Raw genomic sequence first — 141,557 nt, 5'->3', positions numbered from 1 at the left:
CAGGAGATGTTGGAGAGTCCCTGGATGGTAAACTAAAAGCTGTAAACTGAAATAAACCCTTCCCTCCCCACGTTGCTTTTGGTCATGGTGTTTTATCATAATAGAAACCCTAACTAAGGCAGAGAGTAAAGTGGTTTGAGTCCTTTTCTATCCCCGGTGAGTGACACAATGTAAGACATGCTTATATATAATATGAAAGCCCACAAGTCTAATGTGGACCACTCCTTGCTTTTCATATGGTGATGTGATGCACATTAGCATACCTGGTCCTCAGTTAGTGATACTATTCAGGAAGGGTCTGGAGGTGTAGCCTTGCTGGAGGAAGTGTGTCACTAGGGGTGGCTTTGAGGTTTAAAAGCCTTCAGACATTCCCAGCTTGCCCTCACTGTTTGCTGTTTGTGGTTTCGGCTCCCCCACTGTGATGGTGATAGGCTTTTGTACCAAACCACAAATCCAAATAACCTTACCTTCTGTCCTAGTTAGTGTTATCATTGCTGTGACAAAACACCATGGACTTCCACATTGCTGTACATCCCTGAAGGAAGTCAGGACAGGAACTCAAATCAGGGCACGATCCTGGAGGCAGGAGACCATGGAGGGATGCTGCCTACTGGCTTGCTCACCAGGCTTGCTCAGCCTGATTTCTTATAGAACCCAAGGCCACTAGCCCAGAGATGGTACCACCGCAATGCACTGGGCTCTCCCCATTGATCACTAATGAGAAAATGCCTTACAGTCAGATCTTATGGAGGCATTTCCTCAACTGAGGCTTCTTCCTCTCTAATAACTATAGCTTGTGTCAAGTTGAGACACAAAACTAGCCAGTACACCTTCTATAAGTTACCTTGACCATGGTGTTTTTTCATAGCAATAAAAAAGTAACTAATGCAGCCTGCAGGCTAAAAATGGCTCTTATGTTTATAAATGGTTAGAAGGAGAAGGTAAAACACACACACACACACACACACATCTACTTACCCCCAAAAAAGAACCCATGACAAACAAAAGTAGCAATAATGTCATTGGTGACAGTATTTTTTTAAGCTCTATTGTAACCTATAGAACCACTGTCATATACATGGTCTGTGTTGATAACAATATTGTTAAGCACCTAAGAGCTGTATATGTTCATGGTAGAAACAAATAATCTTGAAAGAGCCTGTGAATGGGACCTAACTGGAAAATGCAGTTAAGTTTAGGTGAGGTCCTTAGGGCAAACTCACACCCACAGTTGGATACAGGTATTGGCTAGTAAGGCTATCACCCAAGACACCACCATGTAACACCTCTTCTTTTAAGCCTTGTGGGACATATTTGTAATTCAGGTATTCTGGAAGCTATGGCAGGAGGATACTGAATTTAAAACCAGTCTGGGGGCTGGGGGGCTGGAGAGATGGCTCGGCGATTAAGAGCACTAACTGCTCTTCCAGAGGTCTTGAGTTCAATTCCCAGCAACCACATGGTGGCTCACAACCATCTGTAACAGGATCCCATGCATCCTTCTGGTGTGTCTGAAGGCAGCTGCAGTGTACTCATATAAATAAAATAAATAAATCTTGGGGAAAAAAAAACAGTCTGGGGAGAGAGACCCAACCGCCTGGTCAGGTGGGCACTCCTGAGGCTGCAGAGCAGAAGAGACCACCAACACTGCTCACCCCTGCCCACATCCCTGGCCCAATAGGAAACTGTATAAGGCCTCTGGGCTCCCGTGGGGGAGGGCCCAGGAGCGGCAGGACACCTGCCAGAGACACCGCCGGACCCTGAAGGAAACAGACCGGATAAACAGTTCTCTGCACCCAAATCCCGTGGGAGGGAGAGCTAAACCTTCAGAGAGGCAGACAAGCCTGGGAAACCAGAAGAGACTGCTCCCTGCACACACATCTCGGACGCCAGAGGAAAAAGCCAAAGACCATCTGGAACCCTGGTGCACTGAAGCTCCCGGAAGGGGCGGCACAGGTCTTCCTGGTTGCTGCCGCTGCAGAGAGCCCCTGGGCAGCACCCCACGAGCAAACCTGAGCCTCGGGACCACAGGTAAGACCAAATTTTCTGCTGCAAGAAAGCTGCCTGGTGAGCTTGGGACACACGGAAGCAGAATTTCTCTAGGACCGGGCACGTTCTGTGTTCACCGGAAGTCCCACACCCGAGGATCCCGGCCCGCAGGAGCTCTCTGCTCCCAGACCCGGTGAGAGAGAGACCCAACCGCCTGGTCAGGTGGGCACTCCTGAGGCTGCAGAGCAGAAGAGACCACCAACACTGCTCACCCCTGCCCACATCCCTGGCCCAAGAGGAAACTGTATAAGGCCTCTGGGCTCCCGTGGGGGAGGGCCCAGGAGCAGCAGGACCCCTGCCAGAGACACCTCCGGAACCTGAAAGAAACAGACCGGATAAACAGTTCTCTGCACCCAAATCCCGTGGGAGGGAGAGCTAAACCTTCAGAGAGGCAGACAAGCCTGGGAAACCAGAAGAGACTGCTCCCTGCACACACATCTCGGACGCCAGAGGAAAAAGCCAAAGACCATCTGGAACCCTGGTGCACTGAAGCTCCCGGAAGGGGCGGCACAGGTCTTCCTGGTTGCTGCCGCTGCAGAGAGCCCCTGGGCAGCACCCCACGAGCAAACCTGAGCCTCGGGACCACAGGTAAGACCAAATTTTCTGCTGCAAGAAAGCTGCCTGGTGAACTCAAGACACAGGCCCACAGGAACAGCTGAAGACCTGTAGAGAGGAAAAACTACACACCCGAAAGCAGAACACTCTGTCCCCATAACTGACTGAAAGAGAGGAAAACAGGTCTACAGCACTCCTGACACACAGGCTTATAGGACAGTCTAGCCACTGTCAGAAATAGCAGAACAAAGTAACACTAGAGATAATCTGATGGTGAGAGGCAAGCGCAGGAACCCAAGCAACAGAAACCAAGACTACATGCCATCATCGGAGCCCAATTCTCCCACCAAAACAAACATGGAATATCCAAACACACCAGAAAAGCAAGATCTAGTTTCAAAATCATATTTGATCATGATGCTGGAGGACTTCAAGAAAGACATGAACACACTTAGGGAAGCACAGGAAAACATTAATAAACAAGTAAAAGCTTACAGAGAGGAATCGCAAAAATCCCTGAAAGAATTCCAGGAAAACACAATCAAACAGTTGAAGGAATTAAAAATGGAAATAGAAGTAATCAAGAAAGAACACATGGAAACAACCCTGGATATAGAAAACCAAAAGAAGAGACAAGGAGCTGTAGATACCAGCTTCACCAACAGAGTACAAGAGATGGAAGAGAGAATCTCAGGAGCAGAAGATTCCATAGAAATCATTGACTCAACTGTCAAACATAATGTAAAGCGGAAAAAGCTACTGGTCCAAAACATACAGGAAATCCAGGACTCAATGAGAAGATCAAACCTAAGGATAATAGGTATAGAAGAGAGTGAAGACTCCCAGCTCAAAGGACCAGTAAATATCTTCAACAAAATCATAGAAGAAAACTTCCCTAACCTAAAAAAAGAGATACCCATAGGCATACAAGAAGCCTACAGAACTCCAAATAGATTGGACCAGAAAAGAAACACCTCCCGTCACATAATTGTCAAAACACCAAATGCACAAAATAAAGAAAGAATATTAAAAGCAGTAAGGGAAAAAGGTCAAGTAACATATAAAGGCAGACCTATCAGAATCACACCAGACTTGTCGCCAGAAACTATGAAGGCCAGAAGATCCTGGACTGATGTTATACAGACCCTAAGAGAACACAAATACCAGCCCAGGTTACTGTATCCAGCAAAACTCTCAATTAACATTGATGGAGAAACCAAGATATTCCATGACAAAACCAAATTTACACAATATCTTTCTACAAATCCAGCACTACAAAGGATAATAAATGGTAAAGCCCAACATAAGGAGGCAAGCTATACCCTAGAAGAAGCAAGAAACTAATCGTCTTGGCAACAAAACAAAGAGAATGAAAGCACACAAACATAACCTCACATCCAAATATGAATATAACGGGAAGCAATAATCACTATTCCTTAATATCTCTCAATATCAATGGCCTCAACTCCCCAATAAAAAGACATAGATTAACAAACTGGATACGCAACGAGGACCCTGCTTTCTGCTGCCTACAGGAAACACACCTCAGAGACAAAGACAGACACTACCTCAGAGTGAAAGGCTGGAAAACAACTTTCCAAGCAAATGGTCAGAAGAAGCAAGCTGGAGTAGCCATTCTAATATCAAATAAAATCAATCTCCAACTAAAAGTCATCAAAAAAGATAAGGAAGGACACTTCATATTCATCAAAGGAAAAATCAACCAAGATGAACTCTCAATCCTAAATATCTATGCCCCAAATACAAGGGCACCTACATACGTAAAAGAAACCTTACTAAAGCTCAAAACACACATTGCACCTCACACAATAATAGTGGGAGATTTCAACACCCCACTCTCATCAATGGACAGATCATGGAAACAGAAATTAAACAGTGATGTAGACAGACTAAGAGAAGTCATGAGCCAAATGGACTTAACGGATATTTATAGAACATTCTATCCTAAAGCAAAAGGATATACCTTCTTCTCAGCTCCTCATGGTACTTTCTCCAAAATTGACCATATAATTGGTCAAAAAACGGGCCTCAACAGGTACAGAAAGACAGAAATAATCCCATGCGTGCTATCGGACCACCACGGCCTAAAACTGGTCTTCAATAACAATAAGGGAAGAATGCCCACATATACGTGGAAATTGAACAATGCTCTACTCAATGATAACCTGGTCAAGGAAGAAATAAAGAAAGAAATTAAAAACTTTTTAGAATTTAATGAAAATGAAGATACAACATACTCAAACTTATGGGACACAATGAAAGCTGTCCCAAGAGGAAAACTCATAGCGCTGAGTGCCTGCAGAAAGAAACAGGAAAGAGCATATGTCAGCAGCTTGACAGCACACCTAAAAGCTCTAGAACAAAAAGAAGCAAATACACCCAGGAGGAGCAGAAGGCAGGAAATAATCAAACTCAGAGCTGAAATCAACCAAGTAGAAACAAAAAGGACCATAGAAAGAATCAACAGAACCAAAAGTTGGTTCTTTGAGAAAATCAACAAGATAGATAAACCCTTAGCCAGACTAACGAGAGGACACAGAGAGTGTGTCCAAATTAACAAAATCAGAAATGAAAAGGGAGACATAACTACAGATTCGGAGGAAATTCAAAAAATCATCAGATCTTACTATAAAAACCTATATTCAACAAAATTTGAAAATCTTCAGGAAATGGACAATTTCCTAGACAGATACCAGGTATCGAAGTTAAATCAGGAACAGATAAACCAGTTAAACAACCCCATAACTCCTAAGGAAATAGAAGCAGTCATTAAAGGTCTCCCAACCAAAAAGAGCCCAGGTCCAGACGGGTTTAGTGCAGAATTCTATCAAACCTTCATAGAAGACCTCATACCAATATTATCCAAACTATTCCACAAAATTGAAACAGATGGAGCCCTACCGAATTCCTTCTACGAAGCCACAATTACTCTTATACCTAAACCACACAAAGACACAACAAAGAAAGAGAACTTCAGACCAATTTCCCTTATGAATATCGACGCAAAAATACTCAATAAAATTCTGGCAAACCGAATTCAAGAGCACATCAAAACAATCATCCACCATGATCAAGTAGGCTTCATCCCAGGCATGCAGGGATGGTTTAATATACGGAAAACCATCAACGTGATCCATTATATAAACAAACTGAAAGAACAGAACCACATGATCATTTCATTAGATGCTGAGAAAGCATTTGACAAAATTCAACACCCCTTCATGATAAAAGTCCTGGAAAGAATAGGAATTCAAGGCCCATACCTAAACATAGTAAAAGCCATATACAGCAAACCAGTTGCTAACATTAAACTAAATGGAGAGAAACTTGAAGCAATCCCACTAAAATCAGGGACTAGACAAGGCTGCCCACTCTCTCCCTACTTATTCAATATAGTTCTTGAAGTTCTAGCCAGAGCAATCAGACAACAAAAGGAGATCAAAGGGATACAGATTGGAAAAGAAGAGGTCAAAATATCACTATTTGCAGATGACATGATAGTATATTTAAGTGATCCTAAAAGTTCCACCAGAGAACTACTAAAGCTGATAAACAACTTCAGCAAAGTGGCTGGGTATAAAATTAACTCAAATAAATCAGTTGCCTTCCTCTATACAAAAGAGAAACAAGCCGAGAAAGAAATTAGGGAAACGACACCCTTCATAATAGACCCAAATAATATAAAGTACCTCGGTGTGACTTTAACCAAGCAAGTAAAAGATCTGTACAATAAGAACTTCAAGACACTGAGGAAAGAAATTGAAGAAGACCTCAGAAGATGGAAAGATCTCCCATGCTCATGGATTGGCAGGATTAATATAGTAAAAATGGCCATTTTACCAAAAGCAATCTACAGATTCAATGCAATCCCCATCAAAATACCAATCCAATTCTTCAAAGAGTTAGACAGAACAATTTGCAAATTCATCTGGAATAACAAAAAACCCAGGATAGCTAAAGCTATTCTCAACAATAAAAGGACTTCAGGGGGAATCACTATCCCTGAACTCAAGCAGTATTACAGAGCAATAGTGATAAAAACTGCATGGTATTGGTACAGAGACAGACAGATAGACCAATGGAATAGAATTGAAGACCCAGAAATGAACCCACACACCTATGGTCACTTGATTTTTGACAAAGGAGCCAAAACCATCCAATGGAAAAAAGATAGCATTTTCAGCAAATGGTGCTGGTTCAACTGGAGGGCAACATGTAGAAGAATGCAGATCGATCCATGCTTATCACCCTGTACAAAGCTTAAGTCCAAGTGGATCAAGGACCTCCACATCAAACCAGACACACTCAAACTAATAGAAGAAAAACTAGGGAAGCATCTGGAACACATGGGCACTGGAAAAAATTTCCTGAACAAAACACCAATGGCTTATGCTCTAAGATCAAGAATCGACAAATGGGATCTCATAAAACTGCAAAGCTTCTGTAAGGCAAAGGACACTGTGGTTAGGACAAAACGGCAACCAACAGATTGGGAAAAGATCTTTACCAATCCTACAACAGATAGAGGCCTTATATCCAAAATATACAAAGAACTCAAGAAGTTAGACCGCAGGGAAACAAATAACCCTATTAAAAAATGGGGTTCAGAGCTAAACAAAGAATTCACAGCTGAGGAATGCCAAATGGCTGAGAAACACCTAAAGAAATGTTCAACATCTTTAGTCATAAGGGAAATGCAAATCAAAACAACCCTGAGATTTCACCTCACACCAGTGCGATTGGCTAAGATCAAAAACTCAGGTGACAGCAGATGCTGGCGAGGATGTGGAGAAAGAGGAACACTCCTCCATTGTTGGTGGGATTGCAGACTGGTAAAACCATTCTGGAAATCAGTCTGGAGGTTCCTCAGAAAATTGGACATTGAACTGCCTGAGGATCCAGCTATACCTCTCTTGGGCATATACCCAAAAGATGCCTCAACATATAAAAGAGACACGTGCTCCACTATGTTCATCGCAGCCTTATTTATAATAGCCAGAAAATGGAAAGAACCCAGATGCCCTTCAACAGAGGAATGGATACAGAAAAGGTGGTACATCTACACAATGGAATATTACTCAGCTATCAAAAACAACGAGTTTATGAAATTCGTAGGCAAATGGTTGGAACTGGAAAATATCATCCTGAGTGAGCTAACCCAATCACAGAAAGACATACATGGTATGCACTCATTGATAAGTGGCTATTAGCCCAAATGCTTGAATTACCCTAGATCCCTAGAACAAACGAAACTCAAGACGGATGATCAAAATGTGAATGCTTCACTCCTTCTTTAAATGAGGAAAAAGAATACCCTTGGCAGGGAAGGGAGAGGCAAAGATTAAATCGGAGACTGAAGGAACACCCATTCAGAGCCTGCCCCACATGTGGCCCATACATATGCAGCCACCCAATTAGACAAGATGGATGAAGCAAAGAAGTGCAGACCAACAGGAGCCGGATGTAGATCTCTGCTGAGAGACACAGCCAGATTACAGCAAATACAGAGGCGAATGCCAGCAGCAAACCACTGAACTGAGAATAGGTCCCCTATTGAAGGAATCAGAGAAAGAACTGGAAGAGCTTGAAGGGGCTCGAGACCCCAAAAGTACAACAATGCCAAGCAACCAGAGCTTCCAGGGACTAAGCCACTACCTAAAGACTATACATGGACTGACCCTGGACTCTGACCCCATAGGTAGCAATGAATATCCTAGTAAGAGCACCAGTGGAAGGGGAAGCCCTGGGTCCTGCTAAGACTGAACCCCCAGTGAACTAGTCTATGGGGGGAGGGCGGCAATGGGGGGAGGGTTGGGAAGGGAACACCCATAAGGAAGGGGAGGGGGGAGGAGGATGTTTGCCCGGAAACCGGGAAAGGGAATAACACTCGAAATGTATATAAGAAATACTCAAGTTAATAAAAAAAGAAAAAAAAAAACAGTCTGGGCTACACAGTAAGACCATTTCAAAAAGAGTCAGATAGGCTCAGCAGTTAAAAACACACACTGTTCTTCCAGAGGATCCAAGTTCAACTCCAGCATCCATTTAGTGCTGCTCATGACCACCTGTAACACCAGCTCCAGCAGAACTGACCTCTTCCGGCCTCCTGAGGCACCTGCATTTATATATGCTTATATATACAAACATGCTCAAAGACAAACACAGATATACATAATGAAAAATAAGTGTTCCTTTAAAGGAAAGATAAAGACAGACAGACAGACAGCCAGACAGCCAGACAGAATATGGTCACACCATAGTCGGCCAAAGAAAGGAATGCTGTCCCTGAGCCAGCTTTTTTCTTTGGTCACAATTTATCTCATGTGAGTCCCTATCCCCAGCCTGTCAGGGACCATGCCACTTAAATTAAGGATAGGTTTATTTTTCCCTCTCAGCTAGTCCTCTGAAAACATTAACAGATTGCCCAGAGATATGCCAGAAACTCCTAGTGTGGTGGTTTGAATATGCTTGGTCCAGGGAGTGGCACCGTTAGGAGGTGTGGCCTTTTGGAAGAAGTGCGTCAGTGTGGGGTTGGGCCTAGAGACCTTCCTACTACCTCGAAGATAGTAGTCTGCTCCTGGTTCCTATGGACGAAGATGTAGAACTCTCAGCTCCTTTAGCACCCTGCCTGCCTGGATGCTGCCATGCTCCCCCCTTGATGATAATGGACTGAACCTCTGAACCTATAAGCCAGCCCCAAAGAGTTGCCTTGACCATGGTGTCTTTTCACAGCAATGAAACCTTCACCCAGTCATATCAAAACCAGTCAGTAGACAACAAGGACCAAGCAGCTCAGCCTGTGTGTTCAGCATCTCCCAGGGACTTACACTGGGATGTATAAGGCATGTGTGATCTATAACAAATTACTTTTAATAACATGAGCCTTGACCGTGGATCGTTTCTTAGGTCATGAGCCACTAGAAGCAGATTCTAGCATTAGAGTGTGAGGATATATAGTTATATGGGACTACGTCCACACTTACCAGTAAAGCACTTACTAAAGTGGGAAAGGCAGCCAACAACGGGTGCATTATCGAGCACTGAATGCTGGGACATTCTGGAAGGCAGTATAGCATGTGCCACAGAATGACATACTCAGAGGAGGTGAGAGCTGACCTGTCTTATTTTGCTTTGAATTGTTTGCATGGAAAAAGATACACTGATGTCTGAACCCCCCAGGACCTCCAAGTGGGATGTTATTTGGGCAGAAGGTTATTGTGGATGCAATTGGTTAAGATGAGGTCATACTGGAGTCAGAGAGACCTTCAGTACATGATGACTGCTGTCCTTCACGTCAATAGTGCTATGTTGGGAGATGGAAAGTTGCAAGGAAAGGGTGACTTGTGGAGGAAGAGCAGCAGTTTGGTGTGATCCTGTCATTACCCACTGTTACCTATACCACAACCAAGAAATGTCAGAGGCCACCAGAGCTAAAAAGGCAAGAAGGAGCCTACTCTGCAGACACTCTGCAGAAGCCTGACCCTGCCAACACTGTGATTTAGGACTCATGACTTAGCAGGACAGCAGGGGAAAGAAAGGTGGCCTTCAGTACTCATGAGGAGTGTGCAGGTTCCATTAGCCCTTTCATGCAGCTAGTCCTGATCCCACATCCAGGAAGCAAGACCCCAGAAAAGAGACAGCAAGAGGCCCTCTAGAAACGTGAGCCTGTGTTTAGAACCATTTGCACAGCACCAGCTGACTTGGTCCCTATACAATAAAATTTCGGTTCGCTCAGTGTTAATTTGGAAAGAATCTGGATAAATTAGTACATCATTTCTCAACTTAGCAAAGCAGGAGATCCTCTGGCCTTCCTGTGTTAGTAAAGATCACCTATGACCCTCAGACATTTTTACCACCTTCCAGAAAACAGATTTTTACCTGAACAGAAAGCAGTAAAAATAACCCATTGGAAGCTGCTACTGGTCAGAAACGAGATGATTGGTAATTGAGGAAGAAAGGGTTTGTCTGATTGTCTTGGAACAAGAAGCTGGCAAGGTGGTAATAGCAGCAGGTGACATTACCTACATCATCGATTTCCAAGTGGCACAGTACTGTTTCACACAAACTTGTTAGAAATAACCTTGTGAGAAGGATACCTTTATTTTTATGGAACCCGAGAACTAGAACTCGCCACAAGCTGCACAGCTGCTCACACTCAGCAGAGGCAGATCTCTGTCTGCAGAGAAGGTAGAGGTCAAGTATGCGCCGAGGGAGGTACCAGGGATGCTGTCCCAGATGTTCATCTTCCCAATCCAGGGAACTCTTCATCATCAGGGATTTCCTTTCAGCCTGTCCCTTGACAGTCTACCCCCAGAGTTCTCCAGTGTGTAAGAATCTAATTAGTTCTATTTCTCTTGAGATGGCGTTGGCTGGCCTTGATCTCTGAGGCTATTCTCTGGCCTCAGCCTCACAAGTAGCTGCCCATAGACACAGGCTATTGCAGACAGCTCGTAAGGAGATTTGGCTGCATTTCTGTTATGTACTGTCCCCTTCAATGTCCTTTAGTCTTTTTTTGCCTAGATATGGAACCCAGAGCTTTGTATGTGCGAGACAAGCCCTCTATAGTGAGTCATTTCCTTTTTCCCCTTCTTTGCAGAATTTTAAAAGAAATGTTCTGGGCTGATGAAATAGCTCCATGGGTAAGACACTGGCTATGAAGCCAGTCGACCTGATTTTTTAACCTCAGAAAACCAACTCATGAAGGTTGTCCTCTGAACCCCTCAACACACAATGAATAAATTAAAAATGTAAGTGATGCATTTTCTTTTTTTTTTTTTTTTGGTTCTTTTTTTCGGAGCTGGGGACCGAACCCAGGGCCTTGCGCTTCCTAGGCAAGCGCTCTACCACTGAGCTAAATCCCCAACCCTGCATTTTCTTTTAAAATGGGTTCTTCAAGCCTATATGGTCTCTATTAGCCATATTTTATTCTCAATTGTAGGATGAAGTCACAGGTGAGGCAGGCACAAGATAGAAGGAGGCCTGTCACTGGATGAGAAGGAAGGATGGGCAGGAAAGAAGTTTGAAGGAAGAGGAGGAGACTAGGACAGAAAGGTAGAGACAGGAGGGAGAGAGGGAGAAGCCTGTGGCAGGACAATATGGCAGGTGACGTTAAGATTCTGCTCTGTGTATTTACAGGTTGTTATTAATGTTCCTAAGGGATGGATGGTACCAGGCTTTGTATGTTTAAGTGGGCAATTATATCTTATCAATTGGGTCTAAGAGTATTGTGTTGTGTGTTCTTTTATGTGATGGTTTGAGTGTAGGAAAGTGTGCAGTGGCAGGAAACAATGGGCCGCTGCAGAGTTGGGATGTGATTCTGCCAAGATATCTAGCAGATATCTTGGGGCACCGCGGTGCGGACCTAGCGGGGTAAAAGACAACAATACTTCTTTTATTTTTATATTTTTACAACAACACTCAATCTCTTTCTGTATATCCTGCAGTATTTTACTTCAGAAACCTTGCCTTTTTTCTATTAAAGACCAACACATTCTAAGTCTATCTTTGAGAATATACTTAGGAGAATGGATTTCAAAACTGTACTCTTCCTAACTAACTCAAAGAAAGCTAAGAACCAAGAAGGGCTTTGTTTCAGGTAAATCTTTTATTGTTTGTGTTTCAAAGACAGTAACACGGTCATTGTCACAGACATGTGGAACATCTATTTTGCAGGAAGAATATGCTACAAGTCACGCTAGTCGCATAGCATTAGCATTCTGGCAAAGATTAGTGATATTTCCAACTGCATCAAACATTTAATAAATAGTAAATTCTGCTTTCTGCCTTTGGGTGAATCAATGCTGTCTTTCAGCGAATGGCTCGTCTCTCCAACTGTCAGCCCCGCTGGCTGAACTTTTCCGCTATCTTCTGCAGTTCCAGATCCATGGCCGCCAAGTTCTCCAGTTCCTTTTTCTGGGAAACAGAAAAGTGGAGCACTGATGTCAAATCATACTACTCCATCTCAGGGAGCTCTAAGGAGAAAGGGGAAACTTAGGTACAGTAGAGGCTGCCCGAGTCAGCCAACATCAGGGGTCTTCAAAGTGGGCTCTCAGAACGAGTGGATTGGGTAACCCAAGCAATTGCCTAGGAATAAGAGTCCCTAGGTCCCATATAAAACTGGGACTGAGAAACTCTGGGGGTCAGAAATCCGTGGGACTCTGATGTACTCTCAAGCTTGAGTGGCATCACCTGACATGATCAAATTAGGTCAAGGCGCTGTTTGGGAGGTGAGCATGCGCACTGGAATCGCCTGGTAGCCGCAAGGTGCTCAAGCACTGAGGTATACTACACACCCAGGCAGCACCGGCCTTCATCTGACAGAAACTCTGGAGATAGATCCCAGATACAGTAGTTTTCCAAGTTCTCTAAATACTATAAAAGAAAAGAGGAGGGCAGCACCCTGGCTGGATGATGACTGGAAATCAACCCTGTTCTGTGACTGGGGCACTCACATTCTCACAGTGAAATTTCCCATCCATCTCTCCCCATTATCAGACATGTTGATGCTAATAACATCAACCTTGATCAACAGTGTAATTCTAAGCAAAAGCCTCAAACCATACCTCTTCCTCGGTCAGAACTCTCTGGTCAGCCCTGTCCTTTTCATCTTCTGCCTCCTGGTGAGGCCCCATCTGCTCCTCTGAATCGTAGAAGTCGGGAAATTCGGCTGCCTTCTTCCTGTAGTGAAGGAGCTGGTCCAGTTCAGCCACTCCATCGTCGTATTGCCTTTTCAAGTCCAAGTGAGGGGCCCTGGCAAAGCTTCTCTTCTCATATCCCCAATTCACATCCTCCGAGAAGGGCCTTTTCTCCCACCAGTCATAGTTGTACTCTGGGAAGAAATTCTTCTCAGTCATTGTCACCCCATTTCCGTCTTCGCCGTCATCATCAAGGAAACTGTCATCTGGGTTGCCTTTTTTCTCAAAGTCGCTATTCTTCCACTGGAGAGGGTCAAAGTACGGGTTGAACAGCGCCCCTAGCCTCTTCCTCTTTTCAGTGGTGGGGTAGGGCGCGTATTGTCTGTCTGGAAAGCTCACTTCCTCCCTGCTTTCTTCCGGTTCTAGCTGCTCTTCCTGCTGCCACCATCTTCCTTGGTCCCCTTCCTCGTCATAGTTGAGGTAGTTTTTCTCCTGTTCCTGCCATTTGCTTTGTGGATACCTTTTTGCCGTATCTACTGGGCTTTCATGAACAGGGTCATGCCCTTCATCCAGGAGCCTTTTTTCTTGTCTGCTGTCAAGAGCAGGATAAGCTCCTGGCTCCCGCCCCCTGCCTCTGTGTCCCTTTGCCCCCTCGTAGCTCCTCTCTTCCTCAGTTTCTTCACTGTGTCTGTTTGCTGTGCTTTCCAGTTCAGAGTCGGGGTGGTTTCTCTTGTACTCCTTTTCCTGGCTCTCCTCACTCCGAGGGCTTGGGGCTCTGACCTCTTCACTTCCTCTGCCCCGGTACTGCAGTCCCTGGGGAGCCTGGAAGCCCGGATAGCTTCTCAATTCTTCCCCATAGTCAGGTTCTTCCTCTGAAGCCCGGTAGTGAGCTAGGTGGTGGCCCCTTTTTTCCCCTAAATTGGCTGTGGCCACATTTGCATCCTTGGACTCCCCAGCAGCATGTTTCCTTTCCTCAGACAGAGGACGACGCCCTTCGTAAGAGGGCTTGTTGGACTGGCTTCTCCAGTGGTGGTGCCTGGGCCTGCGTTTGGTTACTTCTGAGGTTGCGCCTTCCTCGCCTTCCTCGCCTTCCTCGGATTCTTCCTCGCTCTGGTCCTGGTCGGGAAGCTCCTGTGGTTTCTCCTGCCTCCTCGTCTCCTCTCCACTCTCCTGGCTGCTCTGCTCCCTGCTGTGTGTCTTCTCCAGCTCCACGAAGTGTGCCTCTGCTCTGGCCACTGACTCCTCTTTTTTCTTAGCTGAAGCTTCGCTTCTTTTGTTGGAGAAGGCGTTGTGTTTCTCTCCAGATTCTTCAGTGTGTTTCTTCTCCTCACCAGCATCTCCCCTATGCTCTCCCTTTGGATAAATCTTGCCTTCTTCCTCCTCCTCCTCTTTTCCGCCCCTCTCCTCCGAATGGCGTATCTTTGCTTCTTTGGACACTTGTTGGTTGGAGGGATGGAGGCTCTCCTGGTCATCTACTGCCTCTCGACTGTGTCCTCCTCCTCCTGTCCACTCCTCATTGTCTACCTTCGCCTGACCTGGAGAGTCTTCTACTGGAGCCCCTGTTTCCTCCCTACTGGAGGCCCAGCGGCCTACTGAGGCATCAGATGGGTCTCTTAGCAACCGTACTTCAAACTTCGAGTTCTCATTTTCACCTTTCTCTTCACCTTTGACCTCTTTTCCACCTATAATGAAAATATGGGAGTAAGTACAACTGCAAAAATGCTTGAGGGTCAAGTAGCAGCCTCAGTGGTCGCCACAGATCCCGAGGACCCTGGGAAAGAGGTACGCAGTAGAGGATGTGTGGAGTTCTTTGAAAAGTTGATGCTATGGAAACTCTTGGGCTGTGTTTGAATCTAATGAGCTCTCTACATGTTTAAACGTTTTAATAATACCTACCCGGCATCTCTATTTGTAACTGTCAATGGTAAAACTGAAACCCATATGCAACTTTAGGAAAGACTGGAATTTAGAACCGGAAGAACTCTTACAATTCATCCGGTTCCGCCTACTTGTTTTGCAGGTATAAAAGACGTGGAGACTCAGAGTGATATAATTCAGGACTGTTCTTTCCACATTTGAGTAAGGTGGAAAGGTTAGCATTGCACAAATGAATAGTTCTAACTGTAATTTAACTTTAAAAAAATAAGTAGCCAAAATAGGGAATATTAAGATTTAAAGGAGGATTCAAAATTTATTATCTATCAGACATTGTTATCCAGTCAATTGTGTGGACCCTATCCATCAGAGAAATGACAGCTTAAAGTCATTACTGAGCTTAGCTCAGTCTTGGGCTGTGCATTTCACCCTACAGTGGACTGTGAACGTCACAGTGGTCCCACATCATTGTATCAGGTAGTAATGGCAGAGCCCCCCCCCTGTAAGTTTGTACAGTGAGATAGCCCACTGATGCCCTTCTCAGTATCTCTAAATAATGCATGGCTACACCTTCTGATAAGAATGGAAAAGGTCTCTCTCTCTCTTCGCCCAGGCTCACCCAATCTACATGCTCCTCGGTGCTGAGAGTAAGTTTAAGTATGCTGGGCTGCCTCTGTTTCCTGAGTCAGCAGATGATGAAATCAGTGGCACTTGCTGCTCTCTTCTGTCCTTTCCCAATGTCAATAAGTGCTACATCCTCCCCAAGACACCCTATGAAAAGGATGTGGAGATCACACTGTCTGTGTTGTTAGTTGGAAGGGCTTAGGTTTCAACCTCTCTCACCAAGTTCAGATAGAGACCAGAAGCCAAGGCCACAGAGCCCTACGGGCCAACATCAACACCACCCACTGTGGGAGCCACCAGTTCTTTGTGGCTATTGAGCATCTGAGATGTGGCTTGAGCAAACTGAGACCTGATAGACACACCAGCTACCAAAGACTTCATACAAAAAAAAGAGAGAGAATTATTAAAATAACATTTTTGATAGATTAGGTAATATTACATATATGGAGTGATAAAATACATTAGATAAAATGAGATATACTACTGATGTTAATTTCACTTGCATTTTTTTACTTTTTAAATATGTCCACTGGAAAATTTGAAATTATATTTGTAGTTCATACTATTTTCCTCTCAAACAGCACGGATGGCTCTATTTGTTTTTAGATGGAAGTTTATTATACGTTAATAGGTGGGAGCTTAAGAGAAAACAAGCACAGCAGGAACAGAGCTTATGAGTCAATTTGAACTGATATCTACAAAGGACAAGATTTATCTAGTTTATAAAATATTCAGGAAATCACAGCTGGTTTGTACCTCTCTATTAGAACACAGCTTGACTTGATAATAATGTTCCCATGTCTACAAGGCTGCCGGAATGTCTTTGGACTTCCATATATGGCCATTTGAGTACCCACTCATCTGTCACAGTCCCTGCAGCATGAAAGAGACCATGATGATACTAGGAGGATTCTGAGTTCTATGGCAGTTTGGGCTGCAAGGTGAATGTAAGACTGAGTGACAAACCAAGACCTCGCCCCCCCCCCCAAAAAAAACAAAACCAAAAAAACCCCATGGTATTACATGAGGTGCTGGGGCAGGGCTATTTAGTCGAGGACAAGTAAGCAAGAAGGCTTTGGATGGTACCCTTGACTCTCTGTGCCCCCTTTGCAAACTCCTGTGGGGAAATACTAATAGATGCTGTGATAGTTTGGGGAGGGAAGGCCTTGGAAGGTTCTGGGCCCTGAGTGGATCCCTCGTAATGAGAGCAAGGTCCTAATAAGAGGACACATGAGAGCCACAGCCTCCCTTCACACAGGAGGGCACAGCGAGAAGATGGCCAGACAGCCAAGACGCGGGACCTTACCTTACCTTGATTGTGTACAGTAGCCACCACAGCTCTGAGAGGTTAATGTATATTGTTTAAGCCTGTGCGACTATGGTATCATCTGTAGCGCTCGCAGCTGATTCAGCCAGGCAAATGCTGATGTCATCTTCAGAGTTTGCAGAAGGACAGCAGAGGCCACATGCTCCTCTGATTTAAGGTGTGAGGTGTCTTAAGTGTGAAGAACAGAAGTGTTTTTATATTTTCCGTGTTAAATGTGTCCTGCCTATAGCAGCTTGTGTCTGGAGCTGAGTGCTTCCTCCTAAATTTAGCTCTAAGCCCAGCAGGTGAGACTGGGGAGGGCTGACTGGCCTTTGAAGTCTTAGTCAATCTGTAACCCCAAAGTGTGACACTTATTCTTGCTGCTGGGTTAAATGGGGAGCATATCTCATCCATCCTGTCGGGCAGAGTTAACCAGATCAACCTTAGCCAACCCTGGCCAGGAAAATCTTGTACCTGGTAAGAAACTGGACTTCTCTAAGCACCTTTAAACACCTCCCCCAAAAAGAAACACTCAAACCAAAACCAAACCAAACAAACAAAAATCAAAACCTACAGCTCATCCCCTTCCCCCAAATCCCTATTTGCTTACTGAGTATAGGAGACTGGGAGATGAGGCTTGGGGTAGAACACAGGCCGGACAGAACATTCCCTCCATTCAGCCAGGCCTGCAAGTCTGCCTACCAGGTTAGGAGAAAGAAGACTAGGGCCAGGAAAGAGAAAACTACAACAGTACAGGGATGGTGTGGCCCAGAACTGACCTAATTATCAGATGTCACTTTGAACAATCAAAATTTTAAGCAGGATGTGGCAGTGCATACCTTTAATCCCAGTACTTGGGAGACACAGGCAGGTGGATCTCTGTGAGTTCAAAGCCAACCTCCTGAATTCTAGGCTGGCCAGAGCTAGAATGGTGAGATCATGTCTCAAAAATAAATATATAGGGGCTGGGGATTTAGCTCAGTGGTAGAGCGCTTACCTAGGAAGCGCAAGGCCCTGGGTTTGGTCCCCAGCTCCGAAAAAAGAACCAAATATATATATATATATATATATGTAAATAAATGGAAAGAAAAATGATAGATAGATAGATAGATAGATAGATAGATAGATAGATAATTGGCTTGATATTTAACTGGGTGATAAAATCTTTATATAGCTTTAGAGACATACTTAAAAGCTGGACTTGTTCCTTACCACCACCAAACAAAAACAAATAAAAATTCAAAGTTTTAACTTCCCTTGGAATTTTGCAAAGTCTGAATACCAAAATCTGGTGAGAAAGTGTGTAGTTCTTCCCCCAGAGGATGAGAGTCAAGGAGCACAAGCTCTTAAAAGTACCCCAAGGCTGCTATGCTGCTGCTGCTGCTGCTACCGCTGCTGCCACTGAGACTAGGTCCATATTACTGCACTGCTGACCTGAGAATGGGCCCACACTGTGCTGCTTCCCTTAGTCTTGCTTGCTCCTTCATAGTTTCAAGTCTAGCCCGAATGAGGCTTGAAACTGCAACCCTGAAGGAATACTTCTGTCTGTCTTCCAGGCCACTTCTGTCTCTATGTAGTGTCCTTGTTAGAGATCTGAGCCCATTACTTTGATCTCTGGAGCAGGATCAACAGCCAGATCCCAGGGAACAATTGGCAAGCTGGAATTACCTGAGGGCTAAGCACCTGATTTTGGAGAGGAGCAGAGTAAGGAGTTCGGTAACGTTCCTCTGAGGAATCATGGTTACCTTATATGACTAGTGACCTTATATGACAGTGTAGGATGATGTCATCACACAGGTACGGGCAGGTACAAGATAGAACGAGACCTGTCATTGGACAAGAAGGAAGGATGGGCAGGAGAAGAGTTTTAGAGAGAGGAGAAGACTGGAGGAGGCAGGAGGAAACCATGGAGAGAACATGGAGGTTGACTTTAAGATTCCTCTCTATACACTTTCAGGTTGTTATGAATATTCTTAAGGGATGGATGTGAACAGGGCTGTGTATATTTAGGTGGGCAATTATATCTTATCAATTGGATCAGAGGTTAATGTGTTGTGTGTTCTTTCATGTGGCGATTTAAGTTTAAAAGGGTATGTGGCAGCCGGAGACACTAGGCCGCCACAGAATTGGGATACATATTTCTGGCATGGTGGCAGCCTGCCTTGGGAACTAGATGGGTAGAGAGATTGCTGCCAGGCGCAGAGAGAAGCCTTTGGCAATGTGGTATGGGATAGAACAAAGCGGGTGAGAGGCTTTTCTGACTGAGATGAAGATATCTTGGGGCACTGTGGTGCCAGACCTAGTGAGGGTAACAGACAGTATTTTTTATAATTTTACTGCAGCATGACAGGCTCTTCCCTCTTGTCTCCATCTGGTAAATGAAGACAGGGAAAAGGTGACAGCAAAATGGTTTGGCCAAAGGTAGTAGCATTTGCTTCCTAGGATGAATTAGAAGCCCCTTAGATAAATTGAGAAAGACAGAAGCATCCTATCTGGAATAGTATAAGGAAGCATCCATTCACTGTTTAATTGGGCTCCTCATGTCCTAGACCATCCCCATACCTGCCACAATTCTGAGGTAGATTGAGTTAACCCAGGTCACTCTCCAACTGTCCATGGTTTATGCATGAACCCCATGTGTCACAACCACAAGAGAGTTTGCCTTGTAATGGGAGATCTGAAAGGTGAAAAGAAAGCACCCACTGTACCAAGCTTACCTAAGAACTGCAGTGGTAGTGCTCACAAGAGCAGGATTTGTTTGAATTGGCTTACTTTCCTAAATGACAAGGACCATATAATTTTTTAAAAACTGCTAACAGCAGATACTGCTTACGCCACTGTTTAAACTTTGCTTCCCACAGCTCTTCACGCAGAGAAAATACTCTGCTCACCTCAGAGCAGTATTTCAACCTTGCTCTCCTCTCGCCTCCCAACACTTCCTCAGTCTCCTCCTTATCTACCCTCAAGCAAGCACCCCCACACCTCTCCCCACCCAAATGAAGGCTGGTTTAGTTTTTAAAATATATATATGAAATCAAGGAATGGATGGCCCAAAGACCAACAGTCGATCTCAATTCCCTTTTCTGAGAAAATAAGCCTAGAAAAAAAAAAAAAGGATTTTTTCCCACCAACAGACAGCTATGAAGGGACCGGAAATCAGATCACTGTCTTCCTAGGTACCAGACCAGTCAATCAACACTGTCTGTCAAATTATATCACAAGGATGCATTTGCAGGTGAGGTGGAGGCTGAAGGAAAAGGATTCACTGTAGGCATGAAGATCTTTCTGAAGTATGGAGCACTTACTCTTCCTCAGGACTTGCCGGCACTCAGGGGTGATGGTTGGAGCACTGGACTTGGATAGGGCATTTGAGAGGACTTCAATAATGCAGCGAGTCACCTATGAGAAACGTAAAAACAGCTGGTGTCACTGAAACACAGCTGGACCAGGGCCTCCTGTCACTAGAGGCTCGAACATGTGGCTAGAACTGATGCAAGATGCTCAGGGCAGGGACACAGACTTACAAGACCATGAGGAAGCCTCCCAGGGTACTAAACGACAGAATGAAAGAAGGCATTGGGTGGTGATAACCGAAAGAAGGGAAATAAAGACCTAGTTCTAAGCAGGTTAGACAGAAATTGCCTCTGTCCTCAGGAAGACTAAATCTCCCTAGGATGGATGTGTATGTTTACTACAGGAGGGTAATCATTTGTCCCAGTTTCTAAGGGACATGAGGGAGGGAGCTGTCAAAGGGAGTGAGACAGTTTAGGGTGTACATGCAAGTCAAGACTCAAGACCAACATTTCAACTTACCATTTCTTCATTGTGATCCCTGTTATCCACTGGAGCTGAGATGACAGCTTTGAAGAAGAAGACAGAAAATGTCTTAAGTTGGGTTTTGTTGTTTTTGTTTTTGTTTTTGTTTTAGGAGGTTGAAAGAACCATGTTTATCAAATCACCCTGCTTTTCTTGAGGGGGATGCAGACTGAATACTTAGCAGAACCCGTGGTTAGGATGACCTCAGTGATCATAATTTACTAGTTGCTTTTACACATGTGTGCACATGCATATACATGTGTGTATACATAAAATACACTGCTATTTCCCCCAGAAGTGCCTTGAACATATTTGGAAACAAATGCTGTCTTATAGCCAATAGAAATCAAATCCAGACCACAAATGAGGAACCTTCTTAGGTTTTGGCAATTTACCAAGTATTGTGCTGGCTGCACAGTTGTCCTGTAGTTGTGAAAAGTGTGCTAAGCTGTGCACTCACTCTGCACAGTTTTCTACATTCTGTGCAATAGTAATTTTTTAAATTGAAGTAGATCAGGTGCCATCTGCAATCCTTTCCCTCTGTCTACACCGAGTGGCTACAGATCTGAGGCTCTCTCCCAAGAAGATCTCCTCCCTTACACAAAGACACAGGTATTAAGGGTCAGGCACGTTGGTGCACACCTTTAATCACAGCAGAGGCAGGAGTGTGAGTGAGTGAATCTGAGGCCAGCTTGGTTTCCCTGATTTCCAGGACTGCATAGAGAGACCCTATCTCAAAAACAAACAAAAAACCACCACCACCAACAAACAAACAAACAAATCCCCAAAACACAAAAATAACAACAGCAACAAAACCCTCAACAATTACAACCACCCAAACCATGGATATTAGATCATTACTCACACAAGACCTTTGCTTAAGTGATCTGCATTCAAGGTTATAGTTTTCTGCAGTGTATACAATTGTATAAACACCACTAGAAATGTCAACTTCTCCAGCACATTGTTAAGGTTAGGATATCCAAACTGGCCTTTAAAAACCGGTTTAGGACAGTATGTTTCAAAGGAAAAATTAATGCTCAAGATTTTATGAGATTCAGCCTCCCTTAAGTCAGCATTTGGCATGTCTTTGCTGTTCAGGAACCAGCCTGAGTGATGAGCATTGGCCTGTGCCAGGAACCAGCCTGGGTGATGAGCATTGGCCTGTGCCTTATCTTCCTTCTCCCAATGAGTGCTGCTTTTGCTATTTCACCTTTCACTTTCCCTTTGTTTAATCCTTTCTGCTAGAGAAGCTCAAAGCCTCTACAAACATTCCCATCTCCACAAACAATCATTAGGCTGGAAAACACTTAAGGAGGAGCGATTTCCTTGGTCCCCAGAACAGAAGACCTAGCTGGGGCAAAAGCAAAATTCTCAGGCATCAGCCACTAAAGCTACTTAAATGCAGTTTATTTATAACCAGCGCCCTGACCTTTCTTCCACACCAAGCCTGTTCAAACACCTACTCACCACACCTAATCCATTGCCTATCAACCCAGAGGAAAAATACATGAGACTTGGACTATGTCTTAAGGGTCAAGTACTTTCCTAGTATATGTAAGTCTTAATTTTTACTACTTGAACCAAATAAAGGGGGAGGCAGAGGGAATGTTTCTCATTTGCTTACTTTACTAAACATCTACCTCAGTTGTTTCCAGGGTCTCACTGTTATCCAGCTTTATTAAAAGGTCACTTACAAATGTTTGAAAAGTGTTTAATAAACTGTGAAGAGAGACTCCGGTTCTTCCTCAAATGCAGGTCAGACAAAACCCGACTGACCAACTTTTGCACTCAGGGTTCTTGTGCCTGGCTTTGGAGGTTCTGTTGTTTTTTTCCTTTTCTTTGGTGCTGCAGACTGAGCCTAGGCAAGCGATCCCTCCCTGAACTAAGTAAGCTGCAGCCTAGGGCCAGTCGTTCATGTTCCAATGACTGCTCTTTTGAGAACATGCTCATTTTGGTGCTTCTCTTTTCTCACCTCAAATCTGTGAAATTCTCTGGAAAGAAAAACTATGGAAGAATTACTCCCCTAATAACTGAGAAATCACCCTTTCCAGGTTCAACTTTCCAGACCTTCTGTAGCAATGCAGATCCACATATATAGTTCTGTCTGTTGTCCCCCCTCCCCAATATCAAGTGGATAGTTTACCTACATTGCCAAACTATTAACCCTTGTCAGAGTTGATAGGCAAGAGATGTCTCATTGTCCTAGACAATTAGCAATTTACAACTTACTAGTATAGAGCATCCCTGTTTTCCCAAGGGAGACTCCTCAGACTCTTCTTAATAGAAAGGAACTAGGGTTTGCTTGTGGGGGTGCATTGTGTACCTTGGTGAGACTGACAAGTGGCATGCATTTCTTCCAATAGAATCTGTGAGAGCAAAGAAATAACTAAAGATATATTGGGTACCCTAAACTGGTTTAACTTATTTCTGTAGCAAATAACAAATACATGTAATGTTTATGGAAAAGTAAAATAATGAAATGATAAAAAAAATCAAATAACAAATCTGAGAATGACTTCTGAAGCATCAACACCCATAAGCCTGTTTGACTCGTGTGGAAATTACAGCTGCAAGATAGGTTAAGCATGTTCTCCAGCTAATAAACCATGGGCACCCCCAGATTCCACCAAACTTGTAAGTCAAACAGGATCCGCATAGCAAAAAGAATACATCTTTCTTGTAATGTGATACAGATATTCTGCTCTTGGCTTATTCATATTAATTTTTAAGGTGCACAGTACTTACCACAGATGGTTGTGGATGTCCTTTCAAAAAGCTCTAAGTGGTAGAAAATGAAGTAGATGATTTCTTGGGGTCCTCAACCATGATTTTTCTAAATCACAAACTGCTGGAAGTCTCTCATTGCCAGATATGGGGAGGAGGAAATGGGGAGATGATTGCTAGAATACATGGCATGTTTCTGGGTGATGAGCACATCCTAAAATTTGGTAGTGGAGATAGTTGTAACCTGTGGATAGCTGATACGACTGGGAGTGACATTTTGAAGCAGTGGGCTGCATCATGTGTGAGTAATAGCCTAAAACATAAGAGTATCATATCTCCATTTTTGTTACTATTAAATATGATCTTTTATTAGAATATTCCTCCATAAGAGGTATGAAATGTTTAACCACCACCAAAATGTTTAATTAACCAGTTAAACAATAGACAAAAATGTTACTGTTTTGTAATCTAGAACACAGTGCATAGTATCATCATTGTGTCCTGTTCAGCAATACCTTTCTGAAATACTTGAAAAATTCTAAGTTGCTCAGTTTGTTTTCTTTTATCAAATTAAGAATATGTATTGGTTGTTCATAAATGATATTTTAAAATTGAGGACAATGCGAATGCAGTAAATTACCATTGCCTTTCGTTTTGTCAAATATTGGATGAGAGATTCTGGTCAATCAAAGGCATATATATATTATTCACAGAGAGAGAGAGAGAGAGAGAGAGAGAGAGAGAGAGAGAGAGAGATGGATATCTCAATTCTACTTAGAAACCTTAGTCTCAGAACAAAAGACTCTTCTGAGGCCATTCAAAGAGACAAAGAGCTGCTTGCTTAATTTACTGTTGTACTTACTTTTCAGTATCCCAACACAAACACACTTTAAGCCATCAGAGATCATTGAGTGAATTTAGAGTAGTTTAATACTCAGCACCACAGCCTTCCACACACAACCGTCAAATATTAACTCCTTCTGTTTTCATCCTTTGAAATTGACTGAAACATTTATTTTACTACTCCAGAGATACTTTCATGGGTATAACACAGTCTTGTTATTTTTATTTCTAGAGCTAGCACAGCTTCCATTCATAAATCAAAAAACCAAAACAAAACAAAAAACCGACTGGCTTAAACGTGAATTGCCTATCTTAAGAAACATAAATACAAAGTGTAACCCTGGAAACAGACACACGAAGACCTGCACACACATATATGACATGCTGAGGAAAATGCCTTTCCATGCACATGGATCTAGTTCTAACTCCGAGCCTTTATAATAATAAAAGAAACTCTGCAGGGGCTAACTGCATGCATTCCCACCCTGCTGTGGTCAAGGGGCTGTCAAAAGTCACAGGGAAAATCAAACTGCAAAGCCCCTCTCTAGCCCTGTAGAGAACCTGACACCTCTGCAGAGAACACAGAATGCGGTTTCGCTTCCGAGGGCCGCACAACCCCTGCGGGAAAGCAGGAAAAAGCTGGACAGCTCTTGCATCTCCAACTCAAAGCCAGGCGAGGCAAGGGAATCAGGGAAAAAGTGAGGCAAGACATAGGGTGAAACCCGGTACTTGCAGCGCCGGGAGCTGTCCGAGGTTCTGAAAGCCCACTCACCAGCCAGAGCTGCTGCGCCCAGGAGGCCGAGGAGCATGGCCCGCTGCATGGTGCCGCTCGCCAGCTGCATGTAGGAGGAGCTCGGCGGGTGCGGGCTCCGCAGAGCAGCTGTGGCGCGGTGGGCGCAGGCCTGGCTCTTATGAAGGGCAGGCGGGGTGCAGAGCCCGGGGGCGAGCGGCGGGCGGGGGCGCCCCTCGCTCAGCCCTGACGTCACGGAGCAGCCCCGAGGCGGCGCCAGCGGGCGGTACCTCAGCCAGTGCGCGTGGCCTTGCGCAGGGTCCCAGCAGGCACAGGCAGGGATGTGGGGACGCCAGGTGCTGTGGATCTCAGGCAAGGGGGGGCAAGGGTCCAGCTCATGCTGCCGCGCCTGCGCTCCAGCAACTCCGCCACAACTCCGAGCCTGCAGATGCCAGTTTGAGGCTGTGGGATACTTGTGCGTAAATGATAGGGTCAGCTTGATTTTTCTTCTGCCAAGCTGAGGAAGATCCTTGCTTGGAATAAATACACGGGCGGTTCTTAGACCTTTACAAGAGAGTAATGGCTCCAAACCTAAGTGTGCAGCCAGGAATGTGTAACCTGATCTTGGTTCAGATGTATGGCTCTGTCTTCTGTTTATGGAACCTCCTACTCTACATACTTATTCAGATGGGCTTAAAAAATCAGACAGGCCAAAAAGGATGCACTGCAAAATTATCTTTCTTTTAACCTCAATTTCCAAGTTCAGTTTTCTCCATAACCACTTTCTGTGGCTTAGGCCCAATTTAGTTTGGAGCATATACAACTGGTGCTATTCCTCTTCCTCTCCCCATCCCTCCTCCCTCCTTCTCCCTTCCATCTGCATCTCCCTCTATCCCCTCCCCCTCCCCTCCTCCCTCCCCTCCCTCTCCCCCTCTTTCTCTTTCTCTTGTTTACCAGTTCTTCTGATAGACATTTATTTAGGCCGTCACTCTCTGACCTTTAGTTCCTCCTTTACAGCAAGGGCATAGCGTTGGGCTTAAAAACCTGTTCATCTTTGTTTGCTTTTAAATAGAAATAGAAATACATTTTAAATTATGTGTGCAACGGAGATCATAACATCTTCCAGATTATTTTTGACATGGATCCTGTTAGCCTAATAAGGAATTGGGGAAAAGCATCAGGCCAGCGTTCTGCCCAGAAGAGACACAATCTGCTCTGATAACGGATTTTGAGGACCAGTGAAACGTGACGTGAGATCTTTTTGGTCAGGTGATGAAGTTTCCAGTTCTTTTTCCTGAAAAGAGTGAGGCTCAAATTCTCTCTGCACATGCTGGGTACATAGATGTATGTGTCTTCCTGGGACATTACTTACCCAAACTGCAGTCTCAGAATATACGTTTTTACATTTTTATTTGTTTTTCTGCATTGCTGGAGAGAACACAGAGCCACGGGCATGCCAGGAAAGCACTTTACTGCCCCCTAGATCATCAACCCCAGTCTCAAAAATGATGGTTCTGAGACAACTGATAAGATTTGAAAAGGCATATAGATTACACCCCTCTCCGGAAACAGCACACAGAGACATGCATGCAGGCAAAACACCCCATCCACATAAAAGTAAGTAAATCTTCTCAAATTTCTAAAAGAAGAAAGTAGAATATGAAAATGAAAAAAGTCCATTGGCAGAGAAGGACTGGAAACTCTTGCCCACCTGGGCTACATATAGCAAGCAGAGAATATGTGAGAAAAGACACGGTGTTACACTAGAGAGGTCGGTGCTTTGTAAACGACCTGCGAAGAGTCTTGTGGTCCAGTACTTTTTGGCCAGCTGCTTTCCTTAGTCCACTACCCTATTCCCGTTTTCAGGAGTAACTCTTTTACAAACCTATTTAATTATGTATTAATTGAGATAGGGTCTCACTGTGTAGACCAGGTTGGCCTGGAGAAATCCACCTGCCTCTGCCTCCCAAGTCCTAGTTCTGCTTTTAGCCGTGCGTCACCCTTCATTGGGTCACCCCACGTTTGTTCCCCCAACCCCCACTACTATAATCTGTGTCTATAACTGTGTTGGCAGGTCTTTGCTGATTTCGGGGAGAGTTCCTGGGATAGTCAAAACTGTCACTCTTTTTAGAAATGCATTTTGAGGTTTCTAGTCTCAAGATTTGTGGCAAAGTATAAGGAAAAGAGAAAAAGGGAATCACTTTCATATCTTAAAAATTTTTTAATTATATATCTATATCATCTATATCTATATTAACAGGATTTCACTGTGTAGCCCTATGTGTCCCAGAACACTCTCTCTCTCTCTCTCTCTCTCTCTCTCTCTCTCTCTCTCTCTCTCTCTCTCTCTCTCTCTCTCTCTCTCTCTCGACCAGGCTAACTTCAAATTCACAGAGATCCTTCTGCCTTTGCCTCCTGAGTGCTGGGATCAAATCAAAGGTGTGTGCCATCACTGCCACCTGGCTTGACTTTTTTTTTTTAATCTAAAGACAGGGTTTTGTGGTGTAGCCCTGACTAGCTTGAGACTATGTAAACCAGGGTAACCTAAAACCCACAGAGATCCTCCTGCCTCTACCTCCTAAGTACTGGTGTTAAAGATGTGCACCACTCTGCCTGGCTAAGTAAAGAAAAAAAATATATGTATAAACATTTGGGCAGTTATGATGAACTGTATACTAAAATAGCACACAATTTTTGCATTTTTCTGAAATCTGAAATTCTTTCAAAGCAAACAAAAATGAATGTTTGAGGTCTAAAAGAATACAGTGAACACTGGAAATAGGAGATTGCTTGGTGTGATGGCTCACCATAAGTTGAGGCCAGCCTGGACTGCATAGTGAATTCCAGGCTAACCTAGGCTAAAAAGAAAACAGCAAGGGAAGGGGAGGGTACAGTCTATGAGCGGTTCTCCCTCTATTGTTAACATTATACAGGGTTAATACTACTCTTTAAAAATTCCAAGTATTGGTAATTATTTAAAGCTACTCACTCCTTGAAGTATTTGCACACTGGTTTCCCAATATTTTCCTTCTCTCCTTTTCCCTAGAAAACCATGGGATTAAACAATGTTAAAATCATCTTTTGGCTTCTCAGCCTTGGGCTAAGTTGGTTGCTCATTAAGACAACCTTGGTGACCTTAGTGAAAGCTGTTTTCTTTCTTGCCAGTTAGTTGAGGGCAAAGATGCAGCCTTGGCCAAGAGCATTGTTCACATTCACTCTTAGAGTTCTCTGTGCTGGGGTGGAGGAGGCTGGGAGTGGACTGCCAAGATATACATTGTTGTTTCAGAAGGAAAAGGGATGAGCACTGTGAAGGTTTTTACATGGTCAACCCAGGGAGTGCTACTATTAGAAGGTGTGGCCTTTTTGGAGTAGGTGTGTCACTGTGGGTGTGGGCTTTAAGACCCTCATCCTAGCTGCCTGGAAGCCAGTATTCTGCTAGCAGCCTTCGGATGAAGATGTAGAGCTCTCAACTCCTCCTGCACTGTGTCTACCCATATGCTGCCATGTTTCTGCCTTGATGATAATGAACTGAACCTCTGAACCTGTAAGCCAGCCCCAATTAAATGTCCTTATAAGAGTTGCCTTGGTCATGGTGTCTATTCACAGCAGTAAAATCCTAAGACAAACACTAAAGGGAACCATGACTTAGACTTTGAGGGAGGGGTATAAACACAGCTTTTAATGACACCGTGGCCCAGCTATCCTGGGAATTCTGTTTTGAGATGGACCTTTTCTAACCCCTGCACTTTGACCTTGAAAAATAAATCAGGGTTTGTATGTGTGTGGAAGTGTCTCTAGACACTACCAGGCCCTGATGCTCCATGTCAGGTCTGTTTGCTCACTAACCCAGGACTCACCCTCTCTGTACTGCATGATTTTAATGAGTCTTGTTATTTGATGGCAAAGGCCATCTCACATTTCTCTTTACGCTGTCGGACATTCTCAGTCCTTTATACTCCCATACAATGTTTTCAATCCATTGTCAATTTTCACTTAAAAAACCCTTCTGGGAGTTTAACAGGAATGACATCATACCTATATATTGATATAGGAACAGCTGGCATCTTGACAATATGGGAAAGGCTTAGCAGATAATATTCTGGATATAATCTTATCTCAGATAGCACAACAGTATACCAGGGAAAGAAGTCATAGGAAACAGTATTTCCCAGGAATTCTCTCAAAGAACTAAGGAGGAACAGACACAGTTCCAGGGGCCAAGATTTAAGAAAAAGCATGATTTTACCCATGGCTTCTGAAAGGACTAGTCTTGGAAATGAAACCAACAAAGGGAATTTGATGCTGAAAATAATACATGGGGATTAGCAATACAGAGAGAAAACCCAGAGGTTGGCAACTGCAGGTAGTTGCTACCTCCCTGGGGATGGAAGGATATATCTACCTTCCAGCCCAGAAACAGAGACCACTAAAGAAGGCATGACATGGGCCCTGGGAAAGACTTCTGGGCAGCAGCTGACAACAAGAGAAGCTGTCACTGCCAGAGATGTAATGACTTCCTTTCAAGGAGGGGGGAAGGGAAGAAATACTTAGTCTTTTCTTCTTTTCAAGGCTAGTGCCTCTTAGCAACCGAAGCTACCTGGAAACCAGGGGAACCCAGTCTCCCCAGCAAGACAGATCAATCAGAGAGAAAACTGGACAGCAAACAGACAAATAGCAAATACATCAAACCACCTTGGAGTCTGGGCACTAAGTTTGGGGTTTTGTTTCCTGATTCACTAATTCAATTCATAATCCAGCCCATATGACCTACTGACTGTGTGTCAAACACTGTGGCTTTGGTAAACACTGCTCAACCCCAGTGTTAGTGGAACAAGGCTGAGGATTGAGAGTGGACAGCCTGGCCTGCTGGTGGATGGTGCATCCATGGAAACTGTTGCCTTGCAGGTGCAATTCCCTGTGTTGGTGGCCACCAGATGACCACTGTTTATCTCTTGTGACTTTGACATCACCATCACCATCACCACCCTCTACCCCTGCCTTAGAATCCCAACCATGTTGGCAAGTAACATTTTCTGGCTGAGTTTGATCCTAGAATACTTACTGTATCCCGTTTTTCTGTCAGGTCAGATTACTGATGCATTTTTCAAATAACTAAGAAATAGCAAGCCAATACCAGTCTCAAGAAGTAAGTGTTTTTACTTTTTTTAAAAATCCACCAAAGTGTGGATCATGCAACACCATATAACTTTCATGCTGATATATATTAATAAAATGAATATTTCCCCAGAAAAGCCAGGAAGTTAAAGCCATACATTGTACAGCACACAGTAGGGAGTGTTCCACAGCTGAACTTTGCACATGATGCGATATATCAGACAATTCACTTATTCTTTAATGCAGTTGAGAAAAAGCAAGACAGGAACAGCAGGCATGGGGACGGGGGGTGGGAGTGGGGGGAGCTGATGAGGTGACACAGTGGGTGAAGCCCTTTGCCACGAACCTGACAGCCTGCATCTAATCTCCAGGACCCACTTGGTGGAAAGAGATAACAGACTCCCACTAATACTCTCTGTGAGACTGTTTTCTGCCTTGCTGTGCACCTATCTGCTTTATATAACATGTGAGCATTTTTCAACCCTGTGTTGCACGCACGGCATGTTGCTAAACTTTTGGGGTACACTGAGGAAGCAGCACCCATTCTTATCTTATGTTCTGTCAACTGTCCCCTTTTTGTCATTAGGCAATGTTCTGGGCCTCTCATTAACCATGAACCACTCAACAGACGTATTTTAATCCAGATTTCCACATAGGTACAGATGTGTAATGTCTCTGAAGCTTGAAGTCAAAGAAAACTGAAGGGTCCCCTCACTTGGCCACACTTACCTGGTCTTTCTACTAGAATTTCTAGGGGGGAAAAGTACTAAAGTTAAGAAAAATGAGTATGCGGTCTTCCTGGCCACAAAGCAGAAGGGAGCCAGCAGTAACTGTAGTTCTGTTTATTCTGCAGAACAGGACAAGAAATGGCAAGATTGAAGGTTAGGCTACACAATGAGTTCAAGTGCAGCTTGGGTAATTTTAAATGAGACCTTGACTCAAACTGATAAGTAAACAAAGATCTGGGGTATAATTCAATGGTTGAGCACTTTCCTAGTATGTATCAGGCCCTAAATTCAATCCCCAATCAGATTAAAGAGAAATCTGACAGGGTTTCTAATAGGTAAACATGTTTGTGGCCCATACTCCTCTAACACTCTAATACTCTAATATTCGTCTACTGCTGAGCAGTGGAAGGCTAAGGTCTTTGTTCTGTTCTCTTGAGGGAATCTGTCCATCTCTGTATCACCTTCTCTGTGTCCCTAGTGCCTGGATACCACAACCTCTTTACTCCATTCCTATGAAGAAGCACTGGATATAGCAGTCTTCCTAAGGAGTTTTGATATTCCGCATTCTAAAACCGCCATTTAAATATGTGGCATTTCCAGTACTTAACAGAATGGATGGCCATAACTCTAAGTCATGTCACTTGTAGGCTAATTAGGGGTCATTAGGGACAATGCTCCAGCAGTCCTGCCCTGATGGTTTTGGAGTCTTCTTTTTCCTCTGCCCACTGAATTCTCCTGCCTAGTCTCTGCTCTCTTCCCAAAGAGCCATGAAATCTAAGTTGGCTCTGCCCTGTGAGCATGAGATTTGATGATTTTGCAATGTGAGATGGCTCCTTCCTTCTGGTGCTGAAATTGAAATTATTTTTGGAGACTGTAAAGCACAGCAAATCTAGGCAGCTCTCCCATAACAAAACTGCATTCTGTAGATTTAATGTCCAGGGAAAACTTCACATGGGAGAAATTTAGCTTTATACACCTATGAATATTTTATTTCCCAATAATTCATAATGGCCCTTAAGGAGTCATTATTGTTAAGTAAATGTGCCTAACCTAAGTTCTCTAATGGTATAATTGCCCATGTTTTTGTCCTGGGTAACAAATATGCTGATGTAATTTTTACTAAAGGATCACCACCCCATCTTCCTTTCCTTTCTTTAACCTTTCCACATAACACTTAAAAGCAATAACAATTTTATATTGCATTATAAACATGATGCCACCTAGAACAGCACATCACCAATGCACATGGTCATCTCAACACAATCTATTTGACCTTTAGAAGGCATACTATCTTATGAAACATGAAAAATATCAGAATATCTACCGAATTTGGCCTTTCCTGTCTTCACTCCATTCCAGAAGCACAGAGGAAGCAAAATTCACAGAATTCATAGGACAAAGGAATCTTTGTGGAATAGGAAGAGTTGAGTGGTGACCCAGCTCTAGATCTAAGTGGGAATATCAGGATTTTTCAGACTCAAGTCTGTTCTAACTCATGCCAACTTCAGCCCAGAGGCAGGAAAAAAACAAGTAAAGAATTTCAAAGCACCTGTCCTGGTCATCTGAGAGAAGGGAACTTTAAATGAGAAAACTGTCTCCATAGGACAGGCTGTAAACAAGCCTGAGGTAATTTTCTTAATTAGTGATTGATGAGAGAAGACCCAGCCCATTATTGTAAAGGTATCTTTTATTCCTCCAATGTAATTGTCCTCTTGGTCTGCTAACCTAGGCCTAGTCCCAGAAGCTTCTAGTCTCTGTTTAATCTTATCTAGACTTAGATTGTTTTCAGTCTCTGAGATTACTGTTGAATACACTGACCTCCTCTAGCTCTTTCTGAACTCTGCCTGGCTGGTCAACTCAGCTCTTCTGGCTGAAAACTTCTCTCCATGATGACTGTTTCAAACTGGCTTCTTTCGGCTTCTGATCGAATTGCTTTGTTTGGCCTCATTCTATGGCAATATCTTCTAGGCTTCTGGCTCCTCGTTTTCTGGATCATTCTGTCTTCACCTGTGTCTAGCCTGCTCTCTCTCTATAACTTGTCTCTGTACAACTGTCCCAGCAAAACTGACCCCTCTCCTTTTTTTCTCTCTTCGATGTTCTCTCTTACCTAGCCTCTTTTTTCTCTGTCTTCTCAGTGAGAGTTGGGCATATCCTTTTCTATCAAATCTTTTTCTGATTCATCACTTTCTCTGCCTCTCAATTAGACATCACTTTCAAACATGGGTGCTTCCTTATGCCAACTAACTTTACATTCATTGTTTGGAATTAGAGGTGTGTACTAAGGGCTGGTCTGTTTTCTAGCCAAAGGGATTAAAGGTATGTGCTAAGAGTATGTCCATGTTCCAGCTAGAGTATCCATGTTGCTGTATTAAAATCCCTCTACACATTGTAGGTAGTGCCACTTGTGGCCTGATGGCCCTTGGTTTTCTAAGAAAGCAGTCAGAGCAAGCCATGGGGAGCAAGCCAGTAAGCAGCCTCTATCTCTCCATGACCTTGGTATCAGCTCCTGCCTCCAGGTTCCTGTCCTGTTTGAGTTCCTGTCTGACTTCCTTCAATAATAAATAAAGATAAGAAGCATAAGCCAAATAAATCTTTTCCTCCTCAAGTTGCTTTTGCCATGGTGTTTCATGCTGTAGCAATGGTAATGTTAGACTTTCAGGAAGTTCTTTGATGTCCTGAAGCAGAGAGGCAATACTCTTCAAAAAATAGACCAAGAGTTTGCTAGAAATTCACTGACAATAATATGCTGCAAGTGTTCTGTCTGTGGGAATAAGTAAGAAGCAAGGATACACCTAATTGTATGCCTTCTGCATGAGGTGAACCACACCATGCCATTTTGGGATTTTTCATCTTCTTGCTTTGAGGAAAAAAAGAATGTCATACAAGGGTCAGAACAGTTGCCAAACTAAAGAGTCATTCGCTACCCTAAATTCCTCATTTTCATACCCCCTTCACATTTCTCTTGATTCTTTTCAGTTAAAGTAAGACACCAAGACAAGTTTGAGGGATGAGTAAGAGGTAACTCAAGAGACTATGTCCTGCTTCTTTATTATACTGTTCTAATAGATGCTTATGAATGAATTTACATCATCTATCAGTCTTCAAGAGTCTAACACCACACACGTACCAAATATAAAACAAAAAAGACACTTTGCACAAAGTGTGCTATTATAAAGTGCCAGTAAGCGCTGGTAGGCACCAAAGTTAAATCATTATGCCCAGATCTCGGGGTCCCCACAGACCACCAAAGACCACCAGGAGTCCATCTCATATGTAAAAGCAGAGTCTTTATTCAAGCTTAAGATCAGACTTCTACCTCTCCAACACAGTGGATGAGTGTGGAAAGTGCTGAACAGGTGCCAGTCTTATCTTTTATACAGTTTAAGCTGGGAAAGGGGCTTCCTAACTTGGCAGTTACATGATTGATTAGGTTTTTTAGAAAGCATAGATTACATGAAATTTTAGCTAACATCATAAACTTTGCTATAATTTGAATCATTTGCCCTGGACATGACATTGGGCATTTCCTTTTATCAAGGGTAGAGTGGCTGTTATTTGGGAAGTGTCTTGGTTCCTGGCACAAGCTATGATTTTTCCAGTTACCAAGTTCAAACTGAGGGTGGACTGGCCATAAGATGGAGTTTGAACACAAAATAGAATTAGTTGGGTCCCTCAACAATCCTGGAGCCATTCAAAACAACCTACTCCTGAAGAAGTGCAAAGCAGAGGATGTCCATGAGTAAAACAGTGCAGGAGCCAGTGAGGGATATGCTTTAATGAATCTTTATGAGATCCCTCACTTATAACCAGTGAGCCATGAACCACTCAGTGGGCTAACTTTTCTGTAGGTCCCCCTACAGACAGTAACTTTCATGATTATATGCTTAAGGTACAGGGAGCTGCTGAGAAGGACATCTCCGTGAGTCCTTTAGAATAGGTAGTGGTCTGGGAAGCCTTTTAGAACTCCTGAGAGAATGGTATTTTTATCTTTGTACCCTGACACCTTCTGGTTTGATCTCAAGGATCAGTCTCTGGACAGGTAGTTTACATCTCATCGGGGCTAAGGAGTTGTCATTTTGTTGTATCACTTGGCTGCCTTTGCAGTTCTTATCTATTCACCAGGCACTTAAAGGCTCAGTTGTGCCTGAGACTCAAGGCCTCCCGCAGCCTCCATTGGAAGAGATTCAGAGAATTCAGCATCAGACCACACTTGCCTAGCCTGGAATCTGAGTCCTGGTGACTCATCTCCCCAGTCACTTCCACTGTAATCTAAAATTGCATAGTATATAGTTAAGAGTTTGGGGAATCACAGATCCAATCCCATTAAAATCACTCATCTAATTTGTGTGATTTTGGACACATAGCTTTGCTCTGTGAAGCTTTAACTTCTTTATCTCTAAGAGGAGGATAAAGAGGAAAGCCTCAGAAGCCAGAATGAGGAAGCAAATGAACTAGCTTTTATAAACCCCTAGGACATTGACATGTGGGGGCACTCAAGATATGGTGGCTTCATTGCCATTGAAGTATCATATTTTGAGATATGGCTTCATATGATAAATATCAGTCTTTTAAAGTCCAAAATTCAATGTTTAAAAATCTTGCGGAGCTGTGACATACTACCACAAATCACCAGCATTCTACATAATAAATGGCTTCTGCTGAGGTTTAGCTCAGCATCCAGGTAACCAAGGAAGGCAGTAAGGTGGCATGTGGGGGGAGCTAATGACTTTTGGCAATTTAACCCCTGTTGATAACATCAGGGGAATTAAGAAAAAAATTGTTACTTGAGCTTTTTTTGTTTGTTTTAACTCATGGGCCTCTTGCTGTCTAGGCAAGAGGATCAGAGTTCCGTTACTCTTCCTGAACCAGAGAGAAAAGACAAACAGAAAGACAGAAAGAAAGAAAGAAAGAAAGAAAGAAAGAAAGAAAGAAAGAAAGAAAGAAAGAAAGAAAGAAAGGGAAGGAAGTTAGACACACCCACATTGAATGAAGCAGAAAAAGGTTACAATACCACTTTATTATTCTTAGTTTTTATACCTTCTCATTTTTACATTCCATAAGTTCATAGTAAGTTTAAGGCAATAGTTCATGTCATAGGTCGATAAGCCTTAAGATGTTACAGCAGAATTGTTTACATGTCTTTCTATTAAGACTAGTACTTGACTAAACATTCATTATCTATTTACTAGTTTCACAAGTTCATTATAAGCTTAAAGCAATAGTTTTTATGTCACAAGCTTTTATGTCACAAATCATCTGCCTCGTGTCTTATATTTTGAAGTCTTATATAGATATACTAGTCCATTATTTATTTTCTGACCCTGCACCTACAATAATTTTCCCATTCCCTGTTTATGATGTTTTAGTTACCAGATACTGGCCTCATTCCTAACCTAGAAGGAATGTTTTACTAGATTATAAATTTGTTCCAAGCCTGTTTCATTTTCCTAGTGCAATTAGCCCATGACACATAAAGGTTTACAGAGTTCTCTTTGTAGTTTTTATTCTATAGGGGGCTTGAAATTATTTGCTTCAATTTAGGAGTTCTATAAAATCATTATCAAGAATTATGAAACAATCACTTCATCTACACAGCATTACAACATGAAAGCATATCTTCATAATGATTCTGGAAATCTGCCTAGAAAAGTAGTTAATACCCAGAATATCATTAAGCTATGTAGTAGTGGCAGGAAAGACATATCAGCACTTAGAAGCAGCAATCCTGGGATGAAGTCTCTGCAGACTTTGCCTCCAAAGCGCACCCATAGCAGCCATGGAAGCAGTAGGCCATCTCCAGAAAACTCGATTCCTGTAGCCTTCCTAAATGGCTTCTGACAGGCTTTTCCACTTGTCTCTCTGCCTTGTCCTTGTCTCCTCACAGTCCATCCTCCACATGGCAGTCAGACAGAGTGGACTAAAATAACAATAACAACAGAAAATAACTCAAAATAGCTTTAGGAAGTTCCTAAAGCTGACAAAATGCACTAAGCCCCTTCCTCCCAAGTACATATAAACTCACAGATTGCTGAGAGATGCTTTCAAACAAGCTGATCAGACTAAAAGAGGCTTATACCAACTAAGCTACATAGAAAGGATAGTCCCCAACCTGTTTGGCTGCCTGCAGGTTGTACAGTGTGTTCTGGGTTTCCAGTTTTTGTGAACTAGCATTCATGCTGGTATGGGTTTTGGTGATACAGCTATCACCAAAACAGGTAAGTCATTCTGTTCCTGTAAGTAACGGCAATAAAACTCATCGGCTCACCAAATTTGGACTTTTGATATCCTTACTTTCATTCTGATATTAGTTAGCTGGGGTGAGTAAACATTTATTTGTTTATGTCTCCCCAGTAACAGTGTCACACAAGGTTCTGTCACTCACTCCTGTTCTCAAACTACTCCAAGCCAAAGGCTGACAGTAGTTACTAGCCCTTCAGGATTTGGTTTCTATCACCCCTCTCATTTCCCATCTCACTACCTGACTCTACACTGTCTTCTGCACCATTCCAGATACAGTCTTCTGCCACAGGTCTTTTGTACTTAGTGTATGCCCTCATACATAGCAAGAGGCATGTGGATAGCAACAAGCAAATTGAGAGCATTAACTGAGAAAGGATATACTTCCAATGGAGGAAGTGACCCTAAGGGATTTCAGCAGGGCAACTGGCCCTCTTCTACAGAATTGAGGCCTTTATGTTTCCTTAGTGGAGGCTTTGGACTCATCTGTATAGCATGGGCACAACTCACTTAGCAACTTAAATATCCACTCAGAGGGGTGAATTTTAGTATTGAATCAGGTCACCTTCAGACTGTGGAATGCCTCTGTGCCTGAGCCAGTGGTAGGTTTCCGTGGGTCTTGGGAAGGGTCCAACCTTCCTCTTTGACAGCTTTGAAATTGTTTAATTTAATCGATGATGGTGGTGGTGGTGGTGCTGGTGGTGGAGGAGTGTGTGTGTGTGTGTGTGTGTGTGTGTGTGTGTGCATGAGTGTGTTCACGTGACACACGCCTGTTGGGGCACTTGTGGAGGTCGGAGGATAACTTTCAGGAGTTGATTCTCCCTTTTCACTATGGGTTCCAGGGATCAAACTCAGGTTCTCATGCTGTGTGGGTGCCTTTCCTGCTGGGTCGCCTCACTGACCCCGCCCACGAGTTCTCATTACACACTAACTTTATGAGGCTTTACATAAAGCCTTCCAAGCTTCACTTTTTGCTCCACCTGTCTGCCTCATTACAATATTATATTAATTTTTCTTGGGCCTACTGCTAATTTGGAGTCATTCTTACAAATAAAGTAAATATTAATAACCTTATACTTTATACAATGTAATATACTAGATCCTAAGAGTTCCAGCTTTGGAAGCAAAAACAGTCTATAAATTGATCATTTTAAAAAGTGATTTCTTCTGGTGTGTGTGTGAAGACAGCAAGACAGTGTACTGATATAAAAAGTGATTTCTATGTAAGCTGTCAAATTCCTAGGTGTTTTAGTTAGGGTTTTGCTGCCGTAAACAGACATCATGACCAAGGCAACTCTTATAAAGGACAACATTTAATTGTGGATGGCCTAGAGGTTCAGAGATTCAGTCCAGTATTATCAAGGTGGGAGCATGGCAGTATCCAGGTAGACATGATGGTGCAGGAGGAGCTGAGAGTTTTACATCTCCTTCCAAAGGCAGACAGAAGAATGACTTCCAGGCAGCTTCCATAGTGACACACTTCCTCTATCAAGGCCATACCTACTCCAGCAAGGCCATGCCTCCTAATAGTGCCATTCCCTGGGCCAAGCATATTCAAACCACCACACTAGGTTAAAGCAAATGTTGGATTATTTAAAATTCCTCAGTAACTTTTGGTGGCATTTGCAATGTTTGGATGTTTGCTTTAGATTATAGTTCTTCACAAATACTGCCAAACAGAATATTTCTTTTTTTTTTAGAATTTTTTAAAAATAAAAAACCTATAGCAATAAAAAAGAATGTCTGACCTGGGCACTCCTTTAATACTAGCCCTTGGGAGGCAGAGACAGTCAGATCTCTGTGAGTTTGAGACCAGTGTGCTCTATGTAGTAAGTTCCAGGACACCCAGGGCTATGTAGAGAGACCCTATCAAGAAAGGAATAAATAAATAAATAAATAAATAAATAAATAAATAAATAAGAAAGGAAGGAAGGAAGGAAGGAAGAAGAAAAGAGAGAAGAGGAGAAAAGAGAAAAAACTGAAAATAAAGAATTTCTGGTTTCTTCCATCCCTAAGGATGAATACTGATTGAAATTTTTGAAAAAAAAAACCACAATGACATAAAAAGGTTAATCTACTTTGGAACTTTGCCTGGAGGCAGCCTTATTTTAGGAGAAAACAATGTTCTCCAAGAAGCCGCAGGTTTTGAGGGAAGCCGAGTTACAGCAGACGTCTCCACAGGTGCCCCTGGATCTGCTCTGGTCTCTCTTACTTCCCTTGTTCTCTGTTTCACTCAGGATTCATTATACTTCTGTCTTGGCTGACAAGTCAGCTCTACTAAGGAAAAACACTTAGGGGAATGTAGCAACCCTGGCTGCCATGCCACCCAGGGAATCCCAGCTTTGTAAATGTGTCTTGTTTTATTAACTTCTCTGAAGCCCAAGGAACCTTGGTGAAGCTGCAGCTCACCCGCTGCTTCACTCATACACCCACTGAACGTTCTCCAGTCAAAGTACTTTGGGTAGAACAAGGTGAGATAGTTTTGTCCTTGGTCCTGAGAGGCTGGAAAGCTCAGAGAATACGTAAGGTGAGTGCCTACACACTTCTGTTTCCCTTCAATCCTCAGATCTGCCCCTCTCCATTGCCCTGAGATTACAGATCTTTGCCACGGCACTTGCCTTCTATGTGGATGCTGGCAACGTGAACTCTACTCCTCCTACCTTTGCAGCAACCACTTTATCTACGGACCCAATTCGCCAGCCATCTAATATGGTTTCTATTAAAAGTCTAGATTATCTTCAGATGAATTGTGATGATTTAAAACTCCAAGTTATAAATAGATGTATGTGGGTTGTCCTGGCCAGTTTAATGTCAATGTGACACAAGCCAGAGTCATCTGAAAAGAGTAAATCTCAACTGAGAAAATGACTATAAGATCCAGATATAGGGCAGTTCTTAGCATTGATGGGTGAGGGTCCAGCCCATTGCGGGTGGGGCCATCCCTGGGCTGGTGGTCTTAGGTTTTATTAAAAAGCAGGCTGAGCAAGCCATGATAAGCAAGCCAGTAAGCAGCCTCCTCCATGGCCTCTGCATCAGCTCCTGCCTCCAGGTTCCTGCCCTGCTTGAGTTCTTTTCCTGATTTCCTTCACTGATGGACTACAATGCGATAGTGTAAGCCAAGTAAATCTTTTCTTCCACAACTTGCTTTGGGTCATGATGTTTCACTGAAGCAATAGAAATCCTAATTAAGACACCAGTAGGCACTTGATGCACCCTGATCAGATACTACATGTATGTTCTCAAAGTTTTATTATAAAAATCTCAAAATACAAAATATTTGAAAACAAATAATATCTGCATACATACATGTAGATTTTTACCATGAATAGTTTACTCTGTTTGATGGTCTCATGTCTGTCCATCTGGGATGGTTAGTGTTGTCGACCTGACAGAATTCAGAAGCTGGGGAAGTGGGACTCTGGACATACTTACAGGGGGTTATCTTGACTGCGTTAATTAAGGTGACAAGACCATTCACTGTGCATCATTCCTTGACTGACATTGTAGACTGTGTAAGTGGAGAAGGAGAATTAAGTAGCAGTATGCATTCATTGCTCTTTGCTCTTGACTAAAGATACAATATAACTAACTGCTTCAAACCCTGCTGTCTTGATTTACCTGGCCTGATGGATTGCATCACAAACTGTTGGAATAGTTACTCATAACAGGAAATGTAGCTAAGACACCACAAAATATCATTGGTTCTGCTTTCTCAGCCATATTTACTCGTTAGATATCACTATGTAGCCCAGGCTGGCATCAAAGTTGTGATCTCCTTGTTTCTGCCTCACAAGAATTGTAATTATAGCTGTGTACTGCCACATTCAGGTTCAAAGTATATTTATTCATGGCTTCATTTGCTCTCCTGGAAGACTAAGTTCTCAAAATCACCATATATGACTCTATATAGATATATATTACCAGCTTGCCTATGATGGCCACCCATGCAGTTCTTGAGGGCATTTTTTTTTTTAGGAGTGAGAAAATCACTATGATGTTCATTTAAAAAATGAACCTGGAATCTAAGTAATGGTAAGTCCAGAAGTTTTTGTTTTGTTTGGGTTTTGCTTTTTAAAACATACTTCAAAATGGTATTATTACACTTTAGTCACTGTGTGTGTGTGTGTGTGTGTGTGTGTGTGTGTGTGTGTGCCGAAGGAGTGCTTACCAGCTGACTCTTACTCCTTCCGCTCAGCAAAGCTGGCTACCAGGAGACAGTGCGGTCTGCAGTCAGTGTGCTTGCAGTTGGTTCCTGTCGGATCTTGGTTTGGGTGAGATTAATGGTTTGCTGAACATGGGTGTGTGTGTGTGTGTGTGTGTGTGTGTGTGTGTGTGTGTGTGTGTGTGTGTGTGTGTGTGCACGTGCACCAGCCACAGTATGTGAATGGTGATCAGAGGACAGCTTGCTGGAGTCATCAGTCTCTTACCATGCAGTTCCAGGGACCGAGAGGGCAGAATGTCAGATGTCAGACTGGGCAGAAACTGCCTTTTTCCACTTGCTCAAGTTCAGAATTTAAGAACAGACACTGGAGGGAAAGAGAGATAACTCAGGAAATGGCTAAATTGGTGAAGGCACTTGCCCAAAGCCAGACTTGAATATGATCCTCAGACACCGTGTAGTGGAAGCAGAGAACTGACTTCCAAATATTGTCCTCTAATCTCTCTCTCTCTCTCTCTCTCTCTCTCTCTCTCTCTCTCTTTCTCTCTCTCTCTCTCTCTCTCTCTCTCTCTCTCACACACACACACACACACACACATACAACACAGAGAGAGAGAATAAATGAAAATTAAAACAGACATTAAGAATATGCAAATAGAAATACTGTTCAATTTCTCCAACCTTTCTTTTGGAAAAGTGTTTAGACTACCAGTGTATAGTCTTGCCTGGGGACTGAGAAGTTGTTCACGATGACCTGTGAAGATCCCTTTCGGTAGACTCTGCTGACCCTGGAATATCTTAGTTTACACTAAAGGCTGATGTGTAGGATTGAAAAAAAATGATGAAACCAGAAAGACACCAGATTTCCAACCAAGCATGGAGATATACTGCTGTGATTATACCAATGAACAGGTGGATCAGGAACTCAAGGCTAGCCTGGGCTACAGAGCTAGAGCCTGTCTTAACAAAAACAAACAAGAAAGCAAACAAACCAGATTATTCATTAATATAAGATTACATGGAAGACCTCAGATGAGTCTTAAGAACCATTTAGGAAATGTCAGTCATGTCCATGTCCCAGACAAACTGAAGAAGTGTTTCTACACTAACCCACATCCTAACCTCTCTTGGACATTGCCAAGTTGCCCACTCATAGCCAAAGCTCAGTTTAGGCAAATACTGCCCACATTCTTGAAGGAAGCCCATCTCTTTCTCCCAGAGAAGAAATTCCATTCAGATTATGGTTCTGGGGATATAACTCAGTGATAGAGTAACTGATCAGATGTTCAAGGCTCTGGGTTGGAGCCTACCACCACAACAAACAAGTTCTCAAGTTTCTTCCCATACAAGAGTCTTCATGTTCAGCAAACCATTAATCTTACCCAAACCGTCAGATCCGACAGGAACCAACTGCAAGCACACTGACTGCAGACTGCACTGTCTCCTGGTAGCCAGCTTTGCTGAGTAAGGAGTAAGACTCAGCTAGTAAGCGCTCCTTCAGTGTGTGGCTAAGAAGCTATTGAGTACTTGAGCACTGTTGAAAGGCTAACCCTGTAACATGGTAAACATTGCTGAGCAATTTGTATGAGCGAGAACTTTGGTTTTGGAAGTGGCAGAGATGTGCTTCTGCCGATTGATTCTGGAGCTACCTGCTGGGATGTGAATGTGCAGAGGAAAGAGGGGATGGAGGATGAAGTGAAATCAGGGTACCCAATGCTGAGGGTGACTCTTCCAGCCCTTTGAGTCCTCAGAGCCTGTGAATGCCAAAGGGCATTGTCTAGCAGCTAAGGTCAGCTCTAGCCCCGAACACTACAGTGTAATGCTTGAAAATGAGTGTCTCCCAGTTGCTGCCTTAACCAGACTCATAGGAACTGGTGTTTACAAGTCCCCGTCTCTCACTGCGTGTGAAGAATTCTGGGGCTTACTTTCTACCCTGGCTGCTAGACTCTCCCAGTAGGATTCATCTCTACTTGGCCATTTGTTTGGTAACATCATCTTGGCTTCCAAACTCTGTCTCAGCCCCCAACCTCTCCATGAAGAAAAAGTACTTTCATTCAAATTTGTTCCCCGGGGTCTGTTTCTGAGAGGAACATAAATTAGACTCACAGGCAGAGAAGAGCGCCCTGAAGGTCTTCCCAGTGCGTTGTTTTACACCTTGCAATCCTCTGAGGCAATCAGAAAGCAGAGGAGATCTGCCAAACATTTACCCCAAGCCAGGAGGTTCAAGGGCACCTTTTCCCAGTAACAACTAAGCTCTAAGCCACTGGGAACTGCTGTCCCAGTGTCAGCTGGGGCCTCATATTACTAATCTACACAACACTATCTTCCATTATGGAATCTGAGAGCCATCAGCTCTGAAGTCCAGAGGCACAGATCTAAGTTTCAAGTCAGCTCTGACCCAGTCTGGTGGCTCTCAGCCTGGCTTTCACATGCAGCTCTAAGTGCTGACAGAGCCTCCAAGAAAAGATTTTAACACTCACTCTGAGGTCTGAGAAGAGCCAAGTAGACACTGTGCTTGGTTCTCCTTTACAATTGGACAGGTGACATCAATATGCAGAAAGAAACTGGTTCCTCTGTAATGAGGTTAAAGCCTTTGCAAAGTTGGCACTCAGAATAGTTACTGCTGCTTGTCTAGGGATGGCATGCATTAGGGGCTAGAATAAGGGATACTTTAACCGTAACAACTGTAGGCTATGCTAGCCAAATTCAAGGACATCTAATTTAGTTTACAATTGCACAGAGAACAGCCAGAGTTAGGGACATCCTATCTGGACTGTCTCCGAAATGTGACTTTGACTGTTCCTCGTGTTCATATTTCTTACCAGTTTTTAGAAACCTGGCATCTGTCCTTCTGCCCAATTCCCTTAGCAACCCGTTGTCCTTTGATTACAGTCAGGAAGAGTTCATTTCTCCCTGTGCAACCCAGAACCTTGACTGACAGAGAAATCAATACCCCATAATAGAGGCTCTTCTGGGCTCTTGTGCAGGGAGGATGTGGGTTGTGATGGGGTCCTCTGCTAAACTGCTTAGTTTATATTCCTGTGAATTCTACATACTGTGCTGGCCAGTTGAGACTCTCAGCTAACGGAGATTTGCCAGACTTAATGGTGATGGGAGAGGATGTGGGGAAAAAAACATCCTTATAAAACCAGAGATTTGGTCCAGATAGAACCTTGTAGTGTCCTAAGTTACTATGCGTGTGAAGGAAATGGATGTACTTGGAGAACGTTGCTTTAGTGTCAAGGCCATGGTTCATATTATGCTCACAGACAACTAGGTCATGCTGAAGATAACAGCAATCTAAATAGTTCTGTAATTTATTAACATAAATGTGCTGTGGGGCTTTGTGGACAGTGAGTCATCCTTCTCATAAGTGAGGGAAAGGTCACACTGGAGCAAAATGCAGGGGGAGAAAGGTTTAAAATTATGCCTCAGGAAATCTTTCTTGGTTGATGATAAATAAGCCAATGAATTTGGAACATGGTTTCAAAAGAGCTTTTTTAGATGTAAAACTTCAAAGGTTTATTTTGCTGTGTATGTGTGTGTGTGTGTGTGTGTGTGTGTTTGTCTGTGTGTATGCATGTGCATGTGTGTGTGTGTGTTTGTCTGTGTCTGTATGTATGCATGTGCATGTGTGTGTGTGTGTGTGTTTGTCTGTGTCTGTATGTATGCATGTGCATGTGTGTGTGTGTGTGTTTGTGTCTGTGTGTATGCATGTGCATGTGGGTATCTGTGTAGGCCAGAAAAGGTGGAGATTCCTGAGAGTTGGATTTACAGGTGGTTGTGAGTCACCAGAAAGGGTACTGGGAACTGAACCATGGTCCTCTGCCAATCCTCTTAACCACTGAGCCACCTTTCCAGTCCTCAGTACAATTTTGAGAAGGGAAGACTACTACAGTTTGAAAGATGCATCTTGAGTAATTCAACCACATGTACCCACAAATCTTAGTTTGGATCATTATTCCGATAGTGAGAAAACTGAGGAAAATTCAACATGGACCAATGATGTCAAGGAATTGACTATTTTCTTAGGAATATTAGTCACTGGTGCTGTGGTTGAACAAGGGAAAGAAACTGGGTGTGGTGGTACACCCATGGAATCAGAGCACTCCAGGTAGGGTGATCAGAAGCTCAAGGATGTCTTCAGCTACATACCAAGTCTGGGCTAGCCTGGGCTAGCATATCCCTATCCCCCATCCTCAAAAGCTTTATCCATAGGGTCCATCTGCTGAACTTGCTTATGCAATAGAGCAATGCTGAGATTTATCACAAGCACCCTAGTGCAGGGCTGCATTGTATCCTGGTTGCTGGAGTATCTGCTTCCAGCCCCACATGAACCAGGTACTAGGTAGGCCTGTGATCCCAGCATTTGCGAAGCAGAGGTAGGCGAATCACCTTGAAATTTTGGGGCCAGCCTGGGCTTCATAGTAAGTTCCAGATCAGCTGTGGCTACATAGGGAGAGTGTTTCAAAAAACAAAACAAACAAGCAAACCAGCTGGGGAGGTCCCCAACTTGTCAATTAAGATATCAAAACACAGGGTATACACACACACACACACACACACACACACACACACACACACACACACACACATGTATACACACATATGAATGTTTCAAGTAAAATAGCATACAGGTGCTACACAGAGCCCCCATCTCACATATTCAGTGTGTAATGATTCAAGCCAAGCCTTTTGGTTTCACAAAAGAAGTTTTAGGTAAACAAGCTGTAATTTGCTGGAGTCTGAGTTTGAGAAGTTTGTATTATGTAACAAGCTCTGGTTATATAATAAAACTTTAGGGCATGGATCCTGTGAGATGCCTGCCCCTTCTGTCTCCATAGCACTCAACCCAGGGCTGCAGAGTAAATGATGTTTAATAAACGTGGGCTGATGGACTAAACTCAGGAAATGAATTGTTATGAAGAGCAGTTTAATTCTCCAAGCACTCAATCAATTTGGAAACCAGGCTCCCGGAACCACCCTCTTTGGAGAATTGTCACAGCATTTGGGCTTGAGGGGGATTTGGAAATGTGCTAACGTCCTCACTTGGTGGAGGCAGAGATGGGGGCCCGAGGGATTCGGGACATCCTGCTTGCTATTGGTATGTTAGCTGACACCTGCAGTTGGACAGTTCTTAGTGACTTTCAAAGGACACAAACCTATCTCCTGCTTGCTCTTAGCTTTGAATGTCTGTGGTTTCAGCTAAGGATAGGAAGTTGTTGGCATGCTATGCCATGATGCTGAACAGGAGACATGAATATCAAACTCATGCCCTGACTAACTTTTGCTATGTCTGACAGGACTGGCCATCAGCAGCTTTCTTCTGGGGAAGCAATGTGCCTGGGCGAAGAGCAGAAAGCTGCCCTGCCTTGTAGGACCACTGTAGCTAAGTAGTTCAGTAGAGCCCTGATGATGGAGGAGGAACAGAACGGCTTTGGAGGTTCAGGTCCAGAAGACATAGAAAAGCAGAGAAAGAGGCTTGGATCCAGCATGGCCTTAGGGTCATGCTTTGTCTTGTTGACATTCAGGAACTTGGGAGGCCTCTGTGGGGCATGTTTTGGAAAGATCCTGTGTGTGCATTTGGTGGCATCAGGGAAGGAGGGAGGATGAGAGAGCTATGCCAGGGAGAACTGAAGGGGTCTTAAGCAGATAAAGATTCCAAACAGGTGGTGGCCATTGGAAGGAAAAGGCAAATGCAAGAGTTTGTGGGTTTTGTTTTGTTTTGTAAAGTCCTTCCTATCCTTTATAGAAGGTTCTTTCAAAAGTGACCTCCAATGAATCATGTCTCTGTATTCATTCTCTTACATAGTCCTTTGTCACAATGCCTCTGAACTTGACCCTGTACTCTACTTAGACCCATCAGGCATTGGTAAATATGATGTGAGTCATTAAAAAATGCTTTGTGTCATGGGAGTGGAGTATGCCCTTTCCACATGATTGTCAACAGCTGGCCCCAGTAGGTAGACTTGTGTGTAAGGTCATCTCCAAGTGTCCAGCACTAATGGATCTGCCAGATGAACAAAACTACAAGAGTATCCACCAAATAGCTGCTTAGTCAATCCTGACAGAATTTGGGGCCCTCCTCCACTCCCTTTGAGACAGGGTCTATGTAGCCCAGGTTGGTCTTGAACTCTCTACCTTCCTGCTTCAGACTCCTGAGCACTGCAATTGCTGGCAAGTAGTACCTAATGCCTGGCTCTTCACTTATTTAATGTTATTATTACTTTGTGTGTACTAATGTGGGTACACACCTGGTATGCCATGCGTAGGGATCCAATGATCACTTTGAGGAGTGGGTTCTCTCCTCTCACCTTTATGTGGACTCCAGGGCTCGAACTTAGATCGTCAACTTGCATGGCAAGTGCTTTACCTACTGAGCCACCTCCCTAGCCGTCTTCAGTTTTTTAACCTGGAATTTAAGTTTTGTTCTAAGTGCATATCATCTGCAACTGAGAGAAACAATAGATATCCTGCATAGTCTTTACACCATTTCCCTCCTCAGCTTCGTCATGCCAAGCTACAGTAGAATATCACAACTGGGATATTGCTATTCGTATATGATGTTGGTCAGAGTTTTCCAATTTATTTGTGCTTATTTGTGTACCTTCAGTCGTGTGCAATTTTCTCACATGTAGGTTCTACATCTTGGGTAGAAGAGACTATGGAAGTTTTCAGGGTAAAACAAAGGAGTCACCCATACTTTCATGGAACCCTATAGTTTTTTAAAGAGTTTGGGCACTATTTGCATGCATATACACTGAACATTCATTGATCTGTAGACATCTTGTGAAACCTGGGACATAGCATTGGCCCACTAATGTAAAGACTGGAAAACTTAGGCCCATGGATGCCTGTGCTCATGCCTGATCAATTCTCAAACCTGGGCTTTCTTGTCTTCACATTGCAATCCTTATTAGGTCATACCTACTTTCTGGGTTTAGACAATGGAAGTAGAAGGAAGAAGTGGTTAGAGAAAACTATGATTAAATGAAGGGTTTGGTGGAGGACATTTATCTTAGTGGGTTAGCTGTGTACACAGGTATTTACTTGTTTGCTTATTTGAAGATACAGACATGTAACTCCATGACAGAAAATGAAATATAGTATAGGGAAAGATAGTAGGTTGGAGATGTTAGATGGGAGGGAGGGGCAAGCACTTTAGCATCCTTGTAGTCAGGAATAACAGCACACTTTACACCAAAATGTTCCCACAGCTCCCTTTGAGCATTGCAGCAGGCATTGGAGGTCTCATGGGAAGGGGGGGGGACTAGCGGAGGCAACTGGAAGATTCTCACACTTTAATATGCAAGAATTACAGTGTCATGAGCTAACCCAGGGAGTTGCAGGCATCTGACAGTAGGCTCCAAGGCTGAAGAAAAGCAGGGAGTGGGCAGGGATGCTAAGTCTTGTGTCTTCTTCGAATGCACCACCCACGCCCCCGGAGACAGCAGGGAGAAAGATTTGCTTGGAATGCTTCTTGGTTTCTTGGTGAAGTCCTGTCTGTGATGCACAGCCCCCAGGAATTTAAGGATACAGAGAAAATGAGGCCAACAACACCCTTCATGCTAGCAGATGGGCCTGCCCTGGTCCTGGGAGAATGTCTTATGCCAATGTGACCTTACTCACAAGGTTGAGTTCTCCCAGGAATAGGGAAGGTAATTTCCCTCCAGGAGAAAGCAGAGTCTGAGAGAGCAGGATGCTGTAAGCGACTGAGGGAAATGGAAAGCAATAAATAAACAGGTTGAGCCCAGATGTGGCAGAAGAGACGGTTTGATGTTTGTTGAGGTTTACACAAACCTTCAACATGCTAATGAGGTTGGTCTGACCTGCTTCATTACACTTCTGCTGAAGTATTTTTTAAAGATGTATTTGTTTAATTTTGTAAGTGCACTGTTGCTCTCTTCAGTTGTTGTTTTGTGAACTGGACTGAATAGGTTAGGCATGGCGATCAAAACAGGCAGCTCCCAGTCTTTGTTCTTTTGGTGAAGTGTGGAAATGTTGAAAGCACACGTTGCCTTATGTGTCTCTGGTGCGATTAGGTTCATGATGCTGAGGTAGCATATAAAGTAAATGTCCCTAATGGTTCAGGGAGGGCAAGAGAGCTATAGAAGGGATGATCTGGAAAGGTCTCTCTGAGAGAAAGAGGGACCCTCCAAGGGGAAGTAGTTGCACATAAGAAGGCTATTAGGCACAAAGTGCAGCATCCCAGACCAAGGAGTTAAGTATGGGCCGTCTTACCCCTGTTAGCGCCATGCTTCACTTTCCCTGTCTTTGAAACAGATGTGTTGAGAACACAACCAGGCTATCTTAAACCATGCTGGCTAAGTGGGTGACATGTGACAGAGGCCACCACCAACTGCCTCTGTTTTTCACCCATTTGTTTAAGTACAAAGGGGATGTATACTTTCCTATTAGAGTTTCTTCCCCTCATTCTTTCCCTTTCACTGAAAATAGGTGTTTTTTTCTCACATAATATATATCTTGATTATGGTTTCCCCTCCCTTTACTTCTCCTAGCTCCTCCCCACATCCCCTCCCATCCAGACCAAATGGGTTTCTAATGGATAAAAATAAAATAAAACAAGATAAAACAAAAACTAACATATCAGAATTAGACAAACAATCAGAAGGAGAAGAGCCCAAGAGAAGGCTCGAGAAATAGAGACCACTCATTCACATGCTCAGGAATCCCATAAAAACACTAAACTCGGAGCCATCATAAACATGCAAAGGGCCTGGAGTGGGGAAAAGAGGAGAAAGTTAATATATAAATAAAATAACAATAAAACAATAAAATTTAAAAGCCCTGACACAACATTATGAAACAAGAAGCCTCCAAAGATACTGTTGAGTTTGTTTTCTGACGGCCGGCCATCTACTTGCCGGCCATCTACTTGCTGGCCATGTAGTTTGGCCTTAAGAGTAGTTTGCTTCCCCAATGAGGTTCCCTTGGAAGAAATTAAATTTTCAATGGTAAGTGGTTATCAGTTGGAGATTACTTCCGGGTTAGGAATGGAGCCACATGTCTCTTCAGCTCTAGGACCACTACTGGAGCAGATTCCTGTGGGCGCTCTGCCTGAGCCTCTGAATTCAAAGGTCCATCGATCATGTAGTTTTGAGGGCCTGGGTTTTTGGTGCCCCCCATGCCCTCTGGCCCTTACACTCTTTCTGCTTCCTCTTTCACTATGTCCCTCAATTTTTATGTGTGTGACTATGACCTCATTTTGGCTGTCTTCATAACAAAATCAGCTTAGAACTGGGTCACTTCCGGAAGTCCCACACCCGCGGATCCCGGCCCGCAGCAGCTCTCTGCTCCCAAACCCCGTGGGAGAGAGACCTCACCGCCTGATCAGGTGGGCACTCCTGAGGCTGCAGAGCGGAGGAGACCACCAACACTGCCCACCCCTGCCCACATCCCTGGCCCAAGAGGCAACTGTATAAGGCCTCTGGGTTCCCGTAGGGGAGGGCCCAGGAGCGGCAGGACCCCTGTGCCTGAGACACCACCGGAACCTGAAGGAAACAGACCGGATAAACAGTTCTCTGCACCCAAATCCCGTGGGAGGGAGAGCTGAACCTTCAGAGAGGCGGACACGCCTGGGAAACCAGAAGAGACTGCACTCTGTGCACATCCAGACGCCAGAGGAAAACACCAAACGCCATCTGGAACCCTGGTGCACGGAGGCTCCCGGAAAGAGCCGCACAGATCTTCCCGGTTGCTGCCGCCACGGAGAGGACTTAGGCAGTACCCCACGAGCAAACTTGAGCCTTGGAACCACAGGTAGAACCAACATTTCCCCTGCAAGAAACCTGCCTGGTGAACTCAAGACACAGGCCCACAGGAACAGCTGAAGACCTGTAGAGAGGAAAAACTACACGCCCGAAAGCAGAACACTCTGTCCCCATAACTGGCTGAAAGAAAACAGGAAAACAGGTCTACAGCACTCCTGACACACAGGCTTATAGGACAGTCTAGCCACTGTCAGAAATAGCAGAACAAAGTAACACTAGAGATAATCTGATGGCGAGAGGCAAGCGCAGGAACCCAAGCAACAGAAACCAAAACTACATGGCATCATCGGAGCCCAATTCTCCCACCAAAATAAACATGGAATATCCAAACACACCAGAAAAGCAAGATCTAGTTTCAAAATCGTATTTGATCATGATGCTGGAGGACTTCAAGAAAGACGTGGAGAACTCCCTTAGAGAACAAGTAGAAGCCTACAGAGAGGAATCGCAAAAAATGCCTGAAAGAATTCCAGGAAAACATAAATAAACAAGTAGAAACCCATAGAGAGGAGACACAAAAATCCCTGAAAGAATTCCAGGAAAACACAATCAAACAGTTGAAGGAATTAAAAATGGAAATAGAAGCAATCAAGAAAGAACACATGGAAACAACCCTGGACATAGAAAATCAAAAGAAAAGACAAGGAGCTGTAGATACAAGCTTCACCAACAGAATACAAGAGATGGAAGAGAGAATCTCAGGAGCAGAAGATTCCATAGAAATCATTGACTCAACTGTCAAAGATAATGTAAAGCAGAAAAAGCTACTGGTCCAAAACATACAGGAAATCCAGGACTCAATGAGAAGATCAAACCTAAGGATAATAGGTATAGAAGAGAGTGAAGACTCCCAGCTCAAAGGACCAGTAAATATCTTCAACAAAATCATAGAAGAAAACTTCCCTAACCTAAAAAAAGAGATACCCATAGGCATACAAAAAGCCTACAGAACTCCAAATAGATTGGACCCGAAAAGAAACACCTCCTGTCACATAATAGTCAAAACACCAAACGCACAAAATAAAGAAAGAATATTAAAAGCAGTAAGGGAAAAAGGTCAAATAACATATAAAGGCAGACCTATCAGAATCACACCAGACTTTTCGCCAGAAACTATGAAGGCCAGAAGATCCTGGACAGATGTCATACAGACCCTAAGAGAACACAAATGCCAGCCCAGGTTACTGTATCCTGCAAAACTCTCAATTAACATAGATGGAGAAACCAAGATATTCCATGACAAAAACAAATTTACACAATATCTTTCTACAAATCCAGCACTACAAAGGATAATAAAGGGTAAAACCCAACATAAGGAGGCAAGCTATACCCTAGAAGAAGCAAGAAACGAATCGTCTTGGCAACAAAACAAAGAGAAGAAAAGCACACAAACATAACCTCACATCCAAATATGAATATAACAGGAAGCAATAATCACTATTCCTTAAAATCTCTCAACATCAATGGCCTCAACTCCCCAATAAAAAGACATAGATTAACAAACTGGATACGCAATGAGGACCCTGCATTCTGCTGCCTACAGGAAACACACCTCAGAGACAAAGACAGACACTACCTCAGAGTGAAAGGCTGGAAAACAACTTTCCAAGCAAATGGTCAGAAGAAGCAAGCTGGAGTAGCCATTCTAATATCAAATAAAATCAATTTTCAATTAAAAGTCATCAAAAAAGATAAGGAAGGACACTTCATATTCATCAAAGGAAAAATCCACCAAGATGAACTCTCAATCCTCATCTTAGGTTGGTTTATATACAAGTGTGCAATTTCTAGGCTTGAAAGTAAAATGATGCTATCTGGTGCTGGATAGAGGAGCCTTATTTTTTATTATGGCAGCTTGCTATTTTTGTAACATGGTGATTTGGTTGAACACAATAAAGTACAGTAGTAACTGATCTCCCCTTCTTCCTGGATGAGTGAGGAGATGATTAAATGTTGATGTCAGCATCCTTGAGCATATTCAGATGAACTTCTGCTTCTGTTGAAAAGGATGCTGTGTTTGATTGTGGTCCGAAGCTTTGAAGCACTACTTGGCATCTCCTTCCTTGGAGGTCTCACTGTTTAAACATAACAGATTTGATAGCTTGTTGGTAAGGTGAGGTCCAGCTTGTCTCCACTAGGTCATCTTCATGTGAATCCGGTGGTTATACGGTTTTGTTTTAGGGATATTTCATTTTTTTAATAACGGTTTTAGCTGACATTCATGGAGAGAATGAATCCTTAGAACTGTGCCACTAGTGAAAGGAAATCCTGTCTAGAGTATGTTTCTTTACAAAGCTGTGTCACACCATCCTTTGGGCCCTCTGCTGGAAAAGTAGAATCAAGTCTCAAATAATGCCTTTTAAATTGTATCCTCTAGTATTATAGATGTAGGACAGTACTGTATCATACCTCTGTGGATGTAAAATAGCTTGTACCTGCTTTATGATACGTAGTAGTGACCGTGCTTTATCAGAGCTGTTTTTAATGATGTTGCTCAGAATGTTTTCTTTCCAGATGATGATTGAGAAGCTAATTTAAAAAAAAATGGTGCCAGGTACCACAAGAGTAACAGAACTGTGCTGTTTTCTCGGGTTTTGTTTTTTTACTTTTTTTTTTTTTTAATGGAGTGTGCTGGATGTCTCTACAGTTTTGTTCAGATGACTGCAGAACCTGGAAAAGCTGTTGCTGCTGTTGATGCATAACACACTGCTATTATTGGTCTTTTTATATAAATATAAATATATATAGATATAGATATATAATTTGAATTTTTGGAAACTTTAGCTGTGCTGTCAACTTTGGAAAAAAGTATCCCCATTTACTGTGTTGAGTTGGCACTGTACAGAAATTAACAGCCATATTGGTCTAGAAATGTTGAACTTAAGTTTTTTCCATTTGTACAGGGGTAAACGCACTGTATTAAATATGTAAGGTCTTAAAAAAAAAAAAAGAACTGGGTCACTTGACCTTTCGCCATCAGCCAATTCAGAATGCTCTCTTAGAGGGCAGCTGGAACCAACCCACTCCAGCCTCATGCTATCTACTTTGTGGCTTTAGCCTTTTTTGCAGAAACAGGGAGCCACTCTGCCTCCCGTCCTAGTGCCATTTTCCCTGGCAGACGGAAACCTTGTCTTTCTCGTACTGCGCATGTCTTGTGGTTCTGCTGCCTGCCATACTCCTTGAAGAAAGCCTTATGGGTTTTAGGAGTGTTCACTGCGTTTGTAGGAGTGCTACTGACACAGAAAGAGAAAAGAGAGGAGGCTGGAAGTGGAAGGCTGTGCCTCAGCTTTTATGATGTCAGGACTGTTGAGCTTTTCTTATCTGGACTGCCCTCTGTTTCAGGACGAGCTTCTCATGCCAGTTACAAAACCCTAACCTATAGCACCGTCCATAATTTTCACAGTGCTGTTTTCCCATTTAGGTTAATCCATAAGGAATTTATTTTTGCATGAAATTTGAGGTGCAGATCTTACCACTTATAAGATATTTAGAGAATTCATTTTAATTTTTTTTTAGATTTTTTATTGTATTTTACATGTACGAGTATTTGTCGGCATATATCGATATAGATATATAGATATGCACCACATGTATGCCTGGTGCATGTGGAGGTCAGAAGACAGTATGAGAGTCCCTGGCAGTATCTGCAGTCACTAGCAATTGTGATCCACAGTGTGGATGCTGGGAACCAAACCCAGGTCCTCTGCAACAGTAACAAGTGTTCATAATCAATGAGCCAGCTCTCCAGATCCTAGATAATTCATTCTCAACCAGTATCAGGAAATGTTATCTTTTGTTTGTTTGTTTGTTTGAGACAGGGTTTCTCTGCATAGCCTTGGCTGTCCTGGAACTCACTCAGTAGACCAGGCTGGCCTCAAACTCAAAGATCTGCCTGCCTCTGCTTCCCTAGTGTGTATGCCATCATTGCCTGAAGAAATGCTATCTTCAAAAAATTCTCAGTCCAAAAGTATTGCAACCTATCTCTTTCCTCACTTGTTAAATCCTCAAATCATTCCCCATTGTCCTGGACTACAAAGCTACAGCTTGCTTATGAAACTCATCTATAATCTGTCATTAGGGCCACCCAGGACTTCCTCTGTCTGGATGCTTCAAGTCCATTCCAGGGTGGTTTCACACTAATTCTGCATACACTGTTCCCTATGCTGGATGTTTGGTCTCTCTGCCATGCTTTTAAAATGTCATATTACCATCTATTAGTTACACATGACAATGGGTTTCATTATGACACTTCATACAGGTACATCCTGTATTTCGGTCATGTCCAACCTTTCCCGTTACTGCCTCTTGTGCCTGTCCATCTTCCACTGATCCTGTCCCCTTCTCTATTAGCTTGCCTACGCTCTCTCTTTGCAGTCCAGGGAAGGCCATTGGGGTTATTTACAGGGCTGTGGCTAGAAACACATCAAAGAAGACACATGCATCATTTTCCTAACTTCATATTTTTGCTATTTTTCCATCTTGGTTGTATTTCTAATGACTTGCCAGGACTCTAAAAACCCCTCTATTTACATATTGTATTTTTCTTTATTTTGATCTTGTTATAACTTTAAAACTTTTCCAATCTTGTTGGAATATAGTCAAAAGAATGACCCATGGTGAACAATACTTTAGGGAACTGTAAGTGAAGCTCCAAGAAAAAAGGCAGAGGGCCTTTTATCTCAGGTGCATTTTGCTCCCTGTTCTTAGACGTGATTTCATGCCTCCTGTGACAAACATTTACATTCAGTTTATAGGACATTTATTCTTGTTGGATGTCAGAACATAGCTACAGAACCCAACCTGGTGAAAGGGCATACCAAGTGCTGTCCTCAGTGTGCTCTGATTATGGCCTCTGTCTTGCTTTCATGTTTTCCCAGATATAATCTATAACATGTGCCAAGCAATTGTGTTTTAAACTGGTCTGTCTTGAGAAGGTTCTGGGAAACGGCTACTCTGTCAATATTTAGTAGGTGCCAAATAACATTTATTTACACGTGTTTCTGCACTCAAACAACCTTCCTTGGATCGCTGCTTTCTTTGTTACATTTGTGTATAAAAGTACACTGAAACTGAAGTAAGGTGGTCTGTAGTATTAGACGATGATAGTCTGCCCCATTCTTTCAGGTCCTCAGATCACAGGTCCAGCAGACAAGATCAGCATAGTTTGGCAAAAGTTGACACCACCTGCGGTTTTATGGTTTTTTTTTTTTAATTTTGTGTGTGTGTGAGAGAGAGAGGGAGAGAGAGAGAGAGAGAGAGAGAGAGAGAGAGAGAGAGAGAGAGAGAGACCATGTATATACACCAGTACAATTTCATAGGTCAGAGAACAACTTGCTGGAGTCAGTTCTCTCCTCCTGCTATGAAGCCATAGGCATCAAACCCAGGCAGATCATCACACTCGATAGCAAGAACCTGTCGAGTCATTCTTGCCAGACCAGAATAAAGATGTATGTTTTTAGACAAGTTCATGAAAACTTTTTTCAATGTTTAGGGTTTTACTTTTTTAGAGCAATTCTTAGAAAGATTTCTCCATTCTAAGACATCCTTCTCTCCCCATATGTGTGTGTATACTCTTTCTATATATACTATATACAGATTGCATATCTCTCTCACATTTTTATGATTTAAATTTTCACCGTAAAACCCATCTAGAATATATTTTGATATAAGAAGTGAGATGGGGAACTCAGCCTTCTACTTTGACTCTCCCTCTCCCAAAGCAGGGAGTCCATCATTCTGAAACCATTGCTGACAGTTCTGTCTTTGCCTTATGTCTTTTTTTTTTTTCTTCCTGTGTTGATCAAACCAGGACTGTGTGCATGCCCGGTAAGTGGCCTACACCAAGCTACATCCCCAGCCATGCCTAATTTGAAATGCTACCTTTATCACAGATTCATTTGCATAGCTGTTTATACATATTTATGAGCTCAACTTTTTCCTTTGATGCATCTATTTTTACATTGGAACTGCTTCAATTACTAGACAGAAAACGTTCTCCTATTTAATAAGGCTACTCTTATATATTGTCTGGCCATTCGTGTATGCTTTTCTTTTTAAAATAACTTTCACTGTAGCAAAGAGAGGCAAAGGTAGCTTGAAACATGGACTATTCTGTACTTTCTTGTCCACCCTATGATTGCCCACAACCACTCTCCTACTATAGTCTGCTATCGTCTATTCTATTGTATCTTGAACTTCAACAGTTGGGGGAGGGGAGGCCTCATCCCATATGTCTAACTTTTAATGCATATGGTGTCACCTACTCTATTATTAACTTCTACATTTAAGTACTTATATTAAGCTAACCCAACACAGCTATGTAAAAGCATGGATTAGGTGTAGCATTTGGTTTCCCTAGCATACTGAATCGAATAGATTAGCAGTGAAAGAAATACTGTCCATGTGTTTATCCAGTTTGTGTGCTATCAGCACTTTGAGAAAACTGGTCAGTGCCAACTACTATCCTCAGCTCGCTGGACGGAACCCTCTACTTAGAAGGAACCACCAGGCTGTTGGTGACTCTTACAGCTCAAGATTTCACATGTGGGCTCAGACTGTGAGAAGTATTAAGACATTCACATATAGGATATATGTAACTTTGCGTGCAACTATGATCCAATATAACATTCATGTAGCGTGTAATTATTAAAAAAAACACATTCATTGGGTTGGGGATTTAGCTCAGTGGCCCTGGGTTCGGTCCCCAGCTCCGGGAAAAAAAAAAACATTCAAAAAACTTTTACAAGCTTGAAAAGAATAAATGTTTCTGTACTGTTTTGAAACTGCTGGTCAGTCCCATGTACCCTAAAAGAAATCATACAAGCTTGGGTGTAACTGAGTGCAGGCTGAGCAAAGGCGAGGTCTGGATCCACTCCTGAGCTTGGGTCATCTGGAGAAACAGACCTGAGTGCAGGACAGGAACCTCGGATTCTGCTCAAAGTGCTCATCTTCAGGATTTGATGTTTCTGGAACAATGTGGCCCTCACAAAGGCTCTGCAGATCTGGAAAATGTCACTGAGGATATTGTAAGTCCCCTCCCAATGTTCATGAGATGATAAGATGTTGCCGTGACGATACCCTCCGTGCTGAAACAGGCGATCCTGCCAGAGGCCTGGGCTGCACTATCCTTATCGCTTAGTCTTTATTAAAGGTTCACAGAGATAAATGGAAAATGCCACCCTATCCCCACAGAGATCAAATTAAGAAGCAGAATCACAGAGAATCAAATATCTTGTACTGCCCTGTCACAAACACTTACTCCGATTTAAGTAAACACATGCCATGTTCTGTGCAGCCCCGAGGCAAGCCTGTGTTTTACTCTCCCACATCCGAAACCGTTGGCTTTCCTCTTGGTGAGCTCCTTCAGCATCGATACTGGGAAGCTTAGACGTTCTGTGATACGAAAATCTCTCTTCAAAATCAGACCCACAACTTCCCAACATGAAGACTTGAATAGTCTTCTTGTCTGTTTGTTTGAAAATAAGCAGAGACTCACTCTTTTGATAGCCATGGAAACGAACTGTACTTCTGTGGCGGAATAATTTCCAGGGACTCCTCAAGGGTTAAAATAATAAAACCTGGAGCCTCCGCATTTAACCTGCAGGTTTGGGTTTGCCTTGTGATTATTGCATGCATGGTTGAACAGGAGAGAGAGGAAAAACTGGAGTCCCATTGGTGAGCATCTCTCAAGGTCCTATTCACATTTGATTTCCTGCCACGTGGGACCCGTTCCACAGGTGCTTTGACCTTTCTATGAGGGATCTCTTACCTGTGACCTTCCCTGAGCTGGAAGCCTGCACACACCCCTGCTTCTTTCTCTTTAGGCTTCTTTCCATTCAAGAATGGTCCCCAGGAGACTCCCCAGTGCACCAGCTCTTAGTGTGCACTTGCTGGCTGCCCCATTTGCATAATCCACTTTCTGAAAAGCTTTGGAGCCTTATGCCAATTAAACTTCACCCTGAGTTTCTCAAAACTTAACTGCACAGCATTGCCAGCTTTTGCTATTCCTCCAAATGAGGGGAATAAGCCTTTCTCCTGATGTAATTTACTTGAAGAACTCTAGGAGCCTTCCAATTACTGTTTCGAGCTCCTGGTGCCAATTGACGTAATTCTCAAACTGAGGTACAGGCTATAACCCGCAGAGTGGAGCATCTGCCAGTGCAAGCCTGAACTAGCTATTTAAAGAGCTCCCTGTCAGGCTAAGCACCTGCCTGGAGGGCAGGCACAGGTGACAGCAAAGCCCTGCTCCAGGCAAGCATTGGCACTGGGGCTCAGGGTACTGGGGACAAGAGCAGGGGAGGGATGAGGGGTAACCCTTCAGAGCAGGGTGGGGAGGAGGGGCAACCCTTCAGAGGTGCTGCAGTGGACAGAGGGCAAAAGTAACAAGGACAAGGAAAAGACGCCTGAACAAGGGATTCCTTATTCCCACTAAGCACAAATAAGAAAGGTCACATGGCCACCCTTACATTAGGATTGTGCTCGTGCATCCTGGGGAGCTCAGCACCGTCTCCTTCCCTTCCATGCTGCAATCTAGTAGAGATGAAGAACCCTTTGTGTGTGAATTTTAGCTTTGTAGATGGAATTCTAGCTTTGAAGAGGAGCCAAAGGTATGATTAAGATGTGACACACTGTTGGAAGTGTATTTAAATCTTTACATTGCTTTAGGCCAATCAACTGGTACTCACCTACAACTGGGTAAAATTGTTACTCTTGATTCAGCACAGAAATGTCTATCCTCAAAACACTCATCCCCCAGAATCCTGTTCTCTGAGGTTTGTTCTCCCAGGAAGACAGTCAAGGATGCAGATACAAGAAGTTTATTTAAAAAAGGCCCTAGAACTAAACCAACAACCAACAAGTACACATGAACGGACCCATGACTCTAGCCACATATGTAGCAGAGGATGGCATTATCCAGCATCAATAGGAGGGAAAGCCGTTGGTCCTGTGAAGGCTATTTCCCCAATGTAGGGGAATGCCAGGGTGTTGAGGTTGGAGTGGGTGGATGGGAGCAGTCTCATAGAAGCAGGAGGAGGGGGATGAGGTATGGGAGAAGGGAAAAGAGATAACATTTGAAATGTGAATACATAAAATATTCAAGAAAAATAAATTTAAAAAAAAAAAACGAAGAAAAGAAAAGGCCCTAGAGATACCAGTAGGTGAGTGGGGGAAGGGATGAACTCAATCAGGGAAGTGATTTCCTGCCAAAGTCCCAGCTCTGGCCAGGTCACCAGGACAGCACTCAGGAGCACTGACTAAGGCAAGAAGCTCGGCTAGGACTTGACCCTAGTTGAATCAGTAGCAGCCTTGGCCAAGGTGAGTAGGAGGTAGCACACCAAGGTGCTTACTGGCTCCATCAAAGCTTCTCCCTGCAAAGCTTACGGCTAATGGTGGAAACAGAAAGATGTGCTACACACATCCATGGACTCTGGGGAGCAGGTGACAGCACTTTCACAACATCAGCACCAGCTATGAGTCTTTCATTATGGTCTGTTCCAAGAGAAAACGAACGACCTCTCTTGACAGTCCTGGGGTGGGCTCTTCATCATCCACAGAGCTGCCTTCTTGCTCTAGTGGGTAGAAGCGGGTTTCCCTGGAATGCCGCTGTAAGGTAGAGCAGCCATCCCGGCTGAAGATGACCCGGGCCATCTGGAAACTGCGGAGAGCATACTTTTGGCTCTCCTGGCCCTCGAGCTCAGAGATGGTCTGAGACAGGCACTGACACACAGGTGCAGAGAGCGGATCCCCAGAGCCTGGCAGTGGTTGGGCAAATGCTTCATAGAATCTATCCAGGGATTTCCGAAGTCCATCCTCCTCTTCGTTGGTCTCCACCTGGCCTTTTGAAGAAGGATCAAGCCAGAAGTTCTCAGAGTCCCAGGAGCCTTTTTGCTCAGTAGTTAGAGAATTGCTATCTGCAAGACAAAACACATTCCAATACTCAACATGGTCAGTCAAAAGTGTCAGAAAGTGGGCTGGTGAGGTGGCTCAGTGGGTAAAGGTGTTTGCTACACAAACCCAATGTCCTGAGGTGAATTCCATAACCAAAGACGAGGTGGAAGGAGAGAAATGACTCCTGCAAGCTGTCCTCTTACCTCCACATGCACATGTAGCATGTATTCCCTATGATACCATGCGCACATGCAGGTAAATTTCTAAGACCAGAAATCAAACCAACAGTACAAATGCCTCTCTTCATCTCAATACACTTACTACTCCCAAGATACTGACTGTAAGCAGAATCAACTGATTTCAGAAGCATTTCCCATTGGGTTATGCCACATGCTTGCTCTTATGGAGAAGACTGTCTTAGTTAGAGTTTCACTGCTGTGAAGAAACACCACGACCATGGGAACTTTTATAAAGGAAAACATTTAATTGGGGGTAGCTCACAGCTTCAGAGGTTTAGGCCATTATCATCATGGCAGAAAACAAGGCTGCATGTAGGCAGACATGGTGCTAGAGAAGGAGCTGAGCGTTCTATATCTTGATCCACAGGCAGCAGAAGGAGACTGTTAAGTCACACTGGGTATAGCTTGTGCATATCAAACCTAAAAGCCTGCCCCCATAATGACTCACTTCCTCCAACAAGGCCACACATACTAATAGTGCCATTCCCTATTGGCCAAGCTTCGAAGACGTGAGTCTATAGGGGCCACTCCTATTCAAACCACCACAAATATCTAGCTTGCATGGATCAAGAAATCTTTTTATTTTATTTATGTGTATGGATGTTTTGCCTGAATGTATGTCTGTGCACTATGTATGTAGTATGCAGTGCCTAATGCGACCAGAGAAGGGTGTCAGATCCCCGGGACTGGAGTGTGGTGGTGTGAATGAAAATGTCCCCATAGGCTCATAGGGAGTGTACTATTAGGAGGTGTGGTCTTGTTGGAAGAAATGTGTCACTAGGGGTGGGCTTTGGGGTTTCAAGTGCCCAAGCCAGGCCCAGCCTCTCTTTGCTGCTACCAGCCAATCCAGATATAGAACTCTCAGCTACCTCACTCCATGTCTGCCTGTGGCCTATGATGTTTCCCACCATGGTGATGATGGACTGAATCTCGGAACCTATGAGCCAGCCCCAGTTAAGTGTTTTCCTTCATAAGTCATGGAATCTCTTCAAAGCAATAAGAACCCTAACTAGGACATGGAGTTACAGATGGCCATAAGCTGCCACATGGGTACTGAAAACTGGACCCGAGTCCCTTGGAAAAGCAGCTCATGCTCTTAACATGGACAAAGATGGCTGAGCTATTGTTTCTTTTCAGCTTGGATCAGGAGTTCCTAGCCTGGGGTTCCTGTACATAAACTCATGGAGGCTGAAAACAAGATCCTATCATTTCTACCTTCCACTGGAAATTTAGCATTTCCTTCTATGATGAGTGTCATTCATGAAGAACAGCGTTGGCTGTAGTCTCTTTGGACAAGAGAGCTGCCGAAGATGGTGGACTCTCGGCCTCCAGTATGACTGGTTAATTCACCTACTTATGGCATTTTATATCAACCTGAACATAGCAAAGCACACTGCTTCGACACCACCAGTTACTAGCCTGATGCTAGATAATGTTCGTGCATTTATTTAAAAGCATATTTCATCACACCACTCATTTGTTCACTTAAGAGGCTTCTAGGTGGTTAGATATGGAGCATGGCAGATGCCAGTCTTTCTAGTCCAGATGTCAGAGAAACACATGGGGAGGATTTTCTAACTTGTATTTTCATAAGTAACAAGTCCATGCAGACCAAGAAAAGACTGACAACTGCAGGAGACAAGCCAACCCTGAGCAATGGGAGATTTAGAACTGGATCTCTGGGACATAAAGTACATTACTGGGACAATTGGAACACTATGAACAAGGGCCACGGGCTAGACAGTCGTAAGGCATGGCTGCCGACTTTCCAATGTGACAGGTTGATTGTAAGAGAATGTCTCAGTTTGTAGGATAATCAGGAGGGATGGGCATCAGGCTGCTAGAATTTACCCTCAAACAATTCAGAGGGCTAGGGATGTCCCATCGTTGGTAGAATGCTTGCCTAGCATGCAAAAGCCCTACATTCCGTCCTCCGCTACCCTAGTCAGGTGGTACACCCCTGTAATCCCAGCATTCAGAGGTAGAGGCAAGAATACCAGAAACTCAAGTCATCCTCAGCTTCATAGTGAGTTCAAAGTCAGCCTAGAATATGGGAAATGTTGTCTCAGAAAAATCAAAACAACAAAAAACTTAAACCAACAACCCCTCCCAACATGAATAATTCACAACAAAAAGTTCTTTGTATTGTATTTGCATGCATTGAGCTTGAGACTGTGACAAAAAAAAAAAAAACTTTTAAAGCAAAACTCTAGAGAGAACTGCAAATACTTCCTACTTTAAACAGCTAACCAAATAAAAGCCCAGATATTAGCAAGCAAATGCCTTGTAAGTGGTGTTGATATTAAAAACCAGACAAGGGGGGATGGGAGCCCACAGTGGCGGAATGAGGTGTCCCTTGTTGCTGTCCCCTAGACTGGGAAGGCAGGAAGATGCAGAGGCCGGTTGTTGGGAAGGAGCAAGGAGATTCCCAGAAGACACTTCCTGACACCTCCTGCCTGAGGTTTCTTTCCCATGGAATGTCCTGTCAATTACTGCCAATATGCCCAGACACACAGGGTCCCCGTTCCGTGTGCACTTCGTTTTATTATTAGTTACATGCATGGATTAGTTACATGGGTGTTTTGTCTGCATGTCCTGTCTGTGTATTCGGGTGTGCTTGGAGCCTGATGAGGGCAGAATGGGATCCCTGGGTCTGGAGTTACAGAGTCATGAACTAGTAGGTTCTATTACCAGACAACAGACAATTCACAATGTCCATCTCTCACCAGATTCTACTATCCACTGGGCCAGAGCCCTTATGAGCTAACTGTCTCTGGAAATGTTCTCATAGACACAGCCGGAGGCGTCTCTTATTACAGAGGTGTGCTTTATGACTGTGGTGGTTTGAATGAGAAATGTCTCCATAGGCTCATATGTTTAAACACTTGATCCCCGTGGTGGCACTGTTTGGGGGAGGTTATAGAACTTTTAGGGAAGTTGGTATGAGAAATATCATTGTTTAATCAAAGGTAGTTAGTCTGGCAAGGACTCAAGTTTACTGACCCCGAATCCCACCCCCTGACTTCCACCACCTGCCGTGTATCTACTAGCCAATCAAAACAGATTGTAAAGTCAAGCTCCTGCCAATGAGATGAGGGGCATTCTCCACCTATGTTGTGAGTGTCCCTGTGACCACCACACTCAGCACAGTAACTATCCGTGGAAGGCCAGAAGGCAGTTCTGTTAAACACTACTCCGTCTACTCAGTAGCCAGTGTTGGTCCAAATTTCAAGAGGCTGACCTCAATTAGGTTGTTTCAGGCATATTTAAGCACAGCATAATTTGGAAAAACATTTCCTGATGATAAGTAATGCAATCCCATGTGCACAACAAAGCTTAAGACATGGCTACATTGAAAGTCTTTGTAAAGTTCAAGTGACATTGTCCACAAAGATGGGTTCCGTAAAATGAGAAAAAAGGCTCAAGATAAGGTCTGGGGAAGATCCAGTGTAATCCAGTGCCACACACATGACACAATGGCCACCAGGCTGCTAACCAGACCCGCTCCAGACGCTGGCCCAGAAATCAGGTTGTATATCTTCCCTTTGAAGACGCAACCCCATGTTTTTAACATTCCTGGTTCCCTTTGTGCTTCTCTGTGAGCACAAGGACCTGCAGCTTCCTGCACTGTCGGGGATAAAGGGTGAGCCACGCTGCCCAGGGTGCTGCTCTGTTTGGATACCCGTTTTCAAGGTGAGTCACCTTGCTCAGACACTTTCCCTGGGAATGTTTCTCTGTGCGGTATGGAGATTGTTTATTCTTTGTTTCTAACAATGGGCTTTGAGTTTATAGTCTCTCCCTTCTTCCGACTCACTTTCTCAGCTTCCTGCTCAGCTACTCTTCCTGCGATCAAGTGTCCCACCATGATGGACTCCTTCCTCTGGAACCATAGACCAAAATAAGTGCTCTGGTCTCTAAGTTACTTTTGGTCATGGTGTTTGATCACAGCAACCAAAGAGTACCTGACGCAGGTGCTCTCTTCCCTAAGCTTCTTCTAGGTGTCAAGATTTACTATTCTAGAACACATGATTTCTTCACATGTATGCATGCTTGGTTCCTACAGCAGTTTTTCTGTGTCTCTTTTCAGATATGAATTTCTCACCTAGTTTTCAGTATCAGCCAGAATGGGTTATGTTTTGCAACATAACAAGTGTTACTAGACTTAGGGATCATAGCCTGCACTCTAACAAGCCATGTTTAGTCACTCATCCTCAATAAGCCAGTTAAAGGAGTCGAATTAATAGTGAAAAGCAGAAAGGAGATTCAGTCAATGTGGCTACCCCACTCTCAAGTCTAGCTCTATGGCCCTGACAAGGGGGTAGGGTTTAAATAAAAGCAAGAAGTATTCATAACTGAGAAGTCCTGTCACTGCCTATGTTCTGAGCTGTGTACAAGGTCAGTCTTGTTAATTTCTTCAGGAGACAAATTCCTCTTCTGGATGATCCCCCAGATGTCAGCCATTTCTCAGCAGGAGGTTCCTAGGTAAATTTCTGGGGTTCATTATTTCAACAGTCAGGCAAAGAAGGGGTTAAAGTGTCCTCTAAAATATATTCATTCCTGCTAGACAGGCTGTCACATAAGCAAGCACCAAAGTTCAGAGGTGTAAAACAGCAAAATCGTTAGCTCTCGGGTCTGTGGGATGTGTCACATGAAGAGTATACACACATATAAGCAGATCTGACCCTTACTCCAGAACCCAGTCTGACAGACCAGTTACCTTAATGTAACTGACTATGATGCCGGTAAGAACATGATGAAGCACTGTGCCCAGGAAGCCTGTTACTTCAGTTTGTATTTCATTGACCAAGCCTGATTTCAGATGGATGTGTGGGAAACTATTGTGTAGGGTCAGGCAGAGAATCCTAGTGAACGGCGACTCAGCAGACACCGTCCCACAGCATATTATTTAAAACCACATTTCCCAATTTATCAAGAGCCAAAATGAATGCAAAAGTGTCAACTGTTCCAGGAACATTGACCACTGAGGAACCAAGCAGGCACCTAGAGCATGACTTAGCTTGATTTGCAGAGGCTTGGATCCGAACTAATGCTTTGTAAAAGCCCAGTTCCAGCCAAGACCTGCTTACAGCTTTTATAGGTTGGATAAGTGTTGAAACTCTATGGGACTATCTGAAGATGGAAATTTCCATCACCATCTAGACATGACTGCAAGAACAAATATTGCAGGAAACAGTTCAAACATCCCTTCTTAGCAAACAGGATCTGTGGGTTGACCAGATAGAGGTAGTAATCATTTCTTACGGCCATTTCTTGCAAGCATTTTGCTTTAGTTACTATTAAATTATTGTGAAAAGACACCACCATGACCAAGGCAACTCTTAAAGCATTGAATTGGGAGCTTGCTAATAACATTATTAGAGTTATTCCATAATCATCAGGCAGGGAAGACAGATATGGTGCTGAAGCAATAGATGAGAGCTTTACATCCTCATCTGCAGGAAGCAGGCACAGAAAAAGATATTGGGCCTGACATGACATGGACTTTTGAAACCTCAAAGTCACTCCCCACCCCACCCCCAACCCCCGGCCATGATACACTTCCTTCCATAAGGCCATACCTTCTCCAACAAGGCCACACCTCTTAATCCTTCCCAAACAGTTCAGCCAACTGGGGACTGAGCATTTAAATATATGTGCCTGCGGGTGCCATTCTCATTTAATCCACCACACATTAACCTTCCCAAGATAAGAGGTAGGGGTTAGAGGAAGCTAGCAGAACTCAGCATATTTAACTCTTTCAGAAGTAAAACTTTAAATCCTTCTATTTCTATACAGTCCTGTAGTTTCTAGGCAAGGAATGTTAATAGGCTGTCATAATACAGTGTAGGAATGTGATTTTGTTGTACAAACATAAGGTTTACTAACATGTATGTATGTATGTATGTATGTATGTATGTATGTGTGCATGTATGGTGCCCACAGACAGCTTTCTGCAGAAATTTGTTAGGTTGGGGTCTCTCTCACTGAACTCCAGACAGGCATCCTTCTTTCCCCTTTTTACAGTGGGCAGCTCTTCTGCTCCCATGCTGTTCTTCTGGAAAATGCTGGAGGGGATGACCCCTTGTCATCCTGTGAGCATCGTGAGTCCTCTTTCTATTTGTTCCTTTCTTCCCCTGTATAACACCACCGCCTGCACTGGAATTCTAAAGCAACTTATATCCTATTAATGTTATTCGAATGAATCATAAAACGTGAATAAGTCTGAGCCTCCTTCATGCCTAGCAACCCTGCCACCCACAGTCTATGTTCCTTAAAAATCAAAATCACAAAGAGGGTGTGTGGATGCCAAGCTATGAATTCAAATGAACAAGGAGAATGGCTGCCTCTGGGTCAGGAGCTTTTGAAGCTAGGCAGTCTCTGTGGGACTTGTTTACATCGGAAAGCCAAAGCTGGATGAATCATGCAGAGGGAAGTGGCATCTGCTGCTGCCACCCTTCATCTTGATGAGCAGATACACCGCTCAAAGGACAGAGCCCGGTGACAGAGCCGCTGCTGAGGAGGAAAGTGGGAGCCAGAAAAGGCCAAAGACATGGAGACAAAGCCCCGCATGAGGGCCAAGGCAACCGAATCCCACCAGTGTTCTGAATCCTAAATTATCTTACAAAACCGTATGTTAATCTTAAGGAATTAAAATGTTCCAGGGCGGGGTTGGGGATTTAGCTCAGTGGTAGAGCCCTTGCCTAGCAAGCGCAAGGCCCTGCGTTCGGTCCTCAGCTCCAAAAAAAAAAAAAAAAAAGAAAGAGAGAAAGAAAGAAAATGTCTCAGTGTCTAGAAGTGTGTGCTGTATAAACCTGATGGCCTGATTTTGATCCCTGGATCCTATGGTGGAAGGAGATACACTGCTCCTGAAAAGTATCCATTCAACTCCACACACATGTACATATGTGTATCCATGTACACACACATGCATGTTTGTACCTGTGTAAAATGAGTTTTGTTTGTTTTTGCAAATATAGTTGGCTCAGCAAGGAGTCCCTGAAAAATGCAATCTTAGCCGAATGTGGTAGAGCACTGAAACCCCGTCTCAAAAAAAAAAAAAAAAAAAAAAAACTCTCGCAAATAGTTCATAAACGTTCACTTCAGGGCAGAAGGGATGGCTCAGCAGTTAACAACACTGGCTCTTCTACGGGGTTCTAGTTCAGCTTCCAGCACCCACAGGGTGACTCACAAGCGTCTGTAGCTCAGTTCTAGAAAATCTGAAGCCTTCTTCTGGTCTCTGTCAGTACTGCAAGGACATGCTATAGACATTACATACACGCACGCAGAACAACCAGACACTGCAAACACATGCTATAGACATTACATACACACAGGCAGAACAACCAGACACTGCAAGCACATGCTATAGACATTACATACATGCATGCAGAACAACCAGGCACATACAATAAAATCTTCAAACTTTCAATTCAGCATGTTGCTCAAATCCCACAGTAAGGAGCCCTTGTGAGAAGGAAAGAAAAGCAAGTTATTGGGATCCTAGGTTTCTTGTGTGAGACACATTCTCATGGTGCCTAGCATGTACCACTGTTCGTGGTTTATCCTGTGCTGGGGTTTAATCCAAGGCTTCTTGCATGCAAGGTAAGCTCTCTGCCAAATGAACTTCCTCCGACACTGCTACTCTGACTGTGAGTTTTCCTCAGCAGAGTGGGTTAAATGTGAGCTGCCAATTAAGTTGATGCCTGAGCTTTAACCTTAATTATAAAACGAATATAAGCAGCTCAAAAGGATTGTTTTACTTTTACTCATGTGTATATATGTGTGTCTGTGCAGGTATATGCGTATGAGCTGTGGAAGCCGGACAGACGGCTTTAGATTCCCTAGAACTGGAGTTATAGGCCGTTATGAACCACCTAGTATGGGTGCTGGGAATTGAATTTGGGTTCTCTGCAAAGGCACTATGGGCTCTTAGCTACTACTTGAGAGCCAGCAAGATTGCTCAGTGGGTGAAGGCACTGAGTTTGATCTCCAGGGTCCACATAGTGGAAAGAGAGAACAAATCCCCACGAGTCCTGACCTTCATAAATGCCATGGCATGCACGTGTGTACACAGCCACAATAAGTAGATTAAAACTTTACACCAGAAACAGCCTGCTCGTAGGCTCCTCTGAGATCTTCAGAAGAAGCATGTCCCACTTTGCTTCCCAGGTCTGACTTTTCTTAGAGCCTTCACCATGCCGATTGTAGTGCCGAGACCAAAATCCTCAGACTAAAATCCATGCTGTCTGCCCAGTCTGACTGCTCATGGCTTTAATAAGTCTTCTAATAAACTGCTTACCCCCAAAGACAATCTATCTCAGTGGAACCCCTGGAGCCTGCACCCAAGACCTTTCCCTCTCCACCTGAGATTGCTATTTTATACAGATGCAAGACAGACTAAAAGCACGGGTATGGCTTCTCAGAGAAGAGCTGTGACCGTAAGTCACATCCAAGTATGAGATGGGTTCTTCAAGGGAGAGCGTCAGATCGTCTTTGTCTAACAGTTATTTTTACAATCGTCATATATTGTGGGTTTTGTGGGGTTTAAAGCTACTATCTTTGAAGAATTGCTAAGAAACATAAATAGGCTCACAGAATGATTCCTTAGGGCCCTAGACCAGAGATCACAGTTGATGAACTGCCCAGTATTCAGGGAGGTAGGACTTCTCTAATATAAACAAAGTCAATAGTCTTGGCATTTCCAGGAAATGCCTGAGAAAGGAATAAGGCCGTGTGCATCATCATATACACTCAGGCCACCGGCCTGGGTCATCGATACTTGAACATCCAATACAAAAGGCATTATCATCTCTGTGTCAGCAGCCTTACAGCACATGGTAACTGTGCTGGAATTCTTGTTTCTCAGCTGTAAGAGGCTCACCAGACTCCCAGAGTGAGGGGCTCCTTGCCTTTCCCATGTCCCCATAATTTCTCTCTTTCCATATTGCTTCAGATCTGCAGGCACAGATTCAACTGTGAACAAATGGGCTCTAATGCATGTACAAAAGAGCCCAGGGCCCTCCTCAAAGTCAGTGCCCAGCCACCCATGCTCTTATTTCTAAGACTCTGACACTGCTCCGAATTGTCAAAAATTGTCTTCAGTCCTAGAATCTTTCGGGTGTCCTTACTAGTCACAAACCACAGACCCAGGGGATGGCACTGCCCTTTTAGAAGTGGTCATGAGGCATCAGTGTTGAGATCTGGTAAATACTATAGATGACCAGGAAGACAGCATGGCCCGTGGTGAGAAGCAAGGAGTTGACACAGAAAGGAAAGGGCAGTTTAATGCTTCAAAAGCTAATTTAAAAAGCAGTCCTCACAATATCGGTTGTGCGCAATGCCAGGCAGCAATGTGGACAGGCTTCTAAATGGTTACCTTGTAAGGTGGATTTCAGTTCTGGCCTTGTAAAAGTTAGTTCATGGTCAAAGATCTGAAACCGGAATGTCTTTGTCTTGACAGAAGAAATGCTGGTAAATCTAGGAGAGGAGCCATGTGACCTTGGGCAAATTACTCAACACCTATGAATCTCAAGTTTCCACCTATAATGGCAGCCTATAATCTAGACAGCAGGGCTGCTCTAAGCACTGAGTGAGCTATTAACACAAAGCCTAATACATATCAAGTGCTCAAGGAGTAAACAATACTTCATAATTATTGATACAGTAACAAGAGCAGAAGCCACAGTAGATTTGTTACATGTGAAAGTCAGGGAGTTTGTCACTTAACATCTAGGACTTGAAAAGATAACTTGCACATGCTCCTGAGTGTCTCCTAGGCTGACAGAGGCTATGGTAAGGAAACATTTCCTTGTAGCTGCTGGCCCATGCTGGGAAGGGATGAGTCACAGGGAACATTACCCAGCTCCAGGCAGAGGTCCCCAGAGCACCCACTGCAAAACAATCGTGATCCCAGTGTGGGTGGAAACAGCAGGTGCCTTAGTGTGTGGGAGAGTCACACACTGAAGCTTGAGATGGCAGAGCCCTCCCGTTGTCCCCAAGCCACTTCCCCCACAAGACCCCAGGAAGACAGCACCTGGGTAGGTGAGATTGAAATGGTTATGGGGAGGTTTCCTCTGTTTCAACCCCAGCAGTGAGCTCTGAACCCTGAATTTGTTCCCCCAAGAATTCGTATGGGGTATAGTCCAGGCAGAGAGGAGTTAATTAGAGCCGGTGAGGAAGCTCCTTAGAAAGGGAGTGGGCTCAGTGGATAAGAGTTCAGAGGAGCTGAGTTCTGTTCCCTGCAACTATTTGAGCAGATCACAGCAGCCTGTAACTTCAGTTCCAGAGGATCTGGTGCCCCCTCTGGCCTCAGAGGGCAGACAGGCAGACACACAGTCAGGACATACATACATACATACATACATACATACATACATACATACATACATACATACACACACTTACATACCATACATATATACATACATACCATACATAAATACATAAAAACATAAACAGGAGAAGAGTGGGTTGAGTCGAGAGACAACTGTCGTATTGGCAAGTGTAATAGTTAATACTGACCACTTGACAGGACCAAGAGGCAAACCTCGGGACATGCCGGGAGGTTAATTTTTAAGTGTATGAATGTTTGCCTGTATATATATATATGAACCATGGGTGTGCCTCCTGGTGCCTACAGAGGTCAGAAGGGAGCATCAAAATCCCTGAAACTGGATTAGAGATGGTTGTGAGCCAAGTGTGGGTGCTGGGAACTGAACCTGAGGTCTGTGGAGCCATCCTGCCAGCCCTGTGAAGGATTATGTTGATTGGGTAGCAGCATTTCCTGGGCCAGGGTCCGATACTTTGTTAAAAAGGAGGGAGCTGCCCTCTTCACACATGGGAGCAGCTGTTTAAAGCTCCTGCTTCCTTGACTCAGGTTGTGCCCCAGACACTTTCCTTCCTGCAGATGTTTTTGTAGGAGTATCTTGTCACAGCAACAGTTAAGTAACCAGGGCAGCAGGCACAGGGCTTGTTCCAGCTCCCTGTGGCCCCTTCCCCTCCCCCATGAAGGGGAAAAAAAAAACCCTCCAGCATTGACAGAAGGCCTGCTGATGAGTCAGAACAGTGGAGAGTTAAATTTAAAGTTGCTCTAAAGGCAGACTCTCCTCAGCCCCCTCCCCTCAGCCCCCCCCCCACTCACCTGCAAAACTGAGGAAGCTTTGAGCCCTCCTTTCTGCACCACAGAAGCTTTGGGAAAGCCCCAAACAGAATTAAAACTTACTTAATTCAACCTAGGAGGAAAGCATCGTGGGTAGCAAAAGTAGAGAAGTACTAAGCTGAGGCTGACTAAATGACAGGACACAGGCAAGCCACAAGGGGACCTATGTGGAACTGGGATGAACGTGTGTTAAAAATGTTTCTGACACTTTTTTTTAATGTTGTAGTTTGTTTTAAAGAGGTCTTCTGCATTGCAAAAGCTGGTCTCACACTCACTGGCTGGAGTTCTTGTCCTGCCTCAGCCTAAAACAACAGATAAGAGCCACTTTAACTTTACATTGATATGATGTGTGTACACACACACACACACACACACACACGGCTGATGTAAAGTGTCTTACTCTATCACTCTACACCTTATTTTTTGAGGCAAAGTAGCTCACTGACTATGGAATTCATTGATTTTGCTAGGCTTGTGGGACAATGATCTCAAAGGAGCCACTTGTCTATTCTCCCCACACTAAGTAGGGGGTGACAGCCATCATAGTACACAGCTTTTTACACGGCTGCTGTGGATCATGCATGCCTGGAAGGAGAGAATCAACTCATTTTTAACGTTGTCCTCTACATATGCATTGTGGCACATGTGTGTGTGTATGTGCTTGTACTCACAAAATAAACAAGAAACGTTAAAAATGAGTAGGTAAGTGAGAAAAGAGCAACGAATGTGTCTAATTATAGAAAAATTACAACAAATACTTCAGTAAATAGATAAAGCAGGCGACTAGTCGGAACTCGAAGGAGAATTTGAAAATAGAAATCCAGATTGAGGGGTTGGGGATTTAGCTCAGTGGTAGAGCGCTTGCCTAGGAAGCGCAAGGCCCTGGGTTCAGTCCCCAGCTCCGGGAAAAAAAAGAACCAAAAAAAAAAAAAAGAAAAGAAAAAAAAAAAAAGAAAAAGAAAAGAAAAGAAATCCAGGTTGAAGATGTTACCTACCTCCTCTTGGCTCCACGTCTAAAGGATGTCTGCTCCCGACCCACTCTATCTCTCCCTCTCTGGTCACTGAATCAGTGTAACAGAGAGTCAAACGTCTCTTGAGTGTGGATAATATTTGAATATTGTCACATGCTATTCTACTTTATTAAAACAGCCTGCCCTCTCTAGACCCAAGCATGCTTGTTTAAAAGTTCCCTCTAAGATCTCTGTCCTGGGACAATGGGCCACTCAGCTCTGAGACAGGAAGAGAAGACAACAGCCCAGGGAAGGAGCAAAGGATCCCTGGTGGAGTTGCTGCTGCTTGTCTGTTCCTCCTCCTCCTCCTCCTCTTCCTCCTCCTCCTCTTCCTCCTCCTCCTCCTCCTCCTCCTCTTCCTCCTCCTCCTCCTCCTCCTCCTCCTCCTCCTCTTCCTCTTCCTCCTCCTCCTCCCACTTCCTGATTTTATTCAACTCTCTAAAACTTTCCTTCCCTTGTATCTCTAGGACTTTGCTAGGGTATGAGCTTTGTCTCAAGATCTGTGAGACTATCACGTAAATTTTCTGTGCCTCAGGATTTGTAAGTTCATTGGGTAAAGTTAAAATTTTTATAAAATCTGTAAAAAGAAAGTTAACAAAACTTTAAATGAAGGGTCGATAGTTAAATATCTACAACATGCTTATAGGTAGCTTGGATTCAACCCTTGTTTGGGGAAACAAATTTTTTTTTAATTTTATTTTTCTTGGATTACATTTCAAACTGTATCCCCTTTCCCCCTCTCCCATACCCCCTTCCCTGTCCCCCTGCTTCTATGAAGATGCTCTCACTGCCACCCTCCCACTCCCACCTCAACGCCCTGGCATTCCCCTACACTGGGGAAACGAGCCTTCACAGGACCAAGGGCTTTTCCTCCTATTGACGCTGGACAATGCCACCCTCTGCTACATATGTGGCTGGAGTCATGGGTCCCTTCATGTGTACTCATTGGTTGGTGGTTTAGTCCCTGGGAGCTCTGGTTGGGGGGCTTGGCTGGTTGATACTGAAAACAGATTTTTTTAGAAGGGGGTGTACATACCCGATAGACTCACTTCGAAGTAAATGGCAATAAAGTGGCTTGACACTGTCTTGGCTGATGACCTCATCAGGATGGAGGCAACCATGTGGCTGCTGGCCATCTTTACTATGGTTATAAAGAGGACTTGACATGTGACTCACCATCATCATAATATGACCACGTGGCATAACCAAATAAAGCGACATCCATATAGAGCCTTAGTCCTTCCGAGCTCTCTTGATTCTATATCCTTTTTAGACTAAGGAGGCAACAGCAGACATGCGGGATATTTTGGATTAGGATGGATTTTTGTATGATGATTTTTGTCCTGAGAGTAAAAATAACAGATGAGGATAAAACCACAAACAAGGTTTTTGAGAAAGAGGACATTAAAACACTATATGTGGATGAATAAGTTATTAAAGCGGCATCCACATGCAAGGATTTAAAAAACAAAAATGCAAAGCTTTGAGGTGGGGGAATGTTGGCAACTCTCTCTTTTACCTTTGTAACGGTCTTGGATATAATGCCTGAGCAACCAGGAAAATTTGGGGGCCAACCCTGAAGAGACTGTGGCAATTAAAGATGTAAATAACAATGTTTAGTGACTTTTATTGTCAATCAAGGCAACATAAATGAAGCTTTGTTTATGGTGTTCACTAACTTTTTTGCTCTTTTTGAAAAAGGCTGAGTTACTGAAAGAAGCACAGAAATAAAAAGTATATATGTCTTTTAAGGCAGCCAAGGAAATAGTTATGCAAATATTTATGTAATTACAGAAATATTTAGTCAATCTATCTAGGTCAATGAATGGTTTCCCAGCAGGAAAAATCATTATTGTTCTTATGAGATGCCAGTGTGCATAACAGGTCTTCTGGAGGTCAGCTTTATCTCAGAATAGTGTCATGAACTGAACCAGAATATTGTCCTTGAATGCCCTCAAAATGCAGAGTCTGCAAATGTCACTGGTTTGATATATGCCAAGATTCTTCAAATAATTTTGCCAATTCTAGTTTTCAATATAAGTAGAGGACTGTGGCCAGATATATCTCTGAGCTAACAGAATGCACCAGCTCAAGACCCAGAGGACTAGGCCTGAGGAATCTATTTAAAAGATCGGGGGAGGTAATCCCAGTTCTTGGGAGTCAGAAGCAGGCAGATCTCTGAGTTCCAGGACAGCCAGGTCTACTGAGTGAGTTCCAAGAATAGCCAGGGCTACACAGAGGAGCCCTGTCTCAAAAAAACAAAAAACAAACAAACAAACAAACAAACAAAAAACCCCAACCAAACAACCAACAACAAAAACAAACGGTCAAGGCAGGAAGAGCTACCAAAGCAAAACCATGAGAGAAATTCTCACAGGTCACCTCCAGGAAAGCAGGGACAGACTGGCTAATCACATAATTAGAAAGTCAAAGGGGTCAGGCTGGGCTTCTCTGTATTTCCTGGGGCATGGAAGGAGCCCACAAAGAGCCTGGGGTTGATGGTTTGGAGTTGTGTCCGGGATTCTTGTGACGGAGGTGGCCACCTCCACACTGTGTTTAAAACAGAAACGCATTTAACCACATGGATTCCTGGCCATTCACAGGTGCCTCTGTGCTGGTTAGGAGAACAGAGAAGAGCAGGAAATAGAGATCCTTTAATTTAACAGCTTCACTTTTAAAAAAAGAATCCCTCCTCCTTCCTTCCCCCATGTGTGTTTCTTCTTTCTTCTTTTGTGCATCAGACAAGAAGGCCTTTCTGGTGGGGACAGGGCGGACCTCAGATGAGCCAATTCTGCCTCCTGGCTGCTTGCCTCAGCCAGGTTTTGATGCCAAGCTGTCAGTTACTAGCAGGGACTGGCACCCTTAGTTGGGTCTTCTGATTAAAAACAAGCCTTAGGGAAGACCAGCAGAGGTTTAATTCATGAACTGGGATCTGGTCAGGGTTTCAGACAGACTGAGATGGCAGAGAGTAGTAGAATTCTCCATGAAGGATAGCAGAGGCTCAAAGAGCCGGTGAATGGTCCAGGATGAGGAGGGATAAAGAATTGTTAGGAATACAGGGAGGGAGGAGAAAGGCTAGGGAGTTAGGGCCACAGCTGTGAACATCAGAAACTTACTGTTTCAGCCCAGGAGACACTGTGACTGGAAACACTGAAGTGTTCCTAGCTTGTAGTGCAGCGAGACAGTAGCTCAAGCAGTCTGGCAGGAGGCTACAGACCAGTGGTTCTCTTCCTTTCACATAGTTCCTCATGCTGTGGCCACTCTCAACCATAAAATTTTTCATTGTTACTTCAGAACTGTAAGTGTGCTACTGCAATGAATTGTAATGGGAATATCTGATACACCACACCTGGGAAACGGTCATTCAGCCCCCAAAAGGGTCAAAATCCAGAGGCCGAGAACCACTGCTGTGGATGGTCTCTCCTTATCTAAGGTCTACTCAAGTTAGAAATTGACTTGAAGATGCATGTCTAACCACTTATGTTAAGGTTTCAAAAGCTCAGAGTCTTAACATACTAATCAACGGAATCCTGATAATGTATCAATCTAGCCTTGGAAAAGCACTGGCTACAGTTATCATGGTCACAGGCTCCAAATTTTAAAATTCCTTTGGTCATTTTCTAAATGTAGATTTTAAAGGTGCTTCTCATTGTGCTGAAAACATTTGTATCATATATATGTATAAATATGGATATAGATAGAAATATAGATGTATTTCTAGGCTTCTGAACAGAGAAAGGTGTTCATACCTTTAACCCTTTAGGGTCTTCAAGCTTTTGTGATGGCTCAAAGATATGACTCTATTCCAGCTGTTTACAGACACTTGTTAACAGCTTTTTCTACACTGAGAATTTCAGCCCAGATTACATATCATACGCTACAGATCTAAAACTTTTATCTCCTTTAAACTCCTGTAGACTTTTAAAAAAAAATTATGTGAGCCTTAGGAGTCATGACTTAGATCTACTTGTCACAGGTCAAATGGACTCCACATAAGTACACCTGTCAGTCAACAGCTTAAGTTTTCCTCCCTACTGTCCCTAAGAGGGTGGACTCTTTCCTTCCCTTAAACTCCTTAGCTTTACCTTCTGTCCCTAGTCTATATCTGTCCCAGCAGATTTCTAATCAGCTGACAGACGCCACCCAGGAATCAACTACGGCATGCAAACTGCTCACACACTGTAACACAGCAGCCCCCAAGTGGCTTTGAGGAACCAGAGGGCCCTGGACTAAAAGCAGATAGAAACCAGTCCAGCCAATGTGACGGCGCTGTCTCTTCAGGCTGTCACTAGACCACACACACCCCACCCCTATTGCCTGAATCCCTTCCTTTCCACCTCTGACAGGCAGTCTAGCCTTCCTGGGCCAGACAATGACGTCCTAATTTCAGCTGAGAAGCAGTTACAGAAGAGACTATATCACCCCTTATCATCAACAAAAAGCTGAAATATTAGGTCCAAAGGAAACTGTTCCCCTTCACTGAAAGGAGTCACTTCCCTTATCTCTGGCAGAAGGGACAAATGGATACCTGTGGTGCCTATTAGCAAACCAAAGCTCATGCTGACTTCTAGGCTCTTTCAGAATCACAAGTGCTTGTTAAAAATCAGAGTTACAAAAACTTGCAGAAAGGGCTACTCAAGATGAAAGCTGGGATGTGATTGAATAGCTTACTTCATGGTGACTGGATTTTACCTGGGAAGATCGAAATCAGCGTTTACTTTTCTGTCTTGTTATTTGATGCATCCTAATGCTCATTTCTGGATGTCAATGTTCTATTCTTTTGTAGACACCAAGGGCCCTAAAATTAACTCCCTAGAATATGAGTCAATGGTTTGACCCATTCTCCTAGATCTCCTACTGAACTATAGATATGCTATCTTGTGAAAGTATTTGTAAGAATAGTTTAAATACTAAACCTATTGTGGGTAAACTGGTCTCTAGTCACTTAAACCAACCATAAATTTCCATAAATTCCTAGAGGAAACCAGTCTCTAGACCAGCCATAAACTCCTATGTAGTGTTCCTAACCTAACAGTTATGAGGACTGCTTGGCCACTTAACTGCTATCTTTCCACTTCTGTAAACAATGCTTGCTTGCTGCAGAAGCCCAGGGCTACCTTTCTATACACGTCACAATTGCATTTTTTTTTCTTTTAAAAATTCGAACAGATTGAAGGTTGAGGCTAATTCCTGCTACCCTCCCTGGAACAGCCCCATTGGAGATAGAGTCCTTATTCAGACATCTTAGGGATTTTTCTTTTCAGATACTCCATAACAGGTCAAGAGTTGAGCTCTCAACTGTTCCTGCATATCTTTGCTCTGTCATCATGGACTCTAAGCCTCTAAAACCATAAGCTCAATTAAATACTTTCTTTTATAAGTTGCTTTGGACACAACACTTTGTCATTGCAATAGAAAAGTAGCTAATAGAAGTTGATACCAGGGACTGGGCTATAGCTGTGAAAGACCCGACCATGTGGTTTTGTGAAGGACTGTGAAGGACTTTATGACTTTAAACTAGAAAAGCATCTAAATGCTATAAGCAGAGATTAAGGGGCCATCCTAGTCAGATCTTAGAAGAGAGTAGTGCTGAGAGCCATATGGACCATAGAGGCCTAGCTCAAGAGGTTTCAGAAAGGAACAACACTAACAACTGAGCTAGAGACCATTTGACAAAATATATGGCTGCCTTCTGCCATTTTCTTAAGAATTTTGCTGAGGCTAAATTGAAAAGTAATGGATTAATTTCTTTGGCAGAGGAGATTTCAAGACCAACTATCCCAGGAAGGCAGCAGAACTTGGCCGTGTAGTCCATGTGGGACAGGCTTTAGGATTATGAAGGATACACTAGTAAAGGGGTTGTAGAATCTTCCTCTAGTTAAGGAGAACCACTGAGAGTAGGTGTGTGGCAGGGGAGTCCCTGCACAGAAGCCCAAAGAGGTCATCAAATGAAGCTGTGAAACCTGAATTGCAGTGGGGTCCTGGAGATGCTGCAGATGCCAGAGCCATGGGATATCTGCCAAGAAGAGCTGCACACAGGATGTGGAACCACCCCAAAAGAGAGGAGTGTGTTGTAGGTAGAAAAGCTGGAAGGGGAGAGCCATCTGAACCCTCTGATGTCAGGCATGGAGCTACAGGATTTAGAGTTTGCCCTGACAAATTCCCATCTTGTTTTGATCCAATATTGCCTCACTACGCCCCTCATTCTTCCCTTCTGAAATAGTCATGTATATATCTGCAGCTTGCTTCTTTATTTTACTGGGGATTACAATTAAGAGATTGTCTTGAGTCTCAGAAGATACTTAGACTTTTAAGTCAGTGTTGAGCTGGAAAGACTATGGGAACTTCTGAAGTTGGACTAAATGCATTTTGCCACATGATATGGCCACAAGCCTATTGGGGCCAGGGAGTGGAATGTAGTGGTTTGAATGAGAGTGGTCCCTAAAGCCCCTTTTGCTAGAACTCTTTGGGAAGGATTAGGAGATGTGGCCTTGTTAGAGGAAGGTGTCACTGGTGGCAGGCTTGAGATTTCAAAAGACTAATGACATTCCCAGTATATTCTCAGTGTATTTCCTCTCTGCCTCCTTCTTGTGGACCAAGATGTAAGCTATCAGCTATTCCATGCCTTTGGCCTGTCATCATGAATACTATTCCTCTGAAATTGTAAGCCCAATTAAACACACTATTTTATAAGTTGTTGGGTCATGTTTTTTGCTACATCAACAGAGATATAACAAATGCATATGTAGACAGTACAAATTTGACTAGATGGGTTATGAAAAAAATGAAATTGGGAGGAAATTAGGGGAGGAGTATATCTATGAGGAGACATGGGAAAGAGGAAGTAAGACCCAAATGCATGATATGAAAGTCTCGACTAATAAAAATATTATATTGTTAAAAATAAATACATTTATTTAGTTGCTAGAGAGTACAGTTGGTTTGAATGAAAATGGTCTTCAAGTCTCATAGGGAGTGGCACTTTTGGGAGGTGTGACCTTGTTGAAGGAAGTGTGTCACTGGGTGTGGGCTTTGAGGTTTCAAATGCTCAAGCCAGGCCCAGTGTCTCTGTCTTCTTGCTGCCTGCTGATCAGGATGGAGAACTCTCAGGTGTCTCTCTAGCACCATGGCTGCCTCTGTGTTACCATGGTTCTCATAATGATAATGGACTAAACCTCTGAACTGTAAGCCAGCCCCAATTAAATGTTTTCCTTTATAAGAGCTGCTATGGTCATGCTGTCTTTTCACAGCAATAGAAACCCTACAATAGCTACTTAGTGGATCACTTGTTTGCAAGCATAATGTCTTGGGTTCAACGCCCAATACCACAAACAAACAAACAAACAAACAAACACTTGTTTGAAGACATGAGGGTTGTAAGCCTTACAGCTAGGGTTTAAACAGAAAAGACCAAAGAGAACAATATTAGAGAGCATAGGTAAGTTCACAGGTTCCAGCACAGCACACAAAGTTCTGCTCAAAGACATCAAGTATCTTCATGGTACTCAATACTGATATCACCGCTAGGAATTCAGACTTGCACTCTCTAAACTTCAAAGTTCAAAAGTAATTATTTACTTAATGATTTGTGGTTTTGGTCTAAAAGTGGTTTCAGATGTCTTGGAGGCAGCAGATAGGGGAGTGGGAGGAAGTGCTAAAACTCCATTATATCACACCAAGGCTGTGCTCAGTACAAATTATAATTACCACAGGTTCTTCTTTTCTTTCTTTCTTTTTTTGAAGGGGGGGGTGTTACAGGGCAGGAAAGTGGGGCTAGCGATTGAACTCTGGGCCTTCAAAATGCTAAGAGGGTACTTTACCAAGCTATATCCCATCCCGTTATTGTAGGTCATTCTAATGGAGCTCCTTACTGATCCTACATTTATCAGTTAGTTTGGTAAACTATGCTGGACTCAAGAGAAAGACCATTATTTAGAATCTGCTCGGAAAGATAACCACAATGTAGATCTCAGGGATGGAGAAACCTTGAGAGACTAATGCCTGCCATGTATTCTGTTATCTGAAACACAACCCTATTGTCATTTGCTCTCCAGCATTCTCTCTGTCTCTCTCCATCTCTCTATCTATCTGCCTACCTGTATTCATCCATCAATACCATCCATGTCTTTATGACAAAACTATCAGACTAAAACAAACGGGTTTAAATAAACTCGTTGACTATAGACTAAGGTTGTGTCCTGGTTTGAATGAGAAACATCTCTCATGGTCTTAAGCATTTGAACACTTAGGGGAGGTTTAGGCAGTGTGCAGTCTTGCTACAGGAAATGTCTCACTGGCTTTGAGATTGAAAGTCTTGGACTCTGCTTCCTGCTTGCTGCAGAAGGTTGAGACCCTCAGCTTACTATTCCCACTGCCATGTCTCGCTTGCCTGCCATGGCCGACATGGCCTCCCTGTGGAACCACAAGCCAAAGTGGACCCTTCTATAGGTTGCCTTTGGTCATGGTGTTTTTATCACAGCAACAGAAAAATAGCCAAGCAATGGCGAGGAATAGTAAGGCTGAGTTTGTATGTAGAGGATGCAAATGTTGGGCGCTCCACACACGGTGGAGCACAGCAACTATTTTAAAAGACAGTTTGGGACAGAGATCCTTACAGAGGCACAGAAAAAGAAAATGTTTGATTAGACATGAAAAGTTATAAATTATAAATCTGCCAGTTGGGGAAAGTAAATGTTTGCTGAAGATTAGATATGTGGAAAAGACACGTCATCAAATCTAAAGTAATTAAAAAAACCCAATTTAATATAATACAGCTTTACTCAATTTTAATAAACCTCTCCGCGGTGCAGAAGGAAATGAGTTTGTGTCTTTGGTATGACTCCAGTGAGGTGAAGCTGAGTTAATTATCCCCACGGTAAACATAGACTTGGCTCAGTCAATGAGCCTGCCTGGCCGACAAGTTCATTTCCACCTGCTGGAGAAACTGCCTAGTAACCAGACATGCATCACACTGTTACAGCGACATGTGTCCGTAAGGAGGGCGTCCAAAGGTGTACTTTAATTCATGACTGATGTTTACTTTTATTGACATAGTAATTGCTTATAACTTATAAGTTTGAAAGAAGAGACCGATGAGTCTTATTCTGAAACGCAATGGCTCCCCATCCCTTCTGCATCCCCACAGTCCACCACTTCAACTTACTGCTTTCATTTTTCAGATCTTTGGGTCTGTCTAACCCATGTTTTCAAGGCAGTGCACCAGTTTTCTACACCACATGCTCGTCCCCTACCCAGCAGGGGAGAATTTAAGCCTCTGGCAGAAGGGAGCCTTCCCTTCCCCGTCCCTCAGTATGGTTTATGGGTCACAGTGAAGCAGTATTCAGTGCTTACATTATTACAACTACACAAAACCTCATCACTTGTATATACTTGTTTCTTTTCTGTGTCTGTTTGCTGTGATTTTAGACAGGGTCTCACTCTGTAGTCCCAGCTAACCTGGAACTCACTGTGTAGACCAGGCTGGCCTAGAACACTCATAGATCTATGTCCCTCTGCCTCCAAGTGCTGGGATTAAGGGTATTTGTGCCAGGTTTATATGCTGTGTTTATAGCTAACTAAATTTTACCCCAATCCTGTAATAGTGTCTTAATACAATTTTCCTATGTTAGGCACCTGGGACAAATCCTCGCTTTCTCAGCCCTTACCACACTCCAGGATCTTCCACCCGTGGCTGGATTTTCTGCCCCATTCTGGTTTTGGTGTTTTGTTTTTCAGATTTTTCTGTCTTCTTAGTTGTCTCTGCTTCTCCCAAGTTCCTATTTCTCACTACTGTTGAAATTTCTAGAACCTATTTCTCTCTCTGTTCTCTAAGAATCCTTACAGAGGATTTCCTTGAATGGTCGAGTCAGTATTTTGGGGGAAGGGTTATCAAAATGCTAATTGGAAAGTCCCATATGAACAGAACTCACAGATAGACCCCCCCCCTCACCTGGGCAGCCAGATGGGAAGGTTCAGGGTCCTCTTTCTGGAGAGAGCACTTAGCCAGAGACACTACGGAGAGGCTGGGCAAAGGCGTTGTGTTCTCAAGAAGCATCAGAGGCCTCAGGTAGGAGAGATAAGGGAGGGAGCAATGCAAAGGACAGGGTACAGACAGGGGGACAGCAAAGGACAGGGTACAGACAGGGGGACAACAAAGGACAGGGTACAGACAGGGGGACAGCAAAGGACAGGGTACAGACAGACAGGGGGACAGCAAAGGACTGTTCCTGAGGTGGGAAGCAGTGGGCGAAGAGGGAAAGCAGGCTCTATAACCAGAGCCATGGGGACAAGGTGGGGACAAGGATGAGCAGGAGGGGGGGAGACACATCTAGATTATGCAAAGAAGTTTTTACAGACCTTGTCAGAGACATTTACAGAGTCAAACATTAAAATCTTTTGTAACATTTTATCCAATGGATCCAAATTATCTTTACAATATCTTCATCACACATAGAAAAATCACCTCTGATTTCCTTCTGGTGAATCACAGGGTAACATTTTCTACAGTGTTCATTTAACCTTATGAAGAGCCTGGGGGAAAATGGAGCTTTATAAACACACTGGAAACTCCCTGAATGAGCTGTAAGTCTCCACAAGCAGGCTTCAGCTACACACCAGGGAAGCAGTCCACACCGCTGAGAGAAACACAAACAAACAGACAGGAAGAGGCAGGCCCAGCAATACGAGTTTGAGGCCAGCCTGGTCTACACAACAAGCTCTAGACTAGCCAAGGCTACATAAGACTGTCTCAAAACCAAACCAAACCAAACCAAACCACAAACCCCCTAAACCAGCTCGTTGCTGGAATGAGGAGGGGGCTTGAGAATGAGTCAAGTTTTCAGCCCTATCAGGCCCCAAAGGTGGTCCATTTAACCCTCACCTTCACTTTAGCATATGGGATAAATGCAGAACCACACTATAGGGCTGGGCCTCTGCTTGTCCTAAAAGGCCACAGAAGAGAAGAAAAGTGAATCCTTTGGTTTACAAGCTATGGTGTGGGAACTACTTTATTCAGATAAGATTCACAGCTTTCCCTGCTCAACACTGAATGGTTATAAGGGACAAGAGGGGCTCCAGAGCCACCTCCCTGGATGTCTGTAATTTCAAGTGACTCGGAATTGGCTCTAAGAGACATCTGTGCCCCTCCTCCACTGGCCACCCTGATGAAAGTCCAGTACGTGTACACTGCCAGCCATGTTCCCTACTTAGCCTTTCCTTCTCGGTGCTACTTGGGAACACAGGCCTGTGCACAGCCTCTGGGCAGCCATCCTCAGTTCAGCAGGGCTAGCTTGTCTCCTCCAGCCCCCTGTAGTCAGTGCTTCAATTCAGATTCATCGAGGTTATTTTGTTTGTATTTCTCTGGTTGACATTTCCTGGAAGCAGAGACCCTGTCCTGCTTTTAGGGAGTATTTTAGGGAGTGAGGAAGAATGGATGAGGGCCCTGGTTTTCAATGCTAAAGGGTAACCCCAAATAACCATCACACAAGCTGGTAGTGGGGTGAGAAGCGAAGGTCTGGTTCCACCTCAGTCCCTAGTTAGTGCTCTGGCTTCGGATCCTGCCTCCCTTCACAAAGGAACACGCCTGCGTTCTCTTGCACACACAGGAAGGGGGATTTGGGTTTCTAAGTTTGACAATAAAAATCAGGATGCTTGGGTCTCAGATGTGTGTCTCCTCAAGCCCATATGTTGAAATCCTACCCCAAGGGGAGGATGCTACAAGTGGGGCCTTTGGGAAGGGATTAAGTCATAGGGGAGGAGTCTTTATGAGTGACATATTAGTGACTTTATAAAGGAGAGCTTAGACAGCCCTCTCCACTGCTTAAGGACACAGCTAGTAGGTACCATCTATGAGCCAGGTACCAAGTCCTCATCACACACCAAATCTGCTGGCCCCTGACCTTGGACTTGCCAGCCCACAGAACTGTAAGCAACAGACTTCTTTTATTTACAAGCTATTTAGTCTATAGTGTTTTGTTATAACCTTCCAAAAAGACTACAGCATGCTGGGGAGCACATTCAACTGATTTAGAGCAGATTTCTGCCCACAGGGTTAGAAGAGGATGGGCTGGAGTGAGGAAAAGAAAGCTACTGAGGACTGGCTAACTGTGAACTCTAGGGACTTTGTTTTTTGGTTGTGTTTCAACAGTTTCATGTAGTTCAGATTGGTCTTGAGCAGGCTATGTAGCCAAGACTAGCCTTGAAGTCTTGACCTTTCTTCTGGGATTACAGGCATGTGTCACTCTAGCTCTGATCTGTGGTTTTGCTTTGTTTTGTTTTCATCATCATCATCACCCTCATCCTCATCATCATCATCACCACCATCATCCTCCTCCCTACCATATTCCATAGATTTTTTTTTCATAAATTTTTTAAAGAGAGAAAGCTAGTTCATTCAAAAATACTAAGCAAATTAGAAGGCAATCCGTCCCGGTGAGCTTGGGATACCTTGTGCCTGTATCAGTAGACACTAGGTCTCTTTCCTAGTTCTCTGATCAAAGTTCCAAATTGTTAATTAAAAAAATACTAATGGCTGGGAGGGCGAAGGCTCTTCCTATGCAAGCATAAGGACCTGAGTTTGAGTCCCAGCATCATGTAAAAAACTATATAAAAAAAATCAGTTGGTGTGGCTTTCACGACTGTGACCTGAGTGTTGGTAGGCAGTTAGGGAGTCAGCGAGCCTCAGGTAGAGAGCCAGTCTCAAGATAATATGGTGGAGAGTGGTAGAAGCTCTGCATTTTCTGAGAAACTCCTTCTCCCTCATGCAGGTCAGGCACACACCATCATACCACCTGACGTTTAGAGGACTCTGTTCAGGACGCACAGTAGCATATACAGTTAAGCAGGGGCTCTGAAACAGTGACAATATCACACTGCCCTAAACCAGAACAGAACAGACAACACAATGCACCCATTAAGGTTCAAGAGGGACACTCCATCAATGCTGAGGGCTCCTTAGGGAGCCTAAAGAGTAAGGTAAATCTCAGAGGGGTCTGGTAAGAAAAACCTGAAGTAGTCAAGGAAAGAACCCTAAGAGCCTGAATTAGAACTGGTTTAGGAGCCCATTTTTAGGAGGCAAAACCAAGAGTTCAAATATAGTAGGTTGTGTGTGTCCGAGAACACACAGGTTGGAAACACCACGACAGCAGGGTGAGGCCACATTAGTCAAACTATGGCAGCAGCTACTGTGATTCCAAAAACATGACGGTCACCACAACTACCCAGAAATTCAGGCAGAATCTGAAAGGGCAAATCTTAAGATCCAAGGTCAAGAAAACAAGAAGCATGAGGTTTTAAAAGGTGAAAGTTGTTGAGATGTACACACAGACACAAAGACACACAAACACACAGACACACATACACAGACACAGACACACAGACACACACACACACACAGACACATAAGACACACAGACACAGAAACACACACTCACACAGACACACACACAATCACACACAGACAAACACACACAGAGAGACACACAGACACATAGACACAGAGATACACAGACACACACACATACACACACACTCACTCACACAGACACACACAAACACATACACACACACTCACACTCACTCACACAGACACACAGACAGACACACACACACACAGACACATAAGACACACAGACACACAAACACACACTCACACAGACACACACACAATCACACACAGACACACACAGAGAGACACACAGACACATAGACACAGAGATACACAGACACACATACACACACACTCACACAGACACACACAAACACACATACACACAGACACACAGACAGACAGACACACACACACACAGACACATAAGACACACAGACACACAAACACACACTCACACAGACACACACAAACACACACTCACACAGACACACACACAATCACACACAGACACACACAGAGAGACACACAGACACATAGACACAGAGATACACAGACACACATACACACACACTCACACAGACACACACAAACACACATACACACAGACAGACAGACAGACAGACACACACACAGAGAGACAGACAGACAGACAGACACACACACACACACACACACACACACACACACACGAGTATACAGTATATATGCTTCCACTAAGGTGAAGTAAAGGAAGCAGCTACTGAGGGTAGAAGAAAGGTCTAAATCATGATGGCAGAAGGAATATTTGGGGGAGGTAGTAGTCTAACAAGAAGAAGAAAGGAGGACAGATGGGGGAAGGGACATACAAGCAAGCTATGATGACATACATGTATGAAAATGTCACAATGAAACTCCTATTCTGTACACTAAAAATATTTAAAAAACAAGACACCAATATGGGACCAGGGATGGATGTAGAGCTCGGTGGTTTGCCTGGCACGCACAAGGTATGTGATGATATCTAGCACTGACTGAGGGAAAAGCTACTGGCTCCATGGCTGCTTCCGAGAAGACAAGAGATGAGATTTAGGATGGAAACAGTAGCAGGCAGTTCTGTTCAGAGGAATTAGTCCTTTTGTTTTCCACACTTATTTACTTATTTATTTAGACATGTGTGCATATTTCATGACCCTCATGTGGATGCATAGTACAGCTTGTGGGTGTCAGTTCTCTCCTTCTCCCACACGGGTTCCTGAGTCTGAACCCAGGTGCTCAGGATTGACAACAAGGACCACTGAGATATCCTGCCAGTCCCCTGTCTTTTTCTTTTTTTAATTTGGAGAATGTAGTAGACACTAGCCAAGATAATCTCAAGAATGTAAGCAGCCAGGCAGTGGTGGCTCACACCTTTAGTCCCAGCACTTGGAAGGCAGAGGCAGGCAGATCTCTGAGTTCGAGGCTAGACTGGCCTATGGAGTGAGTTCCAGGATAGCCAGGGCTATACAGAGAAACCCTCTCTCAACATCCCCCACCAAAGAAAACCTCAAACAAACAAGCAAATAAAAGAAGAGGAGGAAGAGGAAAAGAAAGAAGAAAAAAAGTCGGGCATATGTAGCATAGGCCTGTAATTCCAGAAGCCAGGAGGCAACAGTGAGAAGATTCTGAGTTTAAAGCTAGCCTGAGCTACTTTGGAAACACACACACACACACACACACACACACACACACACACACACACACACACACAAGTGGACAGAGGAACTATAGCAATGGTATAATAGGAGCTGAAAAAGAAGAAAACACAACACAACACAGCAAAAATTCCCCACTGTGTAGAAAGATTGTTTTTTTTTAAAAAAGATTCATTCATTATATATAAGTACACTGCAGCTGTCTTCAGACACACCAGAAGAGGGCATTGAAACCCATTACAGATGGTTGTGAGCCACCATGTGGTTGCTGGGAACTGAACTCAGGACCTCTGGAAGAGCAGTCAGAGCTCTTAACCGCTGAGCCATCTCTCCAGCCCAAGGGTGTTTTTTTTCCTCTTTGAGCTTTTGTATATTTCCTGATCTTTTACAATGAGCATGCAAACCAGAAAACTTGGAAGGAGAGCGTGTGATTGACTGACTCACACAGAGAAGTTTCGAGGGGATTATTCAAATGCAGACTGAGCAAGGGCAGCAACAGAACCTCAAAGTCCACAGTCAATCACTTGTCAGAAGCTCAGACACCCACAATACCCGACCTTAGGTGGAGAATGACACAGAGTTGGATGCATTCGCAGGGCTCTCAAAGAGTCACGTGGTCTCTTACTCTAAGCAAAAAGTTCCATTTGGAGACACTGTAAGCTTTAAATGGCCACTGAGACACTGCGACTGGCTTTACCTGGTGAAGCAGCACAAAGGACCTGGAGTCAAGCAACCACTCTCCTTTAAATGACCGCAATGTCACATTTTCACATTGATTTTTAAAATTTTCCATTAAATTACAAAATACAAATATACAAAGTCATCACACTCTTTATTGGTTCCCATGAACAGAACACATCTAGAACAATTAGCTTGGAGGCCAGGAACTCCAGAACCCCAGGCCTTCGTCCTGTACCCTCCATTTATGATGTGTTAGCAGTTACAGCCATTCTGATACCCATCACCTACATCGCTGTGTCTTTTTCAAAAGTATTTCTATTTTCCTTTACTTGTGTATTTGTATGCCTCATGGAATGGGCGGTTGGGAGGCAGGCATGGGGAGGTGCCCACAGAGACCAGAAGAGGTCATCACAGTCCCTGGAGCTGGAGTTACAGGTGGCTGTGAGCCTCTGGATGTGGGTGCTTGGGCGGGAACTTGGTCCTCTGTCAGAGTAGCAGGCTGCTGTCTTTGGGACTTATAAACAGAAAGTCGCACAGGATGTGCTCTTTGGGGTCTGGGTTCTTTCACCTGTCACTGGGTTGTGACAGTCATTCATGTGTACTGTGACAACCTGTATATTTTCAGGGATGAACCTACACTGTGAAGAACCACTATTGACCGTCCATTCCAGTAGTGGCAGCTTACGGGTGGTTTCTCGTTATCGTTAGCATTGGTGCTGCCGATAGTCAATGGATGTGGGCGTGTTCCTTCTGGGATGTACCTGGAAGTACACGTGCTATGCTCCAGGGCACACACACGCTCAGCTTTGAGACATTGCACACAGGAGGCAGCTTCTCTGTGAACCGAGGCCTGGCTGTTCTGCTTGCATCCTAGTGATGGCATCTTATGCCAGGGCTTGAGCAAAGCTGACCTTTTCATTGCAGAGGACTGAAAGCACCCAGAATATTTACCTTAAGAGTGTGACCTGGAGGGGCTGGGGATTTAGCTCAGTGGTAGAGCGCTTACCTAGGAAGCGCGAGGCCCTGGGTTCGGTCCCCAGCTCCGAAAAAAAGAACCAAAAAAAAAAAAAAAAAAAAAAAAAAAGAGTGTGACCTGGAAGGCCTGAGAGACCTGGCTTCATTCTTTGGAGCCCATGTGAAAGCAGGACTCTGACCTCCACAAGCATGTCACGTGTCACGTGTGTGTTCCCCCATGCTCCACGCCCCCACACACACCTCAGCCCTACACACTAAAGTTAAGCTGAGGTACAGAGACCACCAAGAGTCCAGGACCAGCTTGGGCTACTGAGTTGCAAGTCAACCTGGGCTACAGCAAGATGTTGCCTCAGAACAATCCACAAAAGTTACCTTCACAGATATTCCTTAAGCTTTTTTTTTTTTTTTAAACTCCTGAAAAAGAAGCTATTTATCAAGAAGGGCAGAAGAAAATGCTACAGTTAAAAGCAAATTATATCGCCGAGGATACGCTGCTGAGTAAAGCAGAGCACAATTAAACACGATTAAAACAAAACACAATTAAATCAAAATCAATCAAACAGTCCACATAAACCCAAGCACTAACTGGTGAGCTAATGAAGGAAATTGGACAGGATCGTGCTTTTAATAGCGTCTGCTCCAAACACCACAGCTCAGGCTTAGGTGACCAGGCAGACAAGAGGCAATTAGTTCTCACAGACGGGCAGAGTTACTCTTCCCGGTTCATTAGGACCATCTGCTCGCTTACTCTCCCAGACTTTCCCTTTACATAATCTCCCTTCCTCCCTTCAAGCTAACTGCCTGCCGCTTTTATATTTGATCAGTATCTTTTCCTAATATGCTTGGTTTATGAGCCTCATCGGGCTCTGTTATCTTAAAGTGCATGTTCAATTTCCTTCCCAGAAGCTTTTTTCAGAATATTAGGCCTGGGGAGGAAATGACAGATGAAAAGATTATTGGGCCATGCAGGTCTTACATAAATTGAGGTTTCAAGGCTATGTTGTAGCTTCCTGTTTCCAAAGGCGATTTTTTTTCAGGTTATTAAACATTATTTGTGACCTTTAAAAAGAATTGCCAGTCATTAGTAATAAAATCTGTCACAATGGTAAGTAACATAAAATGTCAATTCTCAATAAGACTTAAAGCCTATTTGCATATATTCAAAATTCTACATAGGCTCTCTCTCTCCATATATATATATGTGATTATAACGGAATATATTTTACTTAGCACCACATATTAAGAAACTATAAATAAAGCTAGGCATGGTGGCACAAAACTTTAATCCCAGCACTTGGGAGGCAGAGACAGTTGAATCTCTGAGTTCAAGGCCAGCCCCATCTACAGAGGTAGGCGGACAGCCAGAGCTACCCAGAGAAACTGTCTCAAAAAAGAAACTAATTACAATAGACAATGATCACTGTTGAGATGGCTCAGTGAGTACAGGTGCTTCTTGGGAAAGCCTAGTGACCTGAGTTCAAACCCTGGAACCCACAGAAAGGTAAAAACAGAAAGGTGAAAAGAGAGGACCAACTCCAAACGTTGTCCTTTGATCTTTACACGTGTCACAGAACACACACACACACACACACACACACACACACACACAGACACACACACACACACTAAAGAAAATACTTTTGTAAAAGAGAAGAAATATCAATGAAAATACCTATGAATGAATAACATGGTTATGTTCCATATGCTGTTCTAAGACCTGGAGATTCCATGACAAGAAATGAAAAAATGGCCTCTGCTCCATGCCGTCTGGAAAGATCTAGAGGGGACATTTAGAAATTAAGTGTGGGTGTTAGGGAGGGAAACAAAGAATAGCCTGTCTACACAGGACACATGATAAAAAGTGACAGAATGACCCGCGGATCCCGGCCCGCAGCAGCTCTCTGCTCCCAAACCCCGTGGGAGAGAGACCTCACCGCCTGATCAGGTGGGCACTCCTGAGGCTGCAGAGCGGAGGAGACCACCAACACTGCCCACCCCTGCCCACATCCCTGGCCCAAGAGGCAATTGTATAAGGCCTCTGGGTTCCCGTAGGGGAGGGCCCAGGAGCGGCAGGATCCCTGCGCCTGAGACACCGCTGGAACCTGAAGGAAACAGACCGGATAAACAGTTCTCTGCACCCAAATCCCGTGGGAGGGAGAGCTAAACCTTCAGAGAGGCAGACACGCCTGGGAAACCAGAAGAGACTGCACTCTGTGCACAACCAGACGCCAGAGGAAAACACCAAACGTCATCTGGAACCCTGGTGCACGGAGGCTCCCGGAAAGAGCGGCGCAGATCTTCCCAGTTGCTGCCGCCGCGGAGAGGACTTGGGCAGTACCCCACGAGCAAACTTGAGCCTTGGAACCACAGGTAGGACCAACTTTTCCCCTGCAAGAAACCTGCCTGGTGAACTCAAGACACAGGCCCACAGGAACAGCTGAAGACCTGTAGAGAGGAAAAACTACACGCCCGAAAGCAGAACACTCTGTCCCCATAACTGGCTGAAAGAAAACAGGAAAACAGGTCTACAGCACGCCTGACACACAGGCTTATAGGACAGTCTAGCCACGGTCAGAAATAGCAGAACAAAGTAACACTAGAGATAATCTGATGGCGAGAGGCAAGCGCAGGAACCCAAGCAACAGAAACCAAGACTACATGGCATCATCGGAGCCCAATTCTCCCACCAAAGCAAACACGGAATATCCAAACACACCAGAAAAGCAAGATCTAGTTTCAAAATCATATTTGATCATGATGCTGGAGGACTTCAAGAAAGACATAAAGAACTCCCTTAGAGAACAAGTAGAAGCCTACAGAGAGGAATCGCAAAAATCCCTGAAAGAATTCCAGGAAAACACAATCAAACAGTTGAAGGAATTAAAAATGGAAATAGAAGCAATCAAGAAAGAACACATGGAAACAACCCTGGACATAGAAAATCAAAAGAAAAGACAAGGAGCTGTAGATACAAGCTTCACCAACAGAATACAAGAGATGGAAGAGAGAATCTCGGGAACAGAAGATTCCATAGAAATCATTGACTCAACTGTCAAAGATAATGTAAAGCGGAAAAAGCTACTGGTCCAAAACATACAGGAAATCCAGGACTCAATGAGAAGATCAAACCTAAGGACAATAGGTATAGAAGAGAGTGAAGACTCCCAGCTCAAAGGACCAGTAAATATCTTCAACAAAATCATAGAAGAAAACTTCCCTAACCTAAAAAAAGAGATACCCATAGGCATACAAGAAGCCTACAGAACTCCAAATAGATTGGACCAGAAAAGAAACACCTCCCGTCACATAATTGTCAAAACACCAAACGCACAAAATAAAGAAAGAATATTAAAAGCAGTAAGGGAAAAAGGTCAAGTAACATATAAAGGCAGACCTATCAGAATCACACCAGACTTTTCGCCAGAAACTATGAAGGCCAGAAGATCCTGGACAGATGTCATACAGACCCTAAGAGAACACAAATGCCAGCCCAGGTTACTGTATCCTGCAAAACTCTCAATTAAGATAGATGGAGAAACCAAGATATTCCATGACAAAAACAAATTTACACAATATCTTTCTACAAATCCAACACTACAAAGGATAATAAAGGGTAAAGCCCAACATAAGGAGGCAAGCTATACCCTAGAAGAAGCAAGAAACTAATCGTCTTGGCAACAAAACAAAGAGAATGAAAGCACACAAACATAATCTCACATCCAAATATGAATATAACAGGAAGCAATAATCACTATTCCTTAATATCTCTCAACATCAATGGCCTCAACTCCCCAATAAAAAGACATAGATTAACAAACTGTATATGCAATGAGGACCCTGCATTCTGCTGCCTACAGGAAACACACCTCAGAGACAAAGACAGACACTACCTCAGAGTGAAAGGCTGGAAAACAACTTTCCAAGCAAATGGTCAGAAGAAGCAAGCTGGAGTAGCCATTCTAATATCAAATAAAATCAATTTTCAATTAAAAGTCATCAAAAAAGATAAGGAAGGACACTTCATATTCATCAAAGGAAAAATCCACCAAGATGAACTCTCAATCCTCATCTTCGATTGGTTTATATACAAGTGTGCAATTTCTAGGCTTGAAAGTAAAATGATGCTATCTGGTGCTGGATAGAGGAGCCTTATTTTTTATTATGGCAGCTTGCTATTTTTGTAACATGGTGATTTGGTTGAACACAATAAAGTACAGTAGTAACTGATCTCCCCCTCTTCCTGGATGAGTGAGGAGATGATTAAATGTTGATGTCAGCATCCATGAGCATATTCAGATGAGCTTCTGCTTCTGTTGAAAAGGATGCTGTGTTTGATTGTGGTCCGAAGCTTTGAAGCACTACTTGGCATCTCCTTCCTTGGAGGTCTCACTGTTTAAACATAACAGATTTGATAGCTTGTTGGTAAGGTGAGGTCCAGCTTGTCTCCACTAGGTCATCTTCATGTGAATCCGGTGGTTATACGGTTTTGTTTTAGGGATATTTCATTTTTTTAATAACGGTTTTAGCTGACATTCATGGAGAGAATGAATCCTTAGAAGTGCCACTAGTGAAAGGAAATCCTGTCTAGAGTATGTTTCTTTACAAAGCTGTGTCACACCATCCTTTGGGCCCTCTGCTGGAAAAGTAGAATCAAGTCTCAAATAATGCCTTTTAAATTGTATCCTCTAGTATTATAGATGTAGGACAGTACTGTATCATACCTCTGTGGATGTAAAATAGCTTGTACCTGCTTTATGATACGTAGTAGTGACCGTGCTTTATCAGAGCTGTTTTTAATGATGTTGCTCAGAATGTTTTCTTTCCAGATGATGATTGAGAAGCTAATTTAAAAAAAAAATGGTGCCAGGTACCACAAGAGTAACAGAACTGTGCTGTTTTCTCGGGTTTTGTTTTTTTTTACTTTTTTTTTTTTTAATGGAGTGTGCTGGATGTCTCTACAGTTTTGTTCAGATGACTGCAGAACCTGGAAAAGCTGTTGCTGCTGTTGATGCATAACACACTGCTATTATTGGTCTTTTTATATAAATATAAATATATATATACAGAAAAAAAAGTGACAGAATGATAAGAAGTGATAAGAAAAAGGCCGGGACTCTACTGTTCATAGTGAGCGTTCTTAGCAGTAAAGAGTGCCTGCTATGTGTGAACCTTCTTGAAGTTTGGAAAGACACAGGTAACTTTAGGGGATTGTCAGAGAATGTAGAGAAGCATGGTTGTCTGTCCATAAGTGGATGATCTAAGGTAGCAATTCCCAGAAGGAGCAGCAAGGTCGACACACGAACCACACCTAGTAAGGTAATAAAAAGCCATTCAGCTCTCTTGGTGCCTGACTAGAGGCAGGGGAGATCGCAGACTAGGTGGGTTCGTTATTTCCAGCATTTCTCCAGGTAAGGAATTCTGGGAAAGGAAACAGCAGGAAAGGTGAAGGGATACCAAGGTCATGGTGTGGTGGGTGAGCAGCCATAGAACAGCAGAGTTGTAGGAGAGGTGCAGGTTCCCTAAAACAATCTGGCTGCTTGCTACCTGTGTGGACTGTTAAAGTGAAGTCACCTGGGAGGATCTTGCTCTCCTATACAAACCCCACCTCAGAGACAAGAAATAACTGTACAGAGACAGCTGAATAGCAGTCATGCTCAACTAATGACCATATCCAAGTAAGCTGCTGGAGGCAGGAGGATGGAGGGTTCTAAGTCATCCTTGGCTACAAAGAGAGTTCAAGGCCAGCCTCAGCTTCGTGAAACCTCTGTCCAAACAGACGGATAAGCAAATGATGATTAGTTCTGGTGTAAACCCATGGTTATGTTCCTAAGGAACCCACGACACTAAGAAACATTAAAAAATAGCTAGTCAACATAGAAAAGGAGAGCTGAGGCTACAGATCATGCTGGGTGATTCTTCCTGTAGTAGTCCAACAATGAAGAGTTGAATTTTGTCACTAGCCACAAATGATAAAGGGCTGGACCACAGACCAACAAGAGACTCGGAAGAAATAACCTAGACAGCAGGAAAAAGTAACCTGTAGCCAGTTCACAGCCACAAACAGCACAGAAAATCCTCCTTGCTGCCAGGGGGGTCTCTGGCCTCCTCCTTCACCCTCCCAGGTGTGCCCAGGCCGTGAGTAGCCTTCTTTCTTCTAGTCCTGGGCTCGCTCCCCATGCCCCTTCAAGTCCTGAGGGTGCAGAAAGCCTCCGCTCAGTCGGTTCATAACAGCCAGTACTTTCCATGCAAATTTCTGAAAGGCTAATTAGCAATTTGTTTAAGGTCTCCTGCAGCAGATAAGATCATGAAAACAGCACTCTGTTAAATGAGGACTGCTTCTGATGTAATGGCCCCGTGGCACATCCTGCTACTTGTTTTAAATGGCACTGTGCCATCTTAATCCAGGCAGTCTTTGAGCCCAGCCAGTATGCCTATTAATATCAGAAATAACTTCCCCAGCAAGCACTTCCTCCCCTGAAGGAGAAAGACAGGAAGGGAAAATGCTCCCTGGTCATACCTATCTCTTTCCCATTTGCACCATGGGCTGCCAAATGTGCCAGCTCAGCCAAGACTGTAATGAGGAATCCAGTGATGAGCTTATAGAAGCATCGTCAGGGGCCTTTGCTTCCGAGAGGGTGTGAGAGCAGTGCTGGATGTACTGACAGGCTGACCTAATGGCACTCTCTCCTAGAATGCCCTGTGTCCCAGCACAGCAGACAGGAGTGGAGAGAATGGTCCACTTCTGCCTTGTTCACTCACTATGGAAGGCAGGTTACCATGACTACAGGACCGCTCGGCTTTTCTGGGTAAGAGGGCAGCTGGCAGGTTACACTCACTTGTCAGTCAGTGGTAACCCACACGTGCACTTTAACAGGAGCCAAGGAAAACGGGTGCACACTTTTCATTTGTTTCAAAGGAATATGCCTTCTTTAGGTGCAAGGCAAGGAGGGAACCAATGTGGTATTGTTGAAGGCAGTGATTTAGGCAACCATTTTGTGATCTGCAAGGCTAAGGTCTCTGGTGATTACAGAGTCATCTACACAATCTACAAGAAAAAAATCATTGCAGATATGAAAAAAAGAATATCAATGCAAGGGGCCAGAAAGGCCAGCAAAATTTTAGCATCCCAAAATAGGCCAGAGAAATCAAACGTTAATGGCTATGGTTGAAAGCTGGGCGTTTGCAGGTCGGAAAAGGGGCTCAGCAGTTAAGAGTCGTTCCTGCTCAACTCCGAAGGCTGGAGCTCAGGTCCAGCACCATGGGCAGCTCACAGAAAACTAGACGACCTGGGCTAGGGTGGTGGCTCATGCTTTAATCCTGGCATTCGGCATTCCAGCAGCAGAGACAGGCTGGTCTCCGTGGGTTCTGAGCCAGCCTGATCTACATAGTGAGTACAGGATAGCCAAGCTACATAGTGACCCTGCCTAAAAAAATAAATAAATAAATGAACAAACAAACAAATAAATAAAACAAACAAGAGCTTTGTCTTCTGATGGCAAGATGGACACACCCAGGAAGTCTGCTTGGCGGTCTGCTGCTCCTTACTGACTATACCAGGCAGCTCAGTCTGGTGGGCCTTCTGAAGTCTCCCATTATGGTTGGTGGAGAAGACAGGAGACATTTGTATCTTGCTCTATCTACCACAACAAGCGCTAGTTCTGAGATAGTTTCCCTAGACACATTCCACTATGTGTCCTTTTTTTTTTTTTTTAAGATTTATTTTATTTATATGAGTACACTGTAGCTGTCTTCAGACACACCAGAAGAGGGCATCAGATCCCATTACAGATGGTTGTGAGCCACCATGTGGTTGCTGGGAATTGAACTCAGGACCTGTGGAAGAGCAGTCAGCGCTCCTAACCACTGAGCCATCTCTCCAGCCCCACTATGTGTCCTTTAACAAACAGCTAGACAGTATTTCCAGTCAAGGGTGCCCCTCCCCACCATGTCTTCTCCTCTGACATGTGCTCCTGAAAGCCCTGGTCCATGGAAAATAGCTTGCCCACTTCTCCATGTTCTTTGTTGTTTTGATTTCTTGGATAATGACAAGGCCCAGGAGTTATGGAAGGAACCTGGGTCCCCCAAGGGGCTGCTTGGAGGAAAGCCCCACTTGTTGACCTGACCACCTGCCTAGAAAGGTTTACACAGACAAGGAAAATATTTCTATTCTCTGCTTTTAAAAACAAAGCAAAACAAACAAACAAACAAACAAAAAACTTGGATAGTGTGTGCTGGAGAGATGGTTCAGTGGTTAAGAACATTTGTTGCTCTTCAGAGGGCCAGAGACCAGAGATTCGTTCCAAGCACCCATATTGGGCAGCTCAAAATTGCTTGTAACTCTAGTTCCAGGGGAGCTGACACCCTCTTCTGGTCTCTGTGAATACTTCCATATACATCACATTGATTCAAGGGCAAGCGTGTGTGCGTGTGTACGCACTGAAGTATGATATTTAAATTCTATTCCTAGAAAATGTATTGTCTTAGTTACTGTTCTATTGCTGTGAAAAGGCACCATGACCAAGGTAGTGTATAGAGGAAAGTATTCCACTGGGAGCTTGGGCACACAGTTTCAGAGGGTTTGCCCATGATCAAAATGGCAGGAGCGTGGGCAATCATGACACTGAAGCAGTAGCCGAGAGCTCACATCTGACCCACAAGTTGCAGACAGTGTGAGACCAGACCTACTTGGCATGCCTCAAAATCCACCCCTCCTCTTCCAATAAAGACAAACCTCCCAATCCTTTCCAACAGTTGCACTAACTGGAGACCAAGCATTCAAACGGATGAGCCTATGGGGGCCGTTCTCATTCAAACCACAGATTTACCAAGGAGCAGTAAAACATGTCATCTAAAACAGCTGGCAAATGACAGCTCAGAATCTACTAACAGGGCTGGGGAGACAGTTCAGTCAGCACTGGTTGCCTTGCGGTCACGAGGACCTGATTAGAATCCCCTGAACTCATTCAAAGATGCTGGGCACAAGCACACACTTGTACTCCCGTGCTTTGGAAACGGAGACAGGAGTGCTGGGGCTCACTGGCCGGCCAATCTAAATAGTGACCTCCAGGCCCATGAGAGACCCTGCCTCAAAGGGCTTCGACAACATTTCTAAGAAGCTTATCCAAGGCTGTCTAGTGTGGCCACGTGCATGTGCACACTCATGTATATATACTCATCTACATACATGAATATACACATTCAAGTTTTTAATCTACTATTTCTCTGAACGTACATTCTAGAAAAAGACAAACTGTAGGAACAGTAAAAAAAAAAAAAAACCATGTTAAAAAAAGAAAACCTTCAGCTTGAGACTGAACTTGAGGGAAAGGACAGAAGGGTGAGTAGGCAAAGGAGAGGTTTTGAGGTGATAAAGCTATTCTGTGTGGCCTGGCTGTGCTCTGATGTGAGGTTCCTCCTACAGGCCCTCTTATCAAATGCCTGGTCCTCCACTGGTAGGTAGCAAGGGCTGTCCTAGATGCTTGTGGGTACTTAGGGTGTGACTCAGTTGGGAGAAACAGTTCCTGGGGGAGTCACTGGCCTTGGAAGGTTGTCCTTGGCCCCTGGCTCTCCTCTCTCTCTGCCCCACCCTATTCTCTGGAGGAACAGCCTTCCCCACAGTGTCCTGCTTTCTGAGAATCTAATCAAGCCCACGGGTCCAAGAAACCACGACAGAAACCTTGTAAATCATGAGCCACAATAAATTCTTTAAGTTTTTTTAAAAAATGAATATTTGGTCACGGTAATAAGAAAGCTAACCAACATAATAACACAGTGGTCAATAGAAACAACTTTACATGTGTCCAAGTCCAGAGGTTGTACCACACCTAGTGAACACACCTGTGACCTATGTACTTTGCTGACAGCAATAAGCATATCACTGTGGTGGGGAGAACTGTGCATATGTGAGAGAGGATGTATATGGGAAATCCCTGTGCTTCCAATTGTGTTATGAACTTAGAAATGCTCTGAAAAGGAACTGCTTTTATTTTTACATTTTATATTCATTAAATAGAAGGAGAAGAGCTGAATAAGTCTTATAAAAGCTGTTAGGCTGTTAGAAAAGTTCGTTTCTGATTCCTTTATTAAAACAGGCCTTTCCATGATGGGAATGTTCTTCACGAGTCACCTAACATGGAGGTCACTCTTAGAGCACTTGAAATAGGACCACCATGACTTAGGGCCATGGGTTTTAGAGGTACATGGCCTTATATAACTGCTGGTACCATATTGGAAAGACTGCTCCAGAACCTCATGGTTCTCCAGCTCAGAATGGAAACTGGTTGACCCAAATTCTATTTCTGAGAGCTGGCACACAGCATATCATCTGCATTTCCAATCTCTAAAATTCAGGAAAGAGGCACCATTTGGTACTTCAGCATCTTCTGTCCCAAATAACCCAGCCTCCGGTGAACCCCAGTGGAAGAGTTCCTACTTGCACATGACTAGAAATCTCCCGGTGTAGACTGATGTGGAGTAAAATAAAATAACTATGCATATGGCTATTTAGGTGTGCATGCATTTCAGAGAAAATTTCTTAAATGCCACCCAAATAGCTTTACCATTTAGTGGCACCACGGTGTGTGAGGATGCCAAAGTCACTTTAACTCCCAGTGGGTCGTGGCAGGCAGTGGCAATACTGTGCTTGACAAAGGTCCCCTGTGCTGACATCTGTACTGCACAATGCTTATATCTCACCAGATGAGATATTTTTGAAACAAAAACTGTCAAGGGGTAAAAAAAAAAAAATTAATGCAGCCGTAAAGCGAAGCACTAACTTTCATATTTAAAATGTGGACTGTTTCATTACTTTCCATGTCATTCATGACATTTGCGCATCATCCTGGTGCAGGGGCCATCCTAATCCTCTCAGGATCACTCCAATTTTAGTATATGTGCTGCCGACGCGAACACTAACTTAGCTAGTGAGCTGGCTAAGCAGGTTGAGGAACCTGCAGACACCCTGATGACCTGGGATCGATACCCGAAACCCACACGGTGGGAGGCAAGAAGTGACTTTCCTAAGCTGTCTTTGGAACACACACACACACACACACACACACACACACACACACACACATCATGATAATTTCTAAAATGATAATTTCAAAAAATTAGATTGCAGGGTTTTGGTAAGAAGTCAAACTATGGTAATGCATATAAATGAGAAAACTCGGTGCTGGAGGGATGGCTCAGCAGTCAGGAGCACAGGCTGCTCTTCCAGAGAACCTGTGTTCACAAAACCTGTACTGGGTGGCTTACAACCGTCTATAACTCCAGTCATGGGGGATCCAATGCCTCTTCTGGTCTCTGTGGGCACAGAGATACAAGCAGGAAAACATCCATATACATCTAAGTAAATATTAAAAGGAAGGAGAACTCAAGGCCAGCCAGGGATATTTGAGACTCAAAAACCTAACAACAACAACAACAAAACAAAAACAAAAACAAAACAAAACAAAAAAACAAAACAATCACAAGCCTTGAGTCAACCAGTAGGGGCTGAGGAGGGAACTGAGGTGCGATGTTGGTGACAAGGAGGCTGGGAAGAGGACTGTGTGACAGGAACAAAGACCCACTCACTGTGAGGGCTGGAGGCAGACAGGCCAGGTGGCAGGGGAGGAGAAAGCTGCTTCTTTTTTCTCAGTAGACTGAGGAGGAAGCAGAATCCTAGGAAGCAGATAACATCACTTCCTAAACTGACAACAGCCAGCCTCAGATTTGGACAGGAGGGGGCGCCAAAGCCCAGCGGGCAGCCCAGCCCACAGCCTGAGACCTGGTCAGGTCACAGCCTGAGGGAGACAGAGAGGCCTCATCTACAGAGACTGGTAGCAGTGGGTCAGTCACCTCCACTTGCATGCTTGCCAGGCTGCAGGACTCTGAGGATGGGAACTGCAGCTTCCCCATAACAACTAATGATCCCCATGTCTGCTGTTGCTGTGCGTGTCCTGGGAACTTCTCTTCCATGGTGCACTACCAGTGTTGGTCTCCAGCTCGCACAATATGGCAGAAGTGATGCCCAGGTCCTCACATTCATTCATATTCTCTCTCTCTCTCTCTCTCTCTCTCTCTCTCTCTCTCTCTCTCTCTCTCTGCCCCTCCTCCCCTCCCCTGTCATATTTTAAGGACATTCTGATGCCCAAAAAGGGGGTTTCTGGAGAAGAACAGAGATTTGAGCTTCTCAGAAGCAGGCTCTCCACCACTGCCTAGGCTTCAACTTCACCACCGAGGCAGGAGCACCTGGCTAAGCTAAGCCCTCCTGGGTTTCTGGCCTCCAAAACTGGGAAACTTTCATCCGTTCAGTTTGGGGTACTCCCCGCAGGTGGCCAAACCCCCTAGCCCTCCGTACACACTTTACTTCTTACACTGCAATAACCTTTACCAAACTGTACCTTACAGGCTGAATAACAATGTCAGTCATAGGTCTCCATACACTTTTTAAGCCCTTGTAATTAGTATACAATGGGCATTATACACCTGTGATCAATTTTCTCAGGGGATGTAACTCAGACGGTGAAAGATTTTTCAAAAGACCATAAAGAGCTATGACATCATCGTGTATCTCAGCAGTACTCCAGGCTGGCTTTTCCCTCGCTAGGCTCTTTGCCCAAGTTACCCCTGGAGATGAAAGGAAGGGGAGTAAAAGCTTCTGCTGTGAGAAGGTGGAGCCTGTAGGCTAAGCCATCAGAGTGAAGGTGACAGAAGTAAAAGCTTGTGCTAAGGCACAGCCAGCAGGTTATCATCATGTAAAGTTCTCCACGCTTTATAAACAGGCTCACATTTTTCATTTTGCTTTTAAAATTCTTTTCAAGTAAACACAGCTTCTATTATGAATATTTTATACTCTGTTTTCCTGGTTATTCATCTCCCAAATGGGGAAGGCTGCCTTTAACTCATACTTCATCCCCAGGAGACAGCATGGTGCCAGCATAAGTGCTCTCTGACATCTACTAAATGAGGAACAGAGCCTGTCCAGTGGGCCGGTCAAAGAACGCCTGTTGAGTGCCCATGCATAGCAAAAGCTGCCAAGTCTGTAAAACTTAACACGATCTACGCTTACATGGACTCACCCCAACACCTCTGGTTTGTGGCTTTCCTGTGTTTTATTAAATTTGAGTTTAAAAAAATATTTTAAGATAGGGTTTCTCTATGTAGACGGGGCTGGCCTTGAATTTATAGAGACCCACCTGCCTCTGCCTCTGCCTCCTGAGTACTGGGACTAAAGGCATATACCACCAAATCCAGCCTAGATTCTGAATTTTAAAAGTCACAGTACCTTTGCAAACACTTTACAAAGAGCGCAGCTACACAAACACTCACAAGCCCTCATCTCCTATTCTCTCCTTTGTCATTTTTCGGGCATAACCACAAAGGTTTAAACAGAGCTTGTAGTTTCTAATTCATCTGAAGTCAAGAAGGCTTCACTGGATGCTTACCATACTCCACAAGGTCAAAGCGATGACCAAGATGGACACTGTGGTTAAGCAAAAATGAGTTTGGAAAGAATTATCTTCAATATTGTCAAATTCTTCTATCATCAGAATAGGTTTGCTTTCAAATGGTGTGTACAGATTTTAAAATTGGAAGAAAATAATAGAGTTCCTATCGGGGAGGAGTGCCGCTCTTATAAGGAAGGAAAGCCTGGGCTGATCCAGTCGGGAACAATGAGTGCAGAGGCGCGCAGGCCACAGTGCGCAGGCGCACAGCTATGCTCTGCAGCCGGATTCAGAAGGATGCTCTGCTGCGCTCTGTCTGGGTCTCTGCACAAAAAGCTTTGCCTCTGAACCCTGTTTCCTGATCTGAAAAATATTGACACGGTCTGGAGGCGGGGGGGGGGGGGTGTCCTCTTTTGGAAGAGGAGGAAGATTATATGAGATACATTGTCCTTGGCTATAGAGCAAGTTCAAGGTCAAGCTTTGCTACATGAAAGCTTGTCTTAAAAAAGATTCCCAGAGCTGGAGGGTGGCTCCGTGGTTTTGAGCACTTGCTGCACCAGCTGCGGACCTGGGTTCAGTTTCCAGTGCCCACAGCACAACCTGGAACTGCTTAACTCCAGTTCCAAGAGATCAGTGTCCGCGTGCACTTTCTCCTTATGCACAGAAAACTGGCATTTTAGTCACAGAGCTCACTTGATAAGCAAAAGAAAATATACTAGTTTACTTTTTTTTTCTTTTTTTCGGAGCTGGGACCGAACCCAGGGCCTTGCGCTTGCTAGGCAAGCGCTCTACCACTGAGCTAAATCCCCAACCCCACTTTCTTGTTTTCTTAACATTTATTTATTTTGTGTGTGAGGTCAGAGGACAATGCTGTGCCAATTTTGGGCACTGAACTCCAATTGTCAGGCTTAGTGACAAGCACCTTTCCCTGCTTGGGCCATCTCCCTGATCCTGTAATACCAGACAGCCTGTCCAGATTGTACAAGCATATCACATTATCAGAGGCCTTTGCTGGTCATCTTATATGAATTGACTGCCCCCCCTTCTCAAATGCTGCTTATGAATTGGCCCCAGCCCATCTCTAATGCTGTTTATGAATTGGCCCCCTCCCCATCTCTAATACTGTTCATGGATTGGTCCCCCATCTTTAATACTGTTCATGGATTGGTCCCTCCCCATCTCTAATGCTGTTTATGAATTGGCCCCCTCCCCATCTCTAATGCTGTTCATGGATTGGTCCCCCATCTCTAATACTGTTCATGGATTGGTCCCTCCCCATCTCTAATGCTGTTTATGAATTGGCCCCCTCCCCATCTCTAATTCTGCTTTTCTTTTCCTCATAACACATCTGATATACATGTCTTTGTTTAATTGTCGACCTCCCTCTTCCATGTAGAATCTGAAAGCCTCCTGGAATGGTTTGAATTCCTATTTTATCCACTGTCTCCCCAGTGCCATGTACAGGGCCTGGAGTCTCACTGATGCCCTATAGCCATTTCTTAACAACCAGATGAACACCGTCTACTACACTGTAAGAAATCCAGTCAGCAGGGGTCAGGTAATGCCCCAATATAACATGAAAATAACTCTGTACGTTTGTAGTTGATGTCTATATGCAGGCGAGGGCAGGCACAAGATAAGGCAAGGCCTGTGATTGGGCAGTGAAAAGGGAAGATGGGCACAGAGTTTTAGAGAGAGGAGAAAGGGACAGAAGAACCAAGATGGAGGCAGGGAAGGATGACCCAGATCCGTGTGGCCTTAAAGGGCCACCGGTAGTAATGAATATTTCTTAAAGGGATGGATTGTCATAGGACAATTTGACTTATCTAGGTGGGCAGATTATATCATTATCAATTCGCTGTGAGCTTATTGTGCGGACGTTCTGTGGAATGAGAATTTAACATATAAATCTGGATGCTAAATTACAAGCTTATTGAGCTTTGATCTTAACAGGTTACTGAGATTGTGACTATAACCACAGGGGGCGGATGCTGAGAATGTGAACAGAGTCTGCAGTAAAAGAGCCACAAGATAGGCGGTTTCCGTATGGAACTGGCGTGGCAGTGGCCCACCTTGGGGACTAGATAGACGGTGAGATCACTGCAGGGCCCAGAGAGTAGCCGGCAGCAGCGTGAGATGGAGATTGGGAGCTCAGCGGTTGAGACACTTTGCTGATTAAGATGAAAATACCCCGGGGCTGGGGATTTAGCTCAGTGGTAGAGCGCTTACCTAGGAAGCGCAAGGCCCTGGGTTCGGTCCCCAGCTCCGAAAAAAAAAAAAAAAAAACCAAAAAAAAAAAAAAAAAAAAAGATGAAAATACCCCGTAGATGCCATGTGGCCCTATTGGTAGATTCCTTTTTTTATTATTTACTGCTGCATACACTAGCAATAAATAATATCCAGTGATAATAATTCACACAGCAAAACCAAAGCTCACTATCCCGCTGGCCAGTTTTATAAAAAGCAGGGAGACCATGTTACTGAGTATTTCAGATCCAACAAACATGACCCATAAAACTTTATAGAAACCCCCTCAGGGGTGGGAGGGAGGGACAGTCTTGGTTGTTCTCCAGAGTCCACTCAACACTGACAGTTCAAAGACTTCTAGACTCTAAGCAACAGTTATCCATTTTCCTTATATCCTCCATCTTTGTTGATAAGCGCCCAGCACAAGAAGCAGCTCACTATGCTAGCTTCCTCAGAATCCCTCCAGACGCTGGCCTGGAGACAGGTGCTCACCAGCTAGCACCAAGTGAGAAAAGCAGGGACTACAGAAGGCTGATTTTTATTTTGGGATTTTTCATTTTAGATATGCAAATATCAATTCTTCCAGAAATAGTGATAGGCTTGCAAAGAGAGTGATATTTTAAAGCTCTTTCCTTTAGAAAATAAAAATAGTACAGCAATCTATTCAGATCTTTAAATTAAAAAAAAAAAGGTTAGATGTGCATTGTCTCAACCCTCATAGCAACTAAGTATCAGTATCATTCTACTGATGAGAAAAGTATGGGTGTGAACTATCTACCATGGGTCACAGGCAAAGAGAGGCAAGAGAATTTAATGCAAGCTCCCAGACATAATCCATTTATCAGTTATTCTATTGCTAGTGAGGTCTCAGCTCAGCATCAATACAGTCATGTCAGAGATACCAGCTCAGCATCAGTACCCCCAAAATCAGAGGTAACAACTCAGCATCAGTACCCCCAATATCAGAGATAACAACTCAGCATCAGTACCCCAATATCAGAGATACCAGCTCAGCATCAGTACCCCAATATCAGAGATAACAACTCAGCATCAGTACCCTAATATCAGAGATACCAGCTCAGCATCAGTACCCCAATATCAGAGATACTAGCTCAGCATCAGTACCCTGTGTCAGAGATACCAGCTCAGCATCAGTACCCTGTGTGTCAGAGATAACAACTCAGCATCAGTAGTACCCTCAGCATCATTACCCCAAATTCAGAGATATCAGTACCCGGTGTGTCAGAGATACCAGCTCAGCATCAGTACCCTGTGTCAGAGATACCAGCTCAGCATCAGTACCCTGTGTCAGAGATATCAGCTCAGCATCAGTATCCTGTGTCAGAGATATCAGCTCAGCATCAGTACCCCAATATCAGAGATTACAACTCAGCATCATTACCCCAAATTCAGAGATATCAGTACCCGGTGTGTCAGAGATACCAGCTCAGCATCAGTACCCTGTGTCAGAGATACCAGCTCAGCATCAGTACCCTGTGTCAGAGATACCAGCTCAGCATCAGTACCCTCTGTGTCAGAGATACCAGCTCAGCATCAGTACCTGTGTCAGAGATACCAGCTCAGCATCAGTACCCTGTGTGTCAGAGATAACAACTCAGCATCAGTACCCTCAGTGTCAGAGATCCAGCTCAGCATCAGTATCCTGTGTCAGAGATATCAGCTCAGCATCAGTATCCTGTGTCAGAGATATCAGCTCAGCATCAGTACCCCAATATCAGAGATTACAACTCAGCATCATTACCCCAAATTCAGAGATATCAGTACCCGGTGTGTCAGAGATACCAGCTCAGCATCAGTACCCCGATGTCAGAGATACCAGCTCAGCATCAGTACCCTGTGTCAGAGATACCAGCTCAGCATCAGTACCCCGATGTCAGAGATACCAGCTCAGCATCAGTACCTGTGTCAGAGAAGATTGCTTGCAGGAGGAGTTTACAATGGCTGGGTTTTCGTCCAGTTTGAGGCAAGAAGCCTTTAAAGAAAAAGCATTCTAGTTAGTTCATGTCAGCTGGACACATGCCAAGGTCATCTGGGAAGAGATAAGTTCAGTGAGAAAATGCCTCCATCAGACTGGCCTATAGGCAAACCCGTGAGACATTTTCTTGACTTATGAGTATGTGGTATTTCTTGTTTAATGACTGATGTGGGATGGTCTCGAACACTGTGCAGTGACACACACCCCTTGGCAAGTAATCCTGGAGGATATAAGAAAGCAGGCTGAGTAAGCCATGAGGAGCAAGCCACTAAGCAGCACTCCTTCATGGCCTCTGCTTCTGTTGTTGCCTTTAGTTCCTGCCCTGACTCCCCTCAGAGGTGCAGTGTGACCTAGAAGTTGTAATAAACCCAGATGAAACAATCCCTTTCCCCTACAGGCTATTTTTAGCCATGGTGTTTATCACAGCAACATGATTTCTATGTGGTTAGCTCAGACCTCCACTCACTTATCCAGTGACCTGCTGATACCACAGGAGGAACGTACTCTGAGAGTAAGGGGAACTATGAAGACCTCTGTCCCTAAACTGTCATAGAGACCATGGTCTGGAGCATTTCTCTAAGCTGTGATCTCCATATCTTTAATTAGAGAAGAAGAGGCCCTGTATCTCTTCCTGCTGTGAGTGGACCAGAGCTCAGTAAGTGATTATCTGAGCTATATGTGCAAATGAAGGGATGCTGACTGGCTACTGCTGAAGTGACAGTGGTGGCTGGGCAATCTTATCATTAAGTTGGAGCTTGGAGCTGGATGTCCAGATTCAAAGTATAAGATGGTCCTAAATGCCAGGGCATCTGCAGAGCTGGCCAAGTATTTGACGATTGATAGATAGATGAAGGATATGTGTCTGGTGCTCCAAAAACACGAGTTGAACAGAACATCTGTATGTGCCTACTGCCAACCTCTCCTGACCCCCAGAGCACATCTGCAGTGGCAGTGATGCAATAGCTTAAGACTTACAGTCACCACAGAATGCGGGCAAATGCCCTCATTCACATGCTCACACAAAATAACGCAAAATTACACATGCATATGTATGTAACAATAACTAGTGAAAAAAGAGACCATGAATTTGAAAGGGAGCAAGGATGGGTATATGGGAGCATTTGGAGAGAGGAAAAGGAAGGAAGAAATGACATAATTATATTATCATCACAAGAAATAAAATACTTCAAAAACTGTAGTACAGATAAAGTTTATGGAGTTACCCTGCTGTAAAAATATACTAGTCTTCATAAACAGATAATTTTAAGGATTGAACCACAAGGCTAGAAGGCAGATTTTTGATGACAGAGGGCAGTGTTGCAAGCCTCAGAAAATTATGCCCGGTCTTTGGATATTTAATAAAATTTGACTTGCTGGATTTATATAAAAAAAAAAGCAAAATAATTATGTAACTCCCCAGAAGTCCTGCAGCTACTCAGAACAGCTATCTGCTAATTGCCATCCAGCTCAGTGTCAGCCTCCTCCACCATAGCATCTGTTCCCTTGGTTACTCTGCATCTAGGGCAGCCTCTTACTGAATAATACATCTTTGACAAAAGCACAATACAGACAAAAATAGGCAATAAACAAACAACAAAACAAAGAAACAAAACCAAAACCAGAGTGTCAGTGAGGCCTCAGTGTGAACAGCCAGTGGGAAAGCCACCCCGAACACTGAAGAACCTCCACCCACCAGATGCCAGTCGGACACTCAGGTTCTAACAGTCCTAAGAATTGAATCCTGCTGTGCCTTCTGGGAGGCGAGACTGCCCCTAGGTGAGTTACTTTCATAGCCCACAAGCTTGTTGTAAAATGTAGGGTCACAGGGAAACCCTCCCCCTGCAGCTGCTGAGGGTCGGGTGAACTGGACCATTCCCAGTGGTAGAAGAGAAGTGCAGTAAGGAGCAAGTTGGACTACCATGACCTTGTGACCTTGTGACCACCATACTTTACCTGATGCTGTTACTTGGCTATCTAACAGTAAAACGGTGATATAAAGGAATGTGGGGAACCTAGCTGTGAGCTCAGGGTAAGTCGATGCTAAAGATTTCCTTAATGACACCATGTAGACGGGATGCTCTCAGGAAGGACTCTAAATTGTGGTTCTCAGGTTTCCTAATGCCGTGACCTTTAATACAATTCCTCATGGTTTAGCAACCCTCAACTACAACACTATTTAGCCGCTAATTCCTAACTAATTTTGTTACTGTTATAAATTATAATGTAGATATGATAGGCAGGACATCTGATATGGGACCCCCCCCAGGGCTGAAGAACCACAGGTTGAGAGCCACTGCTCTAAACTGTGGTCCTATTCATCTCATGGAACTGCGTGCGTTTCCGGCTTGGTACAAAAACAATACATGTACAACCGACCTGTCTACTTAGCTGCATCGTTCAGTAACTTTTAAAAGCTGTCATCACTTATAAATACGATTTTGGAAAGAGACGACCGCCCAGCACTTCTCACCTCCTCCTAGGAGTGGCTCTTGCACCTCCACCTCTGCAAGTGTCACCGAGTGTGTCACAGCTCTGTCCCCATATCACAGCAACTCAAAAACAAAAAAACCAAAAAGCCACCCCTAAGTTCCTGGCTGGGGTGTTAATTGGATGTTTTAAAACAAAATTTCCACCAAGATGAGCTCCTAGCAAAACTGAATTCTAAATACACACACATGTGGGATATGCACGTGTTCATGCGGGTGTACACGAATGTGCATGTGGGTACATGTACACATGTGCATGCGTGTAAAAGCCAGAGGCCAGCACTGGATGTTTTCTTCCATTGTTCCCCAGCCTACTTCAACTTTATTATTTTCAGTTATGTGTATGTGTTTAGGTGTGTAGAGGCGCCCATGGCCAGAACGGGCATCCTGTTTGGAGCTGCAGGTCCAGGTTCTGACTGACCAACATGGGGGTCTTGGGAACTGACTCCAGTTCTCTGCAAGAGCAGCGAGTGTTACACTTAAATGCTAAGCCATCCCTCCTGCTGCATACCTCATGCTTTCCTACCACATTTCTAGCCAAATGTGGAGCTCAACAATTCTGCTACACTTGCTGGCTAATGAGCTCCTGGGATTCACCTGTGACCCCCACCTCAGCACTGGGAGCATGACCGTGTTCTACCGAAGCCGGCTTTTATCTGGGTATTAGGGATCAGAACTTGGGCTCTCCCATCTTTCTTAGCAAGAACTTTATAGAGTGAGCCATCTCCCTAGTGCTACCCCTTCCTTGTTTCAAGATAACTCATTCTAAAGTTCAGGCAGACCTAGAACTCATGGCAATCCTCCTGCTTCAGCCTTTCTTTTCTTTTTTTTTTTAAGAATTATTTGTTTGTTTCATGTATGTGAGTACACTGTAGCTGTCTTCAGACACACCAGAAGAGGGCATCAGATCCCATTACAGATGGTTGTGAGCCACCATGTGGTTGCTGGGAATTGAACTCAGGACCTCTGGAAGAGCCGTCGGTGCTCTTAACCGCTGAGCCATCTCTCCAGGCCCTGCTTCAGCCTTTCAAGTGCTTTTACCCCCCCCCTCAAAGTATGTTTATGGCACAGTTTTGAGAAGATCTTTTGTTAGTTATTGGACTTCATATTTTTGGATAAAATCTGCTAAACTGGTAATATTTGGCATATTTGACATAGAGCTTCCAGATTTGAGTCTATCAATGAAAACATTCATTCACCGAATGCACTGAGATACATGTATAAAGAGATCCGAGACTGTCAGTGACAGTGAAGAGCTGGGCAACTAAACATTCATCCTGTATCATTCACCACATCAGATAAATTGTGATCAAACATACACTGAAATGCTGTGCAGCCATGAAAACAGGAGCACTGTACACGCACTAGTGTGACGAGATGCCCTGTCTCGGTAAATGAGAAGGACGCGGTACAGTGGTATCATGGGAACCCGTTCTTCCTGGCAGTACTCAAACTCAGGACCTCCTACATGCTGGACAAGTGCTCTCCCACTGAGCCTCATCCCAGAGCTACGCCCTATGCTTTTAAAACCTGATGTGCTCTTCGTGCATCTGAGCCCTCAGGTACCTGCGTATCCGTTTGTATGAAGACACTTACAGATGCAGGGAAGCAGCTGAGAGGACTTACAAAGTTGTTTACGGAGACGCTTCGTAGGTGACTGTGTAAATCATAATTATTTCATACATTTCACACAGAACTTGCTCTGTATATATAGACCAGCTGGCTTTGAACTTATGCAATCCCTGTGGCTACTAGTGCTGCAATTATATCCTGCCTTATGTTTGATTTTATATTTTGATGTAGTATTTACTTTTTTATTTCTGTTTTTTTTATTTTTTTTGGTTCTTTTTTTTTTTGGAGCTGGGGATCGAACCCAGGGCCTTGCCCTTCCTAGGCAAGCGCTCTACCACTGAGCTAAATCCCCAGCCCTCTGTTTTTTTTAAAAGATTGAAGTAAAACTTTATTACTAGAAGCTGCTGTGGGACTAGAGCTGGCTCAGTGGCTAAGAGCGCTGGCTGCTCTTGCAGAAGCCTGGTTTGGTTTCCAAGACTCACAGAGTGGCTGATAATTATCTCTAACTCCAGTTATAGGGAATCCAATGCCCTCTCTGTCCTCTGAGGATACTAGGTGTACACACAGTGAATATGCAATACATGCAGAAAAACATTCATATATATGCAGATATACATATACATACATACTTACATTCAATATTTATATAACCAAACCTAAAACACATGCACACACAAAGCTGCCAGGCTGGGCAGGGCTGAGGCAGGGAGATTGCTGTGAATTTAAGGCCAGCTTGACTATCTAGTGAGATCCCATCTAAACACAAACAGGGCTGTTGAGATAGCCCGGTAGGTAAATAAAGCCTAATGACCTGTTTTTGATCACTGGGATCTACATGTTGGAAAGAGAGAAACGACTCCTATAACTTGCCTCTGATGCCCACCTCACCCCACACATTAAACAAACAATTAATCAAATGTACTTTAAAAGCAAACAAAATAAACTAACTTGGGCTGGCAATATAGTTCAGTGGCACAGTGCTTGCCTAGCGTACATAACACAGACAGACAGACAGACAGACAGACAGACAGACAGACACACACACACACACACACACACACCAAATGAAACCAGACTAACTTTATCCTAAGTAAAGGCCTCTCTCCCAAATCTAGCAGAAGTAGTTCTACAAGAAGACTTTGGATATGCTCTTACACAGCTTACTGTCTGAACTCATTTCTACCTTTTAAGAAGCACAAGTCTTTCTTCTCTCTCTCCTTCCAAGCACGAGTTGTTGTTGTTGTTCTTCTTCTTCCTCCTCTTCCTCTTCCTCTTCTTCCTCCTCCTCCTCCTCTTCTTCTTCCTGTCTGTTGTTTTTGTGGTGCTGGGGAAATCAAAGCCAGCGACCCAACACACATGATAGGCAAGCACTGTACTGCTGAGTTGCACCCTGCAGCTGTGGAAGCACGTGGTCTAAGGCTTGAGCTATATTCCCCTAGAGGAACTTGAAGGGGCGTCCTTCCAACACTGTTAAAATAATCCTCGGAACCACAACTTGGGACAATCAGGAGCATCCCACAGAAATAGCACAGAAGAACTGGAGTACAGAGTATTTTCAGAACTCAGGAATGTGTATTACACTTCCAAATTTAATTTCATTGTTTTTCCAGATAGTGTCTCACTATGTAGGTTTCGTTGTCCTGAACCAAATTTAATTAAAAAACAAAACAAAGCAACATCACTGTGCCCACTTTAAATCATAATTAGATATAACAATGTGGCCAAGAGTTGTCCGCAGCCTTTGCACAAGGCAAAGGCCAGGAAGAGGCTTGGCCCTGCAGAGCTGCAGCTGAACGTGGCGAGTGCTGTGCTGGCACAAGACCACCAGCCAATGCTGGCACAAGACCACCAGTCAACGCTGGCACAAGACCACCAGCCAATGCTGGCACAAGACCACCAACCAACTAACCCTCTGGATGATGTAATCGTGACTGAAACAATTCAGGGAAGAAAAAGGTAAAGGTCTGCAGATCAGTCATTTACTATTAAATACAAAACTCAAGTCTTTAACGACACCATGTTGTTTTACTGGAGACAGAAGGTTGGCAGCCACTGCGACCACCACCCTGTACTTTCCCTCGGCCTGGATTTCCCAGTTCATACCCACTGGACACACAGAAACAAAAACTCATACATAAGAAGGAAATATTGGTGTCGTAGCTGACAATAATCAGCTATAATCAGGCACGATGGCTGAAGTCCATTTCCCCGTCACTCTGCAATGACACAGTAATGCTGTGCCCATGACTAGAAGCAGGGGAGAGTACTGGGAGCCAGCATGGTGAATCGTGCCTATAATCCTAGTCCTCAGCAGGCATAGGCAGGAGGATTACAGCAAATTCAAGGCCAGCCTCCACTACAAAGTGAGTTACGGCTCAGCTGGTGCTACAGAAATGAGATCTTGGGGGTTGGGGATTTAGCTCAGTGGTAGAGCCCTGAGCAAGGCCCTGGGTTCGGTCCCCAGCTCCAAAAAAAAAAAGAAAGAAAAAAAGAAAGAAAAAAAAGAGATCTTGTCTCCAAAACCAGGAGAAAATGAAAGTCTCTGGGCCCACACTGTTATTCTATCACAATTCCACTGTTGCGGCTGGAGAGGGGGCTCATGGTTAAAAGCACTGGCTCCTCTCCAAGGACCCAATCAATCCCCAATAGCCAGACACTCACAAACAAGTCTCAGGGTATACAACACCCTCTTCTGGCCTTCCCAGACATTGCATTCATACATCACAATGACATTCGTTCTAGAAACACACACACATATCATTCACTCGCTCTCTTTCCATATATATACTTTATACAATTATATATAGAATAAAATATACCTTTATATATGGAATAATTTAGCTTCAAAGACAAAACAGTAGAAATATATATTCTTTCTCTACATAATTACATGTATGTAGAGAGAGAATGTACATCTATATGTATTGGTTTCTTTGAAGCTAAATTTAATTCCTTCATACACTGGAAGGTAGTTTGTCAAAACTGATAGCTGACTCAAGGTTGGAATGGACTCCGAGTCATCCTCTTCGATGCCTTCAGACATCTCTTCTCTCAGAAACCCCTCTCCATGCTGAGGGTGGTCCTTAGCACCCGTCCTAGACAGTACAGACCATCTTGGTGGGTAAGACTTGGTGAGGTAGGTCAGTCAGTGGTTGAGCCTGCAGAGGCAGCTCCTGACACTGCAATCAGGAAGCAGGGCGGGCTCCGGCTGAGGTGGGGTTAGGCTGTAAGTCTTTCAGTCTTCTAAGGTAGGCCTTATATCCCAAAGATTCCAAACCTCCCCAAAGTGGCCCCCGATAGGAAGGACCGAGTGTTAAAACATACGAACCTGTGGGTGACCTTTCACACGGAAACAGTAACAAGTGATTGTTACACGAGAGGCTAGCGGTGTGGGAGGTGAGTGTTCTCTTTCACCCACTGTGCCCAACTTTATCAGGTAGTGTTATTGGAGAATGCACACACAGAGAGGAGACGCACACACAGAGACGCACACACAGAGATGAGACACACACACAGAGATGAGACACGCACACAGAGACACACACACAGAGATGAGACGCACACAGAGATGAGACACACACACAGAGACGCACACACAGAGATGAGACACACACACAGAGATGAGACATGCACACAGAGACACACACACACAGAGGAGACGCACACACAGAGATGCACACACAGAGACGCACACACAGAGACGCACACAGAGATGAGACGCACACACAGAGATGAGACGCACACAGAGATGAGACGCACACAGAGATGAGACACACACACAGAGATGAGACGCACACAGAGATGAGACACACACACAGAGACGCACACACAGAGATGAGACACACACACAGAGATGAGACACGCACACAGAGACACACACACAGAGATGAGACGCACACACAGAGAGGAGACGCACACACAGAGACGCACACACAGAGACACACACACAGAGACGCACACACAGAGACGCACACACAGAGACACACACACAGAGATGAGACGCACACACAGAGACGCACACACAGAGACGCACACACAGAGACGCACACACAGAGACGCACAGAGATGAGACGCACACACAGAGATGAGACGCACACACAGAGATGAGACGCACACACAGAGATGAGACGCACACACAGAGATGAGACGCACACACAGAGACGCACACAGAGATGAGACGCACACACAGAGATGAGACGCACACAGAGATGAGACGCACACAGAGATGAGGCTTAAAGGTGTTAAGGACTTGCCTAAGAACACCAGGTTAAAAAGTAAGAAAGCCCTTAGAACAGTGGTTCTCAACTTTTCTAAGGCTGCGACCCTTTAAAACAGCTAATCATGTTGTGGTGACCCTCGACCATATTTATTTTTGTTGCTTCTTCATAACTAATTTTGCTACCATTATGAATCACAATGCAAATATCCGATGCAGTATATGATGAGACCCCTATGAAAGGTTGTTTGACCTTGCAAAGGGATCTTAATTCACAACTAAAGAACTACTCTTAAAACCTCCAAGGCCATACTTCCTTCCACTCAGAGAGAAATGAAGGTCACCAGGCCCAGATTACAAATTTTACAGAAAGTTCAAACGTTTACATTCCTATTTTGTCTGCCCCAGTTTTCTTTTACTCTTCCAAAACAATCAACAGCTATACATGGTGATGGATGCGATCTATACACAGGAGAAGGCTGAGGCAAGGGAATCGAGTCTGAAGTCAGCCACATAGAGTGAGTTCCAGGCCAGCCCGGGCGAGACCTACCTTAAGAAAAAGATCCCCACACTAGGAAGTGGTGGAACTGTTCAAGACCAGCTGGGCGTGTGGCAAAAGCAGATGGATCTCTATAAATTTGAGGCTACCTGATCACCCTAACAAATTTTAGGATAGCAGAGCTACAAAATGGAGAAATCCTGTCTAAAAGAAGGTGCAAGTTCAAAGCCATCCTTATCTACTTAGTGAATTCAAGGCTAGCCTGGGCTTCCTGAGATGTAGTGTAGGATGATAGAAACAAACATAAGAGTTCTAGAGACCTAATTTCTTTCTTTTCTTTCTTTGTGCGTGTGTGCGTGGTGTGTGCCTGTGTGTGTGCGGTGTGTGTGTGTGTGTGTGTGTGGTGTGTGGTGTGTGTGTGGTGTGTGGGGGGGGTGTGTGTATGTGTGTGTGTGTGTGGTGTGGTGTGTATGTGTGTATGTGTGTGTGTGGTGTGTGGTGTGTGTGGTGTGGTGTGTGTGTGTGTGGTGTGTGGTGTGTGTGTGGGGGTGTGTGTGTGTGTGCGGTGTGTGTGTGTGTGTGTGGTGTGTGTGTGGGGTGTGTGTGTATGTCTGTGTGTGTGTGTGGTGTGGTATGTATGTGTGTATGTGTGTGTGTGTGTGGGGTGTGTGCCTGTGTGTGGTGTGTGTGTGTGTGTGTGTGTGTGTGGTGTGTGTGTGGTATGTGTGTGTGTGTGTGCGGTGTGTGTGTGTGGTGTGTGGTGTGTGTGTGGGGTGTGTGTGGGGTGTGTGTGTATGTGTGTGTGTGGTGTGTGTGTGTGGTGTGTGTGGGGTGTGTGCATGTGTGTGTGTGTGGTGTGTGTGTGTGGTGTATGTGTGTGGTGTGTGTGTGTGATGTGTGTGTGTGGTGTGTGTGTGTGGTGTGTGTGTGTGGTGTGTGTGGGGTGTGTGTGTGTGTGGTGTGTGGTGTGTGTGTATGTGTGTGTGTGTGGTGTGTGTGGGGTGTGTGTGTGTGTGGTGTGGTGTATGTGTGTGGTGTGTGTGTGGGGGGGTGTGGGGTGTGTGTGGTGTGTGGTGTGTGGTGTGTGTGTGTGTGGTGTGTGTGTGGTGTGAGTGGGGTGTGTGTGTGTGGTGTGGTGTATGGTGTGTGTGTGTGTGGTGTGTGTGTGTGGTGTGTGTGTATGTGTGTGGTGTGTGTGTGTGTGGTGTGTGTGGGGTGTGTGGTGTGTGGTGTGTGGTGTGTGTGTGTGGTGTGTGTGGGGTGTGTGGTGTGTGGTGTGTGGTGTGTGTGTGTGGTGTGTGTGTGTGGTGTGTGTGTGTGTGGTGTGAGTGGTGTGTGTGTGTGTGGTGTGGTGTGTGTGGTGTGTGTGGTGTGTGTGTATGTGTGTGGTGTGTGTGTGGTGTGTGTGGGGTTGTGGTGTGTGGTGTGTGGTGTGTGTGTGTGGTGTGTGTGGGGTGTGTGGTGTGTGGTGTGTGGTGTGTGTGTGGTGTGGTGTGTGTGGTGTGTGTGTATGTGTGTGGTGTGTGTGTGGTGTGTGTGGGGTGTGTGGTGTGTGGTGTGTGGTGTGTGTGTGGGGTGTGTGGGGTGTGTGGTGTGTGGTGTGTGTGGTGTGTGTGTGTGTGGTGTGTGTGTGTGTGGTGTGAGTGGGGTGTGTGTGTGTGTGGTGTGGTGTGTGTGGTGTGAGTGGGGTGTGTGTGTGTGTGGTGTGGTGTGTGTGTGTGGTGTGGTGTGTGGTGTGTGTGTGGTGTGTGTGTGTGATATGTGTGTGTGTGTGAGTATGTGTGTGCGCGTGTGTGTGTCTGTGCGGTGCGGACATGCAACTGAAGAGGCTGGAGGATACTGGATGTCCTGTTCTGTCACTCTGACGAATGCCCTTGACACAGAACCAGGAGCTTGATGTTCTCTTCAGTGACAGGGCTAGCAAGCCCCAGCCTCCTCCCACAACTCAGGCCACGCCTAAATATGGCCGCTCTGCCTTTTGCGTGGTTCCTGGGGTCAAACTCTGCTCTCCACAGAGCTTTTCCTCAGCCCGTCCTTTGTTCTTTGCTTTAGTGTGATAGGATGGTCTTGCTGTGCAGCCCAGGCTGGCCTTGAATTAAAAAAGAAATGACGTCGTGGCTTTAAGACATGTTAGACTGGGGCTGGAGAGATGGCTGAGTGGTTAAGAATGTGTGCTACTCGTGCAGAGGACCTGAGTTTGTTTCCCAGCACCCACATCAGGCAGTTTACATCAGCCTGTAATTCCAGCTCCAGGGATCCGATGCCCTCTTTTTTTTTTTTTTTTAAGATTTATTTAATGTTTATGAGTACACTGTAGCAGTCCTCAGACACACCAGAAGAGGGCACCAGATCCCATTACAGATGGTTGTGAGCCACCATGTGGTCACTGGGAATTGAACTCAGGACTTCTGGAAGAGCAGTCAGTGCTCTTAACCATTGAGCCATCTCTCCAGCTCTGATGCCCCCTTCTGAACTGCATATGTATACATAATTTGAAAATAAAAATGTCTCCAAAAAAAAAAGAACCCTTAGATTTAGAAGGGCCTGGTGCATATACTTGTAATCTCAGTACTTCAAACATGGAGGCAGGAGGATCAGGACCATAAAGTTACACGCAGATGCTTAATGAGTTTGGAGTTAGCAAAGGCTACTTAGCGAGTCCCTCCCTGTCAGGAAGGAGAGGAAGAAATACAGGCTGGAAGTGCTTAATGAGAGAAACCTGCTATGTGTAAGACCTTACGTTCAACCACCAGCACTGAGGGAGGGCATCTGGATATCAGGCCTGTCATCCCAGGTATCTGAAAGAACGAATCAGGAAGAACCCCAGATCAAGGCCTGCCTGGGCGCTAGAACAGGTCCGTGCCAGTCTGGGCAAGCTAATGAGGCTTTGTCTTGAAATTAAACTGAAGGGTGAAGGTGGGCAGAGGATAATACCCTGAGAGGTGCTCACCCAACATGCACTAGGCCTTCGAGTCAACCCCATTATTGGAAAGGGAGAGGAGGGCAGGGAAGTTTTAATGCCATATTGCTCTTTAATATGACCATAATTTTATCAACAGAGGAAAGTGTACATCCTTTGGTCTTTCTCAAAGAAAAAGCCTAATCCTTACTGATAAATGCATGGACAACACCATTGCATATAAACAAACATACTCTTAGACCGCATCACACATGCGTAGTGAACACACCTGACATCGGGGACAGTGACAAATTAACTTCTCAGGTTTCAGTCTAAGACCCCCACTTCAAAAAAGGAGTCTCTAAAAATGTTTAATACTACCCCTAGTAGACAGCTTCTACAAAGAAAACATGAGAGGGGCTGGGTGTGGAGCTTAATAGAGCTGTTGCTTCCCATATACCCGAGTCTTGAGTTCAATCTCAACTGTGCTTGTGTGCGTGCATGCGTCTGTCTGTTTGTCTGTCTGTCTGTGTGATGGGGGGAGGGGGTCAGCTTAATCAGAGCAGAGAATGAACAACAAAAGGTTTAACCCACTTAAATTTCAGCACCCCATCCACCCTCAGAAATATGTGGACAGTAGCCACAAGAGGGCAGTAGAGGCAAATGTGGCACTTGATATCACTGCATAAAAACCGGGGAGCAATTGTAGCCAATTCCACCCCCACCCCCAAACTAGCTTTCTAAAACAGCAATGGCGTTGCTCATACACGACTTCATATTCTATATCATGCTTAACTTAAATTCTCCATCCTCACTTTCCGAATAATCTCCGTGAAAGCCAGACTTGGTGGCTCACATTTGTAATCCCCAGAGACAGGGGGGATCGTGAGTTTGAAGCTTGCTTGAGCTATGCAGAAAGATTATATCTCAAAAAAACATAAAATTTTAGAAAAAGATGAGAAAGTAAGTTCTTGGAAACACCAATTTATATAACGTGATGGAAAGAAAATTCCTGCCAGTCAATTTTATCATTTTATTAGTAGGAAAAGACCCAAAGTGCTGGTATGTGATAGAAATATTAGGGAAAATATCTGCAGGCAAATGAGATTGACCAGCAGGGCAAATGCTGGTCATGAAAAGCCGGCCAATTGCCACTGATCCTTGGATCTCACACAGAGGCGAGGACTTAGTTATTTATGAGGCAGAGCCTAGCGATTTATACCAGGCTGGCCTTGAAATCAGAGCTCTATCTGCCTTTGATTCCCAGGTGCTCACATATGGCTACCCCAAGGCTTTTCAGCAGACCAAAGGCTGGAGAGCACAGCTGTGGGGGCAGGAGTTGGGAAGGAAGGCAGGTAGGTGTCCACTCTGTAGTGGGACAGCAAGTGAATCAAGAGCTTGTCCATATTTGCACACCTGACTGACAAAATGGTAGGGTGATCAAACTCCCTAGGAAGAACGAGATGCCTGATGCTGAAAGAGACACTATATCCAGGCCTTGAAGGAGAAGGCATGTTTGCACATGTGTTTGTGTGCCTGTCTGGTGTGTGTGCACTTACGCATGCCAGGGGATAACCTTGGCTGTTGCTCTTGAGAACCATTTGTCTCAGAGTTTCTACTGCTGTGAGGAGGCACCACACCCACAGACACCCCACCCCACCTCTTTCTTTTTTTGTCTTTTTTCAAGACAGGGTTGCTCTGTTTAACAGCCCTGTCTGTCCTGGAACTTGCTTTTGTTGACCAGGCTGGCCTAAAACTTACAAGAGATCTATCTATCTGCCTCTACCTCCTGAGTGCTGAGACCAAAAGTGTGCACCACCACAACTGGCACGCACAGCAATTCTTTTTTTTTTTTTTTTTTTTTTTTTTTCCGGAGCTGAGGACCGAACCCAGGGCCTTGCACTTGCTAGGCATGCGCTCTACCACTGAGCTAAATCCCCAACCCCTCGCACAACAATTCTTAATTAGGAAAACACTTAATTAGGGCTGGCTTACAGTTTCAGAAGTTTAGGCAGACGTAGCACTTAGAGCCAGAGGCAGGCAGATCTTCCTGAGTTCAAGGTCAGCCTGGTCTATACTGTGAGTTTCAGGACAGCCAAAGCTACATAGTAAGATCTTGTCTTTAAAAAAAAAAAAAACAACTTTAAAGACAATCTTTAGGGATATCCTAAGTCTATAATTTTATGTACTCTTATTTTTTTTTTATGTACTCTTATTAAGAAATATTTGTTGAACTAAGAAATAATTCCTGGGGTGGAAAGATGGTTCAGTGGTTAGAGTTCCTTGCAGAGGCCCCACACCAGGGAGCTCACAATCACCTGTAACTTCAGATCCAAGGAGTCGGATACCCCTGGCCTCTGCGGGTACCCACACTCACATATACACACGCTTAGACATAATGACTGAAACAATTCCCCCAGGGCATGGTGGCACAAACCTATAATCACAGCACAGATTCTGAACTCAGGCCCAAGAGAAGAAACAAAGCGAGATGCTGCTATCTCAAAGAAGCAGCCCAGGAGGGTAAGAGTCTTTAACCAAAGCACTAAGAAGAGGACAGATCTCTGTATGTTCAAGGCCAGCCCTGTTTACATAGTGAGTTCCCAGCCAGCCAGGGATATACAATGAGACCGTAGCTCTCAAAGTAAATAAAATAAGTAAATTCTCTTTTAGGATCTGTATATTCTACTCGGTAACATGATACATCTTTAAAGCTGCACCATTTCCTGCCCTCTCTTCCTGTTTTGATATTTCCTTCTGTTTATATATTAACTACATTTATTTTTGAAGTTGGTTCTCTTTCCACTGTGTGGGCTCCTGGGATCGGACCAAACTGCAGGAACCTTGACCTTGAAGGCTTCTCACGATGTAGCCCACACTGGCCTTGAACTCACTATGCAGTTCAGGCTAGCCTCAGACCCTCCTCCTCCTCCTCCCCCTCCTCCTTCCCTTCCTCTTCTCCCTTCTCTTCCTCTTCTTCCCCCTCCTGCCTCAGCTTCCTGGGGTACACTCAGTAGTACACCGTCACCCCAACCTCAAGTGTTCCCTTTTCAAGGATGCATAGACAGAAGTGTGGACTAATCACTTTCTAAATAAGATTTAAATAAATCTGAAGGGCCTGTGTAAACGTGCACACTTTTACCTGTGGATTTTGTCATCCACCCTTACAGGTAAGATCAAATATACCTTGAATGTGCCAAAAAATTCACAAATTTATGAGCAAGACATTTATGACCAATACTTTGTATCCTGAAATCTTTTTAAATTTTTTTGAATTTATTTATTTTATTATATGAGTACAATGTAGCTGTGTTCAGACACACCAGAAGAGGACATCAAATCCCATTACAGATGGTTGTGAGACACCAGGGATTTACTGGAAATTAAACTTAGGACCTCTGGAAAAGCAGTAGGTGATCTTAACTGCTGAGCCATCTCTCCAGCTCCCTTAAATCTTAAAAAATACAAGAAAATAAACTCTCATTTTATATGTATGTGTGTTTTGCCCACACACATCGAAGAGCCAAGTACATGCAGAACCCACAGAGGACAGAAGAGGATATTGGATCCCCTGGGCCTGGAGTTATATACAGCTGCAAGCTGCCATGTGGATGCGGGGAATCAAACCTAACTCCTCAGAAAAGCAGCCAGTGTTCCTAACCACTGACCATCTCTCCAGCCCCTCTGCCTTTTAAATTTTAACACGTTTCATTTATTCAGTTTATCAGCCTTAACTGACCACCTACTATATACCAGGTGCTGCCCTGATCTGCTCACTGTTCAAGGCCTACGTTAGCAGACAGCAGCTGTGGGGCACTGGCCGGTCAAGCATAGGGAAGCCAGAAGTGAATACTGAAGCATTTACCCTTAAAGGTTACGCTCCAGGAAGCTGGACTGTGTACCATGTCAGCAGCAGCTTTCAAAGACTCCAGGGAGGGCATTGTCTGCACAGTTCAGTGGTGACATGTGTCTAAAACAAAAGGCCTGGGCTGGAACCCAAGCTCCACTTCAAAGGGCAAAGCCAACACACCATCCTAGAGGCAGGTGAGAAAATGTCTTCTGGGTAAAATAAGGGTTTCATTCTTTCCAGCAAACAGCTAGAATCCAAGTTTCTGTTTCTCTCCTGGTCTCTACCTAAGGTGGAGTCTCTGATATCTTCTCTGCAGCTGTTCTGCAGGTAGCTGACGGGTGCTTCTTCCACAGCGCAGGGTTAGGAAGGGTAGTGAAGAGAGAGCGAGAGCGCGAGAGCGCGTCATGTCTCAAGTGAGCCAAAGGCATGGTTGGCCCCTGGGAAGTATTGATACTGGAGGGCAGTTAGCAGGAAGGAGCTGGAAGGGGTAAGTGCGAGTGCTTAGGTTAGCACTTTATAGTCCTTACAGACCTCATGTTTATGTGTCTTTAAAGTCCTGCCTTTGAGGTCAACCTGACCCAGAGTTGAGTCTCAGCTTTCTAGCACTCTTTAGACCAAATCTGAACACTACATTTACTTCTTTGGGGGTGGCTCTAAGAATCAAAAGATACAACATGCTGGGCTGCACAGTCCTAGAGCACTTGCCTAGCACACTGGAAGCCCTGGGCTTGCTGTCTGGTAGCAACATCAACACAGAGACACACACACACACACACACACACACACACACTCACACATAAACACACACACACAGAGACACACACATACATAGACACACAAGACACACCTAGACACACACAGACACACACAGAGAGACACACACAGTCACACATATACATAGACACACAAGACACACACACAGAGACACACATAGTCACACACATACATAGACACACAAGACACACACAGACGCACACAGAGAGACACACACATACATAGACACACAAGACACACATAGACACACACAGACACACACAGACACACACAGACACACACAGACACACACAGTCACACACAGACACACACAGTCACACACATACATAGACACACAAGACACACACAGACGCACACACACATAGACAGACACACACACATAGACACAGACACACACACACACAGACACACACACACACACACACACACACACACACACGAACGAATGTGTTTAAATGCCTATGGCACAGCACCTACAGAGCAGGTGGATGACAACTCCTCCTCCCTTACTGCCTCTTGTGAGTTAGGGACGGGCGTCTGCTACACCACACCAGTCAAGGCTTTCCCATGCACTGTAGGGAGACACAGCTGAACGAGTCCCGAATGTCAGCTCACTCACAGGAAACTGTGAGGACAGCTGTTACAGACACTGGCCACCATGCCCAGTTTTCACATGGGTGCCATAGACCTGAGATCCCAGGTCTCCCCATGCTTGCTCTCAAGTACTTTACCCACTGAGCCACCTCTCCGGCCTCAAACCTGGATTTCCACAATTACTATGTAACTTCCAGTCTGAAGTACTGACTGTACGAGTTTATAATTGTTTCATTATGAGAACACAGTTTTATAGAATTACAAAGAAATGTCATGTGAATTATAAACAGGATAAAGCATATTTACCTATTCTTAAATATTACATTATCTGGTTACCTTTGAAGACTGGGATGTTGACAGACTCCAAAAAGAAAAAAAAAAAAAAAACCAAAACAAAAAAACCCACAAGGGACATTAAAGCACTGTTAAAGTTTACAGCCACCTGCCAGCAGGAGCCTTTAATCATCAAAGAGTTATTGTATACTTAATTCTCATGTCTGCTGTCTACATTCCAGTTCCCAGCACTGTTCTCAGACAAAAATTCTAGTCTGAGGAAAGCGCCAAGATTTTCTCCACCCATATTGCCATGTCTGAACAACTGCAGAGAAACCGTGTGTTCTGGGTTAGAATGCTCTGTGAGTGTGTGCAGGACAAAGGTTCTGTGAGCCCGGGACACTAGGCTACAGGGCCTACCTTATCAAACTACAACAGACCACAGAAGAACATGCCCTATGGAACCTGTGACCTGGCCTTTGCGATAGTGAATGGAGACCATTGCTATATATGGCTCTTTGCCTCTGCCTATCTGTGCTTCTCTGTGGTCCTGCATCTAGGCCAGTGAGTATCTAATGGGCAAGAAGTTCAAGTCCATTGCCAAGTCTGAAGCTGGCTGGGAAGGATGGATAGACAGCCCATGCAGTGAACTGGAGTTGATCAGGGAGGGAGAGCGTCCAAAGAGGGAATCAAGCGTCTCAAACACTAAGAGTTGGCTCAGCCTAAATCAGGAGTCCAGGTTTATATAATGGGTGGTCTCAGGGTCTGTGTCAGCGGCCATGCCCCTGTGGAGCCTTGCACTGCTGATACATTGGTTGTTTTGAACAAATAACATGGCTACCAGATTACGGAGTCCTGAAAGTGAGGAAGCACAGTCTCAGAGAGGCTCACACACTGGGATGGAAATGTTGCCCCAGGAAGACCTCTTGGCAGCAGTGAGTCTTCACCCTTATCTACCAGGACAGGCGCGGGGAGGAGGCTCATGAGTCTGCCTGTGAGGCAATGGTTGTTTGTTTCAACTTCCTGAGAAGGGCCTGTCTGGTAACCTCAGGGCACACACAGCTATCAAGGCAGGCGAGAGCCCAGCCTCTCCTGCCTTTGTCATACCAGACTGAAATGAAAGAAACTTTCAAGGTCTTCCTAACGTATTCCTGGGATCCTTATGACTCTTTGATTTCTTAGAAAGTAATCTAAAAACGCATCCCTCTTGCCTCCAATAGCCTCCTCCTGGGCATGGCGAGTGGTAATGGGTCAGACACATCCAGTGAGGGTAGGAAGTGTCCATCAGTTTGCTTCCTGAACATGAGCATAGGCGTCTGCGCCAGAGCAGGCTTCGTCCTGTGGGGAGGTGGGGTGGTGCTATGTGCCTGGGGAAAAACAATCAAGGGATGCAGAAGTAAAAGGGCCACCATCTTGGCTCTGTGGGTCCCTGTGTCAGGTGGGTTTGGAGAGGCCGCAGCTTGGGATCTCAGACTCAGTGTATACAAGAACTGTGGTCCAGGATCAAGGATGTGTACCTGGCCTTACTTTATTTATGGACCATGGCAACCCCCATCATCCACCATTTTTGCAAACTGTGGTGCAAACAGAGAAAGGGTGGAAGGAAACTGGGACTTCAACTGCAGCAGAAATGCTGTTTCCAGTCTCTGAAATCCACGACACTTCAGTCCTCCACTTGAGCTGATTGTACGTTTTCATGAAATTAATTCATGTTAGCGGAAGGTACAGACTTCCCGGGACTGCACACAAACCCACCCAAACAGTGGTTTTACACATAGATGGTTCTGGTGATAAGTCTCAGAGACCTTTATATAAGGAGGCTTTGCTTAAAGCTTAAAATGTTACTAGCTTTACTCTTCCAGTGGCTGTTCAAAGATGCAGTATCAACCATCTAGTTTTGAAAGCAGCAAACGTCACCATCAACCAAGGTCATGATGGCTCGTCCGGTTGTGAAATGTGAAGTTGAGGAGAGGTCCCCATTCTAAGTCGATCCTGTAGACTTCCAGGTTAGCTTGTGCTATGCCTGAGACCGCGTCTCAAGTGAACAAGCAAACAAAAGAGAACAGAACCCTGAAGCCAGCCTTCTCCCCCTGCCATTCTCTCAGGGGTCAGTACAGTGACCCTGCCTCAGAGAAGCCACCTGCGCGCTGCACATCCTGTCCGGGCGTTGGTGGCTGCCGCTGGCTTACCTGCTGCAGTCGTACACCACTGTCTGGAGGCTGCCCCACTCCGTTACTATACACTTCACTCTTTGCCACCTCATGCCTGGATTTCATGGACATTGTGACAAAGGGATAATTTGATTGAATTCTAATATATCTTTCTTATTTTTCTGGTGTTGGGATTGAACTCACGGCCTTGAGCATGCCAGGTAAGCTGTACAATTGAGCCCTCAGCCCATGACTGGATTCTCACAGTCAGTACCTGGCTTTTGTCTAACTTAATAGCTAGGGAGGCTATTATCAGGCCTCCATCCCAAGGCCCCCAGCATGCTCTGCTGGCTCACCATAGCTGACTATATTTGGAACCAAGCACAAGCCACATGAACACTGCCAAGGGCTCCTGAGTGCATACTGAAGTTACAGAACACTGCAGAGCTACCCCAAGTGACCTCCAGTTGGAAGACTCCTCAGAAGTTCCTTACAATACAGAACAGAAGCCACAAAAACTAACATCCAGTTGGCTTAGGAACTGGAGGTGCTAAGAGTCTGGGCCTGAACAGCAGTTGTGGGGACCCCTGGGGATCAAAGTAAAGGCAAGCCTGGGTCTGAACACACGGCTGGTCCAGAACTGTCAGAACAAGGGCACGCTGTTGACAGGAATCTGCAGACAGGCTACAGCTCCAACTACTTACAAACATGCAGTGATAGGGGGTAAATGGACTCAACATGGAAATAAAAAAACAAAAACAAAACAATGACAACAAACGGGCTCTTACACGGACACGACAGGTGGTTAGGTGTGGGAGCACGTGCCTGTATTGCCAGCACTGGGAAGGCAGAGTGAGGGGGACCAGGAGTTCAAGCCTAGCCTCATCCCCATAGCAAGACGCCAAGCGAGTCTCTGTGGAGCCAGGGGTGGTGGCTCAACACTTAATCCCAATACTCTGACGGATAAGGCCGGTAGATGTGTCAGTGTGAGTTCAAGGTTAGTCTAGGCCAGCCTGGGCTACACAGAGAGGTACAGGCCAGCAAGCGGCACCTTTAAATTTGAATCCAGGTTTGTGGATTATGGATTGAATAATTAATGGGAAAGAGACAGGCTTCCCAGCTTGCTAGTGATCATTAGCCTTAAATTAGCAACTTCTGCAATGCAGTTAGGACATTTTACAGAAAGGTTCTTATTTAAATCCAGAACGCAGGGACTAGGATGGTGGCTCAAACCTGATGAGCCCTGGGACCCACACAGTGGAGGACGAGAGCTACTGATTCCTGCAAGCTATTCTTACACACACACACACACACACACACACACACACACACACACACACACAAACACACACAACACAGCATGCACACACTCATACCCTGTATCTGCCCAGAGTATCCTTCCCAAGAGAAGCACTGACGCCTCTATCCTCCTCACTCCTCTGCACACAGTAGGACACACTGCTATTTTCTGCAGTCTTAAAAGAACAAAAAGTACAGTTCCACTTCCTTTATCAAACTGAGTGTCCTCCTAAACTGAGCGCATCTGGACAGACATCAGACCTGCCACCCTTCCTTCTCCCCTTTGTCTAGACACAGTGTTTGGATCACCCCAAGCTCTGAGCTCCATGAGGAAAGGACCTGGGCGTTCACCTCCACATCACCAGTTCCTGAGCACCATCCTGTTGCTCGGGGAGGCTTTGAAGTCCTTCCCCACAGCTTTGCTGGGTAAAGTGCTTTCCTATGTAAGGTAACTTACACAGTAAGAACGACCATGTGCCTGTGTCTCTGCTGTGTCACTGTTTTCTTAAAGCTGGTTGATGCAAACCGTGAATGTTACCTGAATCGGCAGTTGAAGAAGAAGGGAAAGGATGGGGTTCCAGAGAACTCAGAGAGGTGCTGTCGCTTCCCTGGCTGGCTCCCTGGGATGCTTCATAACCCATGGAGTCACACACCATAGGTAGATCCAAGGTACAGCTCTCTTCGGACAGGCTGCTGGGCGTGGCTGCCTGGGAGTCCATAGGCCTGTGAGGGAGGTAAAACAGCTCCATGTCGCAGGCTCCATGCAGTAGGAGTTTCACAAAGCACAGCCCAAGGAGGCCAGAAGAGCAGCTACTCTCTTCCCCTAAGTCATAGTTTTTCTTCCCCTCTCCTTTGATCCAGTGTTTGGGTACCAAGTTCCCTTAATGTGAGACTCCCACTTGAGAAAAAAAAATCAATCCTAATTTCAGCTGGGGGCCAGGCATAATGGCAAATATCTATAATCCCAACACTCAAGAGGCTGACCCAGGAGGCTCTAGGGACACAGAGGTGAACAGTCACCACACGTCCTTCAGAGTCTGGGGAGACCCAAACAGAAACCAGCTGTGTTGACTCTGAATTTAGACAAGGAAGACTAGAAATGGAGGTGGGCTCTAGGAAGACATTACCCCCACCCCAGGGCTGCTGGGAAGGCATGACCATGGCTAAAGGAAAGCCAGTTTAATGGGAGAGGAGGGAGCAACGAGAACACAGTGCATGTATGAAGAGGCAAGGATGAAACATGTTACTCCCTGTGCTAATGCAAAAAAATAAGGAAAGGAATAATAACCAGCTTAAGCCAGGCCTGGTGTTACAGGCACAGAATTGAAAGTACTTAGGAGACGGAAGCAGGAGAGCCAGCCTGGACCCTTAGAGGAGTCCCTGCTCAGAATTAAAAAATAAAATAAAACCAAAGGCTGAGGGGCAAGAGCCATGTGAGACCCACATCATCACGGGGCACTGGGAGTTTAAAATGAGCATCAAAGACCTCTTATGTTAGGTGTGGTTGCTCATGTCTGTAACCCCAGCACTCAGGCATCACCTATGCTAGGTGCAGATGGGGATCTACAGGACTGAGGGCACTACATGAACATGGTACGCAGACACACATGAAACACACATAAAGACAAATTCAAACACCCATGTACATAAAAAGAAATCAAATTGAAAAAACAAAGACAAATCAACCAACCAATAAACAAACCAACAATGAACCCCAAGAAAATCCCAGTGTTTCCCTTCCAGGGTCTTGAATCTGGATTCTACAGGAGAAGTCCCTTGCAGTACACCCGCTCCTGCCCACATCTCTCATGAGTTGCGGACAGCAATCAGCTTTTTTATGATAGTACCCAATGCTAGGGTTGCCGCCTTGCACCATCCAGACGTGTAGATGCACAGTTGTGCTTACACACTTCATAGCTGGAAAGCAGATGGGCTGACAGGACTGGAGCTGGCTCAATACTGGCAGCAGGCAATCCCATGAGCGACAGACACCCATACCCTACAGTAGTCTAGGTAACAGAGCTTCTATGAACTATGCCAAAGTCCTATGAGTTAAGACTAAAGGGAAGATTAAGAACACAGATAAGAACTAAAAGGAGGCCAGAACTTAACAATGGAATAAACAGGGAAATTGGTTAAGGAGGAAGCGAACTAGAAGAGACAGTTTGGATGCCACTGCTGTCAATGGACTTAGAGAAGATGAGGAATGGGTTTGGAATTTCTTCAAGTCAAGGAATACTATACAGCTGTTAAAATGGTAGAACACAACAGAGAATAAATTAAAAGAACTTGAAAGATCTCAAAGACATATGTTTAATGAAGGAGGCAATTTCAGAATAATACGAGCGGTGTAATAAGGCGAACTCACATTTGTCAACAGTATAGTAGATTCGACCCCTACACCAAGTGCTTCACCGGCAACAGCCCCATTCCTGCTGCAGATAATCCTATCTTTACACTTTAAAAAGCTGCTCCCAAATGAAAGAGCCCAGCTCGAAGGCCTTCAGTCGCTCATGTCTGAGCAGCCTCAGTGCTATAACCTTGATCAGGCAAAGCCAGCAAGTATAGAAAACAAATCAACACTGACGCCTGGCCAGGTCCTTGTTTGAGGACATCCAGTCACATGCTGCAGACACTTGCTCAGGCAGAGGATCAGCCAAGGTATCAGCTGAGCACTTCTAAAAGGAGTGGAAAGATAAGGTTTCCAAAAAACAGAACATCCCGTCTCTCTGCGGGCGCTCTAACAGCTAAGCAAGTTTGGAGCTTCAGCAGGACCTCTGCAAGGCACCTCTGGCTTCCGCTTCCGTTATGTAACCCTGCACTGGAGGCCTGTGGAAGGGAGCGAAGAGGTCATGGATGAGCCCGGTATATTCTGCTTGCCTTCAAAGGAGGCTTGAAAGAACATCAAACTGAAGGTCACTGATGAAAAGAATCCCTGAGGTGATAATCTTGCTTTGCATTTTGGATCACTTAAATGCCCAAAACCCCAGACTGGGCACTGGACCAAAAGGAAACAAAAAAAATTGTGCTGAAAAGCAGAATCCTTTGCACCATAAAATAAGCAGCTGCACATGTTCTTCTAAACATACTGTCTGAGAGTCGGCGAATGGGTCAGGAGAAAACGATGAGACAGGGGGAACTGGGGGATCGAACCCAGGTCCTCAAGCACACAAACCAAGGGCTTGCCTTACCACTAAACTATTCACATAGTTTCTATTCTGAAAGAAAAAGAAAGAAGGACAAGGGGAAAGGCAGCACAACAATATCCACTGTCACATCACAAGAAACACACAGTCCTGAGTCACAGACACAAACGGAACATCTAGCAGTGTACACGATGGAGCCAGCTCCAGAGACAGACTGGGGTAGGGGCAGGTGGTGGGCGGAGCGATGCTCGGGACTGTGTTCCTCAGAACAGTTAGTTTTCTTTGGGGTGGGGAGAACAGTCCAAGTTGCACAGCTCCGCTAATGTACAAAACAGACTGTAGTTTACACTTTAGATTTTAAGGAAACATCAAGGTTACTAAGACTGCTGTTTAAAATTATAATAGACCCCTGGTAGCCCACGCCTTTAATCCCAGCAGAGGCAGGAGAATCTATCTGTAAATTCGAGGCCAGCCTGATCTACGTAGTGAGTGAATTCCAGGAAAACCAGGGATATGTCGAGAGACCTTGTCTCAAACAAAACAAAAACTTAAAACACCGAAATAGATAATTAAATAGAAGTTATCCTGATCTCGACTACTAATTCCAGAGCCAGGTAGAAGAACGCAGTGGGCGGAGCTTGGAGCGGAGGGGCGGGGCGGGGCGCGTGCCGGGGAAACCCGTGGAATAAACTCTGCGCTCCTCCCTTCCCTCCTCGCTTCCTTGCTCCCTTCTCACGCCCTCCAGGACTGAACTAAAACCCGCAACCATTCCTCAGAACCCGGGTCACTCACCGGCCTGACCGCAAGAGCCCGGAACCGGAAGCGTCGGCTCCATCTTTGTTATGGAAAAAGCGAGGTTTCAAAGGAAGTCGTTGAACCGGTATTTGCTAGGGCCAGAAAAGAGCAAAGCAAGGCAGCTGCGGCCATATTAACTGAGGGCATTTGCCTGCCCCACCCTACCCCTCCCTACAACACACAAGTCATCTGGGATATCTAGTTGCTCTAAGTGCTGTTGTTAGACACCAAAGAAACTGGGAAACTGTTAACATGCAAAGTCTCTTAAAAAGGACTAAGACGAAAGGACTAAGAGTGTACTTGCTTTGGAAGTACACTCTAAACCCGAGGCCTGGTGGGCAGGACGATCAGGAGCTTCAGGCTAGCAAAATTCTCTCAAAGCATTAAAAAATATTTTAATCATTTCATGGGTTCTATTCGGGCTAAAATTTCAGGACCACACAAAAGGAGGACTGACTGTTGAGAGATAAAATTTGAAGGGCTGGGGATACAGCGTAGCATGGTGTCTGGATAGGTGAAGTCCAAAATTCCACTCCTCGCAAGAAAGGACACAATCAGAACAAACTCAGCCTAGAGCTAGAGGAGAGTTCTAGAGCAGCATGGGTCTGCTTATGGGGAGATGTGACTGAGAGAAATGGAAACAGAATGAAAAGCCCAAGTTCTAGAGTATTGTCTTTATAGGTTTAAAAGGAGGAGATTGTCTTAACCAGAACTATGGAAGAAGCAAACTTGTTTCTAAGTTCATTTAAGTGACAGTTAGCACAAATGATTCCACTCCAGTTTGATGCTGTCCACTGTGCCTACTACTGTAAAAAGCTAGTCTAAACCAATTCTGTTTAACTAGGCTGAGGACTGTTTTCTCCCCACCATATTCTTGAAGGGGTCCTATATATTCAGTCTCCTCTAGATACCTTTGGATGAGACCCCACACATCAGGAGTCCTGCAAGATAGAGGAATGTCTTTAAAAATAGTACTTGAGGGGCTAGAGAGATGGCTTAGCAGTGAAGAGCATGGGCTGCTCGTCCCAAGGACCTAGGTTTAGTTCCCAGCATTTACATGACATTTAACAACCTTTTCTAAACCCAGTTCCGGAGAAGGCAGTGAATGTCCTTTTGTAGCCTCCGAAGGCACCAGGCACACACATGGTGCAAAACACCCATAAAGCTTAAAAAGTAATTAAAAAAAATTTAAACATAGTGTTTGAGCCAGTGATAGTGATAAATGTCTTTATAATTTATTGCTCAAGTGGCTGAAACAGGCTGTTCTCTGTGAGTTCAAGACCATTTTAGTCTAATTATCTATTCCAGGTCAGCCAGAGATAGATAGATAGATAGATATTGAAAAAGGCAAATAGGGCTTGAGGTTTGGCCGTTTCAAATACTGTGGAAATGTGTGCACACGTGTCTTAGTTTGGGTTTCCACTGCTGTGAAGAGTGAAGAGACACCATGACCAAGGCAACTCTTATACGGGACAACATTTGGGGCTGGCTTACTCTGTCAGAGGTTCAGTCATGGTAGTGTGTAGGCAGTCATGGTGCTGGAGAAGGAGCTGAGAGTTCTACATCTTGATCTTGAGGCTGCCTGAAGAGACTAGTTTCCAGGCAGCAAAGAGGAGGGTCTAAAAGCCCACTCCAACAATGACACACATCCTCCAACAAGGCCACACCCACTCCAACAAGGCCACACCCACTCCAACAAGGCCACATCTAAGGCCACTCCCTGGGCTAAGCATATTCAAACCACCACATATAAATCTCTCATCATTCCGCAGGGCTCCACCTACACACTGATTATATGTTTCTTTTAAATTCCCCATGCTTGTTCCTTCTCACCCTGAGTTTTTCTTCATCACAGCTTCACTCCTTTGGAACATTCTTTTCTACTTTCTGGTTCTTGTAATATATTCAGATCTCAGCTTTGCAGAGTTCTCCCTTCAGGAACCTCCCCCGACTTGTCAAATAGGAGTTGCCTGTTCCTCCCAGGAGACCTCACTTTCTACTTATCTCTTTAAATCCTTTTGCTCTTCCTTCTCTTCCCACAAAAAAAAAAAAAAAAAAATGGTAGCTGTCTCAAGGGCAAGGACCAGGTCTGTGTTTTGCATATTTCCATCCGGATCCCAGTTCAATGACCCAGGTTAAAGTGCTGCTCTGGTCACATTCCCCACCCACACCTAACTCAACAATCACACCCAAACATGGCTTTACTCCCTGTAATCAGTGAAGCAAAACTCAGAGTCCTTGCCTTTTGCCGTTATCTCATTCGTTTGGTAAACAGTTCATGAGTCTACTTACGAGTTTTGGTGTCGTTTTTTTCCATGATGAAGGTTGTTTTTCCAATGGAGCTTCCTGGAGCAAAGTTCTGAGATCTCAATAACTTTGTTTAGCCTGTAGCCTGCTCCTGACCATCCTCTTTTATCACTTTCTGGGCACAAGAAGTTAAAAACTGACTGAAGCAGCCACCAAAGCAGCATCTTAAGTTGGATACAGTTCATGTCCCAGCACTCAAAAGGCTAAAGTGGGAGAAGGACTTGAGTCTGCCCTAGAGCATCCCATCTCCAAACAGAAAAGGGAAAACAACAAATCTTTTTTTTTTCTCTTTTTTCTTTTTTTCGGAGCTGGGGACTGAACCCAGGGCCTTGTGCTTGCTAGGCAAGCGCTCTACCACTGAGCTAAATCCCCAACCCCGAAAACAACAAATCTTAATCAGCAAAATACAGCACGTTAGTAAGTGTGGTGGTGTGCGCCTATAATCCACATTTAGAAGGCTGAAGCAAGAGGATTGTGAGCTCCAGGCCAGCCTGGGCCACACCGTGAGAGTGGTGTAGTTGTGAGACACCATGTGGGTGCTGGGAATCAAATTTAGGTCCTCAGCAAGAGCAGCCAGTGCTCTTAACAACTGAACCACTTCTCCAGGCCTGACTCTCTGTTCTCTTACCATTGATGATGTACAGGCTTCATAGCTGACTCGCATCACAATTTTGTATTCGTGTGGTTTATAATTTTATTTTTAACTATTTTAATTTATTATGTGTATGTGAGGATGGCTCTGTACACTTGAGTACAGCGCCTGAGAAGGTCAGCAGACAGCATCAGGTGCTCCGGAACTGGAGTGAGCTGCCCGATGCAGGCTCTGGGAAGTGGACTTAGATCCTCCCACAGAGCAGTACATGGTCTTGACAACTGAGTCATCTCTCCAGCTCCTATATTTATGTTTTATGATTAAATCTATGCTGTCAGGTAAGCCACCTACCTCACCCAAATGTCCTTCAGCAGGAGGGAAAGAATCATTTAGTGAAAGAACAAAATAGCGATTTTCAAAACAGGTTGAGGCCCTTTGAAATTACTTTATCTCTGTGTCATGTTGAACTTTGACCTACCGATCACTGTCATTTGGGAAATTATCCTTCTGAAAGGGGAAAGAAAACATCACTAAAGTTCAAGGGTTAAGTAATAATGAATCTGAAAACATACCATTGCTGTTGCAACGGTACTCTAAAGATACAATTAGATAATTAGTTGGCGCTTAAACGTCTATCAAAGAGACTACAAAGTTCCCAAGTAAACGCATTTATATGCAAGTGTAATTCAAGTTTCATTTCCCAGTAACTTCTCAGTACCTAGTGTCAGAGCCACTCTGTCAGCTGCACTTAAGTATTTACAAATAACAGACGGTTGGGCTGTAAGAATGAGGAGCATTACTGACAACCTGCTCTGAAAACATTCTGCAATGGCTGAAGCTACAGTTCATTTCCTGGCACCCGGGTTGTGAGAACACAGTAAATAGAAAGATAGTTGCAGATTCTGACAGTCAAGAACTGATTATCAACTTGACAGGATGTGGAATCATCAAGGAGACAAGCCCCTCGGTGTGTCTGGGAGGGAGTTTCTATTCTGATTAGTGGGGGTGGGAAGACCCACCTTAGCTGTGTGGCGTTCCGTGGGCTGAAGTCATAAGCTGAACATAAACAAGAAGTTGAGCGAGCATCCCTCACTCTCTGCTTCCTGCATCCTGTACCCACTACCGTGCTTTCCCAACTGTGCTGAACTGGAAACTGGGGACTGTCAGTCAAAATAAATCTGTCCTCCCTTAATTTGTGTCTTATCAAATTTTGTCACAGAAACAAAAAATAATGAATACAATGATGCTAGAGGCAGACATATCTAATCCATGGACCGGAGCCACCTTCAGCTGTTGACATTGAAGAGAAAAGCAAGAAGTGCCTTGGACATGGAGTTGAGGCATCCAGCAAGAACTCTGGCTCTCTTACTGACAACTGTGTGACTGTAGTGACTGAACCTCTCCGAGCCTTACGTTTACCATCTGAAAGAAAAGTACGATTAAATTCTGGGACTACAGGTTGGGGATTTAGCTCAGTGGTAGAGCGCTTGCCTAGCAAGCGCAAGGCCCTGGGTTCGGTCCTCAGCTCCGAAAAAAAGAAAAAAAAATCTGGGACTATATCTTCTACACACATAACCCTTGCTGGTACCGAATTCAGACCTACATAGATTTAGTATTGTGGAATTACCAGAGGTCGTAAGCCTCTCTAAATTGCACGAGTTCATTGCTGACCTGGAATATTTTCATTGTGTCTTGTATTTGTTGTAGAATTGCTACTCGGGCTGCCATTTGATCAAGCTAGAGTTCTAAAAATTCCAAGGACTGGGGACACAGTTCAGTGGCAGAACACTTGGCTAAAATGTATGAGGCCCTGGTAAGACCCAAGGCACCAAAACAAGCAAACCAGAAGCTAGCAGGCACCACTATGAAGCTCTTTCCTCTGGACTGAAACATTTCCTCATGAAGTGAGAATGGAGGCTCAGAAAGTTCATGAACCCCCAAGAAACTTACAAGACTCTCAATGGACTCTCCCCACTGGTGGGGTCAGGACACTCTTCTGTAATGCAGCCAGCTGCCTGCTGGTGGGGAGTGTGGGGGGTGTGGCTTATCAGTGTCATATTCAAGTCATGCATGCTCCTATGAGTAACACAGCCCCTATGAAATCATTGGTCTTCCAATCTGGCCTTCAATATAATCGTTCCCTTGGTCCTCTCTAGCTGGAGTAAAAAAAAATATATATATACATATATATATATATATATATATATATATATATATATATATATATATATATATATCAGGCTAGAGATATGGTTCAGTGGTTAAGAGTACTGACTGCTCTTCCAGAGGTCCTGAGTTCAATTCCCAGCAACCACATGGTGGCTCGCAACCATCTGTAATGGGATCTGGTGCCCTCCTCTAGTGTGTCTGAAGATGGTTACAATGTACTCATATAAACAAAAATTAATAAAGAACATTTGAAAAGACCATGTTAGACAATAGATATTAACAAGGAAAAACTGGAAGCCTTGCACGGCACAGCACAGCATTGGTGGGCATATACATTAGTCCAACCCCTACAGAAAACTATGCTGAGGGTCCATAAATTCCACAGCAAACATATGATCCAGTAGTTGTACCAGATATTTATGCAAAGGAAATGAAATCAATACCTATCTCAAAAAGAAATCTCTACTCCCGTGTTTAACCTAGCACTCTTCACAACAGCCAAGAAATGGGAAGAACCTAATGTCCATCGGTGGATTAACGGGTTTTTTTTAAAGGTACATATATACAGTGTAATAGTATTAGCCATTAAAAAATGAAGTTCTATCATTTGCAACCACATAGATGTAGCTGGAAGACATTACCTTAAGACAAACACGTCAAGTATACAAAGATAAATACCATATGATCTCATATGAGCAACCCAGGCAGTTATCACAGAGAAGACGACAGTACGGTGGTTAGCAGGGGTTGCAAGAGGTGGTGGCAATAAAAGTCGGAGTGAAAATTTCCAGTTAGATAGGAAGAATTGGACAAGGGAGGGGTTTGCCATTCAGCACACTGACTGCAGTTAGCAATGGGCGGTATCCTCAGGAGATGCTGAGGTAGGTATAAAATGTCCTCACCACACATGGCATCTGTGTGAGGGAGTACACACATAACCTAGCAGAGTGAGTCAGCCTACTGTGTGTGTATACTTAGAAACATCGTGGTATGCATATCATTTTGTCGATTGAAATGATACATATAGTACATATAGTATGGAAATACTTCTTAGTCAAAACATAATGTGATCTGTAGAAACAGGGTCTCTCTAGTGCAGAGTGGTCACAGGTTGGAACTCACTGTGTGTCCCAGGCTGACCTCAAACTCACAGCCGACCTTTGGTCTCAGGCTCCCAAGTGCTATGCTTTCAGGTATGGCTCACGACCTCTGATTCTTGTTTTCCGATAATCGCTTGCCTTATAAGCAAAGACTTTCTTTTTCTTCTGGTGGTGCTGGGGCTCTTGGACATGCTATGTGGACTCTCTGCTACTGAGCCATATCTCCAGCCCTTAAAAAGTATTGGGGGCAGAGTGTAGATGTCTATGCACACATATATATGATTTTTACATTGAGAAGGGGTCAGGACTTGTCCTGGAATCCACTGTAAAGTCCAAGCTGCCATGTAACTTACAGAGATCCACCTGCCTCTGTGTCCTGAGAGTTTGGATTAAAGAATTGTACCACCAAGCCTGGATCACATGTACAAGTTTAATCTTGGTTCTGAATAGAAGAGAAAATATGTGAGGCTGGGCACAGTGGCATATGTCTTTAATCCCAGTCAGGGATATTTTCCTTTCTGAATCTTATTATTTGGTTTAATATGACTTCCAGTTCTATTTCTTTATAGTATCAGGATTTCATATTTCTACCCCCACCTCCTAAAAGCTCTTGCTCCCCCTTCATACACACACACACACACACACACACACACACACACACACACACACACACACACCTGGCTGTCTTGGAACTCACTAAGATGTCTAGACTAAGCTGCCCTCAAACTCATAGAGATCTGCCTGCCACTGTAACCTGAGTGCTGGGATTAAAGCTATGTACCACCACACTCAGCACACTTCTTATGTCTGTACATAATCTCGTTCTGTGCATATGCAGCATTTGCCTTATCTGTTCTGCTGGTGGAGATCTAGTCTGCCTCTTTAAAGCAGGGTCTTTCAGTGTAGCTACTGTGTTCGGGAAATTCCTGTGCAACCTGGGACCCTTTGAAGCTTGGATCCTGCTCCCTTGTCCTCCAGAGTCCTGGGATCAAAGGCTCTTGGCACCTGTAACAGATGTACTCGAGGTAGACCTCACTGTATAGACTAAGCGAGTACACAAGGAACCTGAGGGACCTTGCCAAGAATGACTGGCTTCGCCTGCTTTTATCAGTAGTGTTTGAGCCCTAACTGATTTTACTGTCATTGCCTTTAACCATGATCTCAGAGACAAGAAAAGACAGCACTCCATGATGGTCAATGCCCAGGCTCATCTACTCCAAAATGACCGGCAGCAAATGATTAACTCTCCTCCCTACTCCTCCTGCACCTCCTCCTCCTCCTCCTCTTCCTCCTCCTCCTCCTCCTCTTCCTCCTCCTTTCTCCTCTCCTCCTTCCCTCCTCCTCTGTCCTTTTATTCTCCTCCCCTCCTACAGCTTCCCCGCCGGTGCTGTGACTGTATCTGTGCAGGGTGCACAATGGCCTTACTGTGCCCTGCTTGTCCTTAGCTAAGGGAACCCTTCTAACCCTACTCCCTCTTCCTCAGGATGGAGTAATGAGTTACAAAATGTATTTTGTTTTCTAGTCCTGGTACCCAGGGTCTCCTTGAAATTACTGCATAAACCCAGCGGGTAGAGAGGGGGATGAAAAGTTGCTGACGTAAGCCTTGAACTTGCAGTCCTTCCACTTCAGCCTCCTAAGCAGCTGGGATTCTAGGCCAATGCCACCAGGCTCCGCTCTCAATTGTTTTCTTTAATTAAAAGTTCCTTGTAATTTATTTTTGAGTCAGACATGGTGATTTGTACCTATAATTTCAGTACTTAGGAGGTGGGGCCAGGACAAAGAGTTCAGTGCAGTCTCCAGCTACATAATGAGTGGGATTGAGGCCTGCCTGGACTACATAAGACACTGACTCAAAAAACTAAATCTAAAAGCTTGGGATAGACAGTAACTGAATCACCTTTCTGTGCGTGAGACAAAACAGATCGTCAGCTTAAAGGAAGAAAGGTTCATTTTAGCTGTTGATTTCAGAGTCTCCAGTTTACAGCTACTTGGCTCTGTGGCTTCTGGGCCACCTAGTCATGACACAGCTAAAGAGGTTTGCTCACTTGGTGGGAGAAGGGGCAGGGCTAGCTTCCTCTCAGTGCAAACCGACCATGACTGAACTTCCTTCTTCTAGGCACCACCTTCTGAAGGCTCCACCATCTTCTAACAGTGCCCAAGTCGTTAGCACTCAGGTTGTTAGTGACAGTCAAGAGCTAAACTACAAATGAGATGTAGTAATGCACCATGCCTGCAACCAACGCTCATGAGAATGAGACAGGGAGATCTCGACTTCAAGGCCAGCCTGGGCTACATAGCAAGATTCTGTCCCAGGAATAAAATAAGCAGTCAAGCAAAGCAAGAGATCTAAACTGTAGCACTTTGGCTCTTCAAAGGATAACAACATTCTTTGAAGTTTATGTATTTTATCTGTTTAAGTTGAGCCTGCTGTATATATCAGGATGGCCTTCAGTTTTCTCTGTGGCCAAGATCAATCCTGAGTTTCTGATTCTCCTATTTCTACTTCCCAAGTACTGGGATTAAAGGCTTGTATTCCTGTACCTAGGCAACTTTTTTTTTTTGCAAGCAATATACATTATTTCATTACAAGTTAAAAAAATTTTTTACTAGTAATACAAATTCCTATAAAGATTGTTTTGCTACCATTAGAATTAAAGAGAGCATTAAGTATTTAGAAACATTTGACACCAAAAGCTTTAAATCTAACTGTACATTGTATCCCCTGAGAAAGCCACAAAGTCTTTTTAAAAAGTATTTTCTCTACAAAGAATGTCATCAGCTATACAAAAAAATCTATAGTTTTTATACAAGAGCTAATGTTGAGCTGCACTTGAATTTCACATTCTTAGCAAAGTAGTTGCCTAAGCACATACACTCCACACATTTTAGGACAGCAATTTATTCTCCATCCTCCTCTTCCTCCTCTTCCTCCCCTTTCTCCT

General features: G+C 44.2%; 2 protein-coding genes, 3 long non-coding RNA genes and 1 other non-coding gene across 11 annotated transcripts; 1 reads left to right on the top strand and 5 right to left on the bottom strand.

Annotated features, from left to right (window-relative positions):
- Nucleotides 1-12,210: 12,210 nt before the first annotated feature.
- Chgb (chromogranin B) lies at nt 12,211-25,534 on the bottom strand. Of its 2 annotated transcripts, XM_087648074.1 has the most exons (6): nt 25,223-25,334; nt 23,629-23,661; nt 20,878-20,924; nt 20,370-20,463; nt 13,188-14,941; nt 12,211-12,537 (listed from the first exon to the last, which is right to left on the bottom strand). In XM_087648074.1, exons 1-6 carry the CDS (start codon nt 25,290-25,292, stop codon nt 12,460-12,462), a joined length of 2,076 nt encoding a protein of 691 aa, XP_087504200.1. In that variant the 5' UTR covers nt 25,293-25,334; the 3' UTR covers nt 12,211-12,459.
- Nucleotides 25,535-36,500: 10,966 nt separating this feature from the next.
- LOC147995699 (uncharacterized) lies at nt 36,501-43,595 on the bottom strand. The gene is made up of 3 exons (XR_015684630.1): nt 43,526-43,595; nt 41,688-41,786; nt 36,501-36,940 (listed from the first exon to the last, which is right to left on the bottom strand). It is a non-coding gene; the product is annotated as an uncharacterized LOC147995699 (long non-coding RNA).
- Nucleotides 43,596-60,010: 16,415 nt separating this feature from the next.
- On the bottom strand, nt 60,011-132,476 carry Shld1 (shieldin complex subunit 1). 5 transcript variants are annotated; one of them, XM_087654412.1, is made up of 3 exons: nt 130,875-132,476; nt 129,045-129,229; nt 60,011-61,121 (listed from the first exon to the last, which is right to left on the bottom strand). In XM_087654412.1, coding segments are annotated over exons 1-3 (630 nt in total). In that variant the 5' UTR covers nt 130,877-132,476; the 3' UTR covers nt 60,011-60,678.
- Nucleotides 101,022-101,129, bottom strand: LOC120101966 (U6 spliceosomal RNA). The gene has a single exon (XR_015685041.1). It is a non-coding gene; the product is annotated as a U6 spliceosomal RNA (small nuclear RNA).
- On the bottom strand, nt 104,978-107,393 carry LOC147995698 (uncharacterized). The gene is made up of 3 exons (XR_015684627.1): nt 107,324-107,393; nt 105,972-107,057; nt 104,978-105,848 (listed from the first exon to the last, which is right to left on the bottom strand). It is a non-coding gene; the product is annotated as an uncharacterized LOC147995698 (long non-coding RNA).
- On the top strand, nt 106,104-109,190 carry LOC148006545 (uncharacterized). Its single transcript, XR_015684629.1, has 3 exons — nt 106,104-107,090; nt 107,130-107,420; nt 107,457-109,190. It is a non-coding gene; the product is annotated as an uncharacterized LOC148006545 (long non-coding RNA).
- Nucleotides 132,477-141,557: the final 9,081 nt, after the last annotated feature.

The sequence above is a fragment of the Rattus norvegicus genome, chromosome 3, assembly GCF_021556685.1.
Source record: "Rattus norvegicus strain SHRSP/BbbUtx chromosome 3, alternate assembly SHRSP_T2T, whole genome shotgun sequence".
NCBI classification, from domain to species: domain Eukaryota; kingdom Metazoa; phylum Chordata; class Mammalia; order Rodentia; family Muridae; genus Rattus; species Rattus norvegicus.
Note: the sequence above shows the minus strand (reverse complement) of the source record. Positions and strands in the feature narration are given on the sequence as shown.

What these genes read in the sequence shown, in the direction of transcription:
- Chgb (XM_087648074.1), bottom strand. Translation starts at nt 25,292, where the DNA reads ATGCAGCTGGCGAGCGGCACCATGCAGCGGGCCATGCTCCTCGGCCTC. An exon ending in GGGCGCAGCAGCTCTGGCTG is followed by an intron (nt 23,662 to 25,222) that starts GTGAGTGGGCTT and finishes TCTACCACTTAG; the next exon opens with AGCTTTTTGAAAGGACATCC. An exon ending in CCGGCAAGTCCTGAGGAAGA is followed by an intron (nt 14,942 to 20,369) that starts GTAAGTGCTCCA and finishes TTTTCATTATAG; the next exon opens with GTGGAAAAGAGGTCAAAGGT.
- Shld1 (XM_087654412.1), bottom strand. An exon ending in TTCTTCAACTGCCGATTCAG is followed by an intron (nt 61,122 to 129,044) that starts GTAACATTCACG and finishes TTTGTCTTGCAG; the next exon opens with ATAGCAATTCTCTAACTACT.